General features: G+C 50.6%; 9 protein-coding genes across 14 annotated transcripts in view; 5 read left to right on the top strand and 4 right to left on the bottom strand.

The window, feature by feature from the left end:
* Window positions 1-2,506: 2,506 nt before the first annotated feature.
* Window positions 2,507-8,526, top strand: GATD1 (glutamine amidotransferase class 1 domain containing 1). 2 transcript variants are annotated; one of them, XM_050336421.1, is made up of 8 exons: window positions 2,507-2,666; window positions 3,508-3,584; window positions 3,828-3,933; window positions 4,475-4,582; window positions 5,311-5,405; window positions 5,890-5,983; window positions 6,660-6,771; window positions 7,278-8,526. In XM_050336421.1, the coding sequence occupies exons 1-8, from the start codon at window positions 2,546-2,548 to the stop codon at window positions 7,282-7,284; spliced, it is 720 nt and encodes a 239-aa protein (XP_050192378.1). In that variant the 5' UTR covers window positions 2,507-2,545; the 3' UTR covers window positions 7,285-8,526. The 2 variants fall into 2 exon arrangements, with proteins under 2 accessions (XP_050192378.1, XP_050192377.1); XM_050336420.1 differs by having other exon boundaries at window positions 7,275-8,526.
* A 2,030-nt stretch (window positions 8,527-10,556) lies between these two features.
* Window positions 10,557-17,192, bottom strand: TALDO1 (transaldolase 1). Its single transcript, XM_050336415.1, has 8 exons — window positions 16,936-17,192; window positions 14,819-14,942; window positions 14,276-14,383; window positions 13,538-13,669; window positions 12,927-13,102; window positions 12,578-12,775; window positions 11,354-11,499; window positions 10,557-10,800 (listed from the first exon to the last, which is right to left on the bottom strand). The coding sequence occupies exons 1-8, from the start codon at window positions 17,030-17,032 to the stop codon at window positions 10,768-10,770; spliced, it is 1,014 nt and encodes a 337-aa protein (XP_050192372.1). The 5' UTR covers window positions 17,033-17,192; the 3' UTR covers window positions 10,557-10,767.
* A 1,123-nt stretch (window positions 17,193-18,315) lies between these two features.
* EPS8L2 (EPS8 like 2) lies at window positions 18,316-67,167 on the bottom strand. Its single transcript, XM_050336408.1, has 21 exons — window positions 66,901-67,167; window positions 49,849-49,913; window positions 48,689-48,744; window positions 37,569-37,633; window positions 34,769-34,930; window positions 34,350-34,499; window positions 34,161-34,240; window positions 33,892-34,031; window positions 32,020-32,099; window positions 31,433-31,559; window positions 30,992-31,080; window positions 29,665-29,739; window positions 29,061-29,209; window positions 28,782-28,908; window positions 28,315-28,430; window positions 25,498-25,609; window positions 24,675-24,782; window positions 23,480-23,621; window positions 21,467-21,650; window positions 20,951-21,083; window positions 18,316-20,622 (listed from the first exon to the last, which is right to left on the bottom strand). The coding sequence occupies exons 2-21, from the start codon at window positions 49,890-49,892 to the stop codon at window positions 20,551-20,553; spliced, it is 2,211 nt and encodes a 736-aa protein (XP_050192365.1). The 5' UTR covers window positions 49,893-49,913; window positions 66,901-67,167; the 3' UTR covers window positions 18,316-20,550.
* Window positions 67,168-71,911: 4,744 nt separating this feature from the next.
* TMEM80 (transmembrane protein 80) lies at window positions 71,912-77,651 on the bottom strand. Of its 2 annotated transcripts, XM_050336429.1 has the most exons (5): window positions 77,581-77,651; window positions 75,460-75,476; window positions 74,136-74,229; window positions 73,940-74,032; window positions 71,912-72,997 (listed from the first exon to the last, which is right to left on the bottom strand). In XM_050336429.1, exons 1-5 carry the CDS (start codon window positions 77,597-77,599, stop codon window positions 72,792-72,794), a joined length of 429 nt encoding a protein of 142 aa, XP_050192386.1. In that variant the 5' UTR covers window positions 77,600-77,651; the 3' UTR covers window positions 71,912-72,791. The 2 variants fall into 2 exon arrangements, with proteins under 2 accessions (XP_050192386.1, XP_050192385.1); XM_050336428.1 differs by lacking the exon at window positions 77,581-77,651 and having other exon boundaries at window positions 74,136-77,510.
* A 433-nt stretch (window positions 77,652-78,084) lies between these two features.
* On the top strand, window positions 78,085-92,954 carry DEAF1 (DEAF1 transcription factor). Of its 2 annotated transcripts, none has more exons than XR_007631536.1 (13): window positions 78,085-78,376; window positions 79,081-79,178; window positions 79,544-79,673; window positions 80,474-80,620; window positions 81,395-81,534; window positions 82,178-82,243; window positions 83,137-83,263; window positions 85,175-85,280; window positions 85,831-85,959; window positions 88,034-88,284; window positions 89,978-90,043; window positions 91,712-91,801; window positions 92,256-92,302. XR_007631536.1 is itself a non-coding variant. In XM_050336411.1 (13 exons), the coding sequence occupies exons 1-13, from the start codon at window positions 78,160-78,162 to the stop codon at window positions 92,358-92,360; spliced, it is 1,695 nt and encodes a 564-aa protein (XP_050192368.1). In that variant the 5' UTR covers window positions 78,085-78,159; the 3' UTR covers window positions 92,361-92,954. The 2 variants fall into 2 exon arrangements, 1 of the variants encoding a protein (XP_050192368.1); XM_050336411.1 differs by having other exon boundaries at window positions 85,152-85,280; window positions 92,256-92,954.
* A 68-nt stretch (window positions 92,955-93,022) lies between these two features.
* LOC126650988 (uncharacterized) lies at window positions 93,023-114,201 on the top strand. Of its 3 annotated transcripts, XM_050336424.1 has the most exons (7): window positions 108,749-109,852; window positions 110,633-110,691; window positions 111,095-111,191; window positions 111,960-112,064; window positions 112,179-112,283; window positions 112,476-112,577; window positions 113,089-113,412. In XM_050336424.1, the coding sequence occupies exons 3-7, from the start codon at window positions 111,103-111,105 to the stop codon at window positions 113,198-113,200; spliced, it is 513 nt and encodes a 170-aa protein (XP_050192381.1). In that variant the 5' UTR covers window positions 108,749-109,852; window positions 110,633-110,691; window positions 111,095-111,102; the 3' UTR covers window positions 113,201-113,412. The 3 variants fall into 3 exon arrangements, with proteins under 3 accessions (XP_050192380.1, XP_050192379.1, XP_050192381.1); XM_050336423.1 differs by lacking the exons at window positions 108,749-109,852; window positions 110,633-110,691; window positions 111,095-111,191; window positions 112,179-112,283 and adding exons at window positions 93,023-93,157; window positions 101,389-101,557; window positions 114,092-114,201 and having other exon boundaries at window positions 113,089-113,202; XM_050336422.1 differs by lacking the exons at window positions 108,749-109,852; window positions 110,633-110,691; window positions 111,095-111,191; window positions 112,179-112,283 and adding exons at window positions 93,023-93,157; window positions 101,389-101,557.
* DRD4 (dopamine receptor D4) lies at window positions 95,077-102,078 on the bottom strand. Its single transcript, XM_050336414.1, has 4 exons — window positions 101,780-102,078; window positions 96,759-96,871; window positions 95,865-96,412; window positions 95,077-95,460 (listed from the first exon to the last, which is right to left on the bottom strand). Exons 1-4 carry the CDS (start codon window positions 102,005-102,007, stop codon window positions 95,258-95,260), a joined length of 1,092 nt encoding a protein of 363 aa, XP_050192371.1. The 5' UTR covers window positions 102,008-102,078; the 3' UTR covers window positions 95,077-95,257.
* A 547-nt stretch (window positions 114,202-114,748) lies between the features above and the next one.
* On the top strand, window positions 114,749-124,449 carry CDHR5 (cadherin related family member 5). The gene is given in 15 exon segments (XM_050336410.1): window positions 114,749-114,877; window positions 115,061-115,239; window positions 116,089-116,139; window positions 116,359-116,451; window positions 116,578-116,676; window positions 117,751-117,861; window positions 118,202-118,378; window positions 118,710-118,800; window positions 120,055-120,152; window positions 120,476-120,682; window positions 121,176-121,292; window positions 121,800-121,872; window positions 122,685-122,845; window positions 123,726-124,112; window positions 124,115-124,449. Coding segments are annotated over 15 exon segments (2,112 nt in total). The 5' UTR covers window positions 114,749-114,798; the 3' UTR covers window positions 124,304-124,449.
* Window positions 124,450-129,499: 5,050 nt separating this feature from the next.
* BUB1B (BUB1 mitotic checkpoint serine/threonine kinase B) overlaps window positions 129,500-135,544 on the top strand; it is a 22,573-nt gene continuing 16,528 nt past the window's right edge. Inside the window, exons 1-7 of the mRNA XM_050335658.1 lie at window positions 129,500-129,642; window positions 129,999-130,058; window positions 130,280-130,424; window positions 131,153-131,349; window positions 131,429-131,607; window positions 131,723-131,916; window positions 134,044-134,138. Of these exons, the coding sequence (XP_050191615.1) occupies window positions 129,500-129,642; window positions 129,999-130,058; window positions 130,280-130,424; window positions 131,153-131,349; window positions 131,429-131,607; window positions 131,723-131,916; window positions 134,044-134,138 (1,013 nt within the window). The remainder of the gene's footprint in view (window positions 129,643-129,998; window positions 130,059-130,279; window positions 130,425-131,152; window positions 131,350-131,428; window positions 131,608-131,722; window positions 131,917-134,043; window positions 134,139-135,544) is intronic.

The following is a 135,544-nucleotide window of genomic DNA, read 5'->3' as shown; positions in this document are numbered from 1 at the left end:
TGTCCATGTTTCCTGGAAGCTCAGTATTTTCTAGGATTAGTGATTCCAGTGAGAACTGTGAGAAAAGGCAGTTCCTGCCCCAAGTAAACTCCAGCCTGCCCAAGGAAAGCAAGGAGAGGATGATTATTGTTATTGCCACATTGGAACTAAATAGAATTAAGCATTTACCCAGAGCCACTGAGGAAACCTTTCTGATCCCAGGGATTCCCTGTCCCACAGGCTGGTCTCCAGTTCTTTTTCTGACTTCTTCCCTGACAAATTAGGCTGATTTCCTTGGGTTTGTTTCTAGGATGACCTGAGAACACTTTTCCTTAAAAATAAACAATCTCCTGAGCACGTGACTGATATCTGTGCAGGGGTCCCTGCACATCAATTCCCTTCACGCTGTGGTAGGGCAGGAGGATTTTGGTAGCACGTGTCACTGCAAAGAGTTGATGTCACATTACACCAGCTCCTAACAGGGGCCCTGCAGAAGTCTGTGGACTTTTGGAAATTAATTTGTCAAGAACCGGGAAGAAAAATCCTGTGAATTCCATGGGGTTAGGAAAAAGGGGCAGCTTTCACTTGCAAAAGCATAACTATCTGAGTTTTTTTGATGCAGAAACACAGCTGAGAACTAAAGTTTTAGGTTGCCTTCATAGTCATAAGAACAGGACAGCAAATAAATCCCTGTTTTCTGAGTGGGAATGGTGAAGCTGAGAGGCTGGAATGGGTGGGGGCCTTATCTCCCATCCACACGTTCTGTGTCCCATCTCCTTCCAGAGAAGACCTTTTGCAAAATGTTTCTCCGGCAAACCCCAGGCACTGGCTCCTGCTGAGCAGTGGGAGATGGAGTATTAAGATATCACTGTGCACTTAAATCTCCCTGAGCACTCTCATGCTCCTTAATCACTGTCAAGTCCTCTAATACTTTGTATTTTGTGCAGTCTAGGGAGGATGGGAAGAGCTGATAGAGCAGGGGTTGAGACAGCACTGGTTTTTGTATTTATTTAAAAAGCACTGGATTCACAAGCAGGGAATAACAGCATAGATGTGATGCTTAGTGCCATAAAGGCTTAGGCTGCTGGAGTATCCCCAAGTCCCCGAGTCCCCTGCACAACAGCTAAACTGAACAGTGGAAAAATTGCTTTGGGTTTGGTTTCGGTTGATTTTTGGTTTTGTTTGGTTGGGTTTTGTTTTGTTGGTGTTTGTTTGTTTTTAAATAATTTTCTGGTATCTGAACTGGAGCAAAGATAGAGGACTATCCAGGTGTCTCCACAGTTAACCAGCCTATGGATTCAGAGCACGCTTTTGGAGAGAAAAGGAGACAGACAGGTGACTGAAGAGATGGACAAGATGGCATGAGCTACATTTCCTTTAGGAAACCAGGCTAGAAATTAGGCCCTTTCAAATAAACAAATAAAAATAACAGCAGAATTTTATGCTCTCTATGTTATATCTATCATTTTACAATGGCCTTGTGTTTGCAATACACCAGCAACCAGCGGGGGATAAACCAATTAAATTAACACAGCGATGAAAAATGTAAATTCAGAAAGTGAACGAGGTTTACAAAAATGCCTTTTCCCTACAGAAAAGAGTAATGCTTGCAATAAAGAAACATTTTTATTGAAGAATAATGGCTCAGTTAAAGGTTAAGAATGTACAGAAAGGAGGCAATCTGGAGCAGGCATGGGAAGGACAGCTGCAGGGAAGTTTGCATGACTTGATTTAGTTTGTGGTTCTGGTGCTCATTCCAGTGGCTCCACAATATCACAGAATCACAGAAATGACACAGTTCTTCACTGTTTCCCCCATTATTATTTTCTGCAAATCACTCTGACAGATCCTTGTGCATCTCCTGCCATCCCATAGAACATGGTCAGTTGTGGCTTTTTCAGGGATGTGAAAGAGCAGGATGTACATCTGTCCCTCCACAACATCCCTGAGGTTATTTGTCCTCAGGGGGAGAGGGAGCAAAACCGGAGCGATTTAAATAACTTAAAAAATAGTGTAAGCCAATAACAGCTTAAACCAGTGACTTAAAACCAGCTTTGGCTTGTCAAAGGACTTTTGTTCCTCCTTATCTCCTGTGTCAGTAGCAGAATAAACCACGCTGTGGCAGCTTGGGGTTTCTGGGAGGCTTATGGTGTTAATTGGCTGAGGAGGAATATCGTGTGGTGGCGGGAAAGGGCTGAACCCATCACTGCAGTGGGATGTCAAAAAATAGCCAACATTTTGACATTAAGTTGCTTTTCCCATTTTTAACCCACACTATAGTATCACCCACTTCCCGCTCCCGGGGGCGGGGCGATGCCTACGATAACCTTTGAACGTCAGACCCACAGGGTGCCAATATCAACCTAATGAAGGAAAAGTAATAAAACAACTACAAGCAGTTTCAGGTGCTACTCGGCACCATGTGCTCACTGAGGGATTTTAAAAGGTACCCTGGAGGGCACACCCCCCGCAATGCTTCCCGCCCTTCAGGTTTCCCGCCCTTCCGGTTTCCCGCCTTTCCTCCCGCCCCCCGGCGCTTCCCGCCCCTCGGCGCACGCGCGGCCGCATGAGGCGGTGTCCGCCTCTTTCCTCCCCACAGCCGCAGCCGGGCCCCTCCGCGCCCCGCACCATGTCGGACCGGCTCGCCAAGCCCTCCTGCCTCATCGTCGCCAGCGCCGCTACCGCGGGTGAGACGCTCTCGGGGGGATCCCTCAGGTTCGCTCCGGCCGCGGCTGCCCTGCGCCCCCACCCTCCTCAGCGCTCGTCGGGCGCGGTGTCCCCTGTACCCGCCGTGTTCGGGCAGTGACCTCCCGTGTGTGTTTGCGCCGCTGGCGGGGCTTGTCATCCTCGATAGTGGCGTGCCGGCTGTGCGTGTGGCGGTGCGGGCGGCCGAGCCCCGCGGCCGCAGCGGTGCGGTCCCCGCTCGGCGGTGCGGACACCCCGCGGCTGCTGCCGGGCTATGTGGGCTGTGCTTGAGTCCCACACGTGCCCGCCTGCACTGCCGGTGCTGCCTGCCGGTGCAGCCGTGTCCCTCTGCGTGTGGCTTTGGTGGCTTCAGCTTAAGGAGGCTGCCTTCCTTTAGATTAGATTGGATATTGGGAAGAAATTCTTCCCTGTGAGGGTGGGGAGGCCTGGCACAAGTTGCTCAGAGAAGCCGTGGCTGCCCCTGGATCCCTTGGAGTGTCCAAGGCCAGGCTGGGTGGGGCTTAAAACAACCTGCTCTAGTGGAAGGTGTCCCTTCCCATGGCAGGGAGTGGAATTGTGTGATTTTTAAGGTTCCTTCCAAGCTAAATCATTCCTGGATTCTCTGATTCTGTTCCTCAATATGCAGGTCACCTGTAATGAAGGTTATACACTTATTATTTCTTACAATCATAGAATCATGAATCATAAATCATGAAAAAAAATTCTCTAAAATTTAGAGCTTTTAAGATTAGCAAGGTGTACTTTACTAGATAAACTGAGCTAGTGTGGCTGGGATTAAACTATCACTGTTGTTTCCTTAAGGTGTTGGGATCTATTTTTCAGGTGTCTCAGCCCAGTCCTTCCTTCACTGCTTTACTCTGGCTAGCTCTGCTTTTAACCTGCAAGTTGCAACTCCTGGGGTAAGTAAAAATGTGCAAATATAGAGATTTCAGTCTGGAGCTAATTGATATGTTGATTGACATGAGAGAATTGCACTCAGAGTTTGTCAGGAGGGAGAACTATTAGAATAAATTAAGTGGGAAAGTGGAAAACCTGAGGTTTTCGAGAGCTGAAGCATCCCAAAGTCCCACATGGCTGTCCCTGGGGAAGTGTGGTGGGTGTCTGTGCAGGGATCCTAACCATGTGAACTGTGCTGTCCCCAGGGGAAGTCAATTGATTTTGTGGATGTGAATGAGGGCAACACGCGCTGGATCCAGGACTTCCGTATGAAATCCTACGCCAACCCCGCCAAGCTGGAGTCCATTGATGGTGAGAGCTTCCCCAGGGTCACTGTCATCTGCACTGGCAGGGGAACAGATGCTGCTCAGGGCTAGGTTTTCAGGGAAGAATGACACGGGAATGGCATAAAACTTTGTGTTCTAAGAGAAAACAATGGCAACTGCAGTTGTTTATTTTTTATTTAAGAAGTAGTCCTGGCAACTGCACTGTTGTTTTTTATTTGTCTGGGATTGGTAATTCTCTTGATAGATACAGTATATATAATCTCTGTCTCTTGTATATATACACACACACACTTCATTGTTGATGGTTAAAAATAAGTATTTTGCTGAATGGAAGCTAGCAGACAGAACAGTTGTGTTGCCTGGGTAAGCACAGCTCAGTAAAAATACGTTCCTTGTCCTAACAGGGACCTTTTCTCTACCCCACATGGGTCTGTTAATATCTTTAGTTCCTTTTTGACTGCGTGTGGATTTGCCCTCTTTTATTATCCAACCTGCAGTGTATTTAGGGTCAGTATTTCTGGTTTGTTACCTGTGTTACAATGAGCCCACGCTTTCCTCCTGACCAGGGGCTCGGTACCACGCCCTGCTGATCCCAAACTGCCCTGGGGCTGTGACTGACCTTGCCAACAGCGGGTACCTGGCCAAGATCCTGCAGCACTTCAGCACTGAGAGCAGTAGGTGAACATCCCGGTTGTTTTGGTAAATAAAATAGCGGTTCTGTGCTGTTCCTGCAAGACTCTTGCCTTCTAATGCGCTCAGTGTTTGTTTAGTTAAAGAGTGTTCAGAGCTGGGAAGGAAAACCAGTGTCTTAAAAGGGGGGGGGACACACACAAGTATGTCAAAAGGGCCTTAAAAAATGAAAGGAAATCTTAAAAGAAAAGTCTCCCAAAGTGTCTGAAAAGGGCAGTCTTGAAAAAGGGGTTCTTAAAATATCTTAAAGCAATGCCAGTAGCTTTTCCAAGCTCATCTCAGAAGAGGATTCCTTGCCTTACAGTGATACAGAAATGGCTCTGTCCAAATCATCAGGATTCAAGGCTCGCAGCCAAATGCGGAATGTACCGGGGTCGTCTTTAAGGCTGGAGTTAATCAAGACTTTGGGTGTGCTTAATATCTGAGCATTTGTGTTTCCTCTTTGCTGCTGTCTCTGGACTTAAAGTTACAAGTTGTTAACTTCCTGCAAGACGGGGGCAGTTCCTATTCTTCCTCTTTTTGTTATAATAATAATTATAATAAATCTTATTATAGACAGTAATTGTAACTGCAGTGTGCAGGAAAGCCCTTACAGCATAAGAGAGTATTAAGAGTGCAGTGTAATTCTCTTGCAGGAGGGTAATGTCCTCACACTCCTCTGTGTTCTGACTACTTGAAGATGCTCACAAAGAGCTTTAATCTTTTCCCTTAGAGCCCATCTGTGCTGTTGGACACGGGGTGGCAGCTTTGTGTTGTGCCACCAATGAGGACAAATCCTGGGTTTTTCAGGGATACAGCCTGACAGGGGTAGGTTGAGCTTTTGCCTGACTTGCTGTTTGGGGGCTTTCCTTGCTGTGTGTGGGCCTGCGGTTTCTGGTGGGTTTGGTCTTAACCTGAAATTCCCTAAGAGTAAAAATCTTCCTGTGCAGGTAAAAGCTGAGCTGAGTGCTCTGCAATTTTTATTTGTTTCCCATACTCATTCTGAGGTGGATCACTATTACTTGGGCACTACAAGTGGCACAGCACCCGTGTCCAAATATTTGTGTCCCACAGCCAGATAGGTCTGCACTTCCCTGAAGTTAATTACACGTGCAGAAAATGTTTGGTGTTTAAGGGAGATAAAGAAAGTTTTCAGTTTGCTTCCTGCAGGAAATCCATGAAAGCACGATCATTTGGTTGGGAGAATCATAGAGGGAACAGGGGTATGAGTTGAAGGGAAATGTGTTGGTTTCGCTTGGCTTTTTTTCTGTAAAAAAACCAAACAAACTTACCTCCTTTTGATCTTTTTCAGCCCTCTGTATATGAACTGGTGAGGGAGCCGAATTTTGCCAGTTTGTCCATTATTGTGGAAGATTTTGTGAAGGATTCTGGAGCTACATTCAGTGGTATGTCACTCCTGGTGTCCAGGACTTCACACTTAGTGTCTGCCTTTTGCAAATGGCTGTTTGTGTGCCAGCTGTCCCCAGCTGAGTGGGACTGTGCCAGGATATCTCATGTGGCATTCCCATTCCCTAATTTACTAGTGATTTTTCAAGGCTGGTAGAAGCCTTGGAGCAGCCTGGTAGAAGGTGTCCCTGCAGGGGGCAGGACTGAATGAGCTTTAAGGTCCCTTCCAGGCTGGGATTTTATGATTCTGTCTGGAATGAGGTAACTTAAGAATTCTGGTTGGGGTACTGAACAGTTGCTGGTAGATCTGACCACACTGGGGTATTAAAATTGGCCAGAAAATCAGTATTTAATTTTTGTGGCATGGTGATTACAACTGATGTCTTGCATAACAATTGCAAGGTAATCGCAACTTTAAAATATGTACTTTGAGGTTTTTGCAATGAAAATCTCTTGGTAAATGTGCCTTACCCACCTGGTGCTCATCAAATTGAGGGACTAGTCCTGTCCTTTCAGGAAAGGTTTCTGAGGAAATGGTGGCAGGGTCAGGGGCTCGAGGCTGTCCCTGTCTGGGGTTAGGGAGCAGCACCCAGCAGATGGGCCAGGTCAGGGTGGTTGCTGGTGGGGTGGGCTCTGTGCACTGACAGTCCCTGCTGTGCTCTCTCTTGGGTCCAGCCAGCAACCCTGATGCTGTTCATGTCGTGCTGGACAGGCACCTGGTGACGGGGCAGAACGACAATTCCACCCTTCCCGCTGTCCAGAACCTTCTCATTCTCTGCAACGTCAGGTGAGGCAATAGGGGATAAGGACTGGGAACAGCCAGGGGGTGAGCATCTTTTAGTTTTGGGAATCCTGTCCCTCCAGAGAGGCTTTTGCCCTTGGTTGACTAATTAAATGTCACTCTCAATCAGGCTCTTCAAGCAGTTGTGTCTGGTGGTAGAAAGCATTTGATTATTTTGAAAACGATTAAAATGTGTGGGGAAATGCACAGCTATAGTGGAACTGGTAAAGCAAAATAGTACATAGGCTTCACTACATATTTTTATTAGGAGAAACATCTCTCCTCTCTTGAGCCTTGGCAGGTTAGCATTGAGTCAGTTCTGACTGAGGATTCTGGGAATGAATGGACTAACTTTCTTTGGAAATGGCTTGGCTGTTTGCCTGTCACCTTGTCAGACAGGAGCACGTGCAGATAACCCCAAGGATCTTCTCTTGCTTGGGAATGTGTTACAAGTCCTGTGCTGGCTCTGGACTAATGGGTCGTGTCATGTCTGCATGTGTTTCCTTCAGCAGGAAATGAAGGAGCAGGTCTCTTTGCAAATAGGATGGATGAAGAGCCAGCAGGCTGAGGATTCCCTTGGCTCTTGGACAAAACATCCCTCTTAACTCCTCGTTGTGGACTGGGAAGTGACTGTGACAGTGGAGTGGCCGTGTCAGATTCTGTGTATACCGAATGGATGAAGCAACTGTGACACCCTCTGCATTTTTGCTGCTACATTTGCTCGTTGCTTCTCTAGACCCTCGGTCTGCAGGGGTGGGGGAACTGTCTTCTTGAAACCCCCCCACAGTTGGTGCTGTGAATACAAGTGGTTGAAGGTGGAGGCCTTGCTCTGGGTTGGCATTACACTGATGCACAATGTACCCTTGTTTTCTCCCTTGCTTGTTCACGTCCTTGGAATTGTGTTTAAAAGGTTTGCTCAGCTGATTTTTACGTGATCTTACAACTGGGTATTTGTTCTCCTTTGTGCTGCTTATGTTGTGACTTTTGTTCTCTTTAAAATATTTGCAAGTACATTGCTGCTGCCTCTTGCTGGAATTTCATGGACAAAGGGACTAAAAGTGCGGGCAGATCACGTGGATCACATCTGAGGGACCAGCTGTAGGCTGGAATCTGGCCTTCTCCTTCCTTCTGAGCTGCACACGTGGCTTGAAGCTGAGCATGGAAAGGAATAATCAGACTATTTTTTCCACTGTTGCAGGCTCAAACATACTAAATATATTGGAAAGGAGATAAATTAACTTTAGGTAACTAATTTTTCCTCCCCTCTTGGAATAGTGGGCAACATTTCTACAGTGCTCTGAAGGGAAGGACCTTTGTGGTCACACTTTTGTTTTCTTACTGGGGTAATATTGGTTATAACAAGTCAAGGTAACTTTGTCTCTTCTGTAGAAACCCAATTTTTTTAGCTCTGTCTCAAGAACTGTGTGACTTTTAAAAGACAAACTGCTGTGGGATTTTCTGGGTCTTTGTTACATTCTAGAGCCCAGCTCTAGAATTCAGTTTTGAAATGAAAATGGGGCTTTGATAGAAATTATCGAATAGCTTTGATAAATCTTCATTCCTGACAAGTCTCCTGAGGGATTTGAGGCTGACACCTTCAGGGCACCCCTTACATCTGGAAAAAGCCCCATCTTGAGTGTGAACTGGGAGTCTGAGCAGCTACAAGTCTGTATTTCCTTTAGGACTGTGTTCCCATGGGATTTTGCCGAATTCCATTGCACCTTTCACTGTTTGCCTGTAAAAATAGAATATTGGTGTCTACCCCGTGTCCTGTTTTCATTCCTTACATGAGGTTCTGTCATGGTGAGCAAACAGCGTTTAGACCACTGCAGGCTTTGATCAGTTCACTACTGTGCTATTTTTTTCCCTTATTTGGTGGCATCCAGGACCTGTTGGAATTGCTCTTTGTGCCTCTGGGGGATGTAAACTGATGAACACTTGCAGGGATGGTGACTCCACCACTGCCATGGGCAGCCTGTTCCAATGCTTGACAGCCCTGTCCACGAAGAAGTTTTCCCCATGATCCAACCTAAACCTCCCCTGGCACAACTTGAGGCCATCAGTGATGGTAGCTCCAAGTTCTTGTACAGAATGACTAATTCTAGCCAGGGATTGGAAACAAAACTGTCATAAAGGGGGATTTCCTGTCCCAAGAGGCTGGAAAGGTCGAGTCTTTGGCTGGTAAGTATTACTGGCTCTGGGTGTGTCTAACAAAAGGTAAGGGCGTTTTTAAATCAAGATTTACAGGGTGTGTAGTGATGCTTTGGGATTTCTCCACAAACACATGTTTTATTTGCTCCTGATTCCTGAGGCTAAGCCTGTCCTTGTGACTGTGAGAGAGAAAATCTTTCTGGGAGATGACAGACACCTGATTTCTTAATCTCAGGAGGTATGGACATCTGGGAAACCCCTGCAGGAGTCTGTAAGCTGGGCTCAGACAGGATTCTGTGGGAGATCTCGTCTCCTGAGGAGAGGTGAAGCTAAGGAAAAGTTAAGGAGGAAAGGTCCCATGTGTGATGACTGAAGGGCTGTAGAGGCTGAACGTTTATGTGGTTGTTGGGTTTCTGCCCCATTTCAGGAAGGATGTAGATTTTGTGGCTTAGCCCCGGACATGAGGCACCTCCCAACATCCCCCTGTGCTGCGGGGAAGAGGAAACCCCAGTGCTGAGGGGAACAGCAGCTGCCACCACAGCAGGTAAGGGACCCTGTGACACTTTAAGCATAACTTGTTCATCTCCTGCCCCCTCAGCTCCTGAGGTGTCTGTAGGAAAGTGGAGTCAGGTTTAACTGTTATTGAGGGACCTTTTCCTGCCTCTCTTTCCCCTTTCACTGCAGTATTTTATTGTCTCTTGGGCAACTCTGAGAACACTTGAGTTTAATTTGAGCCCTGTGGTGTTATTAGACCCAGCTTTGAGGTGACAGATTCCATGCATGTGGGTAAAGCTTTTAATGCTGCCTGGACTTGGACAGGGAAAAAGGTCAGCTGCCTTTGGACAGCCTGCTTTCTGCCTGGCCTGCTTCCCACCTCTGACACCTGTAGGGACAGAGGGGCTGGGTGAGCAACCTGAGGTGCCTTCATCTCCCTCAGGCAGACTGGCACTATTCCCAGGGCAGGGCTGGGAATGCAGCACCAGGTATCCATGTCTGACTGACTGATTGTAGCTGGCTGTCCCTTTGTTCCCAGGCTGTTAGGGATGTCCTGGCAATAGTGCTGCTGTGTCACTCTGCTGTGAGTGATCACAGTTCCCTTGGCTCGTCTTCCTTGAATCATTCAAGCTGGATAGAGCACGGGTGTGTCACTGGTGTGGCCTCAGTATTGCGGTTTTTCCCTTTTTAAAAGGTTAAGTTCAGGCAACTTTGTCAGGAAACAGATAACTGTGTGTACATGTAAGCAGGAATCTCTCAGAATCGTGGAATAGCTGAGGTTGGAAAGGACCTCTGAGATCAGGGAGCCAGCCATTCCATCAGCACTGCCATGGCCACCACTAACCACTGTCCCCAAGTGCCACATCCACATGGCTTTTAAATCCCTCCAGGGATGGGGACTCAGTTTATATTACATATATAATTTTCACATATGAATGTCTCATAAGAGTACCTGTGTGGTTTGTACCAAGAGGGGCTTTTCAAACCTGTGTTTTCCCTTTAAAACAGCCTGAAACTCAAAACTGCTTTCTTCAATGTGCTAGGGCTGCAAACTGAACTAGGAGAATTCAATTACAAAACCTTAGGAAATTAAAATCCTCTCAGGTGTCTCCTGCAGCAGTGAACTAACCACGTTACAAGGCAGGTCTGGGTTAATTTGCATGTATTGACAAAAGTGCCACAAAAATTTGATGTTCTATTTGTCCCTTTGCAAATTGGTAAAAAAAAAAAAGGGCATGATACAGAAACTACATACACAGCATGATACTTTTACAGGTAAGACATTTGTACATCCACTGAACCTCAGGTGATCTGCTCATCCTGGAGCACTCAGGGAAATGCTGATTTTTCTTGGTTTTACTTTCCGTTTTCAGCACTGAACATTCGCTCCTGCGAAGAGAACAAACAAAGAGCAGCTGAGGAAGAGTTTGGGAACAGTGCAAGGAGCTGTCAGTCACCAAGTGCTTGGAATCAGGTATGGTGCTGAGTATTTGTCCCCCAAACCCACACAGTTTAGTGAATCCCATGTGAAAGCCTCTCCATAAACTGACAGAGGACTTTGACAGCAGATCTGTGCTTTCTCAGTGCCTCCAAGTACAAACATGATTTATTTCCAGCTCACTATGTGCAGATTACTTGTGCTGCTGCTGACAGCTAATAAGTTTAGAATCAGACTTGAAGGACTTCTCACTTTGACAGTGGTGTTATCTTGATGAGCTGCCAGTCCAAACCCTGCCTGAGGCCCCAAACTGCAGGTGTGGCCCACACCTGGCGTTCATTTTCTCGTGGCACGCAGTGAAGATTACCAAGCTCACTGAATTTAGGTGGCCTGTCCCACAGAACGGGTCCAAAAGCCTGACCAGACTTGCTTTAATCCCCAGCCACATCAAAGGGAACTGCAGGTTGGCTGCAGTGCCTGGGAGGAGCGTGACACAACATCTACCTTTAACATCCTGTCCAGCTTAACTGCATCTGCAGCGAACTTCCTGATCCCATCGGAGAGCTTCTCTACAGCCATCTGGTCCTCGTTGTGGTGCCAGCGGAACGCCTTCTCATCCAGGTGGATCTTCTCCAGGTCACATGCCTGAGCTGTGCAACGGGAGCAAGAAACAGAAACAAGCCAGATGATTGGATTCCATCAAATTTAGGCTTCTCAGCATCTCTAGGAATTGAAAAATTTTGAAATGCTTTCAGCATGACTTGCTGCAGGAGCACAGTCTGGGGTGTGAGATTGAAAGTGCTCCTGATAGGGCTGAGGGGGGAGTGGAGAGAAAAGGTAATCTGGATAATGAATTTGTCTTAAACCACCATGTATGTGTGTGCCATTCTTGTACCTGCTGCTGAATGGCACAGCACTCTGAGGCCTGTTCTAAGAAATTATGCAACAGTCCTACAGCAGTGAGACATTCTAAGCAAATATTCTGAACAATCAGGGCTTTATTTGGCAAGAACTAACAAAAGCTCACTTGATAACAGGCCTCCAAATCAGCCAGCACCCTGTGAGCAGCAACCCATGACTACAGCTGTGCAGAGCTTGTTTGCTGAGATGCAAAGCAGCATTTTAATGAGGCTACAGAAAAGGAGGAGTATCACAGAATCCTGGAACAGTTTGGGTTGGAAGGGACTTTAAAGCTCATCCAGTTCCACCTCCTGCCATGGGCAGGGACAGCTGCCACTAGCCCGGTTGCTCCAAGCCCCATCCAACCTGGGCTTGAAGTAATGCAATGGGAACAAGCATTCAAAGCCACTGTGGCACAATGTGACTAGATCCACTCACTCGGTCTTGTGTATGATTTCTGGAGGGAAAACACCTTTTGGCATGTGTAGAGATTAGGATGAAACAAGTTTGACATCTTTGCTAATATTCAGTAAAATTTCATCCCGAGCATGTGAAGATAAACTTCCCTCTGCTCTCCCTGTCCCCTGGGGAGAGGCACAGAGGATGGAAGCACACTCCAAACCCACTGGACCCAAGACCCTAAAGGTGTGTCTGCAATTGTAGCAGCAATGCTAGAATGGGGCTACAGTATTTCCTTCAGGAAATGAGCCTTGTCCCTAAAGCAGGATGGAACTGAGCCCCACAGTGCTGCGTGGAACCCCAAACTCTTTTGATGATGCAGGAGAAAGGAAGACTGAAGAAGCCGGTGCGAGCCAGGATTGGACTTACCCTCTTTCACACTGAGTGTGGGAGTTAACTTGACGTGCTCTTTGCTGAGCTCTGCCAGGAGCTTGGGTGAAATGGTGAGATAGTCACAGCCTGTGAGTGCTTTGATTTCGCCTGTGTTTCGGAACGACGCGCCCATCACGATGGTTTTGTAGCCAAACTTTTTGTAGTAGTTGTAGATCTTGGTGACACTCTTCACTCCTAAAAGGGAGAAGCCAGCAACTTCAAGAATGATTCCAAATGATTATTTAGGACAGGCTCAAACCCAGCATTTTGTCATAGAGGGTTTATAGGAGTAAACTGTTTGAATGAGTAGCTATTGTCATCTTAACAGTGTTAAATATGTGTTTACCTGGGTCCTCTGAAGGCTCATAGGTTTTCTTGTCTCCATTTGCAACATACCAATCCAGGATCCTTCCCACAAATGGGGAGATCAGAGTAACTCCAGCTTCAGCACAGGCAACAGCCTGAGCAAAGGAGAACAGCAAGGTCATGTTGCAGTGGATCCCATACTCTGCCTCCAGGACCCTGCAGACACAGGCTGGCTTAGAACAGCACTTGGCTCACCTACTGAATTTATATTCCAGTAACAAGCTGATGGGTTCAATCTACTGAGTTCCTTCAGTTGATTTAGGAACGTGGCACAGCTGATAAGCTTTATGGTTTTAAACTAACAGATGTTTTGTGCTGCCGAACTCTGCTTTAGGAATGCTGTTCCTTGGGCCCAAGGCAGCCAACTTAGCAGGGTGTTTCAGGAAACTGTGGCCTGGCTCTTGCATGAACAAACTTTCCCTATTTCAACAGCAAGCTGGGGCAGAGCACCTTCCTTGCTGGTGCCAGAACTTCCTCAGGCCGTGCCTGCAGAAGCACAATGTTTATCTGGGGTCAGAAGGCGCCTGTCAGGTGCCTGCGGACAGGCAGGAGCATGCCATGAGTCAGCACACCAGGCACCCAGAGACTTACCTGCCAGCCTGGATTCCTTCCCACGTCGAGGAGAGCTTGATGAGAATCCGATCTTTCCCAATTCCTGCTTCCTTGTAGAGGTCGATGAGGCGCCGGGCCCTTTGGATCATTCCTTCCTTATCGAAGGACAACCTTTGAGAGGAGAGCAGGGCTGCTCAGAGCTGATTGTTGGCTTCATGTGCTCTCCCCTGAGCCCCGTGGAAAAACATTGTCCTGTTTCATCAGTGTTCACATGCCAGCTGCAGCTGGCATGTGAACACTGATGAAACAGGACAACGTTTTTGTTCTGGGGTCCCCTCCGCGACTGCGAGGCCGTCGGAGGAGGAAGTTTTCTTTCATAACAAATTTAGAAGCTGAGTGTTAAGCTGCTCACTGCCAATTTTTTTTTTTTTTAACAGACAAATCCCTGTGCAAGTCTTGGAAATAAACTGTTCAAACAGATCTCTCAGTAAATTGAGCAGCTGTTATCACAGAGAAAAGAGTAAGCAAAACTAAAGAGTGTGGAAGCATGAGGCTTTCCCTGGCTTGAGAAACAACAGGAAGATTACAGAAATCCAAGGGCAGTGCTACTTGTTTTTCTTACAGAGTTCTAGTCAAACTAAGGGAAAGCCTCACTTCTGAATATTAACAATGTAAATCCTGATAGTCTTCTAGGCAAGAACACCTTTCTCCAGCTTACATCATGTCTCTTTTTGTATGTACAAATATCCAGGGCAACCCAGAGGGAAAAAAGCCAACCTTGCATCTACTTCTGTGGACACACGGCCAGGTATCCTCTTGAGGATTTCAGCTCCAAATGATACAAAAAGCTTGTCAGAAGCATTTTTGATCTGTTCCTCTTCTGACCTGAAAACCACAAGAAGCAAAAGCATATGGGAGGATTAAAAAAAAAAAAAAAAAAAAAAGGTATGTTTATGCTTTACCATGGATTTGAAGATCAAATTTCACAGCCTGTTTAACATTAAATTCCAGAGTCCAAATGGAGCCACTCGTGCTCTGCTCTGTGTTTGTGTCCTGCCCTCTGTACTGCTGGCAGGATTGGCCTTTGGACATTATTTCCTATAAAGCTGCTGTTTTCCTAAGCAGGGAAGGCCATGTGTTAGCTGGTAAATGGGGAGGCACACCTGCCACGAGCGTAAGGAATCTTTCTTCCGGTGTTGAGGCTTTTTTCGGGCAGGAGATAAACCCACAAACACACGAGGGGGAAACCCCAGTAGGTTGCTTGTACAAATAAGGCATTTTAAACATAGGTCTCCTGAGATTAAAGCCCTCTTGACTTACCCACCAAGCTTCTTCCCATAGGCAACAGCATCATCCACAAGTTTCTGGTACGCCGGCATCTGGGCCGCGGCGAGGATCAGGGACGGGTTGGTGGTGGCATCCAGGGGCTTGTACTCCTCGATGGCTAAGGAGGGAAAACCAGGCTGTTTAAAACAACCAGCCAGCCCCAGAAACGAGAGGGATTTTGCTCAGGTGGGTGAGGATGTAAACATTTGTGGCCGTAGAGTCTGGTAATGGCAGAGCACATCAGCGCTCAGCGGCGTTTGTGCCACAGTACAGAGAACGAGATACAGCAAACTTTAAACCTTATAAACTACAGACATTGCCCAAGAGATACAGGCTTGTAGAAATGATGAAGAGAAGTGGTGCTGATTTCCAACTATATCCCACCCAGTGTAACTGAGCTTCAGGAGTCACAGAGGGGGAGTAAAGACCAGGGGATCTTCCCTTCCAGAGTCAGGAATTCAGGCTTTTGTTGGTGTCCAAGGATAATAGGACCAGGACAGGTGAACAGCAACTTTTCTTACTGCTTTTTAAACCTTTTCCAAATAGTTGTAGTTTCTCAGTGGCCTTGTCACTTCCTTGTACTACCAGGCTTTCTTCTTTGCAGAAGGTATTTGACCCTTTGTCTTACCTTAAGCCCTGGACTGCACCTATTCCAGGTGATGCCAAGTGTTTACCAAAGCAGGCTGTGACTTACATTGTCTGGCTGTAATCACAGCCTGGCACCAGAGCCTGGCTGGGCAAACAGGGCAGAGCCTCTGCAGACCCCTCAGCAGTTTCAACAACGCAGTTAAATGTCAAAAGATAACAAAACATTTATTACCAGCTCCTTCTCCTCAGCATTTTTTTTTTTTTTTGCATAGGGATAAACCCCCAAAGTTAGAGAGTGCAACTGTACTGAAACTGTGCAACTGTATGGAAAATAAGTCTTGTTTTTCCACGGATCCCTCCCAGTCAGCATCCTGGAGAGCAGCTCCACTCCATACAAACAGGTCCTTCCGAACTTTAATTCACGTGGACACGGCTTAAAACAGAGCAGCACCTCAGTGAACTCCTGCTCTGTACCCAACCCAGCAGGGAACCACAGTCGGCAGAGACTGCACCTTCAGCGGAGCCAAGTGGGATCCTTACCTTGCTTTGGGCTCTAACAATGACCCCCAGGTGACAACAGGCAGCCAGAGGACAACCTGGAGGTGTCCTACACAGGGCCAGGAGCTGGACTCAGGGATTCCTGGGCGATATTCCCTGGTCCTGCTGCCTGCACACCACCACCCCCTCGGCCACCACACGGGGTAGTTTTTTGTCTGAGCTGCTTCCCTTCACCTTAAATTCACTGCTCAGAGACATCTGACAGTTCCCATGTGGCGTGGTTGGTTATTATTACACGTCCAGGATTAGGGATTACCAGGCCTGGGGAGGGCAGGACGGGATTCCAGGGCTGTTCTACGCCACCCGCAGATCCTCAGGAGGGATTTTTTTGGCTCTGATGGACCAAGCAGGGCACCAGGCAGTGACAGCTTGGGAACAAGTGGCTTTATAATGGAAGGCACCTCCCTTCCTCGGAAAGGAGCGCGCTGGCTCATTCCCAGGAGATAAGGGGAACAAAAGCATTTTGGCATTATTTTTATGGAATCCTGGAATGGCTTGGGTTGGAAGGGACCTTGAAGATCATCCACTTCCACCCCTTGCCATGGGCAGGGACACCTTCTACTATCCCAGATTGCTCCAAGCCCCATCCAACCTGGCACTGAGTTTGAAAAAAACCCCAAAAAGTCCTAAATCCACAGAGGTCGCTGGAAAAAAGCTCGAATTCAGAGCCTGGGTTGAGTCTGGCAGTTCTTACTGACAGCGCGCGGAGCTGAGCGTGGGGGTTTGGGCACACTGGAGAGCAGACAGGGGAAAATCACGGGAGGGTCTGGAAAATGTCCCGGGCGGGCGGGATCTGTCCCGCCGGCTGCAGAGGCCGGGGCTGGACGAGCGGCTCCCCACCCCCGCCGCAGGGTGGTTTCGCTCTGCCCCCGCCGTGCGCCCCTTCAGCCGGGCGTGCCCACTGTGCCAGGAGGGGGGGGTTAAGGAGAAGGAGCACTGACACGACCCCCCGCGCCGCCCCTCACCGTTGAAGTCCCCGGTGTCGGCCACCACCGTGGTGTAGTGCTTGAGCTGGTCCAGCGCCGACTCCATCTTCTGCCGCTTCACGGGGGACACCGACATGTCGGCGGCTCTGGGGGGCTCCGGCCACCTATAAGGGACCGTGCGTGCCCGGAGGGGACCGGCCTGCGCGCGCACCCGCCACCCGCGCGCTCCCGGCTGGCCGCGCCAATCCCGCCCCGAGGGGGGGGGCGGCCAGCCAATCGGGAGCGCCGACACAGCGCGGACGCGGCCGGGAGGAGCCGGGGCGGGGCAGCGGGAGGGAGCGCCATTCTGATTGGCTGGGTCGTGGCTCTGAGGGTCGGGGCGGGTGATCGCCTTGGCGACCCTGATGCCGCCATTGACCCCGGCCGGTGGGCTCGGGGGGGCTCCGGCCCCGGGGTCGCCAGGCCTGGGATCTCCCGGCTGCCGAACCTCTCCCGAGTGCTTCCCCACGTCCGGGCACAGCGCCTGAGCCTCCCCTGAGCCACCCGTCCCTCATGGCCGCGCGGGATCGGGGCGCCGCCGCTTGCACAAGATGGCGGACGGGCTCTGAGGGCGAGGCAGCACTGAGGGAAGTGCTCAGTCGCTGCAGGAGCTCAGCGCTTTGTGTTTCCTCCCCTGCTGTCGCGGCAAGGCTCGAAATGACTAGTCAGCCACAGCTCCGGCCTGTGAGAGAGCCCCCAACCCAGCAAGGCACGTGTTTTAGGCTGTTCATTCACCTCAACTTTTTTCAGGTTCTAGAGAAGGTGATCCTGTTAACGTGGTTATGCTCCTGAAACTGAGGACGGGACTTGGCTGGAAATGTCAGAGAATCTGTCACTTGGCTGTCTAACAGGCTCTGAGCAATGCTGTCCCCTCTCTTTGTACTGTTCCAGTTGTGTAAGCTGCCACTGGAATTTCCTTTCCTGATGAGCAAGATCGTGCTTTTGTACACCTTTCTCATGCTTTGCCCAGCCCAAGAGAGGATAATGCGAAGAGGCATCTCTTTGCTCTGGGCTGTGCCTAAGCTGGCATTGACCAGGATTGGGGGTTTTCAGTTTGCCAGTGCAAAATGTAGCCTTGAACAGCATCTGTGTGTAGAAACACTGGTGTATTGTCATAGTTACACGTTCAGGGGTAAGAGAAATTTGTTCTTCAAGGTGTCAAGGAAAGGAGTTGAGCTGGCAGCTTTCCTGGCATTTAATTCCTACCATGTGTGGGGTCCCCTCCGTTTTTGGACACTGTTATGGAGGCCACGGCATTCTTGCTGTTGAATGCCAGTCCCCCAAACCCCCAGGAAATGTGTGGGTTCAGACATTTTGGTGAGTTTCTGAGACTCGGTGACAAACCATTGGGAAAACCCAGTGAACAACACAGAGATGGAGTTATAAGTATAACTTAACTATTTTAATAAATCTTATACAGTGCATGGTTATATCATTGTCTCCTTCCTTCGGTTACATCAATGTACAGGACTTTATAGCGTTGTCTGTAGGCAGTACAAGTAGAACAGATGCACAGCTCAGTCACATGAAAATTTATAAAAGTGAGTCCTGCAGTAAGGTCTGCCGAGATTTTACTTTAGGAAGTGCTCCCATGGCTCCCAGCTTTGCAGAACTGTCCCATTACAATCCCTAATAACTATAACTCCGTGGGACTCGTTTTCCTCTACACCCAAAGGAAGGGGGTGTGTTTCTTAGCTCAACACTTGGTTTTATTTTCAATTTAGGAATTGCTTCGCCTCCTGTGCTTGCCATCCCGCTTCCCATCTCCACCCTACTCCAGAGCCAGGGCTTCTCAGGAGGATTGTCCTCTTCATCCCTCCCTGACAAGGTAAGTGCCCTTCACAGATTCCAGCAGGGTTGGGACTGAAAAGATGATCCTGCCCTGCAAGTTCCCTGCCTGCACTCCAGTCCTTGTTTCAAATAAAGAAAATGTATCATCCATTAGAGATATTATTTGAAGAACAAAGACAAAATTGAGGTGTGTTGGTGCTCCCAGATTTAGACACAAGTTCCCCAGACACTGTTTTAAAGCTTTTTCCATTAAATGTGCAAGGACAAGCATTTTAAAGGAGGTGGGACCATTCCCAGCAGGTCCAGGCAAGCACAGGTGTGGAACCTGGACGTGAATCCCACCCAGCCAAAGGTAAGTGTGTGAAGGAGAAAACCCAACTCTCCCTGCGCTGTGAGCAGTTTGAAGCTGTTTGCTTTACTGCTTTGCACTCAAAGTCTATAAATTAAACAGAGACAGAAATACAATGTGCCAAACCTACTGTGGACAGGAACTACTCTGTACTTGCTGGAGTTTTACAATTTTGAGTAAATTTTTGATGCATAATCACTTCATCCTGTTTCACTTCACCCCTGTTTATAGATTTTTATATACATATGCACATAATATGATAAAGAAAAACACCCTGTGCCAAATTACTTTTTTTTTTTTTTTTTTTGTTGGCCATTTATTTTGTGCTAAACTAGCCTTTCCCAGTGTGCCTTTGGGTTTTAGAGGTTTAGGAGGTGTTTCAGCTGAGCCTTTGCAAAGCAATGGTGAAGGTGGGGACGGGTGACCAACACCCTGGGAAGGGCTGTGGGTGTAACTGGGTTGGGAGCAAATGGTCAGGGCTTATCTTCTCCTGGTTTGAGGCGGGGTTTGGCAACACCACAACATTCTAAATTAGGATCAGTGTCACTGGAAAGGGCTGCACAGCTGCCCTGAGCCCCAGGCTCTGCCTAAGCAGGAGTGGGCATGGGGAACGCACCCATTTCCATATTCAGATCACTTCCTTTGTCACTCCTGCTCGTTTTTAGGCAGTGAAAACTCAGTTCTGCTGTTCAAAGGCAGCACTAACTGGTCCATGGATTTAAGGAAGCAGACAGTCTTTGGGAATGTGTGTTGCCATTCCAGCCTTGTCCAAACAGGAGGCATGGAGGGAAGTGGCAGGGGGAGCCAGGAAAGAGAGAATTGTCACAGGCCCTGTGCAGGGGAATATCTGCTCTGAGGAGGGAATGAGAAAACGTTTGCTTAGGATGCCCAGAGAGGTGGTGACTCCCTGTTCCTGGAAGTGTTCAGGGCCAGGTTAGATGGGACTTAGAACAACCTGGTCTAGTGGGAGGTGTCCCTGCCCATGGCAGGGGTTGGAACAGGATGAGCTTTAAGGTCCTTTCCAACCTAAACCATTCCAGAGCCTTATTACCGTGGTCCAGACTTTAACCAGTCAGTGCTGTTCCGTGCCTGCTCTTCCTGAGCCATGCTGGAGAGGGGGTGGGAACAGGGACAGCCCTCGGGCAAAAGCTTTGTGGGGTCTTTTTTTGCTTGAATCCAGCCCTTGTCATTCATCCAGACCCGTGTGAATCCCGCTCTGACTGCATGCACGTAAAATTTCAGTATAAAATACATAGTTATAAAAAAAATACTTCATGCAATATTAAAACACCTTTCCCAGAGGGACGTGGTCTTATTGTCGACCCTTAGCAACAGTGTTGGAGGAATTGTCACTCTGCTGGCAGCCAGAGCCAAAGTGCAGCACTGCTGTCTCCTGCCTGGCCCGGGGATCATTGCTTTCATTCCCTTTTTCTCTGCACTACTAGAACTAAGAGCTGAAATAAAGCAGACAGGCTTTAATTAGCAGAATCGATCCTTTCCTGGCGGCGCTTCATGATTTCTTGGAGCTCTGACTCCCCTCTGCTTTTCTGCAATGGAAAAAAACCAGCAGGTTTGAATTTGAACTTCAAGCTGTAGGCAAATGTCAGTATTTAATTCATGCTGTAGGGGTCAAGCTAGTTTGAAAGAGATATATTAGCAAAAAGCAGATTAATTAGTGGAAACGGGGATCTGCCTTATGGATTTGGGGCCTTTTTGCTTAAAAACCTCTTGAGAATTTTTAGGTGTTGTTTGATTGATGGTGTGGGTTTTGGTTGCATTGTTTTTCGTTTCTTTCAATTGTGTTTCTTAAAATGCCTGTTTAATGAGATATTTGACACTGCTGGTAAAGTAGGGATTATCCAGAAAAATACTTACCTCCAGTAGGTTTTTCTCCACCGTGATCTTGCTGTATACTCTGTTTCCCTCATCACCACACACCTTCTTCAGCTCCTCTCTGTTGAGGGAGAAGAGCTGAGCTCCAGTGAGGATGCCGAGGTGTTCCACTGTCCTGGGAAAACACAAAGGGAGGAGATGATGGCTTTGTGCCAGAGATAAAAGGGCTGGGAGCTGCACCAGGACCACATCATGAGGCCCTGGAGCTGTGCCAAGGTGGCAGCTGCAATCCCAATTGCATTTCAGGCCATGGGTTTAGTTGGATATTATGCAGTTTTCTCCAGGAAAACATGTATAAGAAAGAAAGGGAGGGAGTTTGGGCTCTGCATGCCCTGGTTATAGAGCCTGGATTTACCAGGATTGAAATGCATTTTGCAACACAGGCTTTGTAAGTAAATACAAGTGCCTTGTCACACAGTTGAGATGTTGCAAGTGGCCTCCTCTGCTTCTTTTCCAATGAAGGAGCAGCATTTCATGTGGCAATGAAGCAAATCTTACTCTTTGCTGAATGACTTTGCCTCCAGCCAAGCTTTGACTTCTTCGGTGCTGGATTCGAAGGTGAGGGGCACAAAAACTTCCTGAGGCTTTTCCACTTTGAAATTCCTGTGGGGAGGCTGAATTTTATTGTTTGTGATCATCTTTAGCAGCTCATCGTTCAGCTCATCCATTTGGTGAATAAGTTCTGTAGAAATAAGGAGGGAGTGAAATCAAATCTTCAGTCAGAAATCCTGTTAAATGAATGTGTTTGCAGGGAAATTGTAAGGAAAATTGGAATGTGGCTCAGCATTTTTATTAACTCTGTAAATACACCCCAGGAAAGTGCTTACTTTTGTATTTTCGTTCTAAAGAACAAGCTTAAGTGCTTTGTTGGAGCAATAGGGTGAGCAGTGACATTTTGACCTTCAGAATTCCGCCAGGAACAAATGTGGACAGGGTTCCACTGTGGTTTTGAAGGCTGCTGGAGCAGTGTGTGGAATCTCCCTTTTCCTCCCAAGCCAAGACTTCCTTCAGCTTTTGAAATGTTGCTTTCTCTTTGGGAGAAACTGGGATTTCTGCAGTTCTCCAGAATGATGGAGAGGAGGGATCACAGAATCCCAGCTGAGTGTTCTAAGAAGATTTGGGTTTGGGTTCCTTGCAGTGTGACTGGTGAGAACCTCATTTGCGCCTGTTTCGGATACAATTTACATTGAGACCAGTCTTGTTTCTCACATTTGTAACTTTTCCAGTCTGTCTCACCTCAGCCAAGGGATGTGAGACCCTGCAACCCCCACTAGTGTGTGCTCAAGGTGTGAACCTGATCTGACAGTGTCTTTGCTCCCACCGGTGCTGTCAGATGGTGACAAGGGACAGGGTCCCTTTCCCTGATGTCTGGTGTTGCTGTTGGCTTTTTGCTGCAGTTTGTCATCTTCCTGTTTTTGAGTTATTTAGTTCCCTTTGGGCTGTTGAAATCAGGGAACTGCTCTGCAGACACAGCAGCAAGAGGGGAGAACCCCAGCCCACATGAGGCAGCACGTTGTTGCCATTTACTTTTCTCCCATCACCCCTTCACTGTTGCCTGATGTGGCAAGATAGTTCTATGAGAATCTGCAGTTAGAGATTTGGGATTGGGTTCTTTTTTGGTCCTCACTGCTGCTTCTAGTAAGTAATTTGATGATCCAGGTCCTCAGAGCTCCAGATTTTGCTCCACAGCTGAACAGAAGTGGCTGAAAGCACAAACTGGGACTGAGCAACAGACTCATAAAAATCAGGGCTTGGGACCAAGATGATCTTCAAGGTCCCTTCCAACCCAGGCTATTTTATGTTTCTATGAAAACTGCAGTGCCACAGTATCTGGTATCACTTTTCCCAATGAAACTCCTGAAGGATGTGGGGAATAACTTGGTGTTATTAATGGATAAGTGTCTGTGATGCTCACGTGGGGCTCTCCATTGTCCCAAAGGGCTCCTGCTTCCAGGAGTCCACAGAGGATGAACAGGGTGGAGTAAGAGGGTGAGGTGAGCAGGGCTCCTGGTCTCTCTCCTGCTCTGTGACCCCCCCCTCAAAGCATGTGCAGGTTGAGGAAGTGATGTGGCTCTCCTATTTGTCTGGGAATTCTGTGGAACCACAGGAAGGAATAGGCCAGGTGGGTGCTGCGTGTATGGCAACAGATGAGTAAGAGAAAGGGATTGACCTGAGTGTTTGTGATTGCTTAGACACACTTAAATGTTTGGGAAGGGAAGGGAAACTCTCTCCCTGGGAAGAGGAGGAGGAAGGTCGAGCTGGAGGGAAGGATGGGGTGATCACTTATTGCCCTGCTTGTCCTGGGCTCCCTGAGAGCCCGGGATGTGAGTCACAAACACCAGGGCTGCTCTCTTGGCTCTTGTACCCCTTGGAATCTCCTCCAAGCCTATTGCTGGTCTAGTGCTGATCACTAAAAGGTGCAGTTGAGAGGGAACAGTGTGGGCAGGTGTGTCCCCTGCCTGGAGCATCCAGAGCCAGGGGAGCACAGCGTGGGAGCCGTGGGACACGTACGTTCTTTGGCGTCCTGGGGAGAGTTGCGCGATAACATCTCACTGCCCCACTTGTCCCCGGCGTAGCTCGCAGGCAGCTTGTGAGTTGGGCTGGACGGTCCATAGCCCCTGGGGCTCAGATCTCCTTTGTACCTCTGGTTAGACTGGTGAGAAAAGATGAAAAAAAGGTGTATGAATTTTTTTTTGCCATTTTTCACTTTCTTGAGCTTTTTGCCTCTCACTCACAGAGGGACAAACTGCTGTGTTCTGTGTTGGTGTGGGGCTGGTGGCACCTCAGGGGGAGCTGCGTGGAAGAAGGTAATTTCTGGGTTCTCATGGGAATGAGCAGCCCAAACCAAAGGCTGAGGATTGTGTGAGGGAATTAACATCCCTGGAAAACATGTCATGACTATCACATGTGGCGTTTGATGCGTCCTTGCTGCTGCTGCAGATGACTTCCCACATGTGTGACTCAGCCCTTTAGCCTCTTGCTGTGCAGAAATTACTGCTCACAGGACTTCCTTGGGAAGCAAAAGGATCCTTACAGGAGGAGAAAACAAACAGAAATCCTATTGGAAGGCAAAGCCTCAGTGCTCTGTTACTGGGATGTGTAGCAGGACCACTGCCAAGGACCTGGACCTGTCTGGAAAGTTTTTTGACACTTAGTTTAAACTCACAGGGGGTTATCCATAGACCTGCTGGGCCACCTTATGATTTGCCCAAACTCTGCTATACCATAGTGGGGAAGTAATTCCGTGCTTCCTTAGAGGATTTAGAGCACTCCAGCTCTGCATTTTTGCACTGCAAGATGCAATATTCACTTAATTCTCACTTAGGTAGTGTGTGCATCTGCCTCCACTCCAGCAAAGTGTTCCTGCTGCTGAACTGAACTAGATGAGGGAACTGTCTGTATTTAAATTAACCTCCAACAAAAACCTCGGCATTTTCATGGAAGAATTTGCTTTTTTGGAAAGGAAGGGGCTGCTGCATGGCTGGGAAGGATACACTTGTTTGGGAAGGGGGAAGGTGAGCATGGCAGAATGTGAGAGTTTTATCTTGGGAGACTCGGGGATCTCCTGAGTTTGTCTGTCTGTGAGGGTCCATCCTGACCTGGGCACAGCATCCTGAGAAATTTGGGGGCTCTAATGACAGGATTATTTCCAGAGGTTGATGGTGCCCTGCACGTGCTTCCAGTCAGATACCACCTGCCTACAGACCTGTTCCACCTCTTCCAGCTTCACCACATCCAGGATATTATACGGGACATAACCGGCCTGCCCGCTCCGGTTGAGCAACTTCCACCACTGCTTGTTATCTTCCAGCACCTGGGAGAGGGACAAAAATAGACCTGCTGGTGGGAACACAGACTGCTGGCACACAAAAACGGGGTACAGTGGAGATGGACCACATGGAAGGTGAAGTTGCCAGAATAACATCACTGAGGGCAGGAGCTCAGAGTAGATCTGTTGCTCTCATCTGCAATTCAGGACTGAAACCTTTCCTGGAAGGCATCAGGACTTATCCAAAGGGTGGATGAGCAGGAGAGCACCTCTGGGTGCTGAGGAACTCGTAGTTCCTACTCCATTTCCCTATTTCTTCATGTTTTTTTTCCAGTGACTAAGTTACTGTTGTCTTTTTGTGTTAAATCGGTAAAAATAGCTACACTTTGTACAGAAACCTTTTCCTCGGGTCACAGCTGAGTGCTGGCCTAAGTTGTGTCCCACATTCTGCAGCTGCCACCAGCAGTGCAGTAAGAGAAAGGTTATGAAAAAGGATGTTTTCAGAGAAAATAATTCCGTGAGGAGGGGGAAGTGGTAATAACTGGCACAGACCCAGGAAGGCGGTGAGCAGGGCACTGCACTGAGTTGTTTCCCTCCCTCCTTGTAATGACTGATGTGTTTCAGCTCAGGAAATGACCCAGCACACAGAGTCTGTCTGTTCCAGCTTAAGACTTGTGCAAAACTTGATGTAACTGCTCGGAATGGGTTGGTGTTTGCTGGTGTCCTGAGGTCTGTCCTGCCCTTTGCCAGGCGTGCTCACCTCCAGGATCTCATCCTTCAGCACGGACAGCTCGTTGGCGTTCCGCGCTGTGAAGTCATAGCGGATTTTGGCATATCTCTTGGGCAGGGCCATTCCCTGGGCCTCAAAGGTCCTGCAGCAGAGGAAAAACCCAGTTTTAATGGATGCTGGTAGTGGGCTCACTGGTAAAACAGTGGTGATGGCAGGTTTGTGTTGGGAGGGGCAGCATCTCTTTGCTCCTCTTTTTGAGGAAGATTTTCACCCCTTATTTTAGTGAAATATCTCGGTTTTGGGGACAGACAAGCAAACACAAAGCTGTAGGGGGTTTGGTTAGTGGTCTTTTGGGGGGAACTGTGAAGAAAATACTGCTTTTTAAGGCCTGGAGGGGCTGACAGGGCATGAACCAAACATTTGGATTGTACCTCCTGGGAAAAATTGGGTGTGAAACCCTCCTGTCCTGGTCAGTGGAAACAACAGCCCCAGATGGCAGAGCAGGGAGAAGCTGGGAGAAAGCGAATTGAAAATGAGAGCAGGCAGAACTGACTGGAAATCTGTGGGGTTTTCATCAGGCACCACTGAGCTGCTGACACAGAATTCTGCAGGTTTCCAGGAACACTGAGTTTGAATGTTTCTGTTCTAAGATGCATTGGGAGAGGGGGAAGACAAATGCATTCATGTGTCTGCTTGGGAATTTCTAACATTAGACCATAACACTTTTCCATGTTAAATTAGCTTTTTGTTTGAGGAGAGACAAAATAAATACAGTAGATTGTTGAAAATGGTGAAAAAATAGAATGAAAGATTCTCTTTGACCCAAACTGAAATTTTTTTTTTTTTTTTTTTTTTTTTTTTACCTTTTGCCTGGCTGGGGAAAATTTTGCAGGTCTCATTTTCTTCTCCAGTTGAGTGTAGTGTTATTTTTTTAATTCAGAAAATGTTTGCTGTATGGAAAACTGTCTTGCCTTGTGGAAGGACAGGTAGGAGGTATTTTAGTGCACTTGCATCTTTTTGCTTGTGGTGTGTAGCCTGCACAGATACCTGATGCCATATTCCCTGTGGGTTTGGAGCAGGGGCTCAGCTTCTCCTCCAGTTTAGGTCCAGTTCTGTAAGCTGGTGAAACCAGAGCTTCCAGCACTACCAGCAATTTCCATTTCTGAATTACTGGGTTTGGTCAGTGATTTTAAATGCATGCACTGTGGAAGCTCAGCTCTTCTGAACCTGTAAAACCTGGCTTTGAAATATTACCCCAATATGCTTAGTTTAAATTGATTTTCTTGCCTTGTTATATGTTTTTGGTGGTCTGAAAAAGTTGAAATCCCTGGCTTAGTGTTTGACACACACCAGTGGTTGCAGTGTTGTGTTTAGTTCCATGCTCTGGGACAGCTCTTGACTGAGTTACACCCACGTGCAGTATTTAAGTTGTAATTCCATCGTGGGGAACAGCTTGGAGCAGTCAGATTGAATTCACCCCGCCAGAAAGGGAGCAGTGGCCTTGCCCAGCAGCACCCTGAAGGCAGGGAGGGGGAGGAAGGCCCGAGTTAGGTCGGAATTACTTCTTTTGTGGCATTCCAGAAGGTAAATGAGTCATAAGGGAGGAGCTGATGTGTACTCCCTGTGCACCTGGGCTGTGCACAAGCGACCTGTGCTGATGGCTGTGGTGCTGCCTGGGGCTTTCAGGACACTTCTCTGCAGCCAAAAGCCCTGTAAATAACTGTAGGACTGATGTGTGAGTGTTTTTGCTAATATGGGGTCTCTTGACTAGAAAACTAGTTCAGACTCCTCGGAAAAAAGCACGAGCACAGCAGGAAAAATGTTTGTGGCAGGACTGTCATCCTGGCAAACTGGGCACACTCAACTGCAGTGCAATGAACTTGAATTTGGTTTTGTTTTTTTCTTAACTGTTACCTGTGAGGAAAAGTTGCCACTGACAGTTTGAAGGGCAGGTAAACAGGTGCAACACCTGAGATCCTCAGCTGCTCTCCATGAGCCCACGCTGTGCCCGGACTGGGGGGTGTCCCAGTGAGAGGTGGCCTTGGCCAAAGGCACCCTGATAATTTCTATCCCAAGATTCCAGTGCTGCTGTTTGTAATTTACCTGTGCTGATGGAGATGGAAATGTTTGCCTGTGTGTTTTGTCTAACAGTTACTAAAACCAGACTTAAATCTACTCATGTAAACAAAATTCTCTGTGTTTTTCCCACCCTAACTGAGAAAACTGGAACTGGAGAAGGGAAATGATCCTAATTCTTTCCCTGCTCCACACACTTTTCCTGCATCAGTACCACTTTATGGTCCCACGAGGACCTGTGATGTGGTGAACAAGAAAAATAAGTTATTTGCTGATATAATTGGATTTAAGGTATTCTGCTGTGGTTTTGATCTGTAAGTTCTGGAGCAACCTGGTCTGTTGGAATGTGGGGGTTGGAACTGGACAGTCTATAACCCCACACAATCCATCCTGTGTTTCCATGATTCCAGTGTCTCTAAACATACTGAGAGCAAAAGTGCAGTGCAGCACCTGTGGCCCCTGACCCACAGTGTCAGTTTGCTGGGCTGAGAGTAGGGAATGAGACCTATGAGTGGGCTAATGAGGTCAGGCAATATTTTTGCCTCTTGTGGTAGAAAAGCCCTGGAAGTGTTTTCCTGGCAGAGCTGCTGGTGATTGAACAGCAGACAGTGCTTCCATGGGCGATTCCTTGTGTGATCTGTACCTTCTCTTGGGGGTCATTAACAGTGGCAGGGAGGGAGCTCCAGGCTGCCTAAACGTGCCGGTGCTGTGTAGCTGTCCATGTGTGTGTGTGAGGTTCCCAGGGTGGAGCTGGGAGTGGGGATCCCTGACCTGTTCCCGTGCTGAGGGACGTTCTGTTTGAAGGCATCCACGGCTTGTGTCGGGTCAGCCGCCTGGCCGCGCTTGAGCGAGGAGTTCCGGTAGGGATATCCATTGGCTGAGGACAGCTGGGAAGGCAGACACGGAGGCAGCGTTACCAGGGAGGGGGGAAAGGAGGGGGACAGTGGTAGATGAGTCATGGCCTGGAAGCTTTTGGTCACCATGAGGTGCACCCCAAAATGTTCCTCAGGCAGACCTGTGTCCCTGGAGCTCAGTTACGTGATAGTGGCTTTTGGTCAGGAGAGGCTGGTAATTGCTGCCCTTTTCCAGCCTTAGTTTCATTCTGTGTTTAACTGGAGTGACCAGAACCAACCGAGTTTTGAGCTCTCTGCTTGTTAGATACCACTACACCCCCCACAGATCTGTCTCTCTGGAAAAGGGGGAAGGAGAAGAGGGGATCACAGGGACACAGGACTAACCTCCTCCTGCAGGTGGCCGATGTCTATTTCCCAGGGAGCTCCACGGAAGATTTCTGTGGGTGGTTCCCAGCCGTTGCGGAATTTGGGGATGTAGGTGGGGATGTTTGCGTCTCGGGGCCACTCGGCTCTAGGACACGAAGCGGGAATATGAGGTGAGATTCCCAAGGAATGTTTTTGAGGGCGTGTGAGGGAGAAGCAGGAGCATCAGGGCGTCCTTGACCTGATAGAATCAACTGTCCTTTCACCAGGAACCTGGTGAGGTGGCAGCTCTGTCCTCACCTGGATCTGGTCCATGTCTCCCCCAGGGAATCCCAGAGGTTGATCTCTTTGGGTGTCAGGTGTCCTCTGAGGAAATCTGTGGCGTCCTTAGAGAGAAGTGGGCTGACGACAGAGCGGGCAAGCTCGGGGCCACCGCAACTGTTGATGATCTGGTTACACACAGACACAAACAGGAGACAATTTGCAGGAAACGGTCAAAACATTGAACCAGAGACACACAAAGGAACAGCAATCAAAGACAAAGCTGATCCTGAGATCAGCTCAGTCGTCTCAAGAAACATTAGCCTAAAGCTTTGAAGAAGACTGGGCAGTTCAGAGGAATGTGAAAATTTTTTATGTTGGAGTCAAAGCATGGTCTGGTCTAAAAATGAGCTGCTAGTAGAGACATCACAAGCTGGCACTTCAAAAAATGGAAAATATCTTGCTATTTCTGTGTCTCTTCTTGTCCTTTTCCATGTCAGGATTTCTGCTTCCTATTTTCAGTGCAAATACTGAGCCAGCTTTGCCTGAAGGTGAGAGCAGGCAGATTCCCAATGGGAACCACAACTGGCTGGCACTTTTGTTCATAGTCAGGCTTTATTAATGGGGTGGAAATAGGATTTACCAGTTCCAGTGGTCCAAATAGGAAATGTACCAACTCCGAAGCGCTGGGGTTCTGGATGTGCTTCCTTAGTTTGGCCTGGGAAGAGGAAGGAAACCTGGGTTAACCCTGACCTGAGTGTGCCTTCTCTTTTCTGTCACGTTGAGGGATTGCTGCTGACTGATAAGGAGGGTGACTGGGGAGTAGCAATCCCACTAGTTCCATGAATGAAAACAACAGGACAAGTGTCTTATAGGTCCTTTGCCAAATTGCTGAAGAGGAAAAATCTCCACCAAGGGCTTGCCTGTGGCACCTACAGCTGCCCTGGCCACTGAAATGCTCCAAATCCAATGGTATTTATTGGAGTAAGTTGTGGTGGAGTGGAGGAGCAAACACTTAGGTGAGTTTACTGTAAGAATAGGGTATTATTATCAATGATCAGCTGAGCTGAAAGCTCTTCAGTTTGTCCTTCCATTCAGCTCCTTCTCCTGTCCTGGCATTGCTGCCATGGAAAACAGGCTCCCTGCTCCTCCTGAAATACAAAGAATTTTAAATGCTGGTGGTTAAACATTAATGTGGAGTGGAAAGTGTGAAACAACTGATGGCAAGAAGGGGACTAAATGAAATGACCCTTCTCAAGGACTTCCCAGCCACGTGGTGTGGAATGTGGCAGGGCTCCACCATGGATTCCCAGTTCTCCGTGCTCAACCCTGGGCTCTTCCCAGGAGATAAGCTGCTCTTCCTGGCCCCGAACAGGCACAAATTATTCATATTGGCCTCTGAAAGAAAAGGCTGAGCTTTGTGTCCTACATTGAGGTTGTTTACAATCTCTGTGGTTTCCTTACTAATAAGTTCTTGTGGGATGTGTTTACTGGGCAGGTTTGGTCAGAACTGACAGAATTCCTTCTGGCTTGTGACCCTCCTGGTCTCACACATTTCACTAAGCAGAGCTGGCAGCACTGGGAACCTGTTTTTCATTCCCTTCTTAATACAGAGGGTCTTCCAGGGGAGAAAGAAAGGAGCCAGGAATATAGGGGGGCAATGGGGGGCATCAGTTAATATCAGGGATAGACTTCTCAGGCCTGGATCTGAAAAGATTCAGGTGTTGCAAGCCTCTGGCTGCTCCGTCTCATCTTGGACTTCATGCTTCTAGTTTTGGTTTAACAGCTTGTCCCGAACGACCGGCACCAGCCTGATACAATGTTTGTCCTGGGTTGTGAAGAACCTGGAATTTACACCTTTGACTCTTGGTGGTGTTTTCCATTCAGATGTCACTCTGAACTCTTGCTACTGGGATGGACAAGGACCAGCCCTGTCACTGCGTGGGATGGGAGCTCCCTGCGGTCCTTACCAAGAGGTTAAAAGCCAGTTTGGTTTTCTGGAAGCAGTCGATGAACTCGGCCTCACTCGGGGGTCTCGCTCGGAGAGTCAGCATTCCCTCTGCCAGGAGAAAGGGCACAGAAGGACATATTAATTACAGAATCCCTGTTTGGGAATGGTTCATCTGCCTGCTGGGCAGAAAACACACCGAAAATGGTTGCTGAGAATAGAACTGCTAAAAATCCAGGGGACAGGGAAAGCCAAATGCCTTTCTGTGTGGTGGAGGCCTCAGTAGGCTCCCTGTGGTCTCCAGGAGATCTCCATGGACCAGCAGCACCTTCCGAAATGGCGTGGCTGAGTCTGGAGTGGTGCTGCTGCATCCATCTGGCCTTGGTGGGATGTGAGCTGAGGTGTGTCCCCCACTTCACCTGTGCCCCTGTATTCCCTGTTGGTTCCAGCTACTGCACTGTACCTGCTGGCCCTTTCTTCTTGTTCTTCTTCCCTTTCTTCCTCTGGTTGAGCTGTCGGAACGCCTCTGCTGCCTTCTGCAGCTGGGCCACGAACACTTCGATGTCATCCAGAGTGCAGTTCAGGATTTGCTGTGGGGACAGAAACCCCAGAGACACAGGTGAAAGAGAGCCTGGGCTGCACCCAGCTGGGAGCCCGAATCCCAGAGCCTGCTACATTTCCTGGAAGAATGCACAGGAATTGGCAATCCAGGCATGAAATGAAGCTGAATTCATCACTTTCCAAACACAAAGCTGGGCCTGGCTGGGTGCTGTACTTATCAATGTGACAAGTGACCCCTGCTAATGGATGGCTGGAAAATAACCCAAGACCGGGCTGTGGGATGGGGAGGAGCAGACCTGGAATCAGCAGAGCTGCCTCAGGTCAGAGGATGTTGTAACTCACTCGGTGATGGAGCTTTGCTTTTGACCATCTTATCTTTTATGCACAGCAGATATCAGTTTGAAAAATGACCAGATTGTGCATTAAATGTCTACTCCCTGTTCTGCCTCTCCTCCTGCCTATGGGCTGTGCACTGGCCTGGTTACCCACCGTTTCCTTTTCAATCTTCTGTGCTAACATGGCCCGGGACTCTTCATGGTCGTGAGAGCTCGAGCTTCGTCGTTCATAATCTGCAAACGAGGGAGAGAAAAAGATATTTCCTATCAGAGGTTGAAAACAGGCTTCATTCAAGGCAGGGATCCATGGGATGGTAACTCCCAGCTTGGGTGTTTACTCTGGGTTATGAGGGCACCTCAGGAGACCATAAGGAGCAGGAGGTAATCAAAACTGCTGATTAAATCTTCCAAGGTCACAGCACTTGCCTACCAACCCCTGTGTCAATACTCTGCCTGTTCTCAGGTATAGACAGGGAATGAATCAGGGGGAGCAACCAGCAGAGACCTGCCAGTCCCTGAGTCAGCAACTCCTGTGCCTTTGATGGATCTGTGCCGAGGAACTGAAGAACCAGATGTCAAGTGTGATTAGATTGACTTTGCTCTCTCTTCTAATCTTCACGGGAGCCTTCGTTCTCCCTGAGGTTCCAGTTTAACTGAACAGTAGTTAAGAAAGAAGGGATAACCCCTGGAAGTGAATGGAACTGCTGGAAAGCAGCATGCCAGGAATTCTGCGTGATGGATGTTTAGGCAGGCCTGTGCACAAATCAGCATTTTTGTACAAACTTGTGTGCAGCCTCGAGTGTTTCTAATGGGTGTTAAAGAGCCCAACTCACAGGCACCTCCTGTCTTCCAGAAGACACACACTCAGTGAGGGGAGATATTTCAGTGTGAACAATTGCTGAGGTGGCCCCTTGTGAAAAGAAAACTCTGTCAGCTCAGTGAAATGTGGTTTGAAAGGCCAGCACAGCAGGATACACCGAGGGGGAGAACCTGGGAGGCAGCTTTGGCAAAGGACCGTGAAAAATCCACGTCATCTGTAAGTGTGGGGCTGAAGTGATTAGCGCTGACAGGTTTTGTAGAGGAAGCAGTAGGGCGTGTTTTGAGAAGTGATCTCAGCAAACAGGCATCACTCAAAGCCCTCTCCTGTCATCTGCTCTCGTGCCGGGCTCTGTGCTCTCAGAGCCAGAAATCCTGCCTGGATGAGTTCCCGGCTCAGCTGATGGGAGCAGTGTAAGCTCAGCTCTGTGCTGAGCTCCCTGGGAAGGGCAGAGGTAAGGGTGACTGCTCTGCATCAGAATGTAGGTGTTTATTCATGGTCCAGCTCAGAAACATGGGTATTCCTTTCATGATGCAGAACTGGGCCTGAAATAAGCTCTCCATTCAGGAGCCAGAGCAGCTGCTTGTCTTCAGATCCCATCCCGGGAAAGGAGTGTTTTGGAGTTCCTTATAGTATGCTATTGTATGTTTTTCTTGAAACTAGAAATGAATCCTAAGATAAGCTGGTAGGCAGGGATGACAGATGCTTGCAGTTTGCTCATCAGTTTGAGCTTTTGTCAGAGAAAGAGCTTGTTTCTGTTCTGTTTTCAAGCCAGCTCAAAGGGGCTGAAGTCAGGATGCTTTTGGAATCAGGGGAGAGTTCAGGGCTGCATTTCCACACTCAACTTTACAAGAATTCATGGAAACCACTTGATTTTTGAGGATGAAATCTTGGCTCCTGTGAAGTCAGCAGAGCCAGGAACTTGTCTTTCTGACCAGGTCTGTCTCGTCTGTACATTTTTAGGTCACTAATGCTTAGTTCAAACTTCATATGGTGGTTCAGTTTTATGGGGGACCTTTGCTTATTTTGGGAATTTCAGAATCCCCCAAATATAGGTGTTGTTACAAGGAGTTTCTAGGAGTTTTGATTTGTTGAGCAGAAGATGCCCAGTGGGTACAACACTTGTTTATACCACAGACCAGAAGGGTTGGCTTTCTGGGTTCATGAGTTTCCCATCCCCAGTACAGACTTCCTGAGTGCTCCCAGTACCTGGATCATGTTGGGAAGGAGGTGCCACCCTGTTCCTGTTCATCCCTGAGCCTCGCATGTCATGCTGGATCGGGATGGGAGCCGGCCCTTGCGGCGGGGGGAGGATGGATTGTCTCTGCTTGATCTTTTCTTGGTTTGCCCTGCAAGGAAAAGGTCGCAGAGGAACCTATCAGTGGCTGCTGATCCTGTTTCCAAGAGACTGGAGTGTGAATACACCACTGCAAGCAGCTTTGGGTTTGTTACTCCCAGCTGTATCCTGCAGCACTTACTTGAGTGTCTGTGGCCGTATCTTTTTCCCGTGCTTGTGATCTGACAGGGCACTTTCTATGTCCTCGTGAACCAACTCCGCCTCAAAGAGACAACAGGGGTGTTTTTAAGGGCGTGTGTCTGGGAAGGATTGGGGGCAAAGGAGGACGGGGCTGGCAGGCAGCGAGACAAACGAGGAGGGCTCTGCTCACCTCCACCTCATCACAGTTGAAGAAGTGGATGTCGGGCTTGTGCTGCTCTGAATCCTGACACACCAGGAGCAGGATGGAGGAGTAGCGCATCTGGTTGAGCACCGTCTGGCAGTGCTGCACTGTCGGCAGAGGGAAGTCCTCCAGCTCCTCCTGGAAGAGGAAGAGGAAGGTGTCAGGCAGTGGGAACTGTTGAACTGAGGGGGAACTGTCCTGGCAGGAACTCCTGGGATCCCTGTCCTGATCTTTAGTTTATCATTGCTATGAAACCATCCCTCTCCCACGCTGCAGGGCTGGCTCTAATCCAGGAGTGGATTTTGGTAATGATTTGCTCTTGTTTGTGTTCCTTAGAACTTACCTTGCCCAGGTAGAACGGGAAAGGCACCCACTGCACCCCACAGCTCCCACAGAGCTCCAGGTACCTTTGTCTCGCAGTCCAGCAGCCGGATGGACTTGTCATTCACTTGCAGCAGCATCTCCTGCGTCCAGATCTTCTCTTTGGAGTTGAGCAGGATGAGTTTCCGGATGGCGTCGTCCACCGTCATGATGGACTCGCTCTTGTCCATGATGAAGGTGGCCAAGTGCTGAAGGTGTGGAGGAAAGGGAGGAAAACACAGGTAGAAAACATTTGTTATAGTGTGTAAATCAGTGGTGAAAGCATCTCTGAAGGCTTCAGCTACTGTTTGTAGTTCTTCAGAGCTCAGGTGTGAAGGAGTTGTTGCACAAAGCAGTTCTGGTTGGTGGTACCAGCCTGGCCATGGCAGTGAAAGATCTGGGTTTTGTAATGAGTTTGCATAACCAGTTTCACCACTTGCATATTAATCTCCTCAATTCCAGGAGCTCTGGCCCCCGTCCAGCAGGGCAAATGCTTCCAACACACGAGTTACTGCTCTGGCCTTTCTGAAACTGGCTTGGAAGTTTAAATATGGCAGTTAAGCTTCACTTGCCAAACTAAAAACACTTGGAATTTGCTTGTCTCGTGTAGCAGACCTGCCTGTGTGGGATTTGTGCCAGACAGAGCTCACACAAGCCCTGGGTGAGTGTTAGTCCTCTGTGCCAAGTGTGCTGTGTGGGGTCCCTGCTCTGGGAACAGCTCCTCTGGAGAGCTTCCATGCTCAGCAGGGAAGGGCAGCGAGGGAGCTGTGGAAAGGAGAGGTGTGTCCCATCCAAACGGTGCTAGTGCCTCCCAGCAGTGCGTGGAGGCCACTCCAAGAATCCAGGTAACTGCTCAGCAGCAGGCAGGAGCTGCTGCTCCCTGAGCACCGGAGAACTGGATGTGTCTGCCAGCAGAGGGGACTGCAAGGCAGGAAAAGCTGTGACTCGGAGCAGCCTGGCTGTTGGCCAAGCTGTTGTCCTTGTGCCGTGACAGCACAGCCAGGACACGTGTACAGATGACAACAGGGAAGGGGAAAGAATCGGGAAGAGGAACTGGTCCTGTTTCACGTTGTTCTTTCACTGCCCAGCTGGCAGCACTGCAAACTCCTGTTCTCTCTGCAGTACAAGCCCTGCAGCCTGGTTTCAAAGCAAGAGCTGGAAAAATGGGGGTGTTGTACAGCAAGTCCTAAATTGATCTGAAATTTGGAGTACAGAGATGAGTTTTGCCTGGCTTTTCTCCCTTTGCTCCTATGTCTTCCTGCCTTCTCCCTGTGATCAGACATAACCTTGTCAGGGGTCAAGCAGCTTCTTTCTGGTGCTGATGCTGGTGGGAATTAGGGGTGGATAGGGTTTGTGGTGGCCCATTTGCTGTTAGGTGATTCCCAAAGCCTGGAGGAAGGAGCAGAGAAGAGGGCAAGCTATGCAGGGTGCAAGACCCTTTGCGTGTTCACTGAGCACAGGTATGGGGTGAGGCACTGACTAAATAAAACTGCAGGCAGGGGTGTGAGCCTGAGCTGAGATTAGCAATGCAGTCATGTATGAAAACACACCAGGGTGTCTTACTGGAACTGTAAAACAGTGCGCAGAAAGGTTATTTGCCAAGTCAGTCTTATCTGTGCAGAGGTGGCAGGCCTCTGCTTTCGGAGCAGTGAGGAGAATGGTTTATATGGGATGATGGGCATTCTTATCTCTTCTATTATTTTATCCACCAGCTTTACAAGCTTCATAAATTCCTTTGCTGTTTACTGTTAATTTTCATGGAGAGGAAACTACTTGTTGACTCGCTCATTAGAATAGTTTCCATTTTCTGTAGGTATGGGTGGATTGAGGGGCAGAAGTTTCCTGCTATCTTTGCTTTATCTCATTAAACCCCCGATATTCAAATACAGCAGCTTTTGTAAGAGTGGGCAGTGAGTCCATCCACCATTAAACTTTGATCAGATTATTTCAAAGGGTGTAAAATCTCTCCTGTGAGGAAACCTCATCCTGTGTCAGTGCCTGCCACTGAAATCCTGTTGGCCTTGGTCAAAGTTCAGGGGAGAGACTCAGGGACGGGTGGCATGGGGCCTAATTAATGAGGAATTCGTGCACTGTGTAAAGTCCCAGCTCTGCCTGGGACTTTTTTACTGTTTTAATGACTGCTGGGCCATCCAGTTGCTTTCTCCCACGGAAACCAGGACCACCTTCCAAACAGGCATTTTAAAAGTTAAAATTTAGAGTTTTGAAGGGCCCCGTGTACTAAATATGAACCTCATGAAGTGTCTTCCCTCCGCAGCGGTGAGCGGGCAGCTCCGTCCCCACAGTGTCCTGGCCTGCACGGTGTGCTGTGCTCAGGAATGGCCCAGAGCCCAGGATGGCCTGGCTGGCTCCTCTCCGTGGACTGGGTGCCTGACACTGGGAGATGGCTTTGGCTTATTGCCCCAGTGGCTGGAGGACTTTGAGCTACTTGAGAGGACAAGGAGCTGGGGAGAGCTGGGAGCTGATAGTCCACGTGGTCTCTGCTGTTCGGGAAGGTGAGTTCTGTAATCACCATGAGAACTCTGCTTTTAACCTCTCTCTGCTGAGCAGGAGGGTTTGAAGCACAGAGTGACACAGAGGAGGGAGGGGACAGCAGCTTCTCCTTTTCCTCTTTCCTTGTACAGATTTCCCCTTGTCTTTTTAACAGCATTTCCTCCCAACCCATCCTCCTCTACCCAGTTACTCCTTATCCAAATACCTTAATTGTAAGGAGACTCCCAACTGCTCTTTGGCCCCATGAAGGTCCAGGACACAGGGAACACACTTCATTACCAGGACCTGTCCCTGCCCTTGGCATCCCAGCCCTTCAGAGCTCCATGGTCTGCTCACCTGGACGTGGTACTGGGAAGTCTCGTGCATAATGATGTTGGAATTGGAGTATTTTTTCCTTTGTTCTGTAAAAATAATAAAAAAAAGAAAACAAGGGCTCATTGTTTATCTGTGAATCAGGGTCTGAGAATTACAGCTCTACAGTTTTCTTATAATCTCTGAGATTCCAGCTCCAATTGGAATATTGGGAATAATAAGACATCATTAGCTTTTGTTAGAAGGATTGGAAAATTCAGTGTATAAAGCGTATGTTCGAGTTGTATTCCTTCGTGTTGCTCATCTTTTGATTCAGCACTGTTTGTGGAGCAAATTAAACCTTGTGTAAAGGGAATCCCTGGACAAGGAATGATTAGGAAAGCTTTTGGAAGAGGGCTAGAGAGGTGAGGAGTGTTTTGAGAAGGAAAGATCCAACCACAACCCACCAGTTTGGACATGACAGCCTTCTGAATGGTCCTCCAGAAGAACCCTCTCTGCTCTGGGATGCTTCCAGTTCCTTTTCTTGTTTTTCCTGGCAAGCCCCAGTAAAGGGCTGTTGCTAGAGGTAGGAAAGGCTGTCAGGATCAGCCACAAACCCCAGTTTCTTGTATAGTATTTCTATGAGGTAACAAATCCTCAATACTTCCTGCATTTCTTGCTGGAGAGCAGCAGTGAAGAGCAATTAGGGAAAAAATTGCTTGGTATTCCCTGAGGCTGTTAAACATAATCCTCTTAGAACTGACCCTGCCAGCTCTGACTTGCTGTTTAGTTGGCCCTTGGCCAGGGATTCCTTTAAATTGCTTGGATAGTAGAGGAGGAGCTATCTAGGCCCAGAGTGATCTGGGAGCATCCAAACTGGAAACATCCTCCTGGCCAGCAGAGGACATCCTTGGGTTTTAAAGAAGTATACATTCATCTGAATTTCTTTGTGCTTTACTCAAAGCTCTCTTTAATACCTTCTCAGAGTTCTCTCTCCTTCTCCCCTTTTCTCTGAGCACAGAAGACGTGGTCTCAGTTAACAAATTTCACATTAAAGAGGCTGCTTCTTAGAAAATGTCTGTCCTAATAGGAACTCATTCCATCACTTTCCAGAGGTATTAAAACCAGGATCTTCTGGTGAAGGGGTGAGTTGACAGGAGTCAACATGTATTCCAGGCACTGCCTGCCAGGATTCCTGCAAATGCCCCTGTGTGTGATGTGCAGCTTCGTGCCTGGATTTGTCCTGCCTAGAACAGGCTGGGATTTCCAGCCAGCCCATCTAGCCCCTGGAATGCTCCCATTCCAGCTTTTCTTTGATTTAGCTCACACCTAGTGGGAATTGGGCGTTTCTTTGGCTGTCCTCAAATGGCAGTTGGGATCAGGGCCTGGGACGCGTGCAGGGCAGCATGTTGATGTTTTCCCTTTGGGTCCCACCTTGGCACTGTGAACCTTTTCCTCCAGATTCCCCCTGCATCTCTGTTACACTTTCATTTCTCCTTGGCTTCCGTGGGAGGAGATGAGCAAAGATCGGCTCGGGCTGCACAGGCATTGCCAGCAGGTGTCCCCCCAGAACAGGCACTGCCTTCCCATGGCACTTTTCTAACACTCTTTAAGCCCGGTGTGTGCCGCGAGCTCTGCAGGACACACGAGTACTTCACACCTCGTGTCTCTGCGCCTGTGGCTGAAAACACAGCAGTGTTTTGCCTCTGTGGCTGATTCCTGATAGTCCTGGAGTGGTGGCTGTTCCCCAGTAGAAGTGGTCTGTTGGTGGGAACACTGGTTCATTGGTGGGAAAGCTGACAGAGGCATGATGGACCCTGCAGGTCTCTGAGCCAGGGTCTCCTGACCACCAGGACCGACTCAGAGGTGGAGTGAGGATAGGGGAGGGGAAAAGGCTCGGCCCCCCAGCCCTGCTCCCTGCTCAGCCATTCCTGAGTGCCCTTGAATAAATGAATTAACATTGCAGCACAGCCACTTCCCACCTCAGGCTCGCAGGGAAGGCTCAGTGGCATTTTCTGTTTGCTGGGGGCTTTAATTGCAGTCTGTCCTACTTGGAATGTGGGGCAAGGTCTGGGGTAGGGCACAGGCAGCGCATCCCACAGGGATTTGGGGCTGATGTGAGGCACTTTTCTTCTCTCAGTAACCTCAATTTCCTGCCCAGGCATTTCTCCTGTCAATAGATGACACTGATGGAAATGAGAGCACTGCATCCATGTGGGATGGAGGCAGAGCTGGAGTTTAAGGCATCCCTTAAAAGGCATCCCTTTTCTAAAGGGAGTGGAAAAGGCTGAAGAGGGTGGTCTGGAGACAAAGGGGGTTTATATTAGGGCAGGCAAATGTCTCCAGCCCTGAGAGGAAGGGTTGGAGCTGCACTGGGAGCTGGTAGTCCCTGAGGAAGGGAAGGAATACCAGGGGGATGAGGTTTCCAGAGGGAGGCTAGTGCAGATCTGTGTTCCTGGCAGCAAAACAGCCCCTGGAGCTGCAGTTTGTTGCCCTCGGACTCTCTGGGAACCTCTCCACTGCCTTTGGCCCTTCCTCCAAGTTCAGAGAAGCTGCACATGCCCTGGTCAAGCGAGATCTCAGCACGAATCCCTGAGAAAATATTTGAAGAAGCCCTGGGAAATTTTGGGGACTGGCCAAAACCTCAAAACTCTGCATAGCTCAATTTTCCATCACCTACCCTTGGTGACTGCAGAGAGCAAAGGCCCCTTTAGCCCTTTGCAGCCTTTTCTAGACAGTAGCAAGCCCAGGGACAGGGAGAAATGCAGATGTTTCCCCTCCCTCTTTTGAATTTCCCTGGGGGAATTTCTGCATTACCTCCAAGAGTTGCAGAACTAGAACAAAGTGCCTCTGTTTTGTCTCCCCATGTCATTCAAGTGACGTCCCAGAATCTGCTGAGGGCAAGAAATGGGGTGTTTCTGCATGTTCTCTTTCCTGTCCCTTTCTTTAAGAAGTCTGCTTGTTCCTTCTCCTGAAATCCCTCCTGTCTCCTTGGCTTCTACCTGGCCCCCACACCCATGGAAACTTTTATGTTTCCTCCTGGCAAATAAAACCATGAGGTCTGGAACCAGCCCGGCTTTCCGGGGACAGCAGGGTGCCAAAACACTGGAATCTCCTTTCCTAGCACTTAGTTTTGATTTAAACACAGGAAGAATTAAAGATGCAGGCTGCAGATCACAATAGTCAGTCTTGGGCCACAGCTATCCAGGGAACGTGGGTGCTTCAAAGGAAAAGAGGGGGTTTGGGTTTATTTATTCAAAGCTGCAGAGCTTTCCATGATGCATCTTTATTTGCCTGTGCTTAAATCTGACTCTGGTTGGGCTGGGCTAATCCTGATACACTTTTAGGAAGGAATTCTTCCCTGTGAGGGTGGGCAGGCCCTGGCACAGGTTGCCCAGAGAAGCTGTGGCTGTCCCTGGATCCCTGGAAGTGTCCAAGGCCAGGTTGGACGGGGCTTGGAGCAACCTGGACTAGTGGAAAGTGTCCCTGCCTGTGGCAGGGGTGGGACTGGATGAGCTTTTAAGGTCCCTTGTAACACAGACCATTCTGGGATCCTGTGAGTGATGCCTGCAGGGAGATCTGTGACTGACTCTTGGATCAAGGGGGATCCTTTGCCTTGCACAGAAAGGCTTCAGGAGGAGGGTCACCTGTCCCATGTGCTTCCCTGCTGCCCTTGTGCACAGCCCTGTCCTTATCTGCTGCATGTGGGATGGATGGGCTCTGGCTCAGCAGCAGCTGGAACCAATTTCATCCAACCCCTCACCCAGGACACTTGGCATTTCTACAGCTCCTGCAACGGGCACCTCAGGTGTTATCCCATCCTCCACCTGCCCCAGGAGGCAGAGAATTCCATAATCCCCATGTGCTAAGTGAGCATTGCAGGCATACAGTGAAGATTTCCCCCAGGTTAGCTCAGCCCCAACCTGCAGCTCTGTTTATGTGCTGCTGTGACCTTCAGAGGCTGTGGCAGTGCAGGGCTCCGGGAAGAACACAGGGAAAGGGCAAGGAGAGCTCCAGGGCTGTGGCACTGATCCAACAAACATCCCAAGGTGCTAAAGCTGGCCCACAGTGACCATCACTGGCCTTTTTTCCTTCTGTCTGCCCAGAGAGCCAAAGAGAGGGGAAAACAATACAGCTTTGTCCTGTCCTTTGGCTGTCTTGCTTGGGGATCCTGGAAGGTGCTGCTGTGATGTGCTGTGGCCTGAGGAGCAGTTGTGCTGATCCCAAACATTTACTGCATATAAATGGCATGGGTGGTCCAGAAAGTTTTGAATGCCTTGAGTGTGGATAACACGCTGGACTTGCACACCCTCACTGTCTCATCTCTTGCCTCTCAGGATCTGGCCCAGTGATCCCTAACACAGTCCTTTGAGGGGGAAAAAACCCTATAAATGGTTCTTTAATGGAATTCACTTCAGTTCTCTCCTAACCGGGTGGTTTTACTCTTGCCTCACACCCAGAGGTGTGGGAAAACAGCAAAGATTGTTATCTCTCACCAGTACCTTACGGATAAACAGGGCTGTGGGAATGGTGTTTCCCACTGGTGCTGGTGAGGAAACAGGAAAAGCTCAGACCCCTGCAGTGGTACAGGGTGGATGTTACCCAAGGGCTCAAAACAGTGCTGAGCTGAAATCCCAGTGATGAGGCAAAATCTTGTCTGGGAGGGAGAGTGCCCTGTGTGGCTTTATGTTAAGGAGCGGAAGGGATGAAAGGGAGGAATAAATAAGGAAAATAAGCAGGATCGATGCAAGTGCACACGGCGTTATTGGCTTGCTCCAGGAAGCCAAACCACGGCTTTAGGGCCAAGATCCCTCCCCATTTCCGTGCAACACCTTTTTTGCAGGGCCTGTGGCTGTGAACACTCCCTTCAGTGAGCACAAGAGATCAGCTAGTGGGATAAACTGCCCATGGGACCAGCTTGGAGCTGGGATGATTGGTTGAGGTCTCTGAGCAGTGCCAAGGAGGGCAGGAGCAGGTTGGTCTCTCTCCAAACCAGAGGGCACAGCATCCCCAGCACAGTGTGCCAGGGGGGCTGGGAGAAAGGGCTGCTGTAGGAGTCAGACACCCAGTGGCATACCTGGAATATTCACAGTGGGGAACATCTGCCTGGAGAGGAGGGAAACAGGCTCTCCTGGGAATGTCCTGGTGCTGCACTGACCTGCTGGGGGTTACAGGCTGCTACAGGCAGGGTGCCAAAGCTCAGTCCAACATTGTATCTCCTTCCATCCCCTTCCATCCTGAACTCCTCTAAATAAAAACTCCCCTGTGCGGTGCCAGGGTCAGTTGTGGTGTCAACAAGTGTCTCTAACAAACACAGGCAGTTACAGCAGGGCCCCTCCTCTCCTCCGTGCACATCCTTCTCTGGTTAAGTAGTTCTATCACACAGGATCCTCCCTGCTCCTCCCTATCCCTCCCCAGATTTGCTTCTAGCCGTTGCTGGGCAGAAGGCTGGAAAAAAAGAAAACAGGGGGATGGACAAGTTTGGAGCAGTCTGTGAGGAATCAGAGAGGTATTGGATTTGTTTTCCTTGGCAGTGCCACACAAAGGACCTCTCCTCCATTCCCCGCATCACACGGCTGACCTCCCTGGCCTGCACATCCATCGGAGCAACCTAAACGAAGTCCTGGCTGTGCCTCCTGGAGCTTGCCAGTTCTTTGTTATCTCTGTGTTATCTGGCTGTGCACAGGCTGTTTATAGGAACCTGCCAGCATGGCATGTGCTGGGCTGTGCCAACCAGCAGGTCAGGGCCAGCCTCCAGGACCAGGTGTGATGGTCTGAGCACAGCTCTACAGCAGCACAGCTCTGGGATCTGCCAGGTTCCTGCTTCCCCACCAAGCAGGAGGATGGGATGCTCCAGGCTGCACAGGGTTAGTGAAGGATCTGGTTTTGGGTCCTGCACAGACCTGCTGTGCCTGAGCTCCAGACAGGAAAGCATTTGCAGGTCCTGCCTTGCTGCTTCCCTGTTCCCCAGGGCCAGCGTGGGGAGAGCTCCATTTTGCAATATCTTTGGAGCTTAGGAAGCATCAAGCTCTCTGGGTGTGCTGTTACCTCTGGAGCTGGTCTGTACTGGTGGCTGTGGCGCTGGGAATGTCTGCCTGGGGCAGCTGTCGCTCCTGGCTGGTGTGTGAGGGCAGCTCTGGCAGCTCTGGAGTGAATGAACAGGCTGTCCCGGGTGTGAATGGGCTGTGGCACAGGGAGCCAGGTGCCACAGGGCTGAATTCCTGCTCCACACGCTTCCTATTTGCACAACTCAGGCCTAGTGCTCACATTCCTGCTTTATTAGCTGAAGACACAGCCCACTCCAGGAGGGCAAACACAAAGCTGACCCTGCTCCCGGGTTGTGCAAGGACTGAGCACATGAGGAACAGTGTGAACACTGTGTATTTGTATCCAGCACGGCTGTGCTGCCCGGAGCAGGATCAGCGGGGATTGAGGAGCTGTGGGGGAGGCTCATGGGGAGGGATGTTCCTTCTTGCCTTTACAACCAGAGCTGGGACAAATCTGCCAAATTATTCTTCACCAAACAACCCAGAGTGGTGTTTTCTGAACTTCCCGTAGCTGGTAATGACATTTTTTGAATGTCAGAATACAATAAATGAGATTGAGGGAACCTTGATTTAGTTAAAGATTAATTTGCTTTACTTGGGGATCAAAAAAAATCATAATGAAAAGTTGATGGTTTCTTTGGGTTTGTTTGTTGTTTGTTTTTGTTGTTATTGAGTACCACAGCTTTTGTTCCCAAGGTAATTGAGCACATCCAAAATGCCATTTCCACCTAGGAAAATGTTCCTCTGAGTAAGCTCTGAGCAGTTACTCCATCCAAGGAAAGACCTTGAGCTCAACAGTTTTGAACTGGCAAAGAAAAGAGGTTCACTGGAGATGCTGAGCAGTGTCAGAGGTGGCAGATCCCTCCCCACAGCATCCCTGTCACTCTGCCATCCCAAATTGCCAGCCAGCAGCACCCGGAGCAGTGACTGCTCCTCCCAGTAGCTCCAGTCAGGGCTCAGCTGAGCCAGTATGTTCCCTGTCTTACCCACGTCTGGGGTTTGACCTGCAGGAACCAACAGGAATGTTGGCTTCTGATTTTTCTTCCAGCCCTGTTTCCAGTTGGAGTATTAAATGTCCAAGGCTTTGAATAAAGGGATCACCCACACGGCAGCGTGGAGGGGAGCCGGGTAATCTGAACCTGGAATCTCGTGTGGGAAAGGGACCTGAAGAAAGGAGCTGAAATGGCCCTGAGGGAGCAGTGCAGGAGGACAAGGGACTTATTCAGGGCTGGCAGTGCAGATGAGGAATTAATGGCTTGGGCAAGGAGGCTGGATCTTTGCTGGACCTCAGGCTTTCTCTCCAGTGGGATGAAAGGTGGATGATGCTGAGTGGCACCGTTCCGGTGCAGGCCCTGTTGGGAGACAAGGGGGTCTGTGGAGACTTCAGGAGTCAGTTCATGACCACTGAACATAATTACTCCTTCTCCACTAGTGTGTTCTGCCTGGCCAGGGCCAGGCAGCCTCCCGTGGAGCCTCTCTACCCGCAGCTCCCCAGGGAGATGATCCCTTCCAGGGCCAGGCTGGGCAGGAAGTGGCTCTTCTCTTTGTGCTGGTGCCCCGTGTCCTGTTACAGTGCCGAGGCCTGGCTTGGGTTACGGGGGTGCAGTGTCAAGTGATGGTGCCTCAGCTCCGCCTGCGCAGCCCCACAGCCTCCAGAGCCCCCCTGCAGCCCTGCACCCTGTGGAGTTCGGGCCTGTCCCAGGGATGAGAGTACTGAGCGTGGAGTGGGCAGGCTGTACCCTGCGGGCTGCATCTCACAGCCTTGGCCCGGGATGCAGCTGAGCACCACAGGGACAGATGGAACCAAACAGAAAAGCTGCTGCTTCCCACAGCCCCCTGAGAAATCACTGCCACGTCAAACTGCCCTGGGCTCAGCAGCTTCTCCTGGCTGATCCTGATCCCTCCGGAGGGCCAGCACTGTCCCTGGGAGCAGCTGAGGGCACACCTGCAGGAGCCCACCTGAGACCCCGCTCTGAGGAGTGGCAGCAGCTCTGCTGGGGCAGAAATGCTTCCTGCCAGCCCCTCCCAGGGGTTCTGCCCCAGCCACACTGGTTTCCCCCCCAGGCTCTCAGCCAGGCTGAGCAGACACCCCGTAAGCCGAGAAGCCGCCTGAATTATTTATGGGGTGCATTAACATTTATTCAGCCGCTGGCTCTGTGGGGAGGAAGGTGGCAACTTGATAGGTGCCAGCCATTCCCCTGCTGCCAGCTGAGCTAGGGATTGCTCCTGCAGCCACAGACCCTTCCAGAATGTGGAGCTGAACAAACGGGATGCTGTTGTGCTAAGGGGGAAGAAAAGGATGAGTGTCCTGCTCCCCTGAGAGTCGGGAAACTCCACTGAGGGTGGCTGACCAGTTACAAAGCGTATCCAGCTCTGGTAGGGATAGAGCCAGGGGAGGGTATCTTGGGGCTTTAAGCCAATTTCTTTGCAGAATTCCTTTTGGTTATCTCTGCCCATCCCTCTGTGCTCACCACAGTGAAGAAGACATGGTGGTGGGCAATGGACTTGGTGATCAAGGCAATTTCAGCAGGCCCAGGGTGACACCGGGGCTGCAAGCCCATGTCCAATGAGGACCTTCACACTGTGTCCTGGAGCCCCCAGGGCAATCCCCACGCTCATCATCCAGTTACCTTTCTGTGCACAGCCTGGAGCTGCTGCTCTGCTCCAGCCTCACCACCACGATTTTAAATATCCCTTTCCAGGGTCTTACCTGAAGTGGCTTTAATATTCCCAGTAAGCCCCTGTTGATCCTGGGGACCTCCTCCCTCAGGTAACCTTGTGTACCTGCAGTTGGCACCCCTGTCATGTTAGGCCAGTAGTGTTGTAGGAAAAACATCTTTGGAATGCTAAACCCAAGGCCTTGTTCACCAGGAAATAATATTTAGACACCTGTGTGTCTGTAAATCCCAGATGCTTTGGAGCATCTGGGATCATTTCCCACCAAGCTTTACATGCAGTGGATGCCTGTGTGCTGGCAATCTGGGAAACACTGCACTCATTTCTTGGAGGTCTGGCAGTGTACACAGACTGAGGGTCCAGCCTGATTGCACTGGAGAAAAATGGGAATATGGAAAGTCTTGTCAGCTCCAAACATCCCTAAGCAGCATTATAATCACATAATGAAGGCCAGCTCGGCTTGGTGTGATTTGTTTCATTATGCAACATAATTCTCCCTGGAATTTTAGTTCTTGCCTGCCCTCTACCCCCAAATGTGCCAGCTCACAGCAGAAATTAATGCTGGGGGAGGGAGAATCCAAGTGGGAAGGGGACCAAGACATTTAAATATTGGTTTACACGTGCTGAGTGCCCTTTCCTGAATTAACGGGTGGGCTTCCAGTGCTGCCAAGCAAAATCCCTCTGGATATGCTCGTGCCAGGAGCTGAGCTGGCCAACAGTCTTGGATTTGTGCAGGGAACGCCTGCAGGGCTCGTTCTGTGCTCCAGCAGAGGCAGGGAAATAATAGGCAACTGCTTTACTCCTCTTGAAGATTTGGCCCAGGGACGTACAGTCCTCATTTAAGGTTTGCTGGAATTTGGTCAAAGAGGTCCCAACCCTGGTGAAATTTGCTTTTGGGGTGTGTTCATGCGAAAAAATGTAAAAGATGGAATTCTGTGTTGAAAAGTGCCTATTTGAGAGCAGTGTTTGTTCTAAAGGCAGGCTGTCAGCCTTCCCCTGGCTGGTTTTCGTGGCAGAGGCATCCTGGGGTGCTCCCTGTGCCATGGCACCGTGAGCCTTGGGTTCAGCATTAGATACCACCCTGGAACTCTGCTGGCTTGTAGCCCTGGGTCCCTGCCTCCATGGGTGCCCACCCGCACAACTGCACGGCTCCAACACCACTGTCAGCTCCTGGGTTTGTTTTTACACCTCTCTGTGTAAGGCGACACCTCCTGTTGACCTGGAAACCACAGTCCTGCCCCGATGGGATGTGCTGGAGTTTCAGTGCACAGCTGAAGGAATGATGCCCATGGAGGCAGGAGGAATTTGTCTGAACTAGCAGCCCTGTGTGCACTCCAAATTGCCACACCTCCTCCTTGTGCTTCTTTATCATGTGTCCTTCTATCTCCAGAAGTGACTGATATGGTTAAACCCCCATTTGGCACCTGCACATCCTGCAGCATCCAGGGCAGCCCAAGTTTGTGCTCTACCTGTATCCCCATCTTTCATTTCTTGTCAGCTAATTGAAGTTATCAATGGCTTTGTTTAACACTGAGTACAGCCCCTGCCATCCCACTTCTCCCCAGTGAAATAAGTCACTCATGGGACACTGCTCCAGGCTACTCCACTTGCATAAACCTCCAGCCAAACTCTATGGCAACCAAAGTCACTTCCTAGGGACAAACAAACCACCTTGGCAGCTTGTAGCTGCTGAGAGTGATTTCTGATCAAATAGATCTCCAAGGAGAAGCACACACAGCGTGTTCATTCCCAATTAAACATCAACCAGGTAAATCCACGGCTCTCGGGAGGAAAAGTTTGCAGGCTCAGACTCCCCAAGAGCTGCGAGTGTTCCCTCAGACAACTCCCATCTTCTTATCCAGGGAATAACTGAAGGAGGTGATTTCTCACAAGACTTTCTGCTTGTTCAGCCCACCCCACAGGCCAAATCTTCCCCTGGGGAACATGGAAAGAGCCGCTCAGATCAAAACTAACTGGTTTTGGTACCTAAGTGTTCTCTGTGGTGCTTTGTGAACAAGGTGCCTCTTGGGCTGTGCACAAACACCCATCCTACCCATTCCCTGCACTTCCAAAGAGCCAAAGGGCACTGCAGTTTTCATGGTTCACGGAGTAGTTAGAAGAGGATAATCATTAACCTGCTGAGGACAGTCTTTCTTTTGTGAGATCCTTTATCAGGGGATCTTGCTAACAGAGCTGGGGAGGATCTGGATGAGGGGAAGCAATGTTCCGTTCTCACAAAATCCCAGCTGTCCCCAGCGCGGGAGGTGTTGGCACAGACATAAGATGTGTTTTTGCCGCCAGGTCAGGCCAGCCTGTTGTGCATGGAGCTCTGGCTTCATGTGGCTTTGGTTGAGTTCCAGCCTAGAACTCCCCAACAGCCCGTCCAGCTCTCCAGAGGTGCCTTTGCTATAGGAAACTTTGGATGTGTTGGACACGACTCACCGTACAGGTCCTTTGCGCTCAGCTTGGAGGCTCCGTCAGCTTTGCCCATGCTGCCGCTGCAAAAGGAGGAGGGAACAAATCAACCAGCAGCTCCCAGATCTTTTTAGCATCAGCTTTCACACAGCAGCTCTGCAGCTGTCCCTGAGGGACCAGCCCTTCCCTTCCTCCCCATCACATCCATCGGATGTGGTACATCGCCAAATCGCCAGGGAAAGCATTTCCTCGTGGGCTGTGCCGCTGCTCCCTATGCAACCCTACCTGTTATCCACACCGCAGGCACATGTCACTGAGCCCTGCACTGGAAACAGGAGATGGAGCAGCCCAGCCAGGCCTGTCCCACTAGAGTTACCTCCACACAGTGTCCTGGGAAGGACAGCACTCCAGAGGGGCTGCTTTAAGGACCCCAGTTCCCAGTGAGCCATAAGGGGGGTTGTTACAGGGAACAACCCAGGTAGATTGACACCCCTCCATGTTATACCCGAGTACCCCTGAACCTGAGGCAGTGTGAGAGCCAGGATTATGATCCCTTCTGAATGGACCCGTTGGAGATGTGCCCCTTTGAAGGCAGGTGCTCAGGTATAGAACATATCCTGTATAAAAATGTGGCAGGATGGAGTTGTGTGCAAACAACTGAGTTTTGGGGTGTCAGGTCTCTAAACACGACCATGTAGGACCACCCCCGTGCTTGGGTTGTGGGTAGGACTGAGCAGCCAGGAAATAACGGGGTTTCCTCTGGCAGAGGAGGATCCAAGCAGGATCTGAGGTGCTGAGGTCAGGCTGTCCTGCACAGAGCAGTAGCCTGTGGGTGCTCTGTTACCGTGTCCCCCTGAGGGCAGGCAGCAATTCATGGTGCTCTTACACCGTGCAGGAAGGAGGGAGAGACCTGGTGGCTGTGGCTCCACTGGGAAGCTGCCCTGGGCTGCTGTAGCCCCAAGACTGAAGGTGGAGAGGCTCCTGATGTCCCTCTCCTCTCTGCACTTGATATGGCCTTATCAAACCACAGCACACAGGGCAGGTGATATGTGAGTCAGGGCCAGGTTCTGAGGTGCCCAGGAAGGGTGAAACAAACACCAGGGACTTTGGGGACGAGTGTGAGCACTTGGAGCATCCCCTGATGGTAGGAAGGAGTGGTGGAGGAAGCCCACCATGGAGATCCTTACTTGGAAGAGCTGGGGTTGCTGCTGAGGGATCCCTTGTGACTCATGTCGCTTCACAGGCTGGGCAACTGCAGCAAAACAGAAGAGACAGAGTCAGTGGTTATAAAACAGGCTGTCAGATGATTTATCCCTGTACGTCCTGCCCTTCCTGCTCCGAGTTGGGGTCTCCAAGCAGATGGAGCAGTCGGTGAGCACGGGGGTGTTCCCTCCTGCTCCCAGACACCTCTCCCTGCTCTGACCTGGGCTGGAGGTGACACATCTCAGGATGCTTTCTCAAAACCCATTTCCCCTTCTCCCTCTTGCCCATCCCTTGCAGGCACACCCCGAATCGGTGGCATTCCAGCACGTCTTTCCCAGCAGTGCTGCCCTGCCTAGGGTTTAACAGGGACTGAGGTGACCTTTGCCTTCCTGATCTGTCCTGTGCCCGTGTGCTCGTGGCTGTGTGTCCTGAGTCATTTTTCATGCCTAGAGTGCCATTAGCTTTTGTTATGTGTTAATTTTAAGGTCTACACCAACTGTTAAAGTATCTTTATGAGGGGATTGTCCACATAAAGAAAAGTGGAATAATTGTGAATGCTGCTCCACTGGCAGCACAAGGATGGAGGCAATGGGGCTGCGGTGGCTGAGTGCTTGGTGAGGGGCAGACAGGCTCAGTTCAGATTTTTTTCTTCCTCGTTCAGATGAGAATTATAAATAATGTGGGAGATGTGAGAGAGATCCAGGCATTGCAGCAGAACTGCAAGGGTGCGTTAGGGGGAAAACAAGGTATAAAAAATCTCAGGAAATACTTTGTATTGGCATCCAAGATCTTCACCTCTGCTCCAGTGTGTGAGCTGAAGGGAAGCCAAGGCAAAGTCTGAAAGGTTTCTTAGTTCACTTTTGGGAAGCTCAGGGGCACCTCTGTGTCTGGGTTGGACCCCACTCACCTCATGATAAGTTTGTCAGAAATCAAAGGTTTCTTTAAAATACTCATTGCTGGCTTGAGGGAAGAAGCTGCTCAATGTCCCCCGTGGGATTTACTGCGAGGCGACCTCTGAGTGTGCTTGGCATGTGCCAGGGGCTGCCCTGACAGCTGTGGGCAGGCACTGGAGCTTCCTCTCAAGGGTTGGTCTTTGCTGAATTTAGGCTGAAGTGTGTGTAATCCCCAGGGAATACTTTGGAGCCCTCCCTGACACCTGGGATTTCCCCTCTGCTGCAGGGCTTGTTGTATCATCATCAGACCTGCCCTGGATTCCTTACATATCCGTTTTTATTCCGTGTGTTGGAAACACTTGTTTGTGGTATTTTGCTCCATGTGTTTCACCCTGAGGTGAGGGCAGAGACAGTTTTCTCACTGATCTTATCAGACCTGTCAGAGGGATGTATTTATGGAGATGCAGCTCTCCAGGTGAAGCTGCACACAGAGCATATGAAGAATCCCGGCACATTTGGGGCTCAGCCTCACAACTTGCAACCTCTTTGCTGTCCCAGTAACCCTCCTCAGCACCGAGGCACTGCTAGAAGTGACTCCCAAGTGCATTTTGGAGCTAGTACTTTAAATTCTTCCTTTTTCATCTCTCTTGTGGTTGATGCTGAAGTCCCTACACACACTTATATACGGGTCTGAATTCTTATTCACTTTAGAATAGAAACTTGGTGTTCTGCCAACCCCCCTGAGTGTAATAAAACCCATCCCTGTGCCCAAGCTTGGGTACCTGTGAATTTTTCCTCTGTTAATGGCTGTCTACTGGTTTCCTTTTACAGGCCTCAAACTGTTCCTATCTCCCAGATCTCCATGTGCATTAGCATACGGTACCTGGAAAAGGGAACTTGGGCCCTTAAAAACCCCGCTCTGCTCTGTTTCCTCTGCACCACCCAATCACTTGAGTCCCACAGCTGATGATAGATGGGAATGCTTCTGCATATTAATGTCATATTTCTGGCTCCCTTTCACTTACTGCCCCAGGGCCATGTCCTTAATGGCCTGAAATCCAGGTTACTCCAGCAGGAATGCGGCACCGAGTCTGGCTCAGAGCTCAGAGCTGGTCCCAGGCCCCAGCTGTGAAGCAACGGGAGGAACCAGGGATGCAGCCAAGATCACCCTGGTTTTTGCTTCTCCTTCCCAAGCTCTGTTCAAGAGAAAAATTGGGATCTGCTCTTGGAGAGGCCCATCTGGTCAAACCCTACGTGGCAATGGCAGAGGGTCCTGCTCAGCTTTGTGAGTGAAGCAGGACCAGCCCTAAAAGGCAATTTTCCATCTGAGGTGGTCACTTGAGACAATTCTCCGTCTCATGGTGGTCAATAAAGTACTGATGGGATAAGCTGGGCTTCCCACAGGAAGGCAGGATAAGCTAACCTGGAAGGCTGTCCTCCCTTGCAGGGTGCTTTGTCCCAAAAAGGCCATGGAACTAGAAGCTGTGTATGGAGCTGCCCAGTCAGCATGTCCTTATCGTGCTGGGCTCCCTTTCTCTGTTTATTCCTGCTGGTTTGTGCCTTGCCCTTTGCCCGGCTCTCCCCGCTGTGCCCAGGGCCTGGCTATGCCCGGGCTGTGATACTTAGGGAGGGCGTGGTGTGTGCTGGCCGAGTTAAACCAGGCCAGAGCCCTGTGCCAGAGCTTTTAATTCAGCGTAAATTACCTGATATTAATTGACTCCGAGCTGGAAGACTGGGAGGGGGAAGGGCCCGTTTCTAAGGGCTTGGAGGCTTTATAATGAGTTTGCTAAATCAAGAGACAGCTGGGCTTGAGGAAGGTGAAGGAGGGGCTGAGAGCACTTCCCCTTCAGTGCAGGCAGAGCCAAAGATGGGACACATGAAGCCGTGGGCTAGTGGCTGGCATTCCCCAGGTTCCCTCTCCCCAAGGGAGCATCCTTAAGAGCTCTCACAGTCTGCAGCCTCTTCCAGATGTTGTCTTCTCCCTGCCCTGATTAGAGGGTTCCAATCTCCCTGTTATCTCCCAGCAGGTGTGGCTGCTCCCTCCTCCTTCCCCAGCAGGGTGAGTGCAGGGTGGGAAGGGGGAGGCAGATTTTGCCGCGCGATGTGCGGCTGTGCCGGCGTCGTCTTTGACTCAGCCTGAGCACATCCAGTTTCGAGACCATCACCTGCCCTTCTGCTGGTGCAGGGCAGTGTTTGTGTGGGTGACCAGGCAAGGCAGCTAAGTGTTGCACGGTGTGGAATGGGATAGGGACTCCAGGAGCTAAGGCAGGCTCACATTCTGGTCGCTTCTACTGGAGCGACTGCAGGGAAGTACAACTGCATGGCTAAAGCCTGGCACTACCATCTGTCCCAGGCCAGGAGATCCCAGAGTGACTTAGGGAGGCCAGCACAACTCAGTGCTGAAGGACATGGAGGTGAGTGAAGTCATCCTGTACTTTAAAGCACAGGAAACCTCACTCCCTGACTTTCCGGCCAGTGTTATCCTTGAAGGTCAAATATCCTCCCGCAGGCACACGGAGCCATGACAGGAGCCTGGCATTGTCTGTGCTGCATTTACTTCTGTGCTTTTATAGCAAATGGATGCCGGCCATGCATTGTTTGGACTTTCTCTGAGTCTCTTTGAAGAGGGAACTGTGACACTGATCCCTCTTCTCCAAGGGTGGGGAAGCTCTTTGGGAGGGGAAGAACTAATACCTCTTTCTCCTCTTTGGGCAAATCTATTGTTGTACTTTATTTTTATGAGGTATAGTTCTCCCTTATCTTCTGTGGTCAGACATTTTTGTTCTTATAGGATGTGAAAAGGACATGAAAAATTCTGGATTTGGGTAAAAATTGGACAACTTGAAAATGTGAAATACTGGTGGGATTCTTAGGGCTATTATTACTATCATCACTGCCAGTAACAGCAGCATCTGGTGTCTGTGAGTGTTTTTCTTGATGGGTCCAAGACCTTTAAGACTGAGGTTGGGTTTGTTGATATCAGAGAATATTAGGAAATGATTGTAGCAGCAGGGAAGTGCAGGTCAAAACACTACAACTTTTGCTGGAACAGAATTAAAATATGGCAAAACCCCCAAAACCCTTAAGCTAAGTGACCTGGGAGGAATAGCAAGTTTTTCCAAGCATGCTCTAAGCCAGTTCTAACAGACCTTGTCTGTGTTTCCATCAGTCATCCCACAGAAATCTGCCTGGGGTGACAGGGCTTCCGAATTCCCTGTCAGCCCTGGTGAAGGGAGTCTCTGCACCCAGAGACTCTGGGGCTTGGACAGGGGTGAGATACATGTGATGGAAATGCCTCCCGAGGGTCCTGCTGGGGTGAGGGGTCCGTGAGTGTATCCTGACCCCCTGGGATGGGCCAGGCAGGAATGCTGGACTGGCATCAGCCTCAGGCAGTAACATAAAGCGTCAGGGAGAAACATGAGCTGGGCACCACACGATGTTATCTTCTGCACTTGCCAGGCCAGCAAAGCGCTGCCTGTCAGGGCTGCTGGGTGTTTCCATGTTTCCATATGGGAATGTCATGCTGGAGAAGGCTGTTTGATGGACTGTGCTGTGAAGCTCAGGCTGCCCAGACCCACAGGAGAGCAGAGGGAGCACTGGCACCCTGGTCTGTGTGTCCTGCACTGTCCCTGCTCCAGACAGCCCCCCCAGCCCTGGGAGAGTCCCACTGGCTCCCACAATCCATCCTGCTCGCTGGGATGGTATGGAAGGACCTGGCAGGTCAGGAAGGCCACAGTCCACTAACAAAGCAGCTTTTGGGTGTTGGGGAGGCACTGGCATCTGTGTGCTCAGGGCTCCTCATGTGGAACCAAGAGTCCTACATTCACAAAAACTAGTTTAGATCTCTAAAAGTCCTTGTGAGATGGACCCTGGCAGCCTGTGGTTGACCTGAAAACTTCACATGGATCTCTGGTCCAGCCTCCTAACGATGGAACCACCTTGCTCCTGCTTTTAGTTGTTTGTGGAGCGTGTGGAGCTGCAGGGTGTGTGTGGCACATCCCACGTTACAGTGGTGACAGTCACCGGGTATGACCTGCCAGGTGTGTGGAAGGAACACTCCCTGCTCTGCACATCGGATTTTTCACATTGTGGAGATTCTCCAAAGACAAGCAGCTGGATAAATATAACCCAGCCCAACAGGTCTGGGCAGAGAGGAACCCAGTGTTCTTCAGCCTCCGTGGGAGAAGTGGCAGCAGCTCTTTTGGACTGAGGCATCTCAGACCTGCTGCCACCCTCGGCCCAGCTTTGGTGGACCCTGACCACCCTGGATTTATTGTTGGGCCCCAGGGGTTGAAATGGAGCCTTTGGAGCTCAGAAATGCAAACTGGCACCACAGAGAAAGTGCCAATATTGACAAATTCCTGATGGGAAATTCACAGAGAGCCTAGAGAGAGCATGGGCAGGCACCCCATGTCCCCCCAGACACACCCTCACGTGTCCATAGGTGATCCACAGACAGACCTCGGAGGCCCTCGGTGCCCACAGCTTGGAGTGGGAGACGAAGGCTCTGAACCAAAAACTAGGAGCTTTTATATTCCTGCCAGTAAGTAAAACCTTCCTCCCGGAACTACAACCAAAAGCAAGTCCAGACAGCGCCCTGCTCTATAAATACCCAGGGAAAATGCACAAACAGCCACAGTCTCCAAGATCTTGGGAAAAAACTGGAAGCTGACTCCACCACCCCTTGGAAAGAGTTGTTTTCAGAGTCCCTGTGCTGAGTCACAGCTTTTGGATTTACGCTTTTCCTCTCTGTTGGAGGAATTCTGCAGAGGCTGGGTGGAGGGAAAACAGGGAGCAGGCTTGGGCTTGCTGTGTGTCTTGCCAGGGGTTCCAAGGTGAGCATTATCCACGTTTGGCTGCAGTTTAGAGAGCTGGAGAGCCAGGCCCAGAAAGAGTGTGTTAAATATTAATGGATGCTTTTGGAACATGGAAGGAGACAGATGAGTGTTCCTCATGTAAAAGCTCATTAAATGGTTTAAATTAAAAGACCCCAGTTCAAAACTACCCGACTGGGAGAAAGTGTCACATGAGTCACTTGTACTGCCCAGGAATGAAAACCAGCATGACTGGAGGGGGTTGATCAGCCAGACCCAATGACAGTGTTCCCTTGGCTTCCCAGGAAGAGAGGAGAGCTGTGAGGAGTTTTGTAGCTTTTTTTCTCTGTCCTATTTTTCATTTTGTACCCACACCTTCTGTGAGCTAAGCCTGTCCCTGGCACCAGCCAGCTCCTGGCGAGTGGGAGCCAAGGAGCTGTGGGAGGCTGGAGCTGGCTGTGGGACTGTCTGGGCAGGATGTGAGGGACCTGTGGGTGTAGCACGCCTGGTACCCAGAAAGTTTGCTGAAGAAAGCACTGGAAGAAGGGTGGTTGTCGTGCTGAAGGTTTCTCTGCCCTGTGTCCTTATTCACCCCACACCCCAAACATGCTCCGTGTCCTGTCCTGGAGCTGTGCTCTGGGCAGTGAGGGGGTTAGACCTGGGGTTTTTAGAAGTGCAGAGGATTGAAAGGGAGCCTTTTTCATTGCTCTGAGTAGAAATCAGGGCTCGGACATCAGGCCAGTAAAAACAGGGAGTGACTCTGCCTGTGTGTGTCATACTCCAGAGCAGGATGGGGAACGGCCCCAGCCCAGCCTGCAGGAGGGCGTTGAATCGCCTCTGTGTTCAGGAAAAACACCAAAATGCTGTGTGTGACCATCTGTGTGTTTGTGTCCCTGGCTGCAGGCACCAGAGCTGTTCCTCGTGTGCATCCCCTGTATAGCTGGAATATTCCTCTGATGTTTTTTCCAAGCTTGAAGGCATTTGTGGAACAGCTGGGAGTCGATGAAAGGTTGGCACTGGTGGGGGTTGTGGACTCCCCATCCCTGGAAGTGTCCAAGGCCAGGTTGGACAGGGCTTGGAGCAACCTGGGCTAATGGAAGGTGTCCCTGTCCATGGCAGGGGTTGGCACTGGGTGGGCTTTAAGGTCCCTTCCAACCTAAACCATTCCAGATTCTAGGAAGACAGGCTAGAGCTGGGATGGAGTTGTGAGGGTTTGCCAAAGCACCCACAGCAAAACTGCTTCTTCCAGAAGCTTCAACAGGGACTGTGCCGATAACCCCGGGGTGGTCCTGGTTCATCCCAGTGGGGATCAGTCCTTTCTCCCCAAGTGTGGGTGTACAGGTACAAGAGCTTGGCTTTGCTGCCAGCACTGCCTTCAGCTAATCACTCAATGCCTTAATTGTCCATTAAATCATTGCTTTAATGTGTAGGTACAGGGTGCCCTCCCTCCCCTCAGTCCTGGGCAATCCCTACGAGCCAGCCTCAGCATTCCTGCTTCCTTTCCTCTTCTACGAGACCTGTAATCCTAACAGAGACATTTGGCAGGTGGATTTTCCACGTTAATTCCCAACCTGTAGCCCCAGGCGGACTGTGATCCACCCAGCCATCCCTGCCTGGCTACTGCCAGCCCAGACTGGGCTGCACAGCTTCAAGGAGGGATGGATGGGGATAGGGTGGGTCCCTCACCCTCTCGGGAGGGGCACAGGGAGTGTTGCTTGTCACTGGACTCCCCCATCCTGCCTGGTTTGTGAGCAAATGGAGGTGTTGAGATCCATGGACCTTTCCACCACCTCCTGCTAAAGGAAGGGCATTTTTGGTCACTCCCTGAAATGCTGATTCACTTTCCTGGCAGAAACTCAGGCATGCAGCAGAGCAGTCACTGTGCCAGGAGCTTTTCTCCATCAGAGAGAAGCTGTTCTTGGGCTCAGAGCCGCTCTGAGTTTTGCTTCAGTTTGCCTCCAGCATGGTCAGCTTGGAGTCTCTGGGGTTGCAGATGATAATTGGTAAATCTGAACCAAGAAACTGGTAAATCTGAACTAAAAATCCTTCTCTCCCTGTGTAGGAAGGTCACAGTATCCTATCTTTCCCTGGAGAAAGGGAGAGGACCACTGCCCATCTCCTTCTGCCTGTTCCAGTGAGGAGCTATTCCACTCTGCTCCCTGCTCCCTTCCCAAATCTCTGCCTCCAGCAGCTGGGGCTTGGGAAGCAGCAATATTTTTCATTTCCTGGGCTTTCTGCTGGGAGGGTGGGGCAGAAGTTTTGAGGGAGGAGATTTATCTTCTAAAAATCTCATTTGATGTTTAAGGCTTTTACAGCCTTTTTTAGGCTAATCATGACGAACATTCATTGCCATCTCTTCCCATCCCATTTTGTGCTTCCTACTCATATCCTGTCTGTGTATTTTTGGCCATTTGTAACAATTCATTTGAGCTAAAACTTGGCACATGGGGCTCGGCTCCAAGTGTCACTGCAGAAAAGCAGGCTGACACCGCTTTAACCAGCTCAGTGGTGGCCCCCAGAAATGTGTTGGGGTTCGAGTCAGCTTTTGGTGTGACAGCAGCACTTTGGCATTTTTAATAGTTTACTAATGTAGCTTCTTCCCCCTGTGGTTGGTATTTTCATATACATCTCATGGTAGATAAAATTTTGTATGAAAAAATGGTGAATTATTCCTTCCCAGTCACCTGTGAAAGGCAAAAATGGGAGTTTTGCTGTCCATCATTTATTTGTTTTACCTGCAATGAGATTTTTGGATTCTCGCAGATAGTTCCCTTAGGAACCATAAAGTTCATTGCTGGTGCAAAACGTGTTCTGTTGCACAATACTTAGCTAAACTCTCCCACCCAGCTGGGGGAAGCCCTGCTCCATTTTTGGAGTCAGAAGACAAGATGCACAGTCACAGGAAAGCACTGGGTTGATTTCTGATGTTTGGGCTTTCAGTGAAGCTGTGGGTGTGAGGCCACGGGAGGGTTTTGCAGCCTGAACATCCAGTTACCCATTAACCAGAACAGTCCCTGGAGAGATCATTCCAAAACCAAAATAAACCCCATTCCCTTTGCTCTTTGTTTCGTACAGAATAGAAGGATGTGTGAGGCTGGCTTTATCAAAATAATTCCAATGGCACTTTCTAATCTTGCGGTGCAGAAATGTTTTAACAGTCTTGCCACAAAATAATTAATCTCCTCCGAGGGCGAGGAGGAAAAGGCACAATTGGTCCCTGCAGAGGCTGGGATGGGAGTGTGAGCTGGGCTAGGAGGAACCAGAGTAATTCCGGGGCTGGGGAGGGAGAGAAGAGTTTCCTGCAGTGCCCCAAGAAGCAAAGGTTTCACTGGCCACTGCTGTGTGCCCTCAGGATTGCCAGTGCCACAGAGCTGGAGCTGTGCAGGGGCACATGGAGGAGATGTTTCTGCTCTGGGAGTCTCGGTGCTGTGGGGCAGGTTTGCCCAGGGAGGTTGTGCTGTCTTGTTCTTGGAGATTTTCTAGAAGTGAAGTGAACTGTGGAAGTGAAGTGAAATGGAGTGAACTGTGCAGTCTGGTCTGATTGCAGAGCTGCCCCTGCCTGGGGTTGAGACCCCAGGAGACCTCCTGACACTTTGTGATCCTCAGAGGAGAAGGGCGAGGAGCAAGAAGCCCTTTCTGCCACATGGGCAACGTGTGTTTGCAAGGACCAGGGCTGTGGGCACATGGTGGTGCCCATACAGGCCACGTGGGTGCTCCTGCAGCCAAAGGAGCCAGGGTGGTGCTTTCCACAGCCTGGGCTTAAAACCACTGAGCTCTCCTTGCCGGCCTCTCTTTGGGGTCTGATCCTTAAATGAGCCACAGGTTTATGGGTCACCTCTGGAGCAGGAGGAGGTTGGCAGAAGCAGGGTTGTGCCTAAATGTGCACATTGGAGAACCTGGGAAAGTCGTTCTGAAGAAAGGGGCAGGTGGCCCCAAGAGCACAGGAATACCCATGGTTTTGGGAAGGACAGAGTGCTGTTCCTGGTGCTCCTGAGTCCTGCCCGGGGGCTCATGGATGTCGTGAGCTACCCACGTTGCCCTTTAGCTCGAGCTGTCGAGGGCAGGATTCCAAGATGAGGACCTGAGTGCCCGTCACCCACATGGCCCTGGAGTGGAGCGTGGCCCCTGTGAGCAGAGTCCCGGCAGCTGCAGGCACTCGGCAAGGATGGATCACACTGGAGTCAGCTCCAGGGAAACAGCAGCCTTCTGCCTCACATTGTCCTTCTCACCTTTGACTGTTTGCTCACCAGGTCTTGGCAGGCAGGGAGCAGGGAGCAGGAGTGTCTCCAGGCTCATGCCTGGTGTGGAGCAGATGTTCTGGGGCCTGTCTGGTCTAGTTTCCATGTGGCTGTGGCAGGGCTTTGACTGCTCAGCTGGTTTCAGTCCTCACTTCCCGGGCTGTGATTAAACCTGCACAGTGTTTCCTTCCACAGAGCAGTTGCTGAGGCTGGAGCTCCTCTCCTCCCTTTCATCTTCCCTTGTGCTCAGAGGAGCCAGAGGCACCTCTCCCATCCCAGTGGCAGGTTGGGAACACACACATGGCTGCAGCACATGTGGATCCCAGAGGAGAGGCCAAGATAGCACAGGAGCACAGGAGGGCTCTCTGCACAGTTCCCAGCCTCCAGCAGTGGGGGTGAAGAGCTCTCTTTGTCACCCCTGAATTTCTGCAGCTGCATCTGGCCAGGCTGTTAAACTCTGGCCCATGCTGAATGGCCTGTGGCAGGATGCTCCACGCTCGGCTCTGCATGGTGCTCCTTTTGTTCCTGCCACACCTGCCAGCTGCTGGTTTCGTGGGATGCCCCCAGCTCTGTCAGCAGGAAGCAGCTGTTCCCTCACTCCCTCTCTCTGTGCCACGGGCTGTATCTGGGATCTCGAGGAGAGCAGCACCTCAGTGTCCCTCTCCCAGGCTGAAGAGCTTTGGAAGTTCCATAACTGAAGTCACAGCTACAGGGGCTGTTTCTGCTTTGATTCCAAGCCCGGAGCAGCTACAGCAGTGGGAAGAGGTGCTTCCATGGCAGGAGATTGCTCAGGCAGCCGATGGCCCGACCACACCTTGGGTGTTACCTGCACAGCTCTGGTACATTTGCTCTCAATTTATCCTGCTGAACCTGCTCCTGCCTTGCTCTGTGCAGCAGCTCCTCTGACAGAGCCGCAGCTTTTCTGCCTTTTTTTAAGCTACTGAAACTTTATCAACTTATTTTCCAAGCAGCAGCAACTCAGAATAAACCTGACAGTCCTGGAGTTAACCCTGAGAGCCTTTCATGTCACTTTTACACTGCTGCCCTGCCCCTTCTATTGCAAAACAGGAGGAAAACAATCCAACCCAACATTTTCCCTGTGTTTTCCACATGCAGCCTCTGCTGGCTTTAATGCCAGGTTGGAGTGAGCAAGCACCTGGATACTGGACTGGAGTGTCCCTTCACCAGTTGGGTTCCCTGCTATGGAAACCCTGCAGGGGCAGCTGGAGATTGCTGACTTACTCCCTTTGGGAATCATGGAAACATAGAATAAACAGACAGAATCACAGAGTCAGCCCTTTGACTACAGTGGGGCAAACTGTCATTTCCACAGTTCAGATGTGCCATTCCCCTCTGCAGTTTGGAGGGGTTTGTGTTCTCCAGGTGAATAAACCTATCCTGTTGTGGCCAGGTCCCAAACCCACCAGGAGATCAGGCAGGGATGCTGGTACAGGATCCTTCCCTGCCAGCCCGAGGGACTCTCTTCTCGTGTGGAACTGAGCATGGGTCAAGCCTGTAAAGTCCATGAATGAATTCCAGTCAGAGGATTTGCCTGGGTGCAGTCTGGGATTACCCTGCCCATCACAGAGATCCTGCCTGTGTCACATGTCAAGGGACAATGTGCAAAACCCTTTTTGTGGTCAGTGTACATGGACTGAGGAGCCTCCCCTACTCCTAACCTTACATCCACACCTGCACAGCCTCACTGGGTACATGTTATTCCTCTTCCTTTTCCAAGGACTTTTGAAAGTCCAGTATCTCAACCCAGGAGCAATGCCAGGAGCATCAGGTACTGAAAACAGGACAAACTGCCTGGCTGTGTGAAAGTCAGTGTTGGAGGTTAACCCACAGGAATGGCCAGAGACAGGTCCATTTGCTTCTTCCCCAGAGGAACACGTTAATGTCTTTCCAGGGAAAAGTGGTTTTAATTAGTGCTCCCTTCTGCATAGAGCCTGGCTCTCCTCCTCTGTCTCCTCAGCCAAACACAGCTATAATTAAGAGGCAGCAGTATCACAAATGAGAGCAGGCTCCAGCCTGTGATTTATTAAGGGATATCGTGGGTGCAATTACCTTTCTCTCTCCTACTCTCCCCGGTGTTTTTATGAAGTGAATTTACTGATGAAAGGATTGTCTCGGGCTCAGGCAAATGGACACCTCTGTGTTAATCTGAGCACTGAGAGCGAAGGCAGAGTCACTGCTTGGCCTCCATGCAGTCACCACTGAAAGCCTCAAACCTGACTTACTATAGATCCTGGAATGCTTTGGGTTGGAAGGGACCTTCAAGCCCATCCAGTGCCACCCCCTGCCATGGGTAGGGACACCTTCCACTAGCCCAGGTTGCTCCAAACCCCGTCCAACCTGGCCTTGGACACTTCCAGGGATGGGGCAGCCACAGCTTCTCTGGGCAACCTGTGCAAGGGCCTGCCCAGCCTCACAGGGAAGGATTTCTTCCCAATGTCCAACCTAAACCCACCATCGTTTAGCTTAAAGCCACTCCCCCTCGTCCTGCCACTCCATGCCCTTGTGAAAAGGACATGGAGGACTTGGAGGAGTTTGTGTCCACATGTCTCAGTTCTGCCTGGTGGCAGTGGTGGGATGAGGAGCGACCCAAGGGAGTCCTGATGATGGCAATGAGCAGTGACAGGCCAGGACAAGCCACTGGCCTTGTCCACAGCAGTGAGATGAGTCAGGTTTGGGGTTCCCTTTTATTTGCTGGCGAGGGAATTTGGGGGATGCATGGCTTTGGGTGGCAGCTCCAGTTCCAGTAGCCAACACCTGTAAGGCATGAAGAGATTGCAGCTATCTTGGTTTCCAGATGGTTCCCACTTTTGGTCATCTTCAGCGAGAGGGAAGTTAGGTGTAAAGGGTCTGGGGAGGGTGGTGTTGACTCAGCCTGTGCCTGTTCACCTGATCCTAATCGCTGTCCCAGCAGCAGCACTGTTTCACTTTCTGAACCATCCGTGGTGTCTGAACTTTGGTTTATTGCCGTTCAGATGGGCTGCACTTTACCTTTGTAGTATATAAATCTGGACAGGTTGAGACTGATAAAACAGAGGGGAAAAAAAGAAAAAAGAATCCAGGAAGGACTAAACTTAAAGAAGTTTAAATTATGAAAAGCTTCTGGGGACCAGTGCCCCAACCAGAAACCAAAACCAGGAAAGAATTTCCTGGCCTGTTCCAAGGTGGTGTTGAAAGACCCCAGCCCACAAAGGTGGAGCGTTACTGCTCCACCAGCCCTGCAAGGAGCTGCCCTCCCCTGGGGCAAGGCTGGGTCAGAGGCCCATGAGCCACGAGGGCTCATTTGTGCCACACCTGCTCATCACGATAGCCAGGCCTGTTGCAAAATCCCATCCTGCCCCTTCCTGCCTTGGGTCTTGGTGCTCAGCTCCTCCATCCAGCTGAAATGGCTGAGAGAAGCTGTGGCAGTGTCCAGGGAGTGGGAAAGAAGTGGGTTGATAGCTCAGCAGGTGAAGACCCAGCTGTGGACTGACTATGGGAATGTGCCCCTGGCACTGGAGATGAGGATTTTGACATGTGAGATGTCTTTGCCAGTCTCAGGAAGATGGTTGTGAGAGGGGTTGGTGTGGACCCTGCTCTGAAGGCAGGGGTGGATGTGAGGGCAGAGCATCCCGAGCAGGTTCTGACTCTGTGCCAGATGGGCTGGAGCAGCTCAGCGTGTGCCATCAACCTCCTGCCTTGTGAGGGTCCCTCACCCCACTGTGCCTGCAGGAACACGCCAGCCTCGCTTGGGGCTTCCAACCAAATCAGGGCCCGGCAGCTTGTCTGGGCACTTCAGTCCCTGTCCCAGGGCAGCTGAGCAGGCAGAGCCTGTGACTCCCCACCTCTTCCCAGGGGCTTTTGTTGTGTTCCTCAGCAGATCCTCAGTGGCAGTGAGCACGTTGCAGTAACGCCCTCGGGAGCACTTGGGGAGTGGGAACAAGGGCTGGGCTCTCCTGGGGAGTTGCAGTGCAGGGGAATGGGGAAGATCTCCAAACCGGTCCAGCTCAGCTCCACACCCTTCCCACCCTTCTTAATTGCAATTCCTCCTAATTTACCTGGATCACCAGGAAATAAAACACCGACGCTTTTTGCTTACCCCCTGGCATTGTGCATTTCAGTTTTGGAGGCAGTACCGTCGCCAGCCCCGGAGAAAGAAAACCTGTCACTGCCTTGGGAAAGGACAGACTCTTGCCTGTGCCTGTGCACAGAGGTGGCCTTGTCCTTGTGGGAACAGCATGACACCAGTGTGTGGGACTGGCTCTCCCAGGATCCCCTTCCTCTCCCTCTTCATACCCATTTGATGCAGGGACACTAAATACTTTAGGGATGGGTGACAGCATATTTTTCCCTGAGCTTGACATTTCAAACCCTCTGTAAGCAGACAGAGATGCTATTCAGAGCCTCCCCACTCCATGAAAATCCTTGATGTTCCTCTCTGTGGTGTTCCTGACTCTGGTCTTGTGGGCATATGGAGATCTGGAGCCACACTGTGATCTCAGGCCTCCTGAACCTCCTTGGATCTCGTGTCCTGTGTCACTCAGGCGTTGTACAGTGCCTGGCACCACTTCTGGTGATGCAGAGACTCTTGTACAATGTAGTTGGACAAGCAGGAAGGGTTTCTGGAGGTACCACCCTTCCCCTCCCTTTGAGTGGGAGCCTTGAATAGCTCCTTGTCAGGCAGGTGGGTGTTTTTCTGGGCACCTGCTGAACCTTGGCCGAAGCAGGTGGTTCAAGAGGCTGTGCTGGCAGAGTCACGTGCTGCTGGCTCTGCTGGCTCTGCCATGTCAGGCAGACACCTCACTGCTGATAAAGCTTTACTGGAGGGCAGGACATCATCCCTGTCAGTCCGGAAATCCAGTGGATTTCTTCTTGGGAGTCACTAGGTTTGACTGTTTTTAGAGGGTGATTATTTTATTGCCAAAGCAGTAGAGGCTGCACTCCCATCTCCCTGGGGGAAGGGCAGCACTGACAGCACATCCAGAAAGGAGACTCGAGGCCAGACCAGCCCCACACAAGGAGAAAACCCTGAGTCTTCCTCAAAGCCACAAACCTTCCTGATCCAGCACTCCACACCTTGGCATGGAGGGGAGAGAAGAGAGTGTGACAGAGACACAGCTCCAGAGCACCCCAGCCCTGTGGGAATAATACTGCGAGAGTCCCTCACCCACTCCGGGCTTATTTCAGATGGATGTTTCTCAAGCCCACACAAGCCAACGCATTTGTTCTCCCTGTTTTACTCCTTCCTTTGTTGCCACAAGGACTGGAACCTCCCAAGTCCTGTGGTGCGTTAGTGTCTCTTCCGAACCTTTCATTTCCAGAATGATCCTGTGATCCTGCGAAGAGTATTTTGTTTCCCAGCACATTCCAAAGCACATCAAGGGGCAGATGCCAACAAACATGTGGCAGGTTTGGCCCTGCAGCCACCCCCAGCAGGGTCTCCTCCCGGCATGTACAGCCCCGTTCAGTGACCAGAGCAGTCCTGGTGCTGAGCCCAAGCTCTGTGTGGTGTCTGTGCCCACCCCAACAGTGGTGGTGATGGCACAGGGGCAGAAAGCCAAGGACTCAAAGCTTGTCCTGGCAAACTGCTCCGTCCCCCCAGTGCTGGGTGGGCACAGCAGCATCACCCACAGCTGGTCCCTTCCCAGGACCTCCCCAGCATCCAGTCCAACAATGCCAGTGCTCAGTGTTTCCTCAGGTGCCTAAAAACACTCCCAGTCCCTCTAAGCTCTGTGACTATATGGCAGACCCATCCTGCCCTGCCAAATACAGAGGAGCAGATGTGGTGCTGGACCACCTGGAGGGCTGGGATGCAGCTGGAAGAGCAGCAGCTCCTCTGCCAGCCTTCCCAAGACTTCAGCAGCAGAAACCAGCAGCAGGCCTGACCGCAGCAGGGACCAAGATTTAGGGCTGTCCCAAACACCAGTTCAAGCCTTGGTTTTAAACCAGGCCAAGCACTGACCTTTGCTTCTCACAGACACATTCCCACAGTGAATCCCAAGCCCCTCTTCCCAATCCTCCTTTAAAGGGCTCCTTGATTCAGCACCACTGCCTGCCCTTTCTGTCTGTGGAGGACTAATTTTCCTTCTTAATCAGCTGAAAACTCCGCCACGCAACGAAATGGAGCCAGGAATGTGCTGCTGCCTGCGGCATACGCGGGTGAAGCCCTGCGTGGGTCCCTGCTGTGTCAGCCGGGGGCTGAGCCTCTGGCTGTCATTATTTCTACTAAGAAAAAGTCCTTTTTAGGGGCAGATCCCAGCCCACTGCTGGCACTCCTGGACGAGCAACCGCCGATGGATCCGACCCCTGTGGCAGCGTTTCAGAGCAGCCCAGCAGCGCAAGCGTTACTGCCCGCTGCCCTAATTACAGCAGGGCAGTCACCGGATTTTACTCCTGTGCTGTGTCACAGTTATTTCCAGTATTTGAAAATAATGACAGTCCCATCATTTGTCCCTGAGCCTTGTGCTCGGTGGAGTTTGCAGGGGCATTTTCCAGGCTCAGAAGTGAAAGGGGACAGGAATGCTGCGCTCTGACTCTGAACCAGATGAGAGCTCCGAGGGAGGCAGAGCTGTCACGGGAGGGAGCGGGACAGTTCCGAGCTTCCCTCTGTGCTCAAACAGGGTGGTGGGTCCTGCCAGGGTCGGGGCAGGGAGAGCACACCCACCAAGAGTGGCAGCTCATCCAGGGGCCCAGTGGGGAACGGCAAAAATTCCACACATGTCCCAAAAAGAGGAAACCTCGATGTTTGCAAACAAACAGCTGCTCAAAAATACATCTCCAGACTTAATTAGGAACAAAAAAAGAAGCCTCGTTCTGTGCCAAATGGACATTTTGCTGCCAAGAAAGTGCCACCTACTGGATCGCTCCCGGTGGGGAATCGCCAGGACAGGAAACAAACCAGAAAACGCAACACTGGGAAAAGTACAGGTTTTTACCTTTTTTATACTGTAACAACAGAAAACTACCCAGCTAGTTCTCCCAGACACAGCCCCTCCCCAGCCACACTCCCTCCCCAGTGGAATCAGCCAGACTTTTAAAGTGGGTAAATGTTGGGGAGGGGGATGTGAAGTTTTAGGTTTTGAGGAGGGACTCACCGGTGCTGAGAAGCCGCTCTTGTCTCCCGCAGTTCCCTCTGCTCCCGTGTGTTCTCTCCCAGTTTTCCGTGCCCTCCTAGTTAAATCCTGCTGCCATTCTCCAGCAGCCAAGCTCCCTCTGCTCTCTGCACAGCCTGCGATCCCGGTGCCCCAGCCTCTGGAGGGGAGCCCGAGGCAGAGCCCACCCCACCTGGGGTCTCCGTGCTGAGGCTTCCTGCTGCCCTTTCCTCCCGGTGCCGCTCGCCCCGGTTGTCTGAGAGCAGGTGACAGAGGTTTCTTGGCAGAGCAGAGAGGAGGGGAGGGATGTGGAGGCAGCGAGAGGTGGAGCTGGGACCCGGAGCAACAGGTTACTGTATAACCAGGGCTGGTGGCCGCGGGAGCGCCGGGGGCTGCGGGGCCTTCGCCCACTCCCCGGGCAAGGGGACCAGGAGCCCAGGACGTGTTAAACTGCAGGTTTCCTGCACCCGAGAACATTTTGTACCCAATGGGGAGGTTAAGGTGGCGAGGGGAGGTGAAGGAGTGCTTGGAGCTCGGTTTTCCATCGCCGGTGAGGGAGGGGACGTGCTGCCCGATCGCCTCGTGGGGGAACAAGGCCCCTTTTGTGCAGCCCAGGGCTCTCCGCGCCGGCTCACGGGTTGTTTTCCTCCAGCGCCTCTCCTGCCTTCTCTCCCTTCCCTGATGTTTGCAGCAGGGAAAGGTGCTGGGACATGGGGGGAGAGGGCAAAGTGTCCTCTCTGTCCCTGTCCCCAGAGCACTCGGGGGTGTGGGGGAGAGCATCCATCGGGGTACCCTCTCCATGGCACTCCTTGGGGTTACCTGGCCATAAGGTTCCTCATCTTGCCCCATCTCTTCCATGAAAGAGAGTAGGTTTAGATCGAGTGTTGGGAAGAAATCCCTCCCTGTGAGGGTGGGAGGCCCTGGCACAGGTTGGCCAGAGAAGCTGTGGCTGTCCTATCCCTGATGAAGGGACCTGTCGTTGCCCACACTGTGTGCCCCTGCACCTGTGTGCCAGAGGAAAACTGGACGTGACCCTTTTGGTCACAGAATCCTGGAATGGTTTGAGTTAGAAGGGACCTTAAAACCCATCCAGTGCCACCCCCTGCCATGGGTAGGGACACCTTCCACTAGCCCAGGTTGCTCCAAGCCCTGTCCAACCTGGCCTTGGACACTCCCAGGGATGGGGCAGGGAGCAGCCTTGGCAGGGAGCACCCTTGTGCCACTGCAGTACCATCAGCCCTCCCTGGGGATGTCCAGGCTCTGTTATCAGTGTTGTCAGGAGCAAGATCACCATCCCCTTCTCACCTGGGCCCCAGGTGGGGCACAGAGAAGGCAAGAGCCACTTCTTGCTGGAGTGGCAGAGGTAGGACTTGAGCTCCAGCCCTTGTGCCAAGGCCAGTGTTGTTCCTGGGCACTCTGGGAAGGATTTTTAGAAGCTGCAGTCTTATCACACTATTTCTTGTTGCTCTTCTCTTGCTCTTCAAAAGCCAGAGGGAAATTGTAATAGCTGGCAAGGCCACTCTGGAGTTTCTGAGCTGGACTGCAGAGAAAGTGTGTGAGCTGTGCTTGGGTCTGCCCTGGAGACCCTGTGTTTGGGGTCCCAGAGGGACCCTGGACTCTTGGAAACAGTTTCCTGTGTGGGCAGACTTCTTACTTTCAAAGAAATACTTCTGTAGTGCCCAGTTTCCTTTGTCTTAAGATTTAACATTTTTAAAAATGATGGGGTCAGCTCATGAACTGATCATTAGGCTGGAAAATATCTGCTGTGTCATACTGACATGTCCGTGGCAGGGTGGGATCCTTCTGGGTAGCCAGTCCTCTCCAAAAATCGGGGCTTTTGAGAGTGTTTTATTAAAGTGCTTATATAGTGTGCCTGCAGGCCTCCACCCCACCCCAGGGTGTGTGTTGAACCCCTGGCACGTTCATCTAGAGAGACCCCGTGTCACCGGCTCGGGAACAAACACTGGGACTGTGACACGAGGGAAAGAAAGACGGAAAAGTTTCCACCTCGGGACAGTGGTGTGGGGAAGGCCAAGTTCCTGAGCAGGACATTTGTGCATTTTCTGCTGCTCCTGTGCTCTTAGAGGGGCTTGTGCCCAGCTTGCAGCCTGGCCCGTGTCCAGGCCTGGCTCCGAGGAGCCGCCGGCTGAGTTCCTGCGGGAGGAACGTGTCGGGGGAGCCAGGCGGGAGGGCAGAGCCGGCTCCCGGCCTGACAGGGGTTTGGCAGCTCGCTTTGACAGGAGCAAGACCTCTTCCGCCCGGCTGAGCCGCAGTGATGCGCCCGCCCGGCGCCCCAGCACCCTCCTCGCCGACATCCCAGGGGAATGCACTGGGAAAACGCAGCCAGCCCTAGGAAATGCGGGATTCAGGGAATGCCAGCCACACCACCAGGCGGAGGAAGGGTTGTGGGTCCAACAGAAGGGAAGTGCAGTGGGAACGTCAGCCTCGCCGGACAGAAGAGTTTGTGCAGGAGATCCCCACTCCCTGAAGTGCATCACTGGGGTATTTCTGTGGGACTGCTGGGCTGGGCTCATGTGCCTGGGATGCAGACAGGGAGTTGGCAGGATTCTGCTGGAAGGCTCTGCCAGCTATCCAGCTCCACATGCACAGTGCAGACAGGGCTACTGTGAGCTGCTGTGCCCACAGCAAACCTCTAACTGTGAGCAGGGAGGCAACTTTTCCTCTGGGCAGGGAAGGAAACCACAGTGCAGCTTATTACACCTTCCCTGCAACAGCTGGTGCCGGTTGAGCTGGGCCAGAGGCGACTGTGGAATCATGGAATGGTTCGATGGTGTTCCGGCCTCGGCTCCCAGGTGTGGAACCCACCGAGTGCACGTCCTCAGCCTCCCTCCTTCCCTCAGCACTGGGCTACTCCAGCTGGGGTCTTTCTGCACGTTGTTCCTGCCTGCTGAGGGACATTACAAAGTCATGCAGCAGTAACACCCTATCTCCCAGTACCTCCAAGCTGGAAATCCCAGGGGGCTGACTTTCCTTTTGGGATCAGCCTTTTAAATCAGGTTGGCGGCAGACACCCCTGGGATGGCTCGAGAACAAAGACTTGTCGAGTAAACACCACCCAAACCCAGCTCCTCAAAATATGTGTTCCTCTCAATTTTTAATGCTGTTTGCATCCAACTTGCTTGTCCTGTTTCAGAAGGGCTGGGCCTCGTAATTAAAAGCTCCAGCGATTTTATGTCTGGCAAATGTCATCAATGGCTTCACTATGTGTTCCCTGCTTCTCTGAGCAGTGGGAATGGTTTGGAAAGGAGCTCCTGATTAGGGGAACTCTCTGAAGCTCATTCACTTTGGGTCTTTGTACCAGCTTGGCATGGAGAGATGGTGTCATGGAGTCAGGGTCAGCAGCGTAATTCCCACTGAAAGCCTGGAAATACCCGAGATGAAGGAGTTGTCTGAAGCTTCCAGACTTCATCCTTCATCATGGACTGAAGGGCTGTCAGCAGCAGCAGTACCCCAGAAAACAGTTCATGGACAGTTTTATCTGAAACCGCACCAGGGCTGTCCTGCCCTGGTGAGGGAGCCAGTCCAGGTCGGTGCCAGCTGAGCCCAGCAGGCACTGACAGCCAGCCAGGGCTCTGCCCAGTTCCAGCCAACAGGCCCTACTCTGAAATGAGCCCAAAAACTCATGTTTATTGTCCTCTGTGCATATTTACCCCATGGACTATCAGCAAGCACAGGCACTCTCCTCTGACCCTTACTTTTCATCTGGGTGGTGGGCAGGGAGCACGGGGTGCCCCACATTTTTAACATCTGTTTTGTGTTTATTTAGTTGGCAGTGGTCACCCTGGGAAGGGGCCGTGTGGAGGCTGTGACTCGGCGCTGACCTGTGTGACCCCCTCTGCTCGATCACCTGCATTCAGGTAAAAATGCCACTTGGCAGTGTGTCCTTTGTAAAGCCTGACAGATGTTCTGCAGCCAGACCTTTGTGCAAGGTGGGTGTGAACACCAGGAAAAGTTTGTGCTTGTATTTGTCCCCATGCAGGAAGGGTTTGCTCGTGTGCATTGATCGCTAAGGGGCAGGGACGGCTCGGAATGTTGGTCACTCCTCGTAACAAGCATGTGATGGCACATTCCATCGTGCCAAACAAACCTGGGAGGACAAACAGGTGGGGGCTCGATTCAGGCAGATTAAACACAGAAACATTTGGTGGCTTCTGGGTGCTCCTTAGCCCCAGTTCTGCTGCTGTGATGTTGTTTCACGGGTGCAGCAAAGGGTCAGCTGTGCCATGGACTAAATGGGACCTGTCCAAGGGGATTTGTGCCAATGGGTACTGTGATTGTGACTGCAGTGGTCTCATGTGGACAGAACCTGCTGTTACCTGGCCTGGGAGTTGAACCATGGAATGGTTTGGGTCAGAAGGGACCTTGAAGCTCATCTCATATCACCCCCTGCCATGGGCAGGGACACCTTCCACTAGCCCAGGTTGCTCCAAGCCCTATCCAACCTGGCCTTGGACATTTCCAGGGATGGGGCAGCCACAACCTGTGCCAGGGCCTCCCCACACTCACAGGGGAGATCTTCTTCCCAATATCTCATCTAAACCCACCCTCCTTCAGCTTAAAGCCATTCCCCCTTGTCCTGTCACTCCAGGCCCTTGTGAAAACTCCCTCTCCAGCCTTCTTGTAAGCCCTCTTTAAGAACTGGAATCCTTAAGGTTGGAAAAGCCTTCCAAAATCATCAAGTTCAACCACTGAATGTTCAGGGATGAATTTAGGTCCTTCCACAGCAACTTCTGTGTCTTTTGTTCCTTTCTACCACCACCAAGAAGCAAAGAGCAGCATAGGCTGAGGTGCCTCAGGTCTGCACCCCTCAATTTTCAACCCCTGATGAGAGCAAATTAGCTCAGACCTTCCCAGGACAGGAGAAGGGCCTACACACAGCAGCAGGATCAGGATCAGAAGAGGGTTTCACACACATCCACACACCTGCGTCTTCCTTTGGTGGCTTAGCTGGAGCCCAGGATCTGAACAAGATGCTCTGCACTTCAAACACTCCTTAGATCTAAACCATTATTTATTTGAATGAATAAATAAATACAAAAATAGGAAATTCTGAATATAAAACCTGTTTCTTCAAAACCCCACAAACTCCCCAAGCTTTTCATTAACACATGTTTTTGATACAGTAAAAAACTCTGAACTTGCACAAGTTCTTCAGTTAAAAGACAAGCCTTGAATGTAGTAATTTTTGCAGAATAATGGTAATCAACACCAAATAGAAATCCACATGCCAACATTCTGTTTGACTTTGAAAAAGAAGTCAGTGTGAGTGGTGAATGGTTTTGTTCATTTTGAGGCCATCATATTTACCCAAACATCCCCTCACGCTCCATGTCAGCAAGAAAAGCTGCCCAGACCCTGCAGCTCAGCTCTCTGGGTATGCACAAAACCCAGTTCCACTGTCTCCCGCTGGGATACACCAGGTTCTGCCCTACTAAAGTCAGGGAAATTCCCACTGAGGTCTGGAAGCACAAATGAGAGCAGCAGAGGAGCTGTACGGCCGTGTGAGTGGCGAGGCAGGAGTGAGTCCTGGCCTGGTTCACTTCTGTGCCACTTGGGCTGCAGCACGTTGCTGCCATGCCACGAAAACTCCCACCACCCCAGCAGGGATGATGCACTGGCTCCTGCCCTGGGCTGGAGTTGATCCCCGGTGAGTGCCTGAGCATTGAGGGTTTTGCCGATTCATCCTTTGCCTTTGCCCATAAATAAGCCAGGAGTAGGACAGTGTCACGGAGGGGCTGGGCAGGACGTCTCACCTGCCATGCAGGGACATCTCCGCCCCGAGAATTTCTACCTGAAACACAAGTTCTCCACGCAAAGGAACTAAATGCTTGAACTGAAAGCCCCCTGTGCTGTGGAAGGCCAGTGTGCCGGGCTCAGCTGACGAAGGCAGCGATGGCCATGACCTTGAGCCCCGACTCCAGCCCGTAGGCACAGAGCAGCACCGCGGTGAGCACGACGTCAGCCCACAGCACGTAGGTCTGCCAGGCCAGCAGGTACACACTGAGTACCACGCTGCCCACCGTGAGCCCCAGGCTGAGCCCCAGCGCACCCTCCTCCTCCCTCAGGTTTCCCTTGCAACCTGCGAGGAAACAAAAGGCCAGAGGAGTCTGATTCCTTCTGACAGTAGCTCAGGTCATAACTCCAGAATATTCCTCCTCCAAAAGGCTCTGGTTATTACCTTGCTCTTGCTCAGCCTTACAGAGGCTCAGAAGACATTGAAATACCAGCCTAAATCAAGGCTCTGCCAGCAAATTAACAGCAAACCCAACACCAATGGACAATCCATTTCAAAACAGAGAAATGAATCACAGTTCATCTAAATAAAGAGCCATCAGTGGATAGTCACAGTCAGGGCACATTTTCTTACCACAAGAATCAGTTCTGAAGCTGCAGTCTTTCTGATCACTCACTTTCTTAATCAACCATCAAACCTCCCCCCAGCAGGACACCTCGGTGACCCCCAAAGTCCAGTCCTGGCTGTCAAATCTTAGGCATTACAGACAGTTCTCTATTCCCTGCTAATCTATTCCTGTTTCAAGGAGAAGCTGGACTTCTCTCTTCCTTGCAGCCCATTTCCAGGCTTGTCTCAGTAGATTTTGATGTTTAACTACACAGGAGTTGCAACTCACTCCTTTATTCATGGACCAGGCTCCAAGCAAATACACTGAGAGCTTTAAGGCAGCAGGATAAATCCACCCCTACAGCCAGTCAGCTGGATTCAAGAGCCCCACCCTGCATAAATCTCTGCAAAAATCAAGCAGATTTTAATAGTGATTTGGGCTTTTTTAAAGAAAGGACTATAATAAGTTTAGGTAAACTCTGGACAGGAGGCCCTTCAAGCTGCTCTGTCTTAGTGAAAGGAGGGTGCTGGTGCTGGCCCAGGGCTTCAGGAGTGAAGGGAGAGGTGCAGGGCTCTCCAAATACCTGTTAAACTGATGTGTTTTGACACAGATCCCGTTTCCAAATGATTCATGTTTAAAGGTTCTGTTCCACAAAAAGGTGCAGGGATAACATGACCTACCCAAGTACAGTCGAGGCGCTTCCAGCACGGCCATAAGGAAAAGCACAGCAAGATCAGGAGCCAGGAAATCATCTGGATAACTGAAAACTTGACCTGGAGAACAAGCCAGGGGAAATAGAGCAGGAAAACACAGCAGGAGTAGGGCAAAGCCCAGCTGTGCATGAGCAAGGCCTGCTCTGGGTTACCTGCGACTTACTTTTGTAAACAATCATTGCAAGAGTTGCCAAGAAGTAGAAGATGTAATAAATCCCATTTACATAAAACAGGATCTGTAAGGGAAGCGATGACAGCTGAGAACTGCTGTTAAGGATTCTCAGAGGAGATGGGACCCATTCCATAAAATCACCATTTCCCAAAATATACCGCTCTGCCTTTTTATACTGAATGGTCCAGCTATGCCTGGCCTGTGGGGAGGGTTCAGGAAGGAACTTGAGGCTGCAAACACCAGGAGCTGGGATAAAAGCTTGCTGTTTCAGGCTTGGCTGTAGTTCCTTTTTTAGGGAACTTTATTTGGTCTGTAGTCGGGTATCTGTCGGCCTGAGGAAATGGGGGGTGCACGTCTACATTGCCCCAGACAACTTCCACACCTCTTAGCCAGCCCTAAGGAAGTTGACAGAGGGTTGGCAGCCTGCAGTCCATCATATTCCTGGGAGTTTGGAGAAGAGGTGGCTCTGTGCAGCAGCCAGGCCCCCTTCCTGCCCACAGCATGGAAAAGCTGTGCTGTCACCTGACTGAGAACGGCCACAGCTCCACTCAGAGAGGCAAATCCCTAAGGAACACACTTAACTCACTCCCCTCTCTCCCCCAGCCCTTCTCAAATCCTCTGAATACCTCCAAGCAGGGATTTCATCCCAAGCATCTTTTGGAGGAACGTCCCATCCTGCTCCTGAACCCACCCACGCGCCGTGGATGGATTCCAGTTCCCAGAACAGCTCCTTTCATTAACATAGAACCAGGTTTGGGGGTTTTTCCAGTTGAAGGAAGGTGGAGCAAAAAATTACTAGAGAGGTTCTAAGCATGGAAATCTCTAGAGCTGAGGGTGTCTCCTCCTGGGTTACCTGGATCCTGGCAGGAGTAAAGGTGGGGTGAATTACCATGAGAGAGGAGGAAACACAACTGAGAGCTGCTTTTCCTACCCCTTGTGAGCTGTGTCAGCTGTGTGTGAGCTGTGCTGCACGGGGGCGTGTCCACCCCTCCATAAATCCACCTTTTAGCCTTGTTTCCTAAGAAAACGAGAGTGAAGTGATGACAGAAAGGAGGCTTCCAGCCCTCTGCCACGGCTGCAGGGGGCTAAAGGGGTTTCTGCAGGAGTGGGAGCTCATCAGGGCCAGATCCCAGATAAACCTGCACAAAACATCTCCCTGTGGAAGAAATGTGGTACCAGTTCTGCTTCCTGTGGATGGCTCCAATGGAAAACTCATGAGCACTGTGCAGATTTCCTGGGCAGGACATGTGGATCCACTTCAGCCAGTCTTCCCAAGGATTCCCACACGAGGGCAGGAATGGCACAGAAAGGATACAACCTCTGAAGTTCTTCCTTTCCATGGAGAAGGAGAAAATAAAGAGAAGAAAATAAGTCTAAATGTTTACCAGAAGTGCAGCAGAGACATTCAAACAACAGTACCAGGATGCTGTAGGGATCTCTTTTTCCAGCTCACTGGAACATTTACTGTTTCCTCAGATCCTGGAGTTCAGGTTCCAAAAATAACCTTTTCAAGTAGATGAAGCCTAAAATAATTTGGGGGAAATCCCTGCTGGGAAAAACCACTTTCACTGAGGAACTTGAGGCTCCTTCAAAGCCTAAAGGACTGCACAGGCATTATCCAGAACTTGTTCATCCTGTCCTTTCCCAGCAGGTGACACCTCATCCCCTCTAACTATGCGGGAAGGAGGGAGACATGGGAACTAGAATGGACCATTTGCTTGCAAATTGTGAGAAAGTCTGTGGAGAGCACAGGGCTCCTGGGTGCCCCTGAGTAACACCCCTGCAAACACCATCCCTGCAAACACCGTCCCTCCAAACTGGTTCCCTCCACAAAGTCATTCCCTGTCAAACCTCAGCGTGTTCCCATCGCCCACAGAAACCAAACCAAGGATTTTCAGTGATCCAACCAGAACATTTCACTGTTTTCCCTATTATCTTCAGTAAAAAACAGATGAAATTCCCGTTGAACAAGATGGCACCAACCTCCTACAGCACCTCTAAAGTTCCTCATTAATACTGTTGGCCTGCCTCAGACACACGAGGAATTGCAAAGTTGGGATTGCTGTTCCAGAGGGAGCAGAGGCACCTGTGAGAGGCCATTTCACTGTCACATCCCCATCCTCATCCCTGGATCCCTGAGGTCCATGTCCTCAGCACCTCAGTTTCATGCACCTGGCCCCAAATGAATCCCCACCAACACCAGGCACCTCGTTAAGGTGTCCAGTTTGGGACTCCAGTGGAATGGCTTTAAGCTCCAAGAGAGCAGGGTTAGATGGGATATTGGGAAGGAATCCTTCCCTGTGAGGGTGGGGAGGCCCCGGCACAGGTTGCCCAGAGAAGCTGTGGCTGCCCCATCCCTGGAAGTGTCCAAAGCCAGGTTGGATGGGGCTTGGAGCAACCTGGGCTAGTAGAAGGTGTCCTTGGATGAGCTTGAAGGTCCCTTCCCACCCAACCCATTCCATGATTCTGTGTTGACTCAATATCCACACCTGCAGCTGCAGCACCAGTGCCGGGGGCCAGTCACACTAGTACAAGTCACACAGGGAGCCCCGAGAGAATTCCCTCAGGGAATTCCCTCCCCAGGTTCATTTCTAAGCCCTGATTCCCTCAGTTCTTTCCCGGGAGGGGCGGTGCCCGGGCCGGGGTGGCAGCCGCTGTTCCTGAGGATGTGCTGCCACCTCGGGGAGAGCGGGACACCGCACAGGGAAAGGCCGAGCATCCCGGGAAAGGGATCACTGAACCAGCTGAATGTATCCGTTCAGTGCTTTAGCCAACAACGCCTTTATCAATGATCCGGACTGGTGTTGATTCTAGAACCGACTGTGAGTGACACTGGGAATGGTGGCTGCGGGCGGACCGTGACCCCTGTCCTCAAAGAACGGTCTCACTTTTACCGGGCAGAGAATCCCTCCTCTGCCGGCACCGCCAGCCCCTCCCTGCGCAAACGCGGCGGGAGGAACCTTTAGGGCTTGGGTGGCAAAACTTGTCCAAACCAGTTCTGCCTCCCCAGGCCGCAAACGTGCATTTTTAGAAGAGAACCCTGACCCGTTTGAAAGAATTGGCAGTGACTCATTTTGGCCTCGCTAATGAGGAGCTTCCCCTCAATCCCACGGTTCGGGATGGGAAGCCAAGGTTTGCATTTTCCAGGGGGGTCTCTCGGGCTCAGGACAGTGGCTTGCCCGGGGACAGAGGTTGTCCCAATCCCGCACAAGCGCCAAGGCCCTGCTCACGCTGCTAAGGGGATTCACCGCAGTGTTGGGGCTGTCGCGATATGGCACCGGGGCTGGGCTCGGTCGGGGCCCCGCCCCGCTCTAGTCGTGCTCCCCCGCGAGAGGTCTCCTCTCGTACGGTGGGAGAGCCCTCCCCCTCGGCCCCGGAAATGGCTGTCGTGTCGCTGTCGCCGCCGCTGTCGTGCCGCTATCGCGACATCGCTCACCTCGGCTCCCCGCCGCCATATTGGTGCCCCGCCCCGCGCCCGGTCCTCCGCCGTCCCGACAGCCCCCGCGCGGCCGCTCGCCCCGCCCTCCCGCCTTCGGGCGCGATCGGAGCGCTCGGCCCGGTTCGGCCGCTTTCGGGCGGATTCGGGCGCTGCCCGTTCGGGCGTCTCCGTGCGGGCCGGCGAGCGGAGCTCGGGCGCGATCGGAGCGGACTCGGCACAGATCGGCTCTTCTCGTTCCCGCCTTCGGCAGAGATCGGAAGCGGCTCGAGCGCGCTCGGGACTCTCCGCCGGCCGGGCCGGGCCGGGCCGCTCGGGGCTCGGCCGCGCTCGGGCGGGCTCGGCTCCCCCCGCGCCGTCAGGTACCGCCGCGGGCCGCGCGCGCGGGCCCGGCCGCGCCCCATTGGCCAGCGCGGGGAGCGCGCGCCCGGCGGCTCGGGGCGCTTCGGGCGCCCTCGGAAACCGCCGGACGGGCCCGAACGCGCTCGGCTCAGCACCCGCCGGGACCCCTCAGCCCGGCACCCCTCACCCCGGGGCACGGGCTCGGCCCCCCCGGGCCCGGCTCCCCCGGGCCCGCGCATGGAGCACAACGACGGCGAGCCGGCGGCCGCACGGCTCGGCTTGGCCGCGGGGCCCGGGCAGCAGCAGCAGGAGCCGCCGCGAGCGGCTGAGGGGGAGGCGGAGCCCGAGGAGGAGGAGGCGGTGACGGTGATGGCGGCAGACGCCGAGCACATCGAGATGGGAGCGCCGCCGATGCCCAGCGCCGACGAGGCCGCCGCTGCCGCCGCCTTCGCAGGTCAGGGCGGGCAGCGCTCCCTCGGCCCGCCCGGGGCTCCCGCACGGCCCCGCGGGGCGCGCCCCCGCCCTGGGCACGGCCCGCACTGCCCCCTCACGCACAGGGCCGGGAGTCCTGCAGTCACATTGCCCGTGTCCCGTTACAAAGTGCCCCAGACACGCAGGGCTCTGCAGCCGAGCCGCGCTACCACAACATCCCAGAGCCCCCGTGCCCGCCTGGGGGTCTCCACCTCCGCTCCGGCTGTTTTTTCACCCTCACCACACATGAAACCCCTCAGATTTTAGCTAGGCTGAACACCACAGAGACGTTTGACTATAAGTTTGAACAGTTTCTAACTTGTAATGAGAACTTAGGTATTAACACATGGCAAGGGGACAATCAGTTGTTCACTTTATCCTGGTGTTTCCAGTCACCCCTCTTCATTAAAAGCAGCTCATCTGGGGGTGTTCGAGTACAGATACGATATTCATTTTTCCCTTAGTTCATCACATGCTCATAGCAACTGTCATTGCCTCGAGGTTAAAGCCAGTGCAACCCAAAGCTTGATATAAATCACAATGATTGCATTTATAACAACTTGGAGGTGTCATGAAAAATAAAATTATTTTAGAATAGGCACAGTTACATTCATTTGGTGTTTTAGCTGTTTATCAGGCTTTCTGGATGCAGCCAAATGTTAAATTAATGCCTGTTTTACGTTGCAGAAGTCACCACAGTGACAGTAGCCAACGTGGGGGCCTCTGCAGACAATGTTTTCACCACGTCTGTGGCCAATGCAGCTTCAATTTCAGGACACGTGTTGGTAAGTCTGGCCTTTCATCTGAGGGCCTTGGCAAAGTCTCACTTGCTCGGTGTAAATAAAGAGCTCTAGTAAGGTCAAACATCTATTTTTATTGCACTATCCAGACTTTAAACCACAAACCCATATAGCGGGGGGACGTGCAGTTTTTTATTCATAATTTTTTTGCCTTTCCACCCCCATCTAATCATTCTGTAATGGGACTGGCGACCTGGAACATGAAACATTTGAATTTGCTTGGCTGAAATCTCCAAAATTAACCTAATAACTGCCCTACTGATTGCAGTTTTAGGGTACCCTTGGGGGATACTGAAATCTATTGGTGTTTAACTCTTTTAATCAATTTAAACTCCTGATTCCTTCTGTAGTCTGGGAGAACAGCCCTGCAGATTGGGGACAGCTTGAACCCTGAGAAAGCCACTCTGATCGTGGTGCACACGGACGGGAGCATCGTGGAAACCACAGGCATCAAGGGGCCCTCGGCACCTCTCACACCAGGTATGAGCCAACCTGCTCCTCGGGGGTCATTCTGCCAGGGGGATGCCTTCTTCTTCACTCCCACTGTGTTCCTAGGATTTAAAAATGTGCACAATATTGTAAGGATCGTTTGTCCCTGCTTACAGCCATCACTTAGTTTAGGTGGGAAAAGACCTTTAATGTATCAAGTCCTTGATCTTGCAGTCCTTGGGAGTAGAAGAATACTTAGTATTTTTTTTAATTTCCTGTTATAAATATATTTCGTTTCCTCATTCTTTGCCCTAACCCTGGCAAAGAAGCTACTTGAAAAATCTCGCCCTGCTGCTGGGCCTCCTACAGCCATCCCACCCCCGAGGGCACAGGAATCGTTTTGACATGGACAATAAAAATACGAGTCTCCCAGTTCTGCACGTGGCTTCCTTTTAAAGGGTCCTGGAATACATTTTTGTCTCCATTCAGGCCACTTGCTGATGTTTCAGTGTCTTTATCACGGGGGTTTTGTTCAGGGCTGATTGGCAGTTTCCTTGCTGCCCACAAGGTGGCACGAACTCCTCACAGGATCGGCCCTGGGAACGGGAAGGTCCAGCCAGTTCCTTACGGGTGGTGTGAGGGTCAGGGTATAACCTCAGCATTTATTCCCTGTTAGAGCCCCTTTCCTCTGGTGCAGTTTGCTCAATTATCAGTCCTTTTCAGTTCGCCTAAGCCGAATTTTTTGTGGTGCACCTTTGTGGGGATGTTCCAGCTGCTCCAGTCCCCTGGGCCCTGCTGCCCCAGCTGTGAGATGGAACAGCCACTCTTCTTTTTGGTTTCTTTTCTCCAAGGACCCCAGTCTCCTCCTACCCCGTTAACAACCGTCCAAGGGAAAACTGGGACCAAGTACAACTGGGACCCGTCTGTGTACGAGAACGAGCTCCCGGTGAGGTGCCGGAATATCAGTGGCATTCTGTACAAGAACAGGCTCGGCTCAGGTAACCATGGCCTGGGGGAGGAGTGGGACAGCTCCTTCTACACTCTTCTTTTCATCAGGCTCTTCCTAAGGGCTGATTGTCAGGGGCAAAAAAAAAAAGACAGTTTCCAAGACAGCCCAGTGCCTTTTGGTATTATTGTTCTCATCTGTTTTGCTCTTTCTTCAGAGGCTTTTTAACTTTTTCCTAAACCTGTGGGGATCCAGGCTGCCATGCAGTGAGTGTCCTCAGGAAGAGGCCAACTCCTCTAACATTTTTTTCATCTGAGGAGTAGGCTTGTGTTTCTGCAAAGCCCTAAAGAATCCCTGCTGGAATGAAAATTGAGAGTTTATCTCCTCACAGGGCTCCTGAGCTCCTCCTCACTTATCCTTGTGGGGAAGCTGGAGAAGCAGCAGCCTGGCTGCCCAGCACAGCCCTTGCTTCATGGACAGAGAGTTTTCTTCATCACCAGAAAGACCAGAAATTTAAGTGCAAAGAAAAGGCTTAAATTCATGGTGTTTATGCAAGAAAGCCTTTTCCTTCTTGTAGAGGAACAATTTTTGTAGCCTTTTGAGGCCCAGAGTTGGCTCTCTCTAAACATGCCCAGTCACTGTCACAGCCATAATAGTAACTGGACATGGTTCTCCCAGGGTGGAGGGAAGCAGCAGACGGGCACATTTGATGATGACTGTGTATTAACGGCTATTTTGCCCAGGAATTTCCGTATTTCCTTCTCCAGGGAAGTGTCAAAATGACCCCTAAGCTGGACTAACAGTGTGTTCTGCTGCTTTGTCTCAGGGGGCCGTGGCAGGTGCATTAAGCAGGGGGACAACTGGTACAGCCCCACGGAGTTCGAGGCCATGGCGGGCCGAGCCAGCAGCAAGGACTGGAAGAGGAGCATCCGCTACGCCGGGCGGCCCCTGCAGTGCCTTATCCACGTAAGGCTCCCCTGGCTCCCTCCTTCCTGCAGGGAGGGGCTGGCAGGGCCAGGGGCTACCTCTGCACAGTGGGAGGTGCTGGCACCTGCAGTGACACCGGGTGTGGTGGGGACTCAGTGACCTGAGGGGAGTTTTTGTAGATGTGTCTCTAATAGCACACTGGGAATCCTGCCTGTACTGGAAAGGGGAGGGAGTTTCTGCAGGATGAAGCCCAACCTTGAGCTGTGTCACAGGAATTGGGCTCTCACTGTGAGATCTCCTTCATTCTGTTTGCCTGACACATGTATTCTTCATTTGCACCACTTTTTGAGCATTTGGACCCTTTATTTCCTGCACACCCAGGAGTCTCATGCAGAACTCTTGCATTGCCATCGGGCTGACAGGGAATTTCTGCTTGGGCAGGACAAAGCCTCAGATTCACATACCCTGGTCTTTTTGTGTGGAAGTGGTCTGGCTTTCCTTTGTTCTCTCCTGACCCTCACCCCATGGCTGCGGTGTGAGGAACTGGCCTCTGTTACTGTAGAGGGTCTAGGAGGGAGGGAGTACCTTTCTCTGGGAGCCATCCAGATGTTTTGGCAGAACACAGGTGTGTTCTCAGTAATTTTGGTGACTGTGGTGCTGAGCTGGTCACTTCTCATTCCAGGATGGGATTTTAAACCCTCACGCTGCCTCCTGTACTTGTGCCGCTTGCTGTGACGACATGACACTGGTGAGTTGGACCTTTTGCATCCATCAGTTTATAAACTAATTAGTTGTGTTTGAAAAATTAGCTGGTCATGCTACCACAGCTCTTGGTGAGCAGGTTATGAGTGGCCTGGGAATAGGCACAAGTGCTGTGTCCCTGCTCTGTGGAGAAAGGAGATAAGGAGCTTCTGGAGCTATTGCAGAGCATCCTCAGTAAAAACTGGGTCATAGATACTGCTTTTTTCTTTTTTTCTCCTTTTCTAAATAATATATTTGTGTAAACTGCCTTTCGGGGATGCCAATACTATTTGTGATTTTTGACTCAAATTTCACAGGGTTTGGAGTTGGAAAAATACTTTTGTAAGGGAGTAACATCATACTCTTATGATGGGTCCATATTTTCATCTCAGAACTGCTTGGGGTTCTTGGTTGGTTTGTTTGGAGTTTGGCTTTTTGCTTGTTTGTTTCAAAAATGAGGTTAAAGTCCTGAAAGCAGAAGGCTTTAGCTTGACTTGGTGTTTTGCATTTCTTTTCTGCTATGAACTGACTGATTTCCTTGTTTCTGAGTCTGGAATTGCTTCCTCTCTTCTCCTCACTCTTGTTCTCTTCTCTTCCACCACCTCGGCCAGCAGTCAGTTATTTTCCCAGTTCTGCTCCTTAAAAAATAGTTGGAAGAGGCTGGATTTATGCCTCTTCAGCTGGAAGGAGTTGAGTTCAGCTTTTTTTCCCCCGCCAAGTTCTTTTGGTTTGGAGAACTGTAAGTTCTTTGGTCAGCTGCTGCCAACCACGCATCATCCGTGGGGATCTGTGCTGCTGTTCCTGGAAAGGGGAGGGTAAACCCAACGTCTCCAAAGAGGAGCCTCAGTTAATGCCTTCTCTTTTTTTCTTTTGTTCTTCTCTTTGTTGTGTTCTGCCCAGAGTGGCCCCATTCGACTCTTTGTGCCATATAAAAGGCGGAAAAAGGAAAATGAAATGCCTGCAACTCCAGTGAAGAAGAACTGCTCCAAAAACATCACTTTGCTTCCTGCCACAGCCGCAACCACCTGTAGGTTCTTTTCTCCTGCTGAAAATTGCTTCCCTTCTTTGGTGAGGAATTGCCATTCTAGGTATTTGATGTCTGTTAGTGGAACTGCCCAGTTGAGAAGAATGTGCCTTTTTTTTTGACCATATCCTTTTCATTGGACAGTGTCACATTGGCTCAGTGTCACTTCCCATTTTATGGAAAACAGCACAGTGTTGTCACATCTGGACACAAGCTGAGGGGGAAAAAGTGCAGCTCTAGACCTCCAGGAAACTCAGGTTTAAGCATCATCCCACCTTTGTGCAGTGAGCAGGTTTTATAGTTTTTGCTGAGAGAGCTTTGGATTATGCCCTGTTCCTGGGAGGTTTCCAGGCCAGGCTGGACAGGGAAGGTGGAAGGTGGTCCTGCCCATGGCAAGGGGTGGAATGAGATGAGCTTGAAGATCCCTTCCAATCCAAACCATTCCAGGATTCTGTGATTCCATGGTTGTATTCCCCCTGTACCTGCTCTCAGCCCAGCAGTGTGGGGGCAATTGTGGAGTCCTGGCCTTGATCCATAGTGGGTTTCAAGTAGTTTTTTCACAAATAACAACTGGGACATTTCCTGATGGAATTAGGTTGTGGGAAAGGCTGGCCCTTTTCTGCTCTGCCAGAAATCCCCATTCCATCCCCTGAGCTGCTCTGTGTCCCTCAGAAGCTGGAGTAAGCTTTGTGCTATTCCTTGCAATATGTAGAAAACAAGGCTGGAAGCAGCTGGAATGAGGTTCCCAGCCTGAAAGTCGCTAATGAAGGAGGCAGAAGGTGTCGCTTTCATCTGCACGTCCCTCTCCAGCATCCAGCACACGCTTTGTTACTGGTTTGATTGGCAAACCATCTGTGTGAGAACAGAAATTAATGTGCAAGCTCACCCAGCTCCCACATTCCCAGTCACATCCATGTGTCCTCCTGCTCTTGGTGCTCTGGCATCATCTGGACTGTGACAGTGCGAAGTGAATCCAGCAGGAAGCAGCAGAAATCCAAAAATAGGAACAAAAAAGTAAGGTTAGATCATCAGCAACGGTAGGAGGAGAAACACACAAAGGTTCTGCAGAGTTGTTTTGTGGGTTTGGTTTTTTCAGTCCCCAGCTATGTTTGATCTGTATTGGTTTGTCAAGTGAGGTGCTGTGAGGCTGCACATTCCCTTGTGCTGGCACTGGGAGAGACAGCTGCTCATTTTGGGGGCCACATCCTTCACCAACCATGAATTTGTAACCACAATATCTAAAAACTTAATTATTATTTGGGAAAAGATCCTTCTGGCAGAGCAGTGTGCCATGGCATCAGCCCATTGCCAATTAATGGTGCCAGTTAATTAATCCTGTTTAAAAAGGGGTTTTAATATTCTGGAGCTGCTCAGGTATAATCATCCAAAGGGATTTTGTGCCTTGTTGCTTGCACTAGCCAAGCACATTCTATCACTGTGTGTGGATAAACTGCTAAAATTGTCCAGCTGTCGTGGAATTAGTCATTATCCGCAGGTTTTTATGTTGATTTAAGTAGCAAGAATCACTCTTGCTAAGATTGCCATAAATCAGGACCAACCAGAACCTGATGGGTTTTGTGGCCTCACTGAACCTTTATGGGAGGTGTTAAGTTATGGCTCATAAAATAATTGAAAATGTGGTGATTTGAGAGGTGTTAGGTTGTAAATTAATGTTTCAGCCTCGTACCCCCAGAGAATAACCTGGAAGGACAGCAGAGCCTTCAGAAGTCCACCACTGCACTGGTCATAGGTGTGATCCAAATAGGGTTATCACAGGCCAGTGGTCTGTGAGTTCCCTGACTCTGGATGGTGCAGCACAGAGCTATCAACAGCTGGAGAGCTGTGGGCCCTGCCCTGAGTGTGAATGATGAAAGTGCTTTAATGTTTCCAGTCACCGTGACTCCCTCTGGACAGATCACGACCTCGGGGGCACTGACCTTCGACCGCGCGTCCACCGTGGAAGCCACGGCCATCATCTCGGAGAGCCCGGCCCAGGGGGACGTGTTCACCGGGGCCACGGGTAAGAGCCAGGGCCTGCTGTCCTGGGCAGCCGTGGGGAGGGTGAGGAGGGGCTGGGTGCCCACTACTGTGGGAATCTCACCCGCTGCACAGGAGGAGGGGCTTTGCCCAGGTGTGGCAGCTGCTCGTGTTCACCTCTGCTGTGTCCCTGCGGTTTGTGTTCATCCCAGTGCCACAATAAATCGAGCAAAGTATAGATGCGTGACCTACATTTCAGTTCTTGCAGTTTGAGTCATGCTTTGGGGTGTCAGCTCTGTTGAGGGAATGATTCTGCTCCAAGAACTTGGAGTTTGGAGCCCTGGGATTATTGTGGATATGTAGATGTGTGGGAGGGAACCAGGGAACCTGTGGCTCTAAAAGTAAAGCCTGTTGGAGTGAGGACCAGGCTGCCTTGTTTGCTGACTGTGTGAGATCATGCTACTGTTTCCCATTTCCAACTCTTGGGAATTACCACAGACTGTTGAAAATTGTATAAGAGGTTAAAACAGGGATGAAAAAACAGCTGCCAGGTGTGTTAGATAGTGATTCCCAACATCCTTGTCCTCCTGCAGTTCAGGACACCAATGTCCAGCAGCCTTGCCGGGTGTCCCATCCAGAGCCTCACTATCCCAGTTACCAGGACAACTGCCAGATCTCCCCTTTCCCCGAGGCTGCGCTGCCGACCTCTCACCCCAAAATCGGTACGTTTGCTGTCCAGCAGGTGAGACACTTCACTGGCCTTGAGTTTCCTCTGATCCTTCTCAGCAAAGGTAAAGATCGAGGCACAAAATTACACTTGTGAGTTTTACAGTTATTAGGATTTAGATGAGCAGATTTCTCTTCTGTGAGAAGTTTTTCACTCCTTATTGAGAACCTTGATTTGTTGGTTTCTACCAGAGGAGGCTGCTGTGATCCTGCTTCCTGCATCATCTTGCACTTCTGCCTTCCCTAAGGCTCTTGCTTCCAGGCTTTTGTCCCTGTTGGGCACTGTGGCTCAGTGGCTCAACATGGATTTAGTGTTTGATCTGAGGAGACCAACCCCTTCCAAATCCACAGAAGCTTTTCTGGACGTTCTTCCATGTCTTTATTACTCCAGTGGTACTTGCTGGAGGTAGTTTTGGGCAGGTTTGGTGTCAGTTTTCCACCCCCTCTGAATGACCTTTATTTATTTACTCAGAGCAGCACAGCATGTTCCTGCTGTCCAGAGTCACATCTTGTTGGGTTTAAGACTTAGATCTTGATGTTACAAATTAAACACTGATTGTTTTTTCACCAGTGAATACTTTCTCTTACGTCCTGTACCTGTGCCAGAATGAGAAATCGGAAGTAATTCCTGTGTGATATGTTATCAAATGCCACACTGGGACAAATATTGTGCTGGAAATGGAGAGTGGAAAAGGCTCTTCTGCAAACAGGCACTGATAAAAAAGACCTGTTTATCTCATACTCATATCTAAGTGCAAATAGTTCCACACCCCTCATGTGCAAATTGATTGAAATGGCTGTTTTAATTAAGGGTATTTGCCATGAAATGTCTGAGTACCTGTGTGGGGAGCTGGCAAGGAAAGGTCACACACTTGTCAGTGCAGGGCCTGGGGGCTGAGGCTTGTTCCCTCTGTCCAGATCACTGTTAGATTTTTCCAGCTTTTACTGCTTCCACGAGCAGCTACCAGGGAGGAGGTGAAAAGGGTTAAAAAAGGCTAAATTAGGCACTCCCTGGTCATGCTGCAGATGCTGAGAGACATTGTCGCTGCTTTATCTTCAGTACCATCAGCACTGGGAGAGCTGCAGGACCAGCTGCCTGCCAGTCTGGGGGGAGATTTTAGGGTAATAACTCTGCACAGCCCCAAAGTTGATGGTACCTTCCTTTTCTGGTAGACAATTTAGTGAGGAATGTGGAGGTCAGGTGTTGGTAGATGTGAATGTCTTGGACTGAATTTTATGGCAGATGGTGAGTATTTATTGCTCAAGTTATATTTTGGAAAAGCAAAGCCAGTAAAGCCAGATAACATTTCTTCCTGGAATGTTACCTAAGCTGAGCTTACACTGTATCATGAAGTTCCTGGATCTGGATTTAATTTCCTCATTCCGTGATCTCCCAGCGTACATGCAAACCTTCTGTTGTGAAAAGGAGCTGTTTTAGTGACACAGTAACTGCTGGGTTTTTAAAGGACTCCCCAGCCCATGGTTTTGGGAAGTGCATGTTTGGAATACACTCACTTTGAGGTGCTGTTGTCTGTGGGGTTTATTCCAGTGTCGGGCCAGGGTTATGGTCAAGGTCAGGGGTCAGGAAGTACAGGGACTGTGATGTGGATCAGTGCCTGAGTCTTGTGGGTTTGCAGCCTGAGAATGGACATCTGGGTAGGGACACTGGGATACTCCTGTAAAGTGCTGGGTCACTGAGTGACTCACTGTAACCTCTCCTAGCCATGGCTGAGGGAAACGTTGCTGCCAGTGGTGGAGTCCCTGGGAACGCTGCTTTCGCCGCTTAATGCTGGGAGGTGTTAGATCCTTCCCAGAGCAAACGGGAGGTCATGAGGAGGTGTCCTTGTCCTGGGGGTTTGAGAGTGCCCAATGTCTTGTTCTGCACAGACCTGTGCTTTGGGTTGCAGGAGGAAAGCTCTGTTTAGCAAAAACTTCCCAGACTGGAAATTCCACAGACCATATTTTAAAAGTGAACAACACAGAAAAAAAACCCCCACTCCTCCAACCCCCCTGCCTTCTGGGAATGGAATGCCCTAACCATGCCTGTGTTGCTGTTTGGTCTGCCCCCAGTGTTGACCTCTCTCCCCGCCCTGGCCGTGCCCCCCACCACCCCCACCAAGGCCATGTCACCGTCGGTGGTGAACGGGCTGGAGGTGACGGAGCAGCGGAGCTGGCTCTACCTGGAGGAGATGGTCAACTCCCTGCTCAGCACAGCACAGCAGCTCAAGACCCTGATCGAGCAGGCCAAGCAGGCCAGCTCCTCCTTCCGAGAGGCCGCCGTCACACAGGCCAAGATCCAGGCGGACGTGGAGAGGAAAGAGGTACCTGTGCCAGGGGCACCCCTGGGGCTGAGGGGTGGGCAGAGCAGCTCCTGCCTGGACCAGTGGCAGCCCTTAGCAATTGTTTCTCCAAGCCTGGAGGGCAATGTTAGCAAGAGAAATGTTTCTGAGTTGGTTGTGTCCTGGGGAAAGGAACAGAGTGCTCAGGGGTTCCAGGAGCTATGGGCAGCAGGTGGTGGTACACACTGGTGTCACGGTGCTGAGCTCTCCCATCAGCTCTCCATACGTTTATGGGATGTGGGCACCGAATCCTGGTGTGGGAAAGCTGTTAGGCTCCTCTGAGTAAAGTTACACTTGTGTTACTTAGAAATTGTGGGGAATGACATCCTGAAAGAAAAGCAAACCATGAGCCCTCCAGCTCTGTGTTTATATGAACTTCCAAAATGCGTCAGGATATTGCAAAAATTGAAAAATACTGAGATATTTGTAAGGTTGTTCTGAATGGCAGCGTTTTGTGTGGGATTAGTTCAATACAATTGCTCTGGCAGAACTTCTTGTGGCTATTAAGGAACAGTTCTCCACACTGAGTATCTGATCCTTTGGCTACTATCCCAGTGATGGTTTTACTGCAATTTTTGGTAAGGGAAAGACATTTAGGAAAAGGGTGAGTGGAGCAACAAAGGTTCAGTGTGCCTTGCAGAAGATATTTGACATTTATAGATCAGGCCCAAACTAAAGACAGGACTGACTCAGGGGTCTCTGTGCTTGGGCAGTGGAATTTTTTTGAGTGTGCATTAAGTCATTGTTTACATCAGATAAACTGTAGGATGAGGAGAATACACAAACTTGCCAAATTCTGGGCCAGAATTGCTGGTGGATAATAAAGATATTCAGGAAATGTGTTAAATGGCTATTCTGTATAAATTGAAGAGAATCAGTGTTGAAGCCTGACAAGTGTTTTAATTGGAATAGCCCTCTGTAAAGCAGTGGTGCCTCCAGAGCCCAGCTCGTTTGAAAGCAAGGTGGAAGATTAAATCAGCAAACAGCTGGGGCATCTGAATTGGTTTTTAGAAAGATTAAACCAGTTCAGGGCTGGAGAGTATGAAAGGAACTGAAAAGGGTCGGGCAGCTAAAAATGTGGCTCTGGTGAGCAAACAGAGGCTTGTGTCCTCCAAAGGAGCAGGGAAACGGTTGGGAATTGGAGGTTATCAGTTTTCTGGAGCTGTTTTTGTAAGAGGGCTGGATGTGGCTGGCTTGATCCTCTCTCTTATCACACCTTTTCCTCCTCTGTGGTTTATGCATGGCTGGAATTGCCTTGTCAGATCAGACAAAACCCAACCCCACCCTCGAAGGCCACAGCCAGAGGTTTCCCTGCTGCTGCCTCCATCTGCTTGGAGCTTTTTAACTCAGTTTATGTCATGGTAACGTAGAGGTTTTGAAGGTCGTGGTTTCATAGGAGAATAAATACTGTGCTGTCAGGCCATACACTTGTAAATTAAGCCTTTAATCTCCTTATGTGTTGGGTCAAACTCCTGGATGAACCTGCTTCACCTGGAGGTGGGGATTCAGATTTTTTTGACTTTTTAACTGTTCCCAATACATCTAGGCCAGGATTAGCACATAGTCATTTGGGATTGGGTTTGGGAGTCCTGCCCCCCTTGCTGAGCGTGGCAGGGCAACCCCTCACATCACACTCCAGCTGGGAAATGACACGTCTGGTGTGTCTTCCTTGCAGCAATACCAGAGCCAGTTATTCCAACAAACTGAGGATGTGGATGGGAAAACAGAAATCATCATCAAGGTAAGCTGGGGACATCTCATGTGTTGCAGAGTCTTTTGGTCTTTGTCTGGCTCCATTTCAGTTTGTCATTGCCACAGAATCCTGTGCTGGCACAGATCTGAGCCTTCCCGTTGCTCCAAGCAGCATCTTCCCTTTCCCAAGCCTTCCAGGTTTCCACACTCCTCCATTGTCACCTGGGCAGGTTCATGAGTCTCACTCACCTCTGAGTGGTGGTGCTGCAGCTCTGCTGGGTGGCTGTCACTGAACTGTGGCAGGAAGGAAACTTGCTTCCTTTCTGTCCTGTGAGCTGCTTTCCATGATTCCCTCTGGCTGTTGGAATGGGAGTTACTTCAGGACCCGTGACTGAAGCCCTCAGAGCTGTGTGTGTTACTCAGTTGTCCCTCAGATCTCCAGGTACAACTGCACACACACACTGTGTGTCTTCCACACTTTCCAGTACCTGTACAGGTGACAAACAGCCCCAATCAAGTGTCCCCTCGGGACAGGCTTTGCAAGTGTCAGATTGCAGCTTTAAGGCATTTGTGGTGTCCCAAATCCCTGGCTGTACATCAGGAGCACAAATACAGTTCAGTCACACCTGCTGCTCACTGCAGGTACATGGGAGGTGTGAGCAGGGGGTGTGATGAGTGGGGTGTTAATCAGGACACTGATTTGGGGGTGCTTGTGCTCAAAGGAGAAAAGGAGCCTGAGGAACTCAGGAGCCCAGGATACTTTCACAGCCCAGCAACGTTTCCTGCCGCTGCTGCTCCAAGTGCTAATGATTTGTCAGGAGTTTAATGAGCTGGAAGCAGAATGCTCTGTGAAGTGCTTATTTTGGTGGCAGTTCAATGATGTTTCCACCTAAATATACAGGTTATGTTAATTGATGTCACTGAGGTAAGATTAAAGTGATAGACACAAAAGCATCCCCTAGAAAAGCAGGTGTGATTTTTCTCCCATATATCCTATCTCACCTTGCTTCTGGATTTAAATCCTTGCTCCTGCTTGAGCTTTCTTTATTTGACTCCTTTTTTCCTGTTGGGACACTCCTTATGCAGTCATGCTGCTGTCTGGCAAAGTAACAAATCCCTTTTTCCTCTCTAAAACCAAGGAATGATTAAGCTGAGGGGTCCCATCCTTATTCCTACTCCTGTTGTCCTTCCTCAGACTCTCTCTCTGACATACACAGTATTATAAACCCAACAAAAGAACTGATGAAATCTGCCTTAAACCTTTCAGTTTGGGATAAACTCAGAGTTTGGCTGTCGACAGCCTGTGCACAGCCTGACTTGGCTCCTTGGACACACCTGCCCTCAGGATACACCCGACTCCATGCCGCCTGCAGCTACCTGTCCCCTGAGGAGGGAGGTATCCCTGGGGTGGTGGGGATGGATTTCCATGACCATTCAGTGTCCCACCCATGGTTTTGAAGGGCTTCCTGCCCAACAAAAAGGAAAACAGAGGTGTATTCCATTTTCCAAAGTGATCCCCGCTACAGCAGCAGGAGAGCAGGTCTCTGAGGCTGGATCCACGAGCCACTGGGCCTGTTTGTTTTGTGTTGGTGTGCTGAGTGTATTGTGTGGAGCTGGGGCTTTCCCACTGCTCCCACATTCCAGCAGGTCACAGCCCCTCGGTGACCTCACTGGGGTGGCTCCGTGTGACACGGTCACTCTCTGTCCCTTCCCACAGCAATCCTGTGTCAACTGTGGACGGGAGGCCACCAACGAGTGCACGGGCTGCCACAAGGTCAACTACTGCTCCACCTTCTGCCAGCGGAAGGTATGGCATGTTTGGGAGTTGGGATGTAGTTCCCTGGAGAGGGCTGTGGGACCCTAGGGAGAGTCACCTGATGGAGCAGAGCTGGGCAGCCAGCGCAGAATCCTGCATGGGTCAGGCATTCCACAGCCCCTGCCAGTGGGATCACCAGCAGGGCTGTAGTGATGGGGTGGGTCTGGAAGCTGGGACAGGGTTAAAAGGGTAGGGAAGGTCCCAGGGTTTGCACACACCTTCCCAGAGGTGATCCAAAAAAATCAGAGTACTGTTCTGCTTAGTCCAATTCCACCTCTAATATTGATCCAGTATGTGGGCTCCTTTTCCCTCCGTCACTGGTCTGGTCTGTGGGGCACTGGAAGACCAGCTGCTCCCCCCTGTGCTGGAGAAAGTGCTTCCCACACAGGGGCTTTTCCAAGGGCCAGTTCCCTTCATGGCCTCGCCCTCTGCTCTCCCCTCACAGGACTGGAAGGACCACCAGCACATCTGCGGCCAGTCAGCCACGGTGACGGTGCAGGGTGACGAGGTGCACGTCACGGACAGTGTCATAGAGAAGGTCACCGTGTGAGCAAACTACCTCCGCAGCCGTTCCCGGGCACGCGGGGCCGGCTGGATCGGGACCCGGCGGAACGGTCTGTCCTGTGCCAACGGCACTGTTCTCTCTAGCAGAATCACTTTTGATTGGATTTTTGATACTGTGACGCCATTTGTCTGCTCCTGAGCCCCTTTCGAAACTTTGGGTAATACAGAGACTGTGAAAACCTCATCTGGAATGCCCCTCACACGCACAGTGGGATCCCCCTTTGGCCTCGGGAGGCTTTGCCTTTGCCTGACTGGATCCTCCACCATGTGGATTACAGCAATCTCCTCATCTCTCTTGAGATGGCTCTAAAACAGGTGCTGCAAGGAGATGTGCCAGTGTTTCCTCCTCCCGGGGCCTCCCTACCTCTTGTTTGAGAAGAGAAATGAATCCTTGGCTTATTTAATTGCCTTGACAGAGTCGGTACAAGTTCTTAGTTTGGCATTGGACGGATTTTTGTTTTTCCTGTGTTCCCTCTGTGCTAGGCAAATTTGGAACACGTTGGAGCTTCTGCATTTAAATACCATTGAAGAATAACACGTTGTTAAATAAAAAGCGGTGAAAGCACGAGCGAGCCCAGCGGTTCCCTTTAATCCCCAGGGCAGCACTCGAGGGTGCAGGTACCTGCACAGGTGGGTGTGGTGGCAGGTACACGTGTGTGTCCATGTTCCCCATCTACCTGGGAGGTGTTTGCTCCGCAGGGAAGCACAGCCTCATCCCACGGCGTGCCTGGAATGTCGCTCGTAGCATCCACCTGGCCAGACTCAGATGGGATCACGCCCGAGGTGAGTGCACATGGATATGGGATTGTCGTGCCCCTGCCCCGCAGGAGCTGCTGAGCAGAGATGTGACCGTTAGGGAGTTACTTGCTTTGTTCACTGCAACAAATGCATTCTAATTATTCATGTACTTCTTTAATAATTAAGCTGAGCAGGCACCTTTGCTTGTGGTTGGAGATTTTGGAGGACACTTGGCAGGCCCACAAACCTCCGGTTGGTTGTTTGGCTTTGTTTTTAGCTTCAGGCATAGCCCCTGTGAAGGTCACTTGTCCTGGCTGTTGTTTGCTCTGGCTGAGGGGTCACAGCCCCTGTGAAGGTCACTTGTCCTGGCTGTTGTTCTCTCTGGTTTTGTGCTGGTGGACAAGGATGGTTGTTCAGCTGCTGCTCCAGGAAAGGTCAGATGAACCACGGAGTGACCCAACCCAGCATCACACACACTGTCAGAAGGAGAACACTCTATCCAGAGCTACAGGCAAGTTAATAAGAGAGAAAAATGCAGTGGAAAAGACTTAAGTCTTAGACTGGAGGTTTCTGATGAATCCATGGAAAGCCAAGCAGGAACTGAAACACGATGAGAACAGAAATTACCTGTGATACTCCTGGGAAGGAAAGAACAGGCAGCTCCTTCCATTCCCACAGCAAAATGCTCACTCCTGCTTCCCAGAGTAATACTCAAGTACTGGCAATGGTTTCTGCTCACAGTAAAATGCTGATTTCCTGTTTTCTAGAGCATGGAGACAATTAGTTAATTGAGAAGACAGTCTTAATTGAACCCAGCTCGCTGGTAACACAGCTCGCTCCCAGGGTTTCTTGTGCCCCGCGTTTGGATGCAGCGACGGCATCTCCAAAGTGGCACCTCTGGAGTGCTAAAGCTGCACTTCCAGCACCAAACGAGGCTTTCGGTTGAAAATATTCTTGTTGCTTCATGTCCCTGTCCAGCACGGCTGGTGAGAGCAGCAGAGCTCCTCCTGGACCGAGGACAAGCCTGCTCCAGGGATGGGTGAGCTGGGACACCTGCAGTGGGCTTGGGAGGGGCATGAGGCAGCAGCTGAGCGTCTCCACTGCCCTTATCCAGTAGCTGTCCTTATCCAATCCACTGTGCTTATCCAATAGCCTGTGGCCAGGTATAGTCAAGCCTTGGTCACTGTTGGAATTTTGGCTTTACTGCACCTTGTAAAGGGAAAAAATGTGGAAGAAAATGGGGCAACTGCTTTAAATTGTGGAACTGTAGGTGTGACTCAGCTGCCATGAAAGCTCTCAGGGAGCTTCCCATTGGGCCCTGCTACCTGGGGCAGCTGCACCCCAAGCAGGCAGTGACAGAGTCAGAAAGGCACAGGATAATTGCATGGGAATTGAGTCTGTCTGTGTGCTGAGGAGAAATTCATTGAGCAGTTGCTATTCTTAGTCAAAGGAACACTCAGGACCTCCCTGCAGTACTCTTCTGTTATGTTTCCAAGCAAATTTCCCCCTGGAAAGCAACAATCCCGTACAAAATCATGACTTGGAAGATTGTAATTTGTGCAATATTCCTTTTCTCCTCTCTGAGCCTCAGTGATGAGCGTTGCTTGGTCCCACTGGCCCAGGTTCACCTAAAGGCATGACAGATTTCTTTCCTGTGGCTGGAAATGGTTCCTGGCAGGAATCCTATGGCTTGATAAGGAATTCTGGACACTAGCAATGGTGCCTTTGTAGGACCCTTGTTAAACATGAGTGAAATCAGGTTTTGGATTTAAAATTATCAAGGGCAAGGGGAAAGGAGGTTGCACAGGTAGGTGTCACCTCACGGCCCTGTTAATGCCACCCCAGAAGCCAGAAGATTAGAAATTATTTTTATTATCTGTGCTTACATCAAATGTTAAAAAAGAGGCTGGAAAGCTGCAGTTTCCAGTGGGAAGAGGATCCAAGCTGCATCCAGTTTACTCACCTCTGACACCTTACAACAAGGAGCTGGGGAGCAGCTTCCTTGGGCCTTTTCCTCCTCCTCCCCTCCTCCCCAACAAAGACAGCAGGCCAGGGACAGAAATAGATCTTTAATGAACTATACAAAAAATCACCTGGTGGTTCCTGCTCCCTGGAGGTTCCTCCTCCCCACCAGTCCCAGAGGGCTCAGCAGAAGAGGTGCAAGACTTTGCGGAAGAAGTTCCTGAACTCGGCGTTGAACACGGTGTAAATGATGGGGTTGAGAGCACTGTTGACATAGCCCAGCCAAGTGACAGTGCTGGTGACTTGAGTGGGGATGGCACAGGACTTGCAGAGAGCCCTGGTAATGTGCACCACAAAAAAAGGTGTCCAGCAGAAGAGGAAAGCACCTGCCAGGGCAATAGAGAGAGAAGGTGATGGGCACATTCAGAAGGGTTTAGTTTACAAAGCTCAGGCCAAACAAGACAGAGACAGCTCAGAGTGCTCAGGGAACAGGCAGCAGCTGTGCTGACATGTGGAGCTGGGCCTACATCCAGACAAAAAAATTGGGATGTCTTTCCTGTCACAAACACTGATGAAAAGTCTAGTTAGTCTCACTTTGGCTTCGAATGTGAGATACTGGGAGTCACAGGTTTGCCTTGAAGGAAACCTGGTTATCAGCTACATGCATTCTGTCCTAGGGGTGGTAGTTGTTGGCACTGCTCTGGCACCCTGCATCCACATGGGTTCCTGCCCTGCGTGGGACAAGGTGGCACATTTCCCATCCCACGCAGCCCTCCCTGCGGATACTCACCGACGACGACTGGCAGCACGCGCATGGCCTTGCGCTCCCGGCCGTTGATCTTGGCCCTCTTCCGCCCGTGCCCCGGCTGCGGGTACCTGAGGTGCGGGTAGGACACAGTCTGGATCCCATTGCTCATCCCACAGTCCCCAGGGAGCCCAGTGAGGCTGTAGGGGCTGCACTCCGGCGGCCCCAGACGGCTCTGCTCCCTCTCCAGGAAGGTCGGGGGGTGGTACAGCTTCCTGTTGGCCCCATAGATGCAGCCCCTCAGCTTGGCCTTCCTGGCCTCCTCCCAGCGCTTGAGTCCTTGGAACATGCCGCAGTACAGCACCAGCATGACGGGGCACGGGATGAAGAAGGAGCAGATGGAGGAGTACACGATGTAGTTGTCATCCTCCAGCTGGCACAGGCTGGGGTCCCGGTTTGGGACGTTGTTGAGGCCAAATATGACAGGAGATGCTACAGCAAAGGCGAATATCCAGGTGGTGGATATAAGGATCAACTGCCGCAGGTCGATCTGTCGCCGGTTGTAGTTGAGCGGGACTTGGACGGCGATGAACCTGCCAACACAGCCCCGGGTGAGCCAGGCCTGGTGTGGTGGCGTCACCGCCAGTGAGGGAACCCAGAGGCCCCAGAGCTCCTCCTCACTGTCCTCCCCCCAGTCATTTACTTTACAGAGCCAAGGCATGGGCTACAACCAGAGCGCCCCTGGGGCAGCTCTGCTTCCCCACACAGCTGTGCTTTCAGCGTGGCCACCCCTGATGGGACACAAAGCTTGGGATGGAGGGTGGTAGGGCAGAGCATCCCCCCTTAGGGAAGAGCAGGATCCTCCCGGCGTGGGAGTCTGGCAGGGGTGATTGGAAGCAGCGTGACACCCAGACACAAGCAGAGCAGGCAGGCACTCACCGGTCCACGCTGATCGCGCACAGGTTGAAGATGGACGCCGTGCACAGCATCACGTCCATGGTCATCAGGGCATCGCACAGCACCGTGCTCAGGGACCACACGCCTCCCTGGAACTGGAAAGATCCCGGGGTCAGCAGATGCCTTTAAAGTGACAGGGAACACCTCCGTGCCTGGGCGTCTCAGCCTCTCACGGTTCCTCCTGACAAGCAGCCCAAGACTCCTGCTGTGGCACAATGCTCCCAGCGTGGCAGTGGCACACAGGAGTCAGCCCTGTGCAGGAGCTCACAGCCTGCCCAGGGCTGGCTGGAGAACAGCCCACAGAGCGTCAGCACGGCCAGGTGAGTTGTGCTGGGCAGAGAAATGGAGCCCCCCCCCTCTCCTCACATCCCAGAGCCTCCCCAGCACCACAGTTGCTGCTCAGCATCACTGCCTCGGTCCCTGAGGCAACAAGTGACAGAGCACAAGGTTCCTCTTCAACTTTCAGGTCCCCACTGCTCCAGTGTCCTGTTTGCAGACAATGTGAATGGTTTCCCTTTGTTACACAACTGTTCTGTCCTGGCGGGCAAAGCACAAGTCCAGCCCATGGAGACCAGGGTCAGGCAGGGAGATAGAACCTGTGGCTCTCCCTGCACAGTCCCAGTGCCAGGGCAGAGCAGCAGTGACCAGTCACTGCTCCAAACGACTGGAAGTGTTGACTGCCATGCTTTGTGATTTTCAGCTTAGTCACCTTGGCCAGGGACACAGCTCTGCACAGCCCCTGGCAGAGGACAGGCAGCAGGACAGGCAGCAGGACAGCAATGGCTGATGCTGGTACAGCCAGAGACTACTTGCAGGAGTTTGTTCCAGCCGAGCGCTCATCTCACCCAGGTACAAACCCAGCCTGTTGGTTTAGCATTAAAGCACTTCTTAGGCTGATAGAGAAATAGTCCCCCTGATCCTCTTCCTGTGCCAATGAGCTCCTTCAGCACGGACCTGTCCATGTGCTCACACCTGCACAGGTAACCAGGAGGCTCCCTGGGCTGTTCCCACTACAGCAGCAGGGAATTTTTCCTCCCAGTTTGTAACTGTCAGGAAAACTCCACCATCCTTTGGGTCCCTCTGCAGGGAAAGGCTCAGTTAAGAACCAAACACACTGTACAGATTAAGTGTGATTTTAGCTTGGAAACAAAGCGTTCAGTGGCAAGGGCCCCTTGTCATGCAGAATATCAAACACTCTCTATATGCTCTTATTAAAACATATGATAAATATTACTACAGTATATATTGCTACATGTAATATCTTTAATTTACTATATATGTTTAGCTATAGGTAATGTGCATCATCTAATGTGTATAATTTACTATATATTTTTATCTATAGGAAATGCACTACCTAACAATTTTTATATCTATACATATAAATCCCAGGGACATTTCCCTGTGTATCACCAGTCAGGCAGTGCTGGTGGAGGGTAGCATTGCTGCCCACGTGCAGGGTTCAGGAAGCAGGTATGGATTTGCTCCTGTCCAGCTGCTGAACAGCAGGCTCTGGTTTCATTCATCCCAGCCCAGAGCGGAGCCACGTGGGGAACGCGCTCCACGGAGCAATGGGAAGGTGCCAAACCCCCTGCCAGGAGCAGGGCAGGCAGCTCTGCAGGGATTAATATCAGGCAGTAGTGATGTCAGGCCCAGGATTACGATTAGAGGAGCTGTAAAGCCAAAGGAGACTCTGGAGTAACTGTCTGGCTATTTTTGTACAGCATCTCCTTGAGATACCTCCAGGGGAGGGCTGGAGTGAGACCTGAATGCTTCATTCAGCCTCTTCTCTAGTACAGAGCAGCCACCCCAAACTGAATTTGGAACCTGAATCATCACAAACCAAATTTTTGCCAAGCTTCCTGGGATCCTGACAAGTTCAGTTCATCTTATGAGAGAGAAAATTTGATTTTGGGCTACAGTTTTCCAAACCTGTTTTTGATTTGGGGGAACTAATTGATTCTGAAAAGGACAAGAGCTCTCCGGCTGCAGCACCTTCAGAGGATGTGACATTCAAGTTGGGTACTTGGAAAATGCTACAAACCCTTCCCTGTCTCCACCAATCCCCAAGACTCTGGCTTTGGGAAGGTGCTGGGAGAGAACTTTCCATTACATGGTGTTTATCACCTGCCCACCTCACAAAATGTGCCAGGGACCCCTCAGATGAGAGAGTGACTTTGGATTAGAGGCTTTGCTGGGCCATGTGATTAAGGGGTACCTAATTACAGGAGACTGCAGCAGATTAGCCCATCAAGGTGCACAGTGTAAAGCTTTAGGGATCCCACACAACACAAGCTGCCTTTAGGAAGTGCTGCAGAGCAGCTCCACCTTCAGTGGCTCTTGGGGTTCTCCCCTTTGCTGGAATACAAAGAAGTCATGGAGAAGATTTTATAGGATGGTGCATGGCAGGAGGCAGACTTGGCTTCTCCCACACCCTTGCAGCTGCCTTCCTAGTCAGCCCATTTTGGTATCCATATTCCAGCTCAGCTAATTTGTAAGGAAAAATCTGCCTTCTGAACTGGCCTGATGCCAGAAGAGCTCTTACACCTCCAGTGCTCCCGAGGCCATGAGCCAGGACAGGGCCAAAGGTTCTGGTTGTGTTTCCTCTGATACCGGCTCTGGTCTCCGTCCTGCCACACGTAGGGAACAGCAGGAGCCCGAAAAGGAATTAGGAGATGTCCAGCTGGACTTTGAACAAGCCATGGCTCGAGGGCTGTGGCACCAAGTGAAAGAGGAATAATCCTTGCCAGCGGGCAAAGTCCAACATCAGAGCCAAAGAATTGTCCCCATGCCCCCAAAACACTGACACGGGGCCTTTTGTCATGAGCTGTGACAGCTGCCACATTCCCCAGAAGACACAGCCCAGCCTGCAAGGGGAGAGGGAAGGGAGGGAATGGGACACAAGACAAAGGTGCCTCATGTCTGCTCTAATGTCCTTCCTTGACTTAAATCATTGAGGTCAAGGTTTTTCAGAAATGAGGAGCAAGTCTGATCATCCACCTGAGACATTACGAGGCCTGAAATTCCAAGACACCTCTCCCCCAGTTTCTGATGCCTGAAAATAAACCCCTGGGCACTGATTTATACCTGCTGGCCTGGCTCACCTCCCCAGTGTTTTGTGTGGCTCAGACGTTAGCCAGGTACAGAAAAACATCTATTTCCATTAAAGCTCTAAGATTCCAGGAAAGACTAATCCTGAATCCTGCTGCAAACAGGCTGACGTGCCCGATTCACAGAGAACCACAGGAAATTTGGAGAGGATAAAGGTCTGATCTCTCATTGGAAGAGCTGTATCACAGGCACACATAAGAAAGTGCAAGAAAAGAGCTTTTGATGCCCTGCCACTGGAAGTTTTAGGCAGAGCAGCATCACCCTCAGCAGGAAAACAGCTCCTGTCATTTGTCCTGGCTGCTCCACTGCTGTGCCTGCTGGGAAACACTCATCTTCCCTGACCTGGAGAAGGAGCCAGGTGAACATGCAAATCTGCTAAAACTGTTTCCTCTCTTCCATAATCACTTACACGGATCTTAGTGGCAAAGATGTTTACATAACCAACACCCTCAGCTCCTGCCAGAGGCTTCCTGGCTCAGGCCTGGCTCAGCTCTGGCACTTGGGGATTAGGAGAGAGCTGCTCAGAGGAGCACAGCAGGGACAGGGACAGGCACAGGGACAGGGACAGGTGTGCTCCCTGGCACAGTCCAGCTGGGGAGGTGGTACTGGTACTTGCCCTAATTGGTGGGATGCCTCTGCCTACTGAGGATGGTATAAACTGCTGCTGTGGCTCCTGCCAATGTCACAGAGTCTTTGGGATTCCTGCCATTGTCACAGTCCTTGGGCAGAGGGAGGAAGCAGTTACACACCAGGCCGAGCCTCTGGAGCTATGCAGCTCCCTCCCAAAGCCACCCAGAGCCTGGTGATACCCTGAGTACCTCCACAGCACCTGTAGCTCTGCTTCCTCAGGTAACCCGTTTCAGTGCTACCAAGTCTCCAGGCACACTCTGGTATCTTCTTCTAGCCTCCCTTTACATAAAGGCAGAACTTTGCTCCTCAGGAATTCCTGTGGATGCCTGGGAGTGCCTCAGGCCTCCTCAGCTACAAAAGTATCTGAGAGTGATGAAGAATGTGCGTTTCTGACCAGCAAAATGGAGGTAACAAGGGAAAAGCAAGTCCACCAAAACCAATGACACAGTGGAAAAACAGGGCATGTTATGCTTCTCCACTGGTTCTTCTCATGGTCCCCTGTTGAACCTGTCGCTCCATAATACCTGTTCCAGAGAGGTCACAATGTCCTGCAAAATCCTAGGACCAAGTAGAGACCATCCTAAGCTCTAATCCGCAGCCTGCCTTACCTAAGGATGCTTGGCATGGCGTGGGAGAGAGGGGACATGTTCTCCCACGACTGGGAAAAAGGTCCACACCACCAACTACCACAAGGGTGGGTGGAAACACCTCATATTTTGCCCTGTGGATGCTTTTATCCACTTGAGCAGGCAAGAGCCCCCAGCTGGTACTAAGGGGCAGGTTCCAGGGAGCCCCCTCACCCCCCCAGCAACTGCCCCCATAAGCACAAGGGTTTATCCCTCCCTGGCGGTAAACATTTGTCTCCCTGTTACAGAGAGAACCGCTCAGCCTCAGGAGCTGCTGGCCCGGCCTGGGGCGAACACCCCCGGGCACCTCCACTCGGGGCATCTCCACTGGGTGCGTTTGCGGCTCCGCTCCCCCTGCCTGCCAGCGTCCAGCTTACCCCAACACCCGCCCGCGGCCCCGGAGCGTGACACTCGCAGGTGAGAGCCGCGGTGCTCCGAGCGCCGCACGAGCATCGCGGGGCGCAGGGGCTGTCCCGAGGGCGCTGCCACTCCCGGGCCGGCGGGACGGAGGTGGGGAGCAAGCCCGCAAGGCGGCTCCGACCCTCGGTACTTGGGCTGTCGCCCATCCCACCTTCAGGCTCCGCGGGCGCACAAGCTACAGCCCCCTGCCCCCCCCCGGGGACCCCCGGGCAGCCTCACCTCGGAGTAGACGTAGAGGGGCAGGACGAGGAGGGCGAGCAGCAGGTCGGCCACGGCGAGGCTGACGATGAAGTAGTTGGTGGTGGTCTTGAGCGCCCGCTCGGTGCACACGCTCAGACAGACCAGCCCGTTGCCGCCGACGATGAGGAGGATGAGGAGGATGCCGAGCACCAGCGCGGCGATGCTGTGGCCGGCAGCGGGCGGGGGTCCGGCCGTGCCGTTGCCCATGGCCCCGCGGCGCTGCCCCCGCAGCCCGGGGAGCCGGGCCGGCCGCCGGGAGTGCCCGCCGAGCCGCGGGAGGAGCCTCCGCCGCCGCCCCGCCCGGCCCGGCCCGGCCCCGCGGGGACAACTGGGTCACCAAGCGGCTTAGGGGGCGCCGGGGGAGGGGGGCAGGCTCCCGGTGTCCCGGCTCCCCGTGTCCCGGTGTCCCCGCCGCGCCCCCGGGAGCTGTCACTGTGGTCTCACAGGGTGGTGTTCTCTGAAGCACCGTGAGAGGAAAGACTTGGAGTTATTACAGGTTGGGCAGGTAACTGGGAAATTTTATGCCAAGGTATGTGCAGAATCTGGTAATGTTTAGGTGTCCCTGACTGAGCGTCCAGGGAGTTCGTAGCTAAATGTGAAGATACTGCCAAGACAGGATCCTGTGAGCATCTTGGAGCACAGAGTGAGGATTCACAGTGGTGTTGATGAGCTGGAAAAACTGGCAAATGCAGGATGCAACTCCAAAGGAATTTTGCACCTTACCTGTGCTTGGGCTGTAATAATCAACTGCAGAAATGCAGGATTGAGGAAGAAAACAGACAGGCAGCAAGTGTGGGAGCAAAGGGAGGGTGGCAGCTGAACACAAGGGCTGGGGTGTCTTATTGCTGAAAATGAGAGGGAAATGCTGTTTGAGGGGTACCTGTGCACCCGCAGGGTCAGGCAGGAAGGACAGGGGAGCTGTGACCCCTCATTTCTAGCCCAGATTGCTTGGGAGATGTGGGACCTGATCCAGGCTCTGTGGGCATCTGTCCAGCTGTGCCAGCAAGCCTCAGCTCAGATGTTAATGCCAGGAAAGCATTCACATCAGCCTGGGCTTTGTGGAAGGCACTGGGGAGAGAAGGCATAGCAAGAAAGGGACATTTACACTCCATGGAAGGGGGACATTATATTATTGGAAGCTTTTTATAAGACAAGGAGTTTCTAAGATGTGTTTATAGGCTGTAGCTCTCAGAGTTTCATCCAAAATTTTGAGTCTTGTGGGAGAAATCCTATCTCCAACCATCACCCTTGTTCCCCCCAGTTCCCTACCCTTTTTGGCAAAGGCCATGGTTGCCCTCAGCATGTGCAGCACAGAAAGGCCAGAGCCCAGGACTCAGCCATGGGACACAGATCCAGCTACTTCCCTTGGAGTGGATTAACAGCAGCTGATCCACACAGTCTGTTCTGCCCAACAGCCACAGCTCCACAATTCCATACAGGAGGAGGAGAAAATCCCCTTGGTTTAAGCACTTTACTGACAGTTTGGCTTGCCAAATTCTGTCTCCAGAGGTGGCTTCCACCTCTGTTCTAAAGCCAGCAAGAATGCCATTCTTTAGTAGCTACAGAGCTGTATCACCCCTCTCTCCCATCCCAGTGTAGGTTTGCCATCCTCACACTGATCCCAATAGCCATGGATTTGTCTGTTCATCTCCCTCTTCCAGTGTGCAGAGAGAGAAGACACTTCCACCTGCTCTGAGTGTGCCCAGAACTCCCAGCAGCCCTGGAGTGGGTACTCACGTGCCTGTCTCTGCGTTCCTTCGGGAATGGTTTGTCTTGGGCTCGGGTGGGCACAAGTGTGGCTGCACATCCCTCGGGTCAGGAGCTCGTTTGTGGGGATTCATCTACAGGGAAGTTCAGACAAGGCAGGTGGTTTCCATCACCTGGTCACAGCTTTTCCCATCCGTGGTTGGTCCCTAAAATCTGACTCCTGGCACAGCCTCCCCTCAGCAAGGAGCTGGGACAGCAGAACTACTTTCATTAGAGCCCTTTTCACTCTGAGAAATCAACTCAAATTAGTTCAAGGAGGCTCTGAAGTGCATTGGTGAAACTGTGTGGACAGAATACTGTTAATTTATTTATGTTTGAACTCCCTGAGCAACCAAGAGAGCAGGATCGAAATGTGACTGCCATCCTGCCTTCCCACAGGGATTAATGCCATTTATCTAATCCCCTTCAACAGTTAATTTACATCCATTATCTCGATTTTTCTTGTGGGTTAGTGCGGAATGACTCTTGATTCTCAGTATGGAAACCCATATTCCAGACTAACAGGGCCTTAATCCTAGACTAGTTTAATCCTGGCGTGGATTAAACTAATGTGAAATAAGGCTTTTGACTTCCAAAAACGAGCAGCCATGCAAAGCACTAATTAGGACAATGCTTCCATGGCAAACAGGCTGCAGGCATTAGACACAATTCCTTTCTTGGGTCAGAGCTACCCTCCTTGCAGAGGAGAAGGAAGGTCTGTCACACATCAGCATATTGATAGGGGTTGTCACTGCAAGGAAAAACAGGAGGCAGAGGACAGAGTCACCCTCGTGGGTCACCCTCAAGGCCAAGTGAGGACTGGGAATGGTTAGAGCACCTTTGGAAGATGAGCAGTGTGGCTTGTGGCTGTGGTGGAGCTGGTCCCCTGCCAGGGAACCTGGAGGGGTCCCCCAGAGACTCCCCCAGGATGAATTAATTGAGGATTTGATTCCCAGCCAGTTCAAAGGATCAGGAAGGTTGCAAAGTGAGGCACCTGTCAGAGTCTCCAAAAAGAGATGGAACTTTTATCAACGTATTTTCTCACATCTGAGACACTGAATGTTTAAATAGAACATGGGAACAATGTGGCTGCCAAAGTTTCAGCACAGATGTGCCAAACTGGCTGATGAATAGTGCCCTGATAGCCCAGAGCAGCATTCCCGGCTGTCTTCAGGTCCAGGACAAAGGGAGGAAAACAAGGAGCTCTTAAGGCCAATCTTGTTCCTTTTATTTGCCATATTGACAAGAGCAATTCTGTGTGGGAGTCTCATCGGCAGCAAAGCCGCCCAGCTCTCCAATCTCCTGTAATGCATTTCCCAGAAAAGAGGCAGGGGCAGCATCCTGGCCCTGGGTGAAGTTCTGCAGGAAAGGGAGGAGGATGGCACAGCTCTCCGGGCTCTCCAGCCTGCCCAGGCTCTCCCAGTGCCCCCACAAGAAGCTGCAGGGATTTATGTACACACTGAATGGATCTTTTGACATTTACCTTTCTGATAAGTTATGATAAATCCCTGTAAGATGTGAAAACTAATGCTTGTGGTTAGCTGGGGGGATGAAACTATGGAGAAAATGCCTGGATTTTCCATCTCTGCTTGGAGTCAGAACTAGATGTTTTTGTGGATGCCACGTTTCAGCTTAACTCCTGATCTCACACAAGGGTAACCTGGGGAAATACGAGAGATACAGGGGTTTGTGGCACAAGGCAGAGCAAATAACAGAGTTCCAAAGCCCCTACTGGTTTTAAAACATCAGTGAGCTTATTTAAGTCACTTGTCAGGGAAAACCTCCTGGGCAGGGGTAGAAGTGGAAGGTAACAGAGGCAGGGAAAGGCAACACAGGCAGGGAAAGGCATGCCTGGGAGCAGCAAGCACCTGGAAATGCAACTCCCTCCACCCTGCCCTTGACAAAGCCTGTTCCTGTTCCCCTGGAAGGGCTGTCCTTTCAGAAAAAGCCCGTTCCTGCTGCCCTGGAAGTCCTTGCAGGTCCCTGACAAAGCCCAGGGGAGATGCAGTGGAAGCAGCCCCAGCAGCTGTGCCAGGAGCTGCAGCGCTCAGTGCTGGCACGGCACACCTGGAACAGCTGGGCCGCCGTGCTTCTCATTCCAGTGAATTCCCTGGAGTGCTTCCTCCTCTCCCCAGGCACAGCCAACAGCTGGAGGCCGGGACTGCACCCTCGATGACACTTGGAGCTGTGACAGGGCCAGAACACATGGGGCAGTCCCTGTGAGCAAGGCCAGGGCAGCTGCCAGCTGGGCCGGGAGCAGAGCTGGGCCAGGAGGGCAAGGGTGGCCCGAGCAGCCCTGGGAGGAAATCACCCAGTGCTGTCCCACCTGTCCCTGCAGTGGGATGTGTTGTTCCTGCCCTGCAGCCACCCTGGGCACACTGCCTGGGGGCAGGCAGGGTGCTCCTGCTTGGGCAGTGCTCAGGGAGCTTGGGAGGGAGTTCCATAGGGTGCAAAGGTCAGCAAGTGATTGATGGGGGCAGCAGCTCATCTTTAAAAGGCTCTTTGGTCTTCTGTCCTTGGCACAACGGTGCCAGCCATGGAGGTAACCAGAGTGTCCAGCACCTTCCCTCCCGACTTCAGAGCAAGTGGGCACACCTCCAGGTGTGTCCCATGACCACACAGGGCTGTGGTTTTCCTCTGCCTTCTCCCAAGCCCACCTGCAGCTGCCCTGCTCACCCCTTCCTGCCATCCCGCTCTTGCCCCTTGCAGCCAAAATCACAAAATCAGGTGGTAAAGATTAAAATCACTCCTGAAAGCATCCTGTGCAAGAAAGGAGCATTTAGAAGGCTAAATCCTCCAATCCCCTTATTCCAATTAGGGTCCTTTCTCTTACAGACCTGGGAGTGATGCAAGGAGATGACTCCAAGCTGCTCCGAGCTGGGAGCAGCGTCACCGTCAGCTCAGGGCCTGGGCAGGGCTCACCTGCAGACACACAGAGACAAGCCCATACCCACATGGCCTGACACAGGTATGGCAAGGAGGGGGAAAGCGAATGGGGGAGGTAGAAGTTCCTGAACACCCCCTAAGCTGATTAGAGGGTATTTTACGCAGGAAGGGTTTAGCTGTGCAGCTCCTTGTACCATCTGACCTCAATAAGCTCCCCTGCCATGGGCTGGGGCTGCCACTGGGTGGGGCGCAGCCTGTGCTGGGCTCCTCGAAGGTTGGCTGTCCCTGGACAGCTTCCTCAGGACTGGGGACACCACTGCTGGGCGTGTGGGGGATGAGGTGGTCCCTCCCCAGCCTCCTCAGCCTGGCTTGGCCCTTGTGCTCTTTGCCATTCCAAAGCCACAGACCTCAGAGAGCCATGTACAGCATTTGGGGATGTGGTGGCTCCATGAAGAAGAGCAGCTCCAGCAGATCCTGGAGCCTGGACTGTGGATAGGCTGGCAAGGATTGGACAAACCTTGTAAGGGCTGCCCTGGATAAACAGCAGCCCCAAAGGCTGGGTGGGTTTTCCTAGTCCGAGGCAGGAGCAACAATATCCATGTGACAATAGCAACATTTATCCAGCCTCTTCCTAAGGCTCTCTGGAGGGGGACTCTGAGTGCAGCCACAGTGCTCCTCCAGTCAGAAGTCTTTTTTGGATCTTCTATTTCTTAGGGGTGTGAATGGGAATTTCATCCTTTCAGAACTTGGACTGACCCTGCAGAACTCCGACTGCTGGTTTTGGAGAGTCTGCCTGCATCCTCCCTGTGGTGTGGGTCAGGGTATGGAGCTTTGTGATGGATCCCTGTCTTTTCCAAAATGCAGTTTCCTGTCTTTACCTCCACCACAGAGAAAGGCCAGACTCATGTGCTCTCTTAAATGTTGCCAAATCTGGGACTAAAACATTTAACGTGGTCCTGAGACACTGTAGGTTTGGTGACCCCTCCCACCATAAAGAGGAGGAAAAAGGCCTTCCTCAGTTCCACTCCCAGCTTAGACACCTTTGGGACAGGTCACCTTGGGAGCAGGAACCAGGGCCTGGGTGTTGAAGGGGGGTGGCCCCTCTGTTTCGTAATGTCTGCTCTCTGCTGCTCACGAGGGTGTCCCCAGCCATCAGCGTGGTGCTGGGAATAGCCCTGGCACCTGGCAGCTGGATTTACTTAATGCATGCCACCACAGGGCTGTGCACCCTGTGCAGGTCAGCTGCTGTCACCCCAAGCAGAGGTGACTGCACAAAGATCCCGGTGGCTTTGCAGCTGGCAGTGTCCCCAGGCAGCTCAGGGATGGCCCCATAGCTCACACATCCTTTCTCCAGCCTGCCCCGGAGCGTCTCTCCCTGCCCTCTCCAAGGAATGTGGGTGCACACTCAGCACTCCTCACTCTGCTGCAGCCCTGTGTTCTGTCCCAGGGGTGGGAGGTGGCCGGGTCAGTGCAGCCCTGACTTCCTGAGGCTGCAGGTGGACTAGGTGCAGGAGCAGGGACCACGGGAGGCCAGCAATTCCATGTATCATTCCTAGAGCCAATGCTGAGGAGCTTTTCCCTGCAGTGATACTGCAGACATGGTGGGTTAGATTCCATGGGGGATTCAATCCTGCTTTGGACCTGCTGGATGCAGGCGAGGGGAATCTCTACTCCCACTAGGAATGTTCCCACAAATGGAGAATGGGAGCATCAAGGTGCAGATTCCCAAAGCTCTGATCAGCTGATATTACTGAACAGGATCCTTTATCACTCCTGTTCCCAGAACATCTCCTGAGGAGCGTTTGATGCCAATTCTGGTTAAGGAAAATCAGATGTTGTTTCAGGACTGGGGATTTGGTTTGGGCTCTGGTTTGTTCATGTATAAATTTCAGCTTGCAAATGCTTTTGAGTTCCCTTCATGGCCCTGAATTTCCTCATCAGAGTCTCAGAACCTGCATTTGAGTTGGAGCCTGTGGTTGGTACCTGCATTAATTGCAGCAGTGCTGGGCATGGCTACACGGCTTTCTACCCCACCGCCTTTTCACTCTGCCAGCGCTGCTGGAGGCAAACCCCATTTTTTGTGCAAAGTAGGTAAATCAGGTTACTTACAGCATGTTCTTCCAATTCCCCAGAAGCTTTTACTGTCCTGTTGTTCACCCTCTGCTGCCATCGTGGGGCCACTTTGTCATTCCAACCTCTTCTCTGTCCTCTCATCCAGATCCTAGAGCCCCTGGTGGTCTAGGGGTAAAGGTGCCGCGCTATCACCGCGGAGACCCGGGTTCGATTCCCGGGCAGGTGGGGCTCGTTAGCCCTTAAGGCAACCCACCTACGTCCTAAGGACCTCGCTGCCACCGTCCAAGCTCGCTTGGCCCCGGCAGATGAACCTTAGGATTAAAGGGTGGGCTCAGTTCCGCGCACACTGTGTCTCACCTAAAAAATCCAATGTGCAGGCTGGAAGGAGTAAAGACCTTCCCCGGATCTTTGCTCGCGAAGACTGGCCATTATTATTTATTATTATTACATCCAGATCCTCGTGGCAAACTGAGGTTCTCCAGAGCTCGGGGACATTTCAGACCCACTGAGGTTATTTGCAAAGGAAGGGAAATCACATCAGTAATTTTTAGCTCCCTACATGTTTTTCAGGCTTTATAAACCTTCTTTCTTCCTTGCCTTGCTCCTCCATGGTCTTTCTCAGTTGTGGGTGTTTGGCAACACCAGGAGCCCAGGTTGAAGCTGCCACCACCATTTGCATGTCACCTTTACTTGCAGTATTTGAGACCAACCAGCTCCAACCCCCAGCAATGGCTGGGAATGTATTCAGGATGTTTTCCATGTGTTTATGTGTACTGCTCTTTTAGAAGCTGTAACAGTCTGTTCTCAGCACACCTTCCCCAGGTGAAACCACAGCTCAAAAGGTGGTGTCCCCTCATGCAGAAGTCAGCCCTGATCCTACTGAGCAGACAGTATTTACCCTATAAAAGTGACATGTCGTTCAACCAAATCACTGGGGCACACATGGACCAACAGATCCTGGCAATTGCAAACACAGCCCAAGCCAGGATTAAAAGAGAAGAACAGAAGATTAAGCTCCTATCAAGAGGTAATTAAAGCTGGGAGATAATGATGACAATCACAGAGAATCAATGGGTACAGGGATGTTTGCCCAACAAATGACTGTCATTAGAGACAAGCAGGAATTATTATCCATCAGCAGAAATAGTCCATCGAATTGCTGTGAATGACCCCGTCAGTAATTAAAGGGGCATTCCAGCCCCTCTGCATTGTTTGCTGTTAATCATGATTGCTCATATTCATGGCTTTACCCAAATAATTGCTCCTGATAAGGGCAGCACATTTATAGGGGTCCATGAGAGGAGTGGGCCAGTGGAGCACCAGCGGCGAGCCACGAGCGACCAGTTGGTGAGTCCTGCTGGGCTTCTGCCCTCTTTCAGTTTTGGGTGGTGGATTTCACACCTCTGGGGCAAAAGTTATGTCCAGAAAGAGACAAGTTTTTGGAGAGGAGGGAAGCTCTGGAGCCAGGGATGGGGTTTAAAATGGACTCTTAAATAGGTACTCCCAGAGAAATGCCAGCCCAGGGATAGCACAAGGAAGGCCAAAATGCCAAGGTGAGATCCTGGGGATCAAAGCACTGTGTGGCAGGTACTGGACAGACGGAAGGACAGGCTCAGGGTTCAGGTTCCCCTTCCCCAAGGGTGTTGAGCTCTGGGTTTGGTGGCTGTTCTCAGCTCCTCTGCAGGACTGTGGAGTCTGCCTAGTTTGGACTCCAATAAGAGAGTGACCTTGGAAATGTCCTTGGTTTACTATTCCATCCCCTCAAAGCTGAATCAGGCAGGAAAACACAAGTGTGAGATGAAGCTTGTGGCTCCTTCATCCTCTCACCTGTTTGTTCTGCAGCTGCCATTAAATATTTGTGCTGTGGTTTACACTGAATGAATTTCTGGATAGATCCCCCTTCTTGTCTTTCCTTCTCGTACCTCTTCTCATCTTGCAGCACCTCCAGAGCAGCAAACAGTCCCAGGAGGGTGGCTGGACAGTGTTCAGGAATCTCTGACAGTCCTTTCACATTCTTTGTACTGTCTAGTTTCAGAATAAAGTAAAAACCAAGTGGGAGGACTTTGGTTTGGGATTAGTGCTGTGTGAGAGACTGCAGGACAGTGAGGAAGGCTGGTTTCTTTGCAGGAGGAAGGCAGGTGTGTTCTGTATTCCGGATACGGCTCCTGCGTGATCCCTGGGGAAAGGTGAGCACCCTCCTGCAGGCACACCCCCCCCTCTGCAGCCACAGGGCAGAGCCTGGCTTGGGATGAACAACATGTACTTTTCTTTTTATTTCAGTAAGAAAACAAACTAGGGGGGTCTGCAGTGACTGGAAATGTGTGTTATTTCTTTTTCCTTCTTGAAAGAGGAGAGGATAGGCAGCTATGGGCACACACATGAGCCCTTCCCTTCCCCTATGTGTGGATGGATTTTATTGGGCACATGACATTTTTTTCCCAGGTATCTCCAGCTGTTTATCTCTGCTGGCAGGAATTCCTGCCCACTTTAATGACCGTGGTGGTATTTCTACAGCCCTGTCCCTGTGAACTGCTCCAGACACACCCCAAGGGCACTTGTCCTGATGCTCACAGAACCTTGTGCTTTCAGGAGAGGACATGGTTTCCATGATGACAGCTCTGTGGCAGGTCATTATTCCCATGATTGTGCTGTCCCACTTCTCAGCATCTCTGCCATCCCGGGAGAGGTGAGCATTCCCTGGGACTCTGCCTCCTTTTTCTCCCTGGTTTTTGTTCCAAGAGCCTGCTGGCTGTAAACCCAGCCTTTTATCTGCCTTCCTGAACTTGCTTCTGCTTGGCTGTGGATTTTGGCTTCCCTACATTTATTTAGTTAAATGAGTGCAAATGTTGTAAAGATTTTTTTCTTGCTTAAGAATGGGAATGTTGATTTAACTTAATGCAAAAGGAAAATCATGACCCCAAACAGATCAAAGTAAGCTAAAAAGTCGCTTTTGAGTCTGTTTTCCTGCTGTGTAGTTACACAGCCTGATAGAGGTGGAAGTTTGTTTCCAATAGCCTGGCCCCATGGAAACATAGCCAGAAATAGCCAACACTGTAAGTTCACCAAGTTCACCAAAGGAGTCACTGGCAAGGGCTGGGCTTTGTCACCACTGCCGTTATCTACCTGTTCCTCAGGCTTGTGTCTCTGGCTGTGTCTTATTACTTCTCCAGCCTCTTGCCCTACTCTTTTGTGCTGAACCAGCACTAACCTCACATTTCCACATTCTTGTGGCAAGGTGATTACATCACTAAAAGCAAGTGCAGCTCGTTTTTCTGTGTGACGGTTAACAAAGATATTTTTTAGACTCCCGTGAGTTTTTCCCTTTTTTTGGTGAAACTTCGCCAAAGTGGCACAAATTCTTGCCTCTGTGTGTTTGGTACCCTGTTTCCTTGAGGGAGTAGTGTTTAATGCCTGCTCTTGTCTGGTTTGAAGCCTCCCTTCCCTCTCCCCCCAGGATGGAGCGACACGCCGATGGGCTGTTCCACAGCGAGCTCAGCAAGATGAACGGCAATGCCTACGTGAGGCAGCTGGTCAAGCACCTGGTGGGGCTCAAGGACAGGTGAGCACCGGCCAAGCCCACCCCAGGGGCAAGGCAGCCTCCAGGGGAGAGGGATCCCAGCCCTGAGGGGCTGCCCGGGGCTGAGCAGCCGCTGTCCCCGTGTCCCTGGCCCAGGTCCCAGCGACACTCAGATGGGCTGTTCACCAGCGAGTACAGCAAGATGAGAGGGAATGCCCAGGTGCAGAAGTTCATCCAAAACCTAATGGGCCGCAAGCGCAGGTGAGGGGAAACCTCGGGGAGCCACCGCGCCCCCCCGGCTGTCCCTGCCACCCTGGGCCACCAGCCCCCTCTGAACCACATCTGTGGCACAGCAGCATCAGGCACAGGGCACGTGCTGCTCCACAGCTGTGGTGCTTACACTGATGTGGTTTGGCCTGTTTAATTATTATTAATTTTCTTTATCTAAACCAGCTCTCCTGGCCCGGTCAACACAGATATGCAGGAGAGAGAGGGAGAGGACAGCCCTAAGGAACTTTGCTTTCTCTGGCTGTACCAGAGCTTTCTGAACACCAGGTAGGTGGCCCTGAGCCCCACAGTACTGAAGCCAAAAAGGACTTTTATAAATGGCCCTAGAAAAGGCAGTTATTAAAAATTATAAGACCTATGGAAATGATATAATGTCTTTTCCTAATCATAGAGTTGTTATCCTGGACTGACGCAATTACTCATCCCATTAGGAAACCCAGCCTAACAGTTAAAATGGAAACAAAACCTTTACTACCCTGTCAAACACAGACCTGAGGATGGGCTGTCCTAGCACCTGGATATTGTCTTTTCCTATTGACCAACCACTTCCACTTAGACATCTCACTCTCAAATCCCTAAAATGATGAGGAATAAGCTTGGCCCTTAGTACCTCTTGACGACAGTGGGGATGAAACCCCCCCTGTGCCCTTGTGGGGTGCCCGGCTGCAGGCAGTCATGGTCCCTCTGTCCTTGAATTTCCCACGGTGGCTTTGTCACACCTCCTGCAGCTCAGGCCCCCAGGAATAAGGAACTCTCCCTCACTTTTGCCTCCCTGCAGCCACTCGGACAGAGATGCCCAGGAAGCTGCTGCTGTCACCAGCCAGTACCTTTGCCCCATCTCTAAGCTGCTGGTTGCAGACATGAAGGAAGATACAGATGGCTCTGACTGAAGGTGAAGGCAAAAAACCAGCCAAGGAGACGGCTTTGCATGTGTATGGCCTTGACAATAAACAGGGAAGCTCCTGAATTTACTTAGGAAAAACTCTTGAGATTGGCAAATAAATAAAAATACTCCTGAAAAGCAGCCAAACACCGATGAAACCTCTTAGATTGCCCAAAGTGAAATGTGTGTGGGTGTGAACTGCTGTCAGTAGATGGAGCCTGGGTGAAGCACATCCCTTCCACTGCATGTTGGCATCTGGCTGCCTGCTGCTGGTCCCAAATAAAGATTGGTTAGCTGTGCCTGTGCCTTGGTTCCTCTTTGGGAAACTGGAAGAAGGGTGGTAGCCTTACCCTTGGAATGCAGGATCCCCCCACATGAGGCACGCTGGGAGTGCCCACAGTCCAGCTGTGCACAGAGTCAGAATCCATGGAGCAGGAACTCAGCCAGGTGTCAGATTCTGTGGCAAAGAAATGTTCTGAGAGCTACACAACAGAGATACTCACTGTAAATGTTGTTTCCACTCCATTCTGCCCCTGGGTTTGCTGGCCCAGCTTTCTCAGAGCCACTAAAGACAGAGTTCCACATGGAGGAATTTGTTCCCACCGCTTAATGAGGTTTACACGCTGTTGACACGCAGATTCCCTCCTCTGATAGAACAGCCACTCCAGCTTTCCTGTAAAACCAACAGATTCTGGAGAGCAGCTTTAAAAGAAGGATCTTCAGCTGCAGTCCTGTGCTGAGCACAGCCCTGCTCAGCCCACGCTGCTCCAGCACTTTTCACCACCTGTAATGTACCTGACATCTGCAAAGGAGCCCTTCCCACTCCAGAGCTCACCTGAGCACCATTCCCTTACTGAGGGGCCAAACAAACCTGGCAATTGTTTATTTTGGTCCATAGGAAGTCTCTGCTAGGAAAGATTCCTTTTGGAAGGAGTGTTGACAGCCTGGATTTCACTGAGCCACTAACAGCCACTTGGCTGAGGTGCAGAAGATGAGAACCTTCTGAAATCAGCTGGCAATTTAAAAGAATCAGTGAGAGCAGAGTGGAAGGGGATTCTGGCAGGCATCCCTTTAAGGAGCCACTACTGGCCACTTGTAGGAGGAGGCATGTTTTCCTTACAGAGTTGCTGGGCAATTCCTGGGCTGCTGAGCCTTGTCCCTGTCGGGATCTACTCGTCTCACCTTGTGGGATACAGACCCCGTCTTTGGCACATCAGAAACCTTCCCACTGGGAGAGGCTGGAGAATACAGGCAGCTTCCCAAGTGCCAACCCTTGTCCTTCATGCTCATCTCAGTGGGGAGGGCTTGGCCCTGAGTTCTGAAATGCTTCAGATACATTCTCGTTGCCACTGAGAGTTCAGGACAGGATAGACCCAGGGAAAGAAGAAGGAACAGGAATGTACGTGTCATCATGTTCCATGACTGGTAAATCTTTCAACAACTCATCCAATGAGGCAAGGAGGCAAAGGTTGAAGCTCAGCAATCCACTCCAGTGGGTGTTTCTGCCGTCACAAAGCTGTGAGTGCAGGAGACAGCACCGGGAGAAACGGGGAGAGAGGATCAGCTTAGCTGGAACAGGGATTCTTCAGCCACTGGCAGCTCCCCATGGCTGTTTCTCACTGGCTCCTCACACCTGTGCTCTTCCTTCTGCCCCTCATGACACGAGTTTCAGCACAGCAGCAAGGTAAGCTCCTGCAGGAGGTCATGGGCACTGGGGAGTGTCCCCAGGCAGTGGTGGGATACAGGTGGGAGGTAGTGGCTTTGCTCAGTGACCACTCCAAGGGGACCAGAGAGTCTTGGCTCACACCAACTCCTTCCCAGTGGGAATCCCCAGGCAGTTTCCCATCTCATCTATGTGTCTTTCCAGGATGTTCTGTCAGTGACAGCAACCCGAAAGTTCCTGAAAATAACCCCCCTAACTACGTGGTGACCACCATCCACGTGGAGCCAGGGTTCACCGTCTCCATCGACCCCCGCTTCCCCGACAGCAGGTTCTTCGCCATCCAGGGGGCTGAGCTGCTGCTCACCCAGGTGGTGGACTATGAGGTGAGTCAGTGCCTGAAGGGACTGGCAGGAAAGGTGGAGAGGGGCTCTGGATAAAGGCCTGGAGTGACAGGATAAGGGTGAATGGCTTCCCACTGACAGAAGGCAAGGCTAGATGGGATATTGGGAAGGAATTCCCAATTCCTGTGAGGGTGGGGAGGCCCTGGCACAGGTTGCCCAGAGAAGCTGTGGCTGCCCCTGGATCCCTGGAAGTGTCCAAGGCCAGGTTGGACGGGGCTTGGAGCAACCTGGGCTAGTGGAAAGTGTCCCTGCCCATGGCAGGGGGGTGGGACTGGAAGGGCTTTAAGGTCCTTTCCAACCCAAACCATTCTGTGATCCTGTGATCTTGTGTGAAGCTGAAAGGCAGCATAAAAGGTTCATTTAGGTTGCTGCTGCATTCTTTTCCCTCCCTGGAGTGCTCTGTGTACAGCCACAACCATCCTTAAGTTCTCTTTCAGTGTAAAACCCCACATTTATTTGAGCCAAGAGCAGCAGCCAGAGTTAACACCCCACAGATGACACTGCACTTGCCACGTGGAACATTTCTGATTCATTCAATTTAAAAAGAAATCTCTATCTGAATTCACCTAAAGTGGGACAAAATGACAGGTCAGCTCTGTTAGCATCTTACAGGAGATGCTGGGAGAGAGGCTGGAAGGTTGGGCTGGTTTGACTCCATCGTAAACAAGATCCCAGCACTAAGGAAAGAAAGGAAAAGTTAGATACACCTGAAAACAAGATAAAGCCCATCAGCATTCCTGATTCAGCAAGGCATAAATTTGGGTCCTTTGCTTTGGAAGGAGTTTGCACACGTTGGCTGTTTCTGCATTGGTGGGTTTGTGTTTCCTGCAGGAAGACCCCCTGCTGGTGGTGAGCTTGATCTGTGAGGACTCTGCTGGCCAGGTGAGCCCCAGCACGAGGGTCTGCACCCAGCACGTGCCTCCCTCTGTTCTTCCCACACCGGCATGGGGAGGTGTCCTTCCCCCTGTGGGCACACACACCACTCTCCCAGCCCCATCCAGCCCTGCTCCTTACACCATCCCCTCTGGTCCCTCTGCAAAGCAGGAGCAGCCCCGACAGCCTCTTTCTGGCTCTGATTCTCTCCCTTTGCCCCTTCTGCAGAGCGATTCTTTGGAAATCTTTGTCACCATCCTCAACGAAAACGACAACGATCCGCAGTTTCCGCAGCCGAATCTCACCAGGTTTGTCCGAGAGGTGAGTGCTTTTGGGAATGGAGGAGGGCACTGGGACACTCGGTGTTCTGGGACTGGGGAAGGGTCAGCAGGGAGAGGCTTCAGCCCATTTCACACAGAGAATAACCCCAGCAATGTGTTTTTTCAGGATACAGAAGTGAATGCAACCGTTGTGGCCCGTGAAGATTTAAGCGCTACCGATGCTGACCTGGACGTCATCTACTATGAACTCACAGCCACAGTGCAGGTGAGCATCTCTGGCCAGAAGCAGTAGCTCTGGGGAAGCTGGATTCAGAAGAGCCCCAGTTCTCAGGCAGAGGTCATTGCATTTAGCTCTCCTCTGTTACAAACCCCAAACACTCATTTGGTTAACAGAACAGAGCCATCGATGCTGCAGGTATTGAATCCTCTCACTGCTCACACTTTTATTGCACTTTACAGATTAAACTTCCATCTGGGATATTCAGAGCTGTATGACTCAGGGAAGTCTTGTTGGGATGATCTGTAAACATATCAGGAGACCTTTGTACCTCAGGGAGCTCAGAATTGCCCTGATTCAGATGGGAAATGGAGCCCTTGCCCTGTTTGCCAACTGCAGCAGAGGAAATGGATTGTGCACACAGTCCCTGATGCCAGCCTGCAGTGCAAGGGCTGGCTAGAAACTGCAAACAGAAGCTAAAGCAAGAGAACCAGTGCCTGACACCCTGCATCCGTTACCTCCATAAGCCCAGGGATTTTAGGGACTGCAAACAGAAACCACCAGTTTCTGAATTTCAGCTCTGGGAGCAGACTTTGCATTCACATTGGTGTAAACCAAGAGGATTGAGGAACTCAAAGGAATTGCAGACAAGGCCTAAGACTAAAGGGGAGCCAAAGCAAGTGCAGAAGGCTGTAGAGGAAATTGCAGTGTACGTTCTTCAGCGTGGCTTTACAGTTTCTTCCAAGGTCCAGCTGCATGAGGCTAAGGCAGGTGATCCTGCCAGCCCTCAGAGGCTGAGCCATCTCTGACCTGTTTTGTGCATGGAAGTGAGATTGCTTGGCTGTCAGGGACCAAAAATCAAGGCTTGTTGGCAACCTGTTGAGTGTAGGAAATAAATGAGGTAAAAGATTTCATCCAGGAGGAGGAACACACTTTTTGACAAGCCAGGCAACTCCAGTGAGCAGTCCCAGAGATTAAATAGATCCAGCATTCCCACACTGCCCCCCCATGCAGGTCCCCAGGATTAAAGGTGCAGTTGAGATGACAGACACAGCAATGAGCAGGATTTGGAACATGTCTGTGACTGAGTCTGCTATTGGATTTTTTCTTTTCCCTTGTCAGGGCACAGACGGTTATTTTGCCATAAAAGGAGTTAATAACCCTGAAATTTATTTACAAAAAGCACTGGACTATGATAAATTTCAGTCGACAAGGTTGCTGTTGTATGCAAGGGTAAGTCCTTGGGGAGGAACAGAATGCCTCGTTAGCCCAGTGTCTGCTACCTGAAGGGTGGGTTTGGATGGGAGATCTCTGGGGCGGCAGAGGGAGGGTGGGTGCTAGGCTTGGAGCAGCCTTTCACCCTCCACAATTACAGGGACGCACTTGCAGTCGGCCCACCTTTGTCAGCAGAAGCAGACAACCCTGTGCTTTAGCCAATCTCACGTAAATTGCTACACCTTAAACAGTGGAGTGACAAGGGCTAAAGGACCCTGGGCCACTGCTTGTGGCAGATGGGCCCTTGTTTTGGCAATAAAACTGACATCTCAAGAGTGTGCTTTGCCTTCGGGTGCAGGACAGGCCTGTGGGCAGCCCCGACCTCACCAGAACAGCCACTGCAACAATAACCATCATGATCACACAAGCAGACACCAGAGCACCCTGGTTCCTGCCCTGTGTCCTCCTCCACAATGACACCAGCGTCTGCATCAGCAGCCCCTACTCCGGGACCGTCAACATCTCAGAGATGGCGGTGAGCAGGAGCCACCACACAGGGCCCCGAGGCTGTTCCCACTGGGAAGTGCTGATAACTTCCATGAGCTCCCGCTGGTCTCCAGTTACAGTGCAGATGGTGCTGCAGGACAGGGAGCCTTTGTCACCCCGAAAGGTGGAATTCCCCACCCCAAGCAGCACTGCTGCTGCTGCTCCTGCAGCACACCACTCCCAAGGCTGGCTCCCCTCTCCCGTGTCCCAGCCATAATCCCCCTTCTGCCCACACAAAGCCACCGGAGCCACGCTTGCATGGTGGGAGCTCAGATGGCTGAGTTAGTGCTGCTTTGTGAGGCTTTGCCTTCTCATTGCAGGTGGAGCCACTGATCCTGAGACCAGGTCCCATCTATGCCATTGATCCTGACTCCACCATAAACGAGAAGATCTTGTACAGCATCGTTGGGGGTGAGTGGGCATTGTCACATTGTCACCTTCTCCAAAGAGCACTCCTCACATCCCCTACATGGGACCCCCATGGCACCTCACTCAGGGCCTGGGCATTTGTCCCCGTGTGTGCCACAGAAACACTGTGAGATCCACAAAACATTGTGGATTAAGCAGAAGAAATAGACTGTATAGAGAGGAAGAAAAAGAGAATTACAGTCCCACAGTCCAATCTCAATGAAATTGTTTTTTGGGGGAGGTGAGACGTGTTTTATCTTTTAAGTTTTCAGACATGATTATGCCAGTCTGGTCATGCCACTTTCATTTAGTCTTTAAGATGAACCTAAAATTCTCACTTTATCAGCCATGATTTTCGTGCAGTGCCAAGAATTGTGTTTTTATTCCCCAGCACATTGGCACTGCCTCACCTACCCTGGTTTAGTCTTGATTTCAAGAAGATCACTCGAATACAGTCAACTGATTGCCAATCACCGATTGAGCCCTTTAAGTCAATCAAAGGATTTATTTTTTTGTTTTATTTTAGCAATAGTGGGGTTCTGCATAATTTTCAAGGCAAAGGTAGAAGCTGTTGGTCAGGTGGAGTGTTCCTCTCCCTTTAGCTGTGCCTCAGTCAGCAGTGAATATCCTCCTGATAACAAAACATCAAAGAACCTTTAATTCCACTGGCATTTTGGATGCATGTGGCCTCCCTACCCCACAGGCCACAGGGAGCCCCAGTCTGGGGGTCCTTGGTCTAAGTAGAGCCCACAGTGTCTCAGAGTGAGGAACAGAACTAAAAATTCTGCTTATATTTTGACATATGTCCAACATAGGTACTTTTATGATTCACACACACATGTGGGAACCTGATTTCTACCCCTACATCAATACAAGGTTTGTGTCTACACTCCCTTTGTAGCCAGTAGAGAGAAATAAGCATTCCCAGAACAAAATGAGAACTGGGTAGAGACTTCCAGTCCTCAAATTGCACCAGAGGCTCTGGGCATTTATCAGAATTTAAATTGATAATATCTGGGCCCAGGCACTGGAAATGCAAAGCTTTGCTGTCCTACCTCATTTAATTGGGTTCACACGTGTGCTCTGTCTCTCTGAGTCCTTGGACAGCACTCCCACCCTTGGAGCACCCAGGCAGGCAAGGAAAAGGGCACTGTGTCCTGGGGATATTGTCATGAAGATGGAAAAGAATGAGTCTGTGAGCCCCAGGTCACTGTCTGAAGGAATCTGATGATTGAATGGCCTTTCCATTTTCCCCAGGGAATACAGATGAAGTGTTCTCAGTGGATGCAGACACAGGGAATCTCACTATGAACAAAATAGTGACTTCCCCAGACTCCTTCCTCTTGCAAGTCATGGTAAGTGAGGCCATTGCAGACAGCACAGCTGGATCTCTGGGAAGCAGCAGCCAGGATGTGACAGGAGTCAGTGATGTTAAGAATAACTCAGTTCCTCCCTTTCTTTTGGAAGGGCCCAGTATGTGATCCATGTCTTACACCAACCCACGTCAAAGCCCTTGCAGCAGTTAAGAGATTTTCCCTCAGGTGTGGGTGGTGACAGCAAAGGAAAGTCATGGAATGGGGACATCCTGCCGAGCTGGGACAGTGTCAGACCTGTCTTTTCATGTCTCCTCACGAGCAGGAGAAGCATCTCCCTGGCATCTGTCTCTCTTCCTCCCCAGGCCACCCAGGCCAACAACGTCCGAAAATACTCGGTAGCCACTGTAGAGATAAAGGTCATCAACAAGAGCCTTTATCCCCCCCACTTTGAGAGGGGGCTCTACAACGGCACCGTGGCGGTTGGGCTGCCCCCCAGGAGCTTCGTCTTCCAGGCTGGAGATCCTTCCACCCCCCTGAGCATCACGGCGGCCGATGAGGATTTCCCTGATGTAAGAGACTGCAAATGCACCGGCTGCTCTTTACGGCTTTGGGCTCAAAGCAGGATCAGCAAACAGGAGGAAGGGGAGTTGGGGACAGGCAAACACGTGTTTTCCGCTAGTATTCCATATTATACTTCCTCGGAAATTCCACACAGATCAGTACCACTTATGGTGTGATGTAATGAGGAAAAGCTACCCAGCCCCTCTTCCAAAGCCAGTCCCACATGGATCCCTTGCATAGATATATTTTGCTTGGGCAAACAGTAACGTTACTAACAGAAGCTGGGTGAGACTGGGGAATTTTTTTGAGGTGTCTGTGATACTCTGAGCACCAGGGGGACACAGGTGAGTTCAGCCTTTCTCAGCTGCTCAGTGCAGATGCATTTTTTGCACCACACACCTGCTCGTACCTCAGGTGCCTTGGACAAGTGCTGCCAAGGGGGTGTTAGGGCGGTTCATGTGCAGCACAGTGTGGTTTGAGCATCACTCTCTGGCTTTTCAGAAATTCAACCCAAACATTGAGTACTACATCAAGAACAGCACCGACTTCACGGCGACCAGAGACGGACTCATCCTGACCAACGTGGTGCTGCAGTCCCCAGGAACTGTGTCCATCGAGGTAGGGCAGCTTTCTGCTTTGTTTTGTCAGGCTTGTGGAAGGAGGGGAATTCCAGTGCTTTGTTTACTGGGGCCAAAAGAAGCAGTTAATAACTTCAGGCTTTGAAAGAGGCTGCATGTTCCCATTGTCCATCTGCCTGCCAGGCCCAGTGGGGTCCCTCGGGCTTGCCTGGCACAGTGCCATGCCCTGTGGAGCTGTCTGAGCCAGCCTGACCTCAGCATTGCTGCAGCTACACGGGCAGGGCACAGAGAGGTGCCAGCTCCTGCCCCACACCCCCTCAGTACCTGTGCACTGCACTGTGCTGGGAGATCTGCACAAAGCGTGGACCTGGCTCAGCTCATCCATCTTCAGAGCTCTTCTTCCTCTGTGACCAGGCTGTCCAGCCCCTGTGCAGGGCTGTGGTGGGGAGATGGACAAGATACTTTGTCCTCAGAGGACCCCCCCCAAACCTGGAAGGTGAGCTGGAGATTTGGAAGTCCCTAAGTCCCTCTTTCCCATGTTCCATAGGCTGTTGGAAAAGATGTGTTGAGCCTGCAGGAGGCAAGCACTGTAATTGAGGTGGAGGTCCTGCCGGCCACAGGTAGGCTGGGGGCTCTGGGTACTGCTCTCTGGAGATGACTGGGGAGTCTTTTCTGCTCCTCTGGGCAGAGTGGCCCTGACAGGTCACCTGCTGGGTCTGTGGGCCTGGGCTGGGGCCAACCCCATCCGTGGTGGGGCTTTAACAGAGAAAACACTCCAACAACATCCTTACACACCTCAAACAGCCTCCTGAGACCTTAAGTGGTGCTGTGTATTGTGGTGCCTTTTCTTGTTACTGCAAAGCTAAATATGGGGCTGGTTCACTCTGGGGAAGAACCCAGGGTGTCCTGTCATGGCAAAGAAGGGCTGCCTGAGACCTTTCACAGCTCTGGGACAGTCTCTGGGCTGTGGCTCCCCAGGAGACGTGAGCAAGCAGCAAAAAGTCACTGAGGTGCTAAGCCAGGGCATTAATGATAAACTGAGGGAAGGGATGCTCAAAGTCCATTATCGTGAACAGTCAGGAGGAGAACAAAACTGTGATTCGTTAATCATTAATCATTAATCAGAGTCATTTACACTACAAAATGAAGCTGGAAAACATAGTCGTTGTCCTGTGAATGGCTACTACTTTCACTGCATGGAATTTACTGGAAATTACAATATTCTATGTAATAAAAAAACCACCTCCTCTGCTTTTAGGACAGCAAAAAGATGGTATTCTGTGATATCAAATATATCCCTGTCACATTCTGCAGCACAGGATGCTTCCCTGCCCTTCCAAATTTGGTTGCCTCTTCTCCCCCACTGAAAGGTTGTGTTAAACACACTGGCTGCCAGCTTGGGCTCTGTAACACTGGTTTGTTTGCCTCATAGCTGGAACCCCCTCTGATAAGAGGTACTCTGCTCAGGACATGGCTATCCTAGGGGGCACCTTAGCAGCACTGCTCTTAATTGCCTTGGTCTTCCTTGGAGTGCTGGTGTGGAAATCCAGTAAATGGTATGGAAAACCTGTCAAACACCTGCTGAAGAAGAAGGTAAGTGCCTTGTTTGTACCTGAATTTCTAAGAGTTAGAAAGTGGCATCTGAGGAGGTTTTAAAGAATGGATGGGCTGCCCAAATAGCAGGCATTTGTGTGAAGGTGGAAAATCACTCCCAAGACAATGTTTGCACAGGTAACATCACTTTGGTGGTGTTTGCTGCTGCTCTTTTCTGCCTCCTGGGCTGGAGCTGTGTGGTACATGATGAGCAGACACGGTAAGGAGAGGACCCCAGCTCCATGGGGAGAGGACACAGCACAAAATCTGGGATGAATGTGACACATATCAGAGGTGGTCTCTGAAAAATACATGTCTGTGATATAAACCACAGTTCATCCTCCCTCCATAGCCAAAGGAGGGAGAGGGCCCTCCCATTTGAGAAGCCTGGGCTCAGACACTTGTCAGCACTTCAGCTATTTACTTTTGGACCTCTCAGACCCCTGGCAGACTGCTTCTTAGAGTTTAGGGTGTAATTTGTCTGACCAGATGTTGGTCTGTGCCTTAGGATGGGACTGCCAGGAGCCTAGACATGAGTGCAGAGCACATGGCTCAGGTGGAGAACAACAGTCCTTCCCCCTGGGTGAGGTGAATCCCCCTCCAGAGTAACACCTCACACGGATGGGGGCAGATCAGTGCACAGTGCTGGTGCTCAGCCTTCCTGGAAAACATGCCCACACTGCCCTGAGAAAGCTCCAGAAATGGAGTCAGTAAAAAGTGGCTGTTCCAGGGAGCTGCATCTTTCCCTGGCTTCAAATAGGTCTGAGTGCAAACCAAGCTGAGCTTCCCTGGGCAGGAGCTCAGTCACTTCAGACACCCCTTCCCTGCCACCCCCTATTTGTGTTCCTGTCACTACAATCACAAGGTGTCTCTCCTGTAGCTCTCCAAGGAAATCTCTGGGGGTCACCACAATGAATATTACCAGGAATATGAATACCCAGACGTGAGCACCACACAGGATCAGACATCAGAAAACGGCAGTGTCCGGTCAGAGTCCGGTGTGCCAGAGCAGCCAGCACCTCCCTCGCCCTCCCACGATGCAGGAGAAACTGAGAGTCTCTCCAGGGCTTCCAGCACCACCTCCAACCAGGGAGACAAAGAGGAAAAAGAGGAAGAAGAGACTGGACAGGAGAAAGAGGTGAAGTCCATCCTGAAGACAGACAGGCACGTGGCAGACGATGGCTACAAAGCTGTGTGGTTTAAGACCGATGTGGATCCAGAGGCTGGAGAGAGGGTTGAAGTGATTGAGAACCATGCAGCAGCAGAGATGATGATGATGATGACAGTGACCAAGATCTGCAGAAGAATGAGGAGGAGGAAGAAGATTCTGACCCAGATGAGCAGCATGGAGGGCTGGGAGTGTCCTTCGCCTCAGAGAGCTCCCCATCTCCAGCTGCAGAGGAGACAGTCAACGTGTCTTATACAGATGCAGGGACAGGAGATGACACTGATTTATAATGGAAATGGGCCTACATACCCCCCAAAATGGGGGAATCTCAGCAGCTTTGCTGGCATGAAGCTCATCTTTCTGCTCAGGCAGCAAACTGGAATGCAGAGGATGAGGCTGCCTGCCCTGCCTGTCTGAATGCAGCAAATAAGGCCAGAGGAGATTACAGTTGATTTACCCCTTTAGTGAGACCTTGGGACATCACTTAAGATTTGAGCTGGGGAACACATTTCATCTCTCCACTTCCTGCCTGTTTCCCTGGGTGCCTTTCCATCACCTTTCCCAAGCTGGCTGCAGGTCCAGCAGAGCTGTACCTGAACTGACCTGGCAGCCCAGGTGTGACCTTAGCCCAGCTTGGGGCGCAGTTTAGTTACACAGTGCAGTGTTCATCTCCTTGGTGGGTGAATAAGTGCTTGGCTGTTCCCTTCAGGGTGTTACAGTTTGGTGTCAGCAAGTCTCTCTGAGCCTGCAGTTGTTCTTGTGACTGTATCCAGGAGCTCACTTCAGGGCCTGGCTCTGCTCTGTGCTCCAGCTGGAATGTGCCACCACAGTCCTCATCTTGCCACCAGCCAGGAGGTTCTACACTCAGGAGCTGCTGTGTCCTCTATCACTGGTTAACAAGCACTGATCACATGTTCTTTACTGAAGGACTTTGTCATCAGTTTTCTGTGCCATAAACCCGCTCATTGTGCACTATTTTAACTGTCTATATCCTATCTGTCAGGAAAAAGAGCTCCTGAGGTATTGCCTTCAGGCATGGCCCTGCCAAGTCAGCACTGTGTTTCCAGGTAGCAGGAGGAGGAAGGTGTTTGATGCTCCTGTCCAGATTTGCACCTCCCATTGACCCCGCTCTTCCCCCAGCTGGCAGCCAAAGGTTGGGCTGGTCTCCACTGGCATCTTCTAATCATCAGCACAAAATCTGTGCTGCTCCTGGGTTTCTCACTCTGGGGCTCACTGCAGAGCAGACCTGGGTTGTTGGAGTGTTTAACTTCCAGTAAAAATCTCTGGACTGTCCAAGGCAGGGATGCAGCAGGGGGAACTTGGGTCACTGGTGTTTATCTTGTTTTCTCAGCTTAGCACTAGAGCACAGGATTGCAACAAAGTGCATGGTAGAGGAGCAAAACCAATAAATAATCCTGCCTTTTCCCTACAAACCTATCTCCACTTTGCTGCCATTACTCCAGATAAACCTAAGAGAGAGAGAGAAACCAAAGGATGACTGCTGGGATCCACAGGCACTCCAGAGCACAAAGGATTTGCAAGGAGGCTTTTATCCTCTAGGCCCATCCTTTCTTCCCATCCATGTCCCTGCCCCAGTGTGACAGTGCTCAGTTTGCTCTCCTGAGAGCTGCCCTGGCTGTGTGGCCTTCAGGAGCTGCACTTGTGTTGCAGGTGGAGATGTGGGGAGCTCTGATCCCTCCTGCAGTCGAGCTGCTTGCCCAGGAATTACGGTGTGGTTTGGCTGCCAGTGGAGGGCAGGGAGTGCACCCAGTGTTTGCCATGTAAACAAGGCTCCTGCTGCTGCTTGGGGTTGTCTCCAGTAAGCGTTTCCCACGGGACTGGGAGAGCTCTCCAGCAGCTCCTGATGGCAGCCCACTACCCTGGGGCACACCAGAGTGAGCCCAGCCTGCTGTCCCTGGGGCTGTCCTGGGAGAGGCTGGAGTGTCCCTCATGGCCACGTGGTGCTTTTCAGGGCTATGCTTGTTTAATGTCCGGGGAGGTGGTGGTTGGTAAATCCTGTGTCTGGGGAAGTGGTGGTGGTTGTCGTGAGGAGAACTAATAACACTTGGCAGCAGGCAGAGCTCAGCTTCCTCCAGCTATTGCCTTACAGCCTCCAGATCCTGTTCTTCACTCCTGCCTTTTTGAAAAAAAAAAAATGAATAAAAAAGGAAAGGAACAAGAAGAAAATGTAACCTTTTAAGTTCAAGTCCGTCTGAGTTTACCCTCCATCTGTCTTGGATTTGTATGTCTGCTGAGGCTGGGAATGTTGAGAAACTTTTTGCACTGTTGTACAACAATCATGTCCATTTGTAAACATCTGCATGGGAAAGAAAACTGTACTGATAGAAATGTTTTTAGCAAATTGGATCACTTAAGTGTCTTCTGATGGCAAATAAACCTCTAAGTACCTTGAAAAGCTCATTCTTGCACTCCAAAGACACTCAAATGCCTTTGGAAGTTTAACTCTACAGGTAGATTTAAGAAATCTCTTTCACCCTGTCCTGAATCAAGCTCTGATTTTTATTTCTGTACCAGCTTAGAATGATATTTGTTTCATATTTGTAATGCAGAGCTCTAAAAAGTCAGTGAGCAAACCTGCAGGGTGAATAGCAGCTGTTCCAGTGTGGCAGTGGGAGATGTGGGGTTGGGATTTACAGCTGCTAAAGGAGAGGATGCTCAGGGCTTTCCCAAGCCTGGAGCACCCTCTCCTGGAATAACGCCCCTGGGAAGTGCCCATTTCACCTTCCCTTTGGCCTCCCCAAGGAAAAGAACAACTGCCAAATGACAAATAGTCAGCCATAAAAGACCTATTTTAACCTGATTTTTCATGGATATTGAGTGACCTTAGCTCCAAAATGGATTATTTTTCCCTCAAAAAAGAAGTCAATCCAATTTTATTCTGGTTTGTACATTTTATTTTTTCATTAGTTGGTTACTAAGTCCTCATAAAAATAAAACAGACCCGAGCAGTAAATGAAAACTTAAAGAAACAGGATTGATCCATCATATGGACTTTAAGCAAATTATGGCCTTCCCTTTTGATAAATAGATATTTTATCCAATCAATAACAACACAAGAGTCCACCAAACATTGAAAGGAACAGATTTAGGACTAAAGCAACAACTGAGGCTGAGGAAATGACCCAGCAGTAATTCCTGGATAGAACTCATGTTCCCGTGCTCCTTTTGCAGAGGGGTTGCTGAAATGAAGGACAGAGGTTGGAATTCTGGTTTTCACCTTGTTTTTGTGTAAATTGAGATAAACACTTGTATGATAAGGCGTAGTGGAAGAGCTGAAAAATTTAAGACCCCACATTATACTCCATATTATGCTGGGATCTCTATTTCTTTATGCATACATTCTGCATTTTATTGTAGGATAAGTGTGTTAACTGCTCAGGTATAAAAGTAATAGATTTTTTAGGGAGATATAAGGCCATGTATCCCTTTTAGGTATGTCATTAATTTTTTGTCCATGTAGTAAAGAAGAAGCCACCCATCAACAATAGAATCCAAGTTTGTGTCATTCGAGAATATGGAATCTCCATAACCTCCAGGCATCACAAATACCTTCAGAGTCTGGGAGTTAAGGTCAGTTATGAAGGAAAAAAAATCATTTTTTACTTATCAAATATTCAATTTTTTTTTTTGGTGAGAAATATTTCTGTTCTTGATCAGCTTTCCAATAATAGCAGGCAGCTAATCTGTATTACTCACAGGATATTCCTGTGTAAGTCTAGGGAAATTTTTTTTTGCAGCTGACACATATTTCAGTTTTTACAGATCTAGAATGCAGAAGGGAGCAAGACATCAGTATTTTTAAGACCCTGAAGATGTTGGATTTTATTAAGATCTCAATTTTCACTCAGAGAGATGAAGGACCAGTTCCCTACAGGAACACAAGGTGATGCTGAAGAACAACTTGAAACTAATGTAGGGAGCTGTTAGAGCGCTTCACCACCACCCACCCCCATCATGAGGTTGTTAAACCCGAGTTTTTGCTTGTACCATGTAAATAAGGGCTGGAAAATTTTAATTTTACTGGGGCAGCCACAGCTTCTCTGGGCAACCTGTGGCAGGGCCTCACCCCCCTCACGGGGAGAAATTCTTTCGCAATATCCCATCTAAACCCAACCTCTGGCAGTAGGAAGCCGTAATAATAATATTAATTCTGAGGGAATTAATTACAAAACTATTTATTTCTCCGTGACGGAGTCGCCTGGAGGGAAACTACAACTCCCATGATGCCCCGGGGCGGCGTCGCGGAAATGAACCAATCAGGCGAGGCGCCGGCAGCGGCCAATGGGGAGGCGGCGGCCGTTTGAATTTCGGGGCGGGCTGAGGCGGCGCGGCCGTTACGGCGCGAGGCTGAGGGGCGCGGGTCGTGAGGGGCGCGCGGAGCCGACAGGTACGGGGGGCTCGGGGCACAGAGGGGACCGGGACCGGTGCGCGGAGCCGTGAGGGGTGAGAGCTGCGCGGGCCGAAGGGGCCGTGAGGGGCCGAGGGGCGCGCGGGGCTGCGGGCTGAGACCTCAGTTCTAAACTCCCCTCCGGAGAATCTGTTTTGTTTTGTGAATTATTTGTTGGGGACAGTAAGTTCGAAAAAATACGGCTACGGACCGTAATGGGATATTCGCGGGGAAGAACTTGACGGAGCACAAGGTCCCTAGGTAACTGAGCGAAACATTAGGTCCGTGCTGTTACTCTGACCGGTCTGTACGCACGCTCTGCCCTCCGTCGCAGAGTTCTGTAGTTAAGGTGGTAGCGAAGGGATTTTGCAGCAGTTTTTTTCCAGAACTGCGCATCTCTTTAGGTATTAAAAGGACTGAGTTTTGGAAAAATCTGGCTGCGGGCCGATTCGGGCTGAGGCGGCCGTGAGGGGCGCGCGGGGCCGTGGCGGCCCGAGGGGGTCTCTGGTGGTCGTTTGGAGCTTGAACTTTACTTGAACTTGAGCTGGTTACAGAGCACGTTTGTTCGGCATCTCTTGTCGGAAAACTGGATACTTATGTTAGCACTACTTTTAACTAAAGCATTCAGAAACTCGCTTTATTCCGCAACTACCTTAACAGAAATTAAGATTGTAAAGGCAGGTAGAAAATTAAGGTAGTGGCAGAATAAAGCAAGAGCCAGAGGGGCTCGAATGAACTCGGGTCCCGTCCAGGCTCCCCCCGGCCGGAGAGTGGGAGTCTCGGGGCAGGGAGAAATCACTGGGAAGGGAAACGCCACCATCTGAGTGGCTTGCCCTGCAAACGTCGCCTGCCAGAGGTTCTTCGTTGTTAAGACTGGCTTTTGTTTCATGGTATTCCCGTGAAAGGGAATTAAAACCCGAAGTTCCTCTAAAGTTGGGCATCTAAACGGTGCGTTTTGACTGCGCAGAAAATTTGGCGTGAATGGGCTGATGAATGGCGGGTGTGTGAAGTTTCAGGTCCGTATCCTGCTAACACGTGATGTTGTTGTTGTTAGCGCAGGATTAAAGGAGCCGCGGTCATGTCCCACGAGTGCAGCGATGAGTGGGAGCTGAGCAAGGAGAATGTGCAGCCCCTCAGGCAGGGGCGGGTGATGTCCAGCTTGCAGGAGGCGCTGGCTCAGCAGGACTCCTCCAGCCACACCGCTGTGCAGCTCAAAAAACAGTGGGTGATGTTTTAACACCTTCTTTCCCCTTATATTCCTCCCTCCTCCTCCTCCTCCTCGTTTTTCTATGTCTTACTTAACGGTACTAATCTCATAAGCATTAAAAAGGGCATAAAAGGTGTTTAGTAACTGATGTCTGTGCTACTGTCATGCTCCAGGTATTTAGAACTACTCGCTGTAGGTGCTGTGTGGTACAGATTGCAACTTTCAGGTTTGCAGTGGAGCATTTAAACAGCAAACACAGGGAGATTTGGTTGTACTTTTAGCTGTATTCATTAAGTCTCAGTTTACAGTGTAGAAAATATATTTCCAGTGATACACATGTACTTATTGGATGGATAATTTTATCTTTTAGGGAATTTGAATCAGAAATCCGATTTTACTCTGGAGATGACCCTCTGGATGTGTGGGACCGGTAAGTTTTTTGTTTTCAGAAAAAGAGTAGAAAGGTCATATGTCCTTGGAAAAGCAAGGGAAAAGCATTCTAATTTAGAAACTCATTCAAAGTTAAATTCTATAACAGTTTTTGAATACGGTGTTGTGTTTCAATATTATGCCTATTTTTTTTCTAAATTCCCTTAGATTGTACAGAAACTTAGTCTGAACTGACTTGCTGTGAATATCTTCCATCTGTAGGTACATCAAGTGGACAGAACAGACCTTCCCCCAGGGTGGGAAAGATGGAAATCTCGCAGCAGTTTTGGAAAGGGCAGTGAAAGCCCTCAATGAGCAGCAGCGATACTACAAAGACCCTCGCTATCTTAATCTCTGGCTCAAGTTTGTGAGTATTTTCTGACTCTCTCTTGGGTCTGCTTTTCCCAGGGACTTGTCCTGTCATCTGCACAAAGCTGAGCTGATTTTGGTGACAACAGAGGCAAAGGATGTTGTACAACAAATGCAATATCCTTCTGCAAACATGTTCCTTTTGAATTCCACTTATCGTTTTCAATGGGATCTTGAGACCTTTTCTGGGTTGTTCACTTCTTTTCCAGAAGTTCTGTTTTGGAAAAGCTGATTTGACTAAGTACAGCTCAAATAATAATTTAAAGAGAAAGGGAAGTGATTTAAAGATATATTTTAGGTGTTATATCTGTCCTACCAGTTATTTTAGCTTCTATTGTATCCACGTCCTGTATTTGAGCCAAACCAAGCTGAGTGTGTTCTGATTTTTCCCTGTCTCTCCATTGCTGTAGTTTTTGTTCTCATCTTTTTAAAGCAGCTTTTCTTCAGGTTTAGCTTCCTGAGCTGATTTACCAGTTCCAAAACTGGCAAGGAATATGCTGTACTTTATCTAAAGCTGAGATAACTGTTCTCAGGAATGCTAATATGACATGGGTCAATCACTGAATGACCTCAGATCTAAGAAATGATTGCATGCCCTGGCCTTGCAGCTGCTCCTCTCAGACTTGTATTGAAGTCAGTGGGGTCTTGCTGGAGGCATCAGGATGCAGATTTTTGACTTGGACTCCTTTGCAATCCAATGAGATTACTGAGCTGGACTTGTTTCAGGGCAATTGCTGCCATGAGCCCTTGGATCTGTACAGTTACCTGAGCAGCCAGGAGATTGGCACCACGCTGGCACTGCTCTACATCACCTGGGCAGAGGCACTGGAGGCTAGAGGAAACTTCAAGAAGGCAGATCTGATATTCCAGGAAGGGCTTCAGCGCAAGGCTGAGCCTTTGGACAAACTCCAGTCCCACCACAGGTAAGGGAACAACTTACTCTGAGGTGCTGCCCTGGGTATCTGCTACAAGGTTATGCTGACTTGTCCAATGTTTTTCTAGGCAGTTTCAGGCCCGTGTTTCTCGGCAGGCACTACTGGCACTTGAGGAAAGTCCAGATGGAAAAAATGCAGGTCTGCTGGAAACTGCGGAGCCTCAGAGAAGCTCATTGGCAGATCTCAAAGGCAGGGGGAAGAAAAAAGTGAGAGCACCCATTAGTCGTGTGGGGGATGCAGTTAAAGGTACGTTCAAGAGCTGAAATAACTTGTTCTTGGAAGAGTTACATCTTTTTGTCCTGGAATTTGCAATTGAATGTGGTCGTTAAAGGTTAATTTGCATAAATCTTCTTGCTTATAGCCACGAACCCATCCAGAAGCATCCAGCCTCAAACTTCTCTGCAGCTTCCAAATACTCCAAGTTTTGCTGTGTTTGATGAAAATTCAGTGTCTGGAGCTGAGATTCCCACGCTTACAGCACAGTCATGGGCAGCACCTCCAGCTCCCAGGGCCAAGGAGAATGAACTCAGTGCGGGACCTTGGAACTCTGGCAGGGTAAGGAGTCTCAAAATGGGCTGGGAAGAGAGGGGAAGGTGTGTGTAAGCTGATGACTTACTGATCCCTGAGACAAAAGTCGTGTCTTTCTCCCTTGCCTGGGGTTTGTGTCTATCAGTAAATACAGATTTTATAATGGAATCACAGCATTCCAGAATGGTTTGGGTTGGAAGGGACCTTGGAGCTCATCCAGTGCCACCCTCTGCCAGGGGCCGGGACACCTCCCACTAGCCCAGGTTGTTCCAACCGGGCCTTTGGACACTTCCAGGGATGGGGCAGCCACAGCTTCTCTGGGCAACCTGTGCCAGGGCCTCACCCTCTCACAGGGGGGAATTCCTTCCCAATATCTCATCCAAACCCACCTTCCTTGGGCTCAAGGCCTTCCCCCTTGTCCTATCACTCCAGGCCCTTGTGAACAGTCCCTCTCCTTCCAAAGACTCTCTGGCTATGCATAACCTATTCAAGTTCAGAAATCTGATAGAGTAAGTTTTAAAAACTCTGGAATTATTGTATCAAGAAATTATATTTCTTTCAAACCAGAAAAATTGGTAGAGGTGGCCTGCCAAGCTGTTTGGAGGGCAGAAAAGGAATGTAAGAGGGATTCTCTGAGAAGGAAGAGTAAGAGTCAAATTATGTTGTAAAATACCACCTGAAGGAAGAACTTGTTGCCTGTCTTACAAAACTAAGGCATGTGCAGCATTCTGCAAGCCTGTTTTGAAGTGCTTGTGAGGAAAACAGCAGAGTGGAGATCAAAAGAATTGCAGAACTGCTGTATCAGTGGGATATTTATCCTGACAGTGGGATGACAGAAAGTAGGTTCCAGTGGTTTAAACTAATGCAGGAGACAGGAAAAGAAACAGCTGTGCTCAGGTGTTTTAGCCCTTCTAGGGAAGGGATCCAAGACAGTATCTGAAGGGAATTAATCCTGTGAAATGAAGTGTGGTGTTAGGTGCTCAGATAACCCCCAGTGCTCCCTTGTTCTTTGTAGCTTCGAGAGGAAGAATAGAAAGGAATCAGGTGATAAAAATATTTTAGACTTCATTACAAGTGAAGCTTAGGAACAAAAACTGTGTTGAGGAGAGGGATGTAAATAGGCTGAAATTCAGAGGAACTCCAGGAATATTACTCCCAGATACAAAGCAATTTGATTAAATGAATGGAAGAGTTCAGTAAGTCACAGGTTTAATTTAACTTGAGAAGAATGAGGAAGAATTATTAATGTAGAACTTCTTTTATCAGTAGCTTTGGGCTGCTGAACATATTCATTCTGGTCTCCAAATGCTCCTGTATATCTTTTAATGTCTGACCTTAGAATTCTCTCTGTTCTCCTCTTAATGAAATTTATTAGATTTCGTTAAAAAAAATAAAATATTCTGCTACTAGAAGAAGAGTGGAGGGTGTTTAATTCCCCTTCACTCAAGGGTAGTGAAGGAATAACCTTTGGTGAAGGCTTTGAGATATTAAAACCTGCAGAGAGGAAAGAAGCTTCTCTAATTGCTGGTGTGAAGATGGCTGAGTAAACACTTTGGGAAACTTTTTGTGCTGAAGGGTCACAGGGAATTCAAATCAGCAGATAAGAGGAGTGTGTTGTCAGATTAAACTCTGTTCTCTTAAATAATGGACCTCAGAAACAGTTAAGGGATTTTTGTGGTGTTGGAATGGCCTCTGAAAGGAAAACTGAAAAAAGACCAAGTCTGGAGGTCCTTGGTTGACAGGAGAAGGAATATTATCATACAATTGGGACAATCTTAGCTGGAAAATGAGGACTAAAGCATTTGTGGAAAACAGGAAAAGAGCAACTGGAATACCTACCTTGACCAGAATAACATTCCTTCTCTCTATATATCTGTATACGTATAATATTCCCTCAGAATAACAGAAACTGGGATGGTGGGGGCACATGGGAGGAGTCTCTTGCTTTTTAGGTGCCAGTGTTCAGTTGATGGGTTGTAACTATTTCTGTGTCAGAATGGAATGAATCTTGGAAAAGTCTATTAGGTTTAATTTTTGTATATAACAAACCCTCTTGAAGAGCAGAACAGCGGGAAAAGGGAGATGCAGGGAACAGGGAGGTGTGGAGTGTCCAGGTGAATGTTGCAGCTGTTAACAGTGCCTTTCCTCCCTCAGCGTCCTCGAAGTGCTGCCAGTCCCGGCGTGGCAGTGCCCGGCCCCCTGCCCAGCTTCACCCCCTACGTGGACGAGGCAACCCAGCCTCAAATGATGTGAGTCTTGAGCTGGAGATGAGAATTGCCTTTGGAATTCTAAAAGCTCTTTCCTAAAATTCTAACTTGTTTTGCCAAGTAGACAAGCCTCTAGAGCTGCAAGAATTTAAAAATCTATCAGCCTGGAAACAATTAGTGCTGCAGCTTGATGGCAGAGGCTCCAGCAGAGGTTGCATAAGGACATGGGAAGCGTTCAGCCAGCGTTGCTCATGATGTGGGAGCTGATGTCATATTTAGATGTGCTAATTAGTCTAATAGCCTATCGCGGTGTGTTTGCACAAACCCACAGGTACCTGTCTTAGGGTGCCCTTTGCTGTTCAGCAGCCTCAAATTGAGGCGGATTTGGGGCTGTTTTTCTGTCTCGGGAGCTCTGTGCTGAGCATATCTGGAGTTTATTCTGAAACAAGCTATCAGAGTTGCCATGACAACAGCGTTGCTTAGGTCGTGGAGGAGTGAGTATGCTGCTTTGCCTGAAATTACCTTCCTGCTTGTGCAGTCTCCCTGAAATTCTAATAAATCCCAGGAGATGGGGTGGTTTTGTTAGAGCAGAGGACTTTTTGTTGCAAAGTTGCTCTACCTTTCTCTGGCTAACGATGGCCAAGGAATACACAGGCTCTTCCTGAGAGAGAAGTGGAAAAGACTGTTTGACATTACAGTTTCCACAGCTCTGAGTTGTGTGGAATCCAGGAATGCTGAGATGTGGTGAACAACATGGGTTTCTCCTGTGGGTTTTGTAGGTTCCATGTGGACTGCAGAATAGCTCTGACCAAGGACGTGCCATAGTTTGGTTGAAGGATCTGTAAAAAATAAGTTTGTGTTTAAACTATTTCTTACTCCTGAAAGTCAGCGATAGCACAGAATTAAATCTCTTGGCATGCTGGTCCCTTGGATGAAGACATGTTACTTAAGCTTTTTATATGAGGGAGAGGGAAGGAGTGGGTGGAACTGAACATTATGTAAATTAGCTCTGAGCAACCTAGGCAGAGATTTTGTATGCAGTTTTATGTTATGTAGCTGAATGCTTAAAAGTAGATTTTATTTTTTTCTGCCTTTGAGTCCTTTTCCTCACGATACCGTGGTCACCAGCCAAGTCATGTCTGAAAGTACTGTGTTGAAACTGTGTAAAAAGGATGCAAATCATGTCATCCAGAGGTCTGGGCAGAAGGACCCTGTAGTAACCTTGGTAATGAGTCTCCATAATCCCCAAAAAGCTTTAAAAACCCAAACATGAGGAGTACCTGTCTGCCTCATGATCTCCCACACGGTGAAAGGGCTGGGAGTCCCTTCACATGCAAACCAAAATGGATGTCCCATGTGGAGCTGTGCATGGGGCTTTCTTTGGGTATGCTTGCCCAGACCACAGCTAACCCAGTTTTTAAGGTCAGTTGTTCAGATCATCTTTCACT

This window comes from Myiozetetes cayanensis, unplaced genomic scaffold, assembly GCF_022539395.1.
Source record: "Myiozetetes cayanensis isolate MyiCay16 unplaced genomic scaffold, myiCay2020 scf6-25, whole genome shotgun sequence".
NCBI classification, from domain to species: Eukaryota; Metazoa; Chordata; class Aves; order Passeriformes; family Tyrannidae; genus Myiozetetes; species Myiozetetes cayanensis.
Note: the sequence above shows the minus strand (reverse complement) of the source record. Positions and strands in the feature narration are given on the sequence as shown.

Bases quoted from the DNA above. Each gene is read 5' to 3' on its own strand.
- DEAF1 (XM_050336411.1), top strand. From the start codon at position 78,160: ATGGAGCACAACGACGGCGAGCCGGCGGCCGCACGGCTCGGCTTGGCC. The intron at 80,621-81,394 runs GTAACCATGGCC...GCTTTGTCTCAG, and splicing joins CAAGAACAGGCTCGGCTCAG to GGGGCCGTGGCAGGTGCATT. The intron at 90,044-91,711 runs GTAAGCTGGGGA...CCCTTCCCACAG, and splicing joins AAACAGAAATCATCATCAAG to CAATCCTGTGTCAACTGTGG.
- DRD4 (XM_050336414.1), bottom strand. From the start codon at position 102,007: ATGGGCAACGGCACGGCCGGACCCCCGCCCGCTGCCGGCCACAGCATC. The intron at 96,413-96,758 runs GTGAGTGCCTGC...CTGTGTTGGCAG, and splicing joins TGCGCGATCAGCGTGGACCG to GTTCATCGCCGTCCAAGTCC. The intron at 95,461-95,864 runs GTGAGTATCCGC...TTGCCCTGGCAG, and splicing joins CGTGCTGCCAGTCGTCGTCG to GTGCTTTCCTCTTCTGCTGG.
- GATD1 (XM_050336420.1), top strand. From the start codon at position 2,546: ATGAGGCGGTGTCCGCCTCTTTCCTCCCCACAGCCGCAGCCGGGCCCC. The intron at 2,667-3,507 runs GTGAGACGCTCT...TCTATTTTTCAG, and splicing joins CGCCAGCGCCGCTACCGCGG to GTGTCTCAGCCCAGTCCTTC. The intron at 5,406-5,889 runs GTAGGTTGAGCT...GATCTTTTTCAG, and splicing joins AGGGATACAGCCTGACAGGG to CCCTCTGTATATGAACTGGT.
- TMEM80 (XM_050336428.1), bottom strand. From the start codon at position 74,277: ATGGAATGGGTCCCATCTCCTCTGAGAATCCTTAACAGCAGTTCTCAG. The intron at 74,033-74,135 runs GTAAGTCGCAGG...CTTGTTCTCCAG, and splicing joins TGCAATGATTGTTTACAAAA to GTCAAGTTTTCAGTTATCCA. The intron at 72,998-73,939 runs GTAGGTCATGTT...GTTTCCTCGCAG, and splicing joins AGCGCCTCGACTGTACTTGG to GTTGCAAGGGAAACCTGAGG.
- EPS8L2 (XM_050336408.1), bottom strand. From the start codon at position 49,892: ATGAGTCACAAGGGATCCCTCAGCAGCAACCCCAGCTCTTCCAA. The intron at 34,032-34,160 runs GTAAGTGCTGCA...TTTTCCTTGCAG, and splicing joins ATACGGCCACAGACACTCAA to GGCAAACCAAGAAAAGATCA. The intron at 31,081-31,432 runs GTACAGTGCAGT...TTCTCCTGGCAG, and splicing joins CAAGAAGAAAGGGCCAGCAG to AGGGAATGCTGACTCTCCGA.
- TALDO1 (XM_050336415.1), bottom strand. From the start codon at position 17,032: ATGTCGGTGTCCCCCGTGAAGCGGCAGAAGATGGAGTCGGCGCTGGAC. The intron at 14,384-14,818 runs GTAAGTCAAGAG...TGTGGTTTTCAG, and splicing joins TATGGGAAGAAGCTTGGTGG to GTCAGAAGAGGAACAGATCA. The intron at 13,103-13,537 runs GTAAGTCTCTGG...CTGTGTCTGCAG, and splicing joins GAAGGAATCCAGGCTGGCAG to GGTCCTGGAGGCAGAGTATG.
- LOC126650988 (XM_050336423.1), top strand. From the start codon at position 93,037: ATGTTCCCCATCTACCTGGGAGGTGTTTGCTCCGCAGGGAAGCACAGC. The intron at 112,065-112,475 runs GTGAGCACCGGC...TATCTAAACCAG, and splicing joins CTGGTGGGGCTCAAGGACAG to CTCTCCTGGCCCGGTCAACA. The intron at 112,578-113,088 runs GTAGGTGGCCCT...GCCTCCCTGCAG, and splicing joins CAGAGCTTTCTGAACACCAG to CCACTCGGACAGAGATGCCC.